At 38.7% G+C, this 141,263-nt stretch overlaps 10 protein-coding genes, 1 long non-coding RNA gene and 1 pseudogene across 19 annotated transcripts in view; all 12 read right to left on the reverse strand.

Moving 5' to 3' along the window:
• Window positions 1-4,758, reverse strand: part of LOC133728990 (probable LRR receptor-like serine/threonine-protein kinase At1g56130) — a 7,716-nt gene extending 2,958 nt beyond the window's left edge. Inside the window, exons 1-15 of one of the 3 annotated variants that reach the window (XM_062156461.1) lie at window positions 4,562-4,758; window positions 3,856-3,925; window positions 3,370-3,453; window positions 3,077-3,260; window positions 2,914-2,985; window positions 2,372-2,443; window positions 2,048-2,119; window positions 1,429-1,500; window positions 1,210-1,281; window positions 1,040-1,111; window positions 862-933; window positions 702-773; window positions 504-575; window positions 347-418; window positions 1-40 (exon numbers count right to left, since the gene is read on the reverse strand). The exon at window positions 1-40 is cut by the window's left edge and continues 26 nt beyond it. In XM_062156461.1, coding sequence (XP_062012445.1) covers window positions 1-40; window positions 347-418; window positions 504-575; window positions 702-773; window positions 862-933; window positions 1,040-1,111; window positions 1,210-1,281; window positions 1,429-1,500; window positions 2,048-2,119; window positions 2,372-2,443; window positions 2,914-2,985; window positions 3,077-3,260; window positions 3,370-3,453; window positions 3,856-3,925; window positions 4,562-4,669 — 1,206 coding nt within the window. In that variant the 5' untranslated portion in view covers window positions 4,670-4,758. Of the gene's footprint in view, window positions 41-346; window positions 419-503; window positions 615-701; window positions 774-861; window positions 934-1,039; window positions 1,112-1,209; window positions 1,282-1,428; window positions 1,501-2,047; window positions 2,120-2,371; window positions 2,444-2,913; window positions 2,986-3,076; window positions 3,261-3,369; window positions 3,454-3,855; window positions 3,926-4,458; window positions 4,531-4,561 lie in introns of those variants that run through there. The other 2 variants (XM_062156460.1, XM_062156462.1) reach the window with 2 other exon arrangements.
• A 1,202-nt stretch (window positions 4,759-5,960) lies between these two features.
• On the reverse strand, window positions 5,961-15,335 carry LOC133728985 (probable LRR receptor-like serine/threonine-protein kinase At1g56130). 2 transcript variants are annotated; one of them, XM_062156452.1, is made up of 24 exons: window positions 15,170-15,335; window positions 14,877-15,060; window positions 14,095-14,166; window positions 13,899-13,970; window positions 13,525-13,596; window positions 12,502-12,573; window positions 12,320-12,391; window positions 12,135-12,206; window positions 11,968-12,039; window positions 11,811-11,882; window positions 11,615-11,686; window positions 11,444-11,515; window positions 11,198-11,263; window positions 10,663-10,725; window positions 10,370-10,417; window positions 10,159-10,217; window positions 9,337-9,722; window positions 9,039-9,234; window positions 8,776-8,940; window positions 8,445-8,563; window positions 7,894-8,104; window positions 7,188-7,416; window positions 6,782-6,932; window positions 5,961-6,697 (listed from the first exon to the last, which is right to left on the reverse strand). In XM_062156452.1, the coding sequence occupies exons 1-24, from the start codon at window positions 15,300-15,302 to the stop codon at window positions 6,296-6,298; spliced, it is 3,132 nt and encodes a 1,043-aa protein (XP_062012436.1). In that variant the 5' UTR covers window positions 15,303-15,335; the 3' UTR covers window positions 5,961-6,295. The 2 variants fall into 2 exon arrangements, with proteins under 2 accessions (XP_062012436.1, XP_062012437.1); XM_062156453.1 differs by lacking the exon at window positions 10,370-10,417.
• Window positions 15,336-52,604: 37,269 nt separating this feature from the next.
• On the reverse strand, window positions 52,605-54,392 carry LOC133731186 (probable LRR receptor-like serine/threonine-protein kinase At1g56130; annotated as a pseudogene).
• A 1,418-nt stretch (window positions 54,393-55,810) lies between these two features.
• Window positions 55,811-63,562, reverse strand: LOC133728991 (probable LRR receptor-like serine/threonine-protein kinase At1g56130). 3 transcript variants are annotated; one of them, XM_062156464.1, is made up of 22 exons: window positions 63,501-63,562; window positions 63,355-63,419; window positions 62,625-62,694; window positions 62,136-62,219; window positions 61,843-62,026; window positions 61,680-61,751; window positions 61,138-61,209; window positions 60,814-60,885; window positions 60,195-60,266; window positions 59,976-60,047; window positions 59,806-59,877; window positions 59,628-59,699; window positions 59,468-59,539; window positions 59,270-59,341; window positions 59,113-59,184; window positions 58,741-58,806; window positions 58,278-58,340; window positions 57,666-57,710; window positions 57,414-57,472; window positions 56,583-56,968; window positions 56,278-56,473; window positions 55,811-56,154 (listed from the first exon to the last, which is right to left on the reverse strand). In XM_062156464.1, the coding sequence occupies exons 3-22, from the start codon at window positions 62,683-62,685 to the stop codon at window positions 56,039-56,041; spliced, it is 1,980 nt and encodes a 659-aa protein (XP_062012448.1). In that variant the 5' UTR covers window positions 62,686-62,694; window positions 63,355-63,419; window positions 63,501-63,562; the 3' UTR covers window positions 55,811-56,038. The 3 variants fall into 3 exon arrangements, with proteins under 3 accessions (XP_062012448.1, XP_062012447.1, XP_062012449.1); XM_062156463.1 differs by having other exon boundaries at window positions 63,355-63,551; XM_062156465.1 differs by lacking the exons at window positions 63,355-63,419; window positions 63,501-63,562 and adding an exon at window positions 63,252-63,322.
• Window positions 63,563-67,684: 4,122 nt separating this feature from the next.
• Window positions 67,685-69,594, reverse strand: LOC133731188 (probable LRR receptor-like serine/threonine-protein kinase At1g56140). The gene is made up of 5 exons (XM_062158621.1): window positions 69,534-69,594; window positions 69,267-69,431; window positions 68,946-69,064; window positions 68,393-68,603; window positions 67,685-67,917 (listed from the first exon to the last, which is right to left on the reverse strand). Exons 1-5 carry the CDS (start codon window positions 69,592-69,594, stop codon window positions 67,685-67,687), a joined length of 789 nt encoding a protein of 262 aa, XP_062014605.1.
• A 33-nt stretch (window positions 69,595-69,627) lies between these two features.
• Window positions 69,628-72,115, reverse strand: LOC133728994 (probable LRR receptor-like serine/threonine-protein kinase At1g56140). Its single transcript, XM_062156468.1, has 10 exons — window positions 71,804-72,115; window positions 71,447-71,518; window positions 70,950-71,021; window positions 70,778-70,849; window positions 70,597-70,668; window positions 70,451-70,522; window positions 70,294-70,365; window positions 70,098-70,169; window positions 69,927-69,998; window positions 69,628-69,750 (listed from the first exon to the last, which is right to left on the reverse strand). The coding sequence occupies exons 1-10, from the start codon at window positions 71,821-71,823 to the stop codon at window positions 69,681-69,683; spliced, it is 666 nt and encodes a 221-aa protein (XP_062012452.1). The 5' UTR covers window positions 71,824-72,115; the 3' UTR covers window positions 69,628-69,680.
• A 1,749-nt stretch (window positions 72,116-73,864) lies between these two features.
• On the reverse strand, window positions 73,865-74,447 carry LOC133731189 (small ribosomal subunit protein uS12y-like). The gene is made up of 2 exons (XM_062158622.1): window positions 74,403-74,447; window positions 73,865-74,265 (listed from the first exon to the last, which is right to left on the reverse strand). The coding sequence occupies exons 1-2, from the start codon at window positions 74,445-74,447 to the stop codon at window positions 73,993-73,995; spliced, it is 318 nt and encodes a 105-aa protein (XP_062014606.1). The 3' UTR covers window positions 73,865-73,992.
• Window positions 74,448-76,476: 2,029 nt separating this feature from the next.
• LOC133728993 (probable LRR receptor-like serine/threonine-protein kinase At1g56130) lies at window positions 76,477-82,962 on the reverse strand. 2 transcript variants are annotated; one of them, XM_062156466.1, is made up of 19 exons: window positions 82,755-82,961; window positions 82,457-82,640; window positions 82,294-82,365; window positions 81,739-81,810; window positions 81,422-81,493; window positions 80,793-80,864; window positions 80,574-80,645; window positions 80,404-80,475; window positions 80,226-80,297; window positions 80,066-80,137; window positions 79,878-79,949; window positions 79,718-79,789; window positions 79,329-79,394; window positions 78,867-78,929; window positions 78,262-78,306; window positions 78,011-78,069; window positions 77,178-77,563; window positions 76,873-77,068; window positions 76,477-76,749 (listed from the first exon to the last, which is right to left on the reverse strand). In XM_062156466.1, exons 1-19 carry the CDS (start codon window positions 82,906-82,908, stop codon window positions 76,634-76,636), a joined length of 1,989 nt encoding a protein of 662 aa, XP_062012450.1. In that variant the 5' UTR covers window positions 82,909-82,961; the 3' UTR covers window positions 76,477-76,633. The 2 variants fall into 2 exon arrangements, with proteins under 2 accessions (XP_062012450.1, XP_062012451.1); XM_062156467.1 differs by lacking the exon at window positions 79,329-79,394 and having other exon boundaries at window positions 82,755-82,962.
• A 1,342-nt stretch (window positions 82,963-84,304) lies between these two features.
• On the reverse strand, window positions 84,305-92,940 carry LOC133728987 (probable LRR receptor-like serine/threonine-protein kinase At1g56130). The gene is made up of 24 exons (XM_062156454.1): window positions 92,727-92,940; window positions 92,432-92,615; window positions 92,255-92,326; window positions 92,059-92,130; window positions 91,702-91,773; window positions 91,200-91,271; window positions 91,018-91,089; window positions 90,837-90,908; window positions 90,691-90,762; window positions 90,534-90,605; window positions 90,338-90,409; window positions 90,167-90,238; window positions 89,921-89,986; window positions 89,383-89,445; window positions 89,090-89,137; window positions 88,879-88,937; window positions 87,671-88,056; window positions 87,373-87,568; window positions 87,110-87,274; window positions 86,779-86,897; window positions 86,228-86,438; window positions 85,523-85,751; window positions 85,117-85,267; window positions 84,305-85,036 (listed from the first exon to the last, which is right to left on the reverse strand). The coding sequence occupies exons 1-24, from the start codon at window positions 92,857-92,859 to the stop codon at window positions 84,635-84,637; spliced, it is 3,132 nt and encodes a 1,043-aa protein (XP_062012438.1). The 5' UTR covers window positions 92,860-92,940; the 3' UTR covers window positions 84,305-84,634.
• A 6,805-nt stretch (window positions 92,941-99,745) lies between these two features.
• LOC133731190 (uncharacterized) lies at window positions 99,746-100,691 on the reverse strand. The gene is made up of 2 exons (XM_062158623.1): window positions 100,344-100,691; window positions 99,746-100,252 (listed from the first exon to the last, which is right to left on the reverse strand). Exons 1-2 carry the CDS (start codon window positions 100,689-100,691, stop codon window positions 99,746-99,748), a joined length of 855 nt encoding a protein of 284 aa, XP_062014607.1.
• Window positions 100,692-107,738: 7,047 nt separating this feature from the next.
• LOC133728996 (uncharacterized) lies at window positions 107,739-115,134 on the reverse strand. 2 transcript variants are annotated; one of them, XR_009856176.1, is made up of 4 exons: window positions 114,674-115,134; window positions 114,496-114,595; window positions 108,521-108,592; window positions 107,739-107,981 (listed from the first exon to the last, which is right to left on the reverse strand). It is a non-coding gene; the product is annotated as an uncharacterized LOC133728996 (long non-coding RNA). The 2 variants fall into 2 exon arrangements; XR_009856175.1 differs by having other exon boundaries at window positions 107,739-108,592.
• A 4,357-nt stretch (window positions 115,135-119,491) lies between these two features.
• LOC133728989 (probable LRR receptor-like serine/threonine-protein kinase At1g56130) lies at window positions 119,492-129,896 on the reverse strand. 2 transcript variants are annotated; one of them, XM_062156458.1, is made up of 24 exons: window positions 129,706-129,896; window positions 129,434-129,617; window positions 129,243-129,314; window positions 128,192-128,263; window positions 127,858-127,929; window positions 127,544-127,615; window positions 127,378-127,449; window positions 127,211-127,282; window positions 127,047-127,118; window positions 126,885-126,956; window positions 126,698-126,769; window positions 126,542-126,613; window positions 126,292-126,357; window positions 126,142-126,204; window positions 123,349-123,393; window positions 123,128-123,186; window positions 122,309-122,694; window positions 122,005-122,200; window positions 121,740-121,904; window positions 121,363-121,481; window positions 121,030-121,240; window positions 120,597-120,828; window positions 120,128-120,278; window positions 119,492-120,047 (listed from the first exon to the last, which is right to left on the reverse strand). In XM_062156458.1, exons 1-24 carry the CDS (start codon window positions 129,818-129,820, stop codon window positions 119,643-119,645), a joined length of 3,117 nt encoding a protein of 1,038 aa, XP_062012442.1. In that variant the 5' UTR covers window positions 129,821-129,896; the 3' UTR covers window positions 119,492-119,642. The 2 variants fall into 2 exon arrangements, with proteins under 2 accessions (XP_062012442.1, XP_062012443.1); XM_062156459.1 differs by lacking the exon at window positions 127,047-127,118.
• Window positions 129,897-141,263: the final 11,367 nt, after the last annotated feature.

Below are 141,263 nucleotides of genomic sequence, written 5' to 3' on the forward strand. Positions count from 1 at the left end.
GCTAGGAAGAGCTCCCTGCAAGCTATTGTTTCCAAGAAATCTTCCCATTTCATTGAGTGGAAAGCACCCCCCAAAAAAAGAGAGAGAGACAGAGAAAAAGGTCAGATGAATATGACTAATCTCCTGAGCCAGAAATAAATGGCATTAGTCCATATATTCAATCAGACTGGGTAATACACCCATACAGCTTGGGCTAGTGGTAAGTTCCGTTTGAATTGGGGAAGTTTTGAGTCTAAACTTTTTTCTTGCTCTGATATAGATTTAGTTATGCTAACATCAAATAATAATAAGAACAGTAATCATTATATCAACAAAAAAAAAATGAAATGAAAGAATGGCTTATTACAAGTATGTTAGAGAACTCATGTTGAACAAGCCACCTGGAAGTTGACCTGTTAAATTGTTGAAACTCAAATCCCTGAAACATGAATAATAAGTTGTGGAATAGTTAGAAAAAGAATATTCATATTCATGGAATTGAAACTTATATGTTTTCCACATACAGTATCTGTAAACTTTGGTATTCTCCAATATCAGAAGGGATGCTACCAGTAATTAATGCATTTCGTAGAGCTCTGTTAGACCACAAGATATAGAAAACAAAACAAAAAGTGCTGAAGTAAATGAGTTAGATATGAAATTTGAAAAGGAAAAAAAAAGGTTGATAGCAATTATATGAATGGATGAGCATGCTCACTTACAAATCAGTTAAGTTCTTCAAATTCTTTATGAAATCAAGAGAGGAGCTTACATTGTAGATATCACTGATTCGCCTACATCATTATGTACAAACATAAATGAAACTAGTCTTGAGAAAGAATAAGAGAGAGAATCTACATTGAGTTAAGAATTTGTACTCACAGAGAATTCAAGGCAGTTAGTTGAGAAAAACTGGCCGGTATTGGACCTCTAAAAGAGTTCCCTTGAAATCGCCTACAAAAACATTTAAGAGAACTGTGAGCAAGAATCTCAGCCAAGGTGATCTGCCTTCAAAAATTTCAGGGAAGAAAAAAAGAATAAGAGAGCTTTTCTTGCTTACAGAGAGTTTATCTTTGTCCAATTCCCAATGAAATCAGGTATCCTTCCTGAAAAGGGACTGTCTGATGCCCATCTTAAATTAAACACATTGACCCTTGTGAGTTCAGCCCAATATAGGAATCTAAAAGTACTGAAGGAAACAGAAATTAAAACACAATCGAGCCTTCTTACAGGACTTGCATATTGCGGAGGTTAGCAAATGTTGAAGGAATTTCACCACCGAGTCCGCAGCTGTTTATGTAACTGTGATGATCAAAAACTGATTATCATCAATTTCTTGTTATAAACACATTCCTTAAGAATCAAAAATAAATTATGAAACAAAGATCCTTAAGAAAAACCACACTTTTATGCAGAATTAAGCTTCAATGTACTAAACAAAGAACTTACAGTTGTTGAAGCTTGACCAAATTACCAAGTTCAGGAGGGAGTGTTCCGGAGAAGTTATTTATTCCAAAGGACCTGCAAGCCATGATGAATAGCCATAGAATTACTTTAAACTTTAAAGCAATTATGTGAAACATTAGTACATGTGTGTGCAGATACAGGCACTAAATCACAATTGAGAAATGAATACTTTGGGTTTGCAGCCCATGTGCATTTGGGAATGTAATAGTAGATGTGAAAAGAAATCAGTTAACTAACTAATCCATCTTATAACAACCTTGTAAGAATGACATGTTTCAAGAAGGCTCATAAGACAACCCAGTAACGTAGACCAATGGTTTTGATTGTGTTTCACGATTTTCCAATGGATATAAAGTTGTTTATCATGTTTCAGCTCCTAGGATCATGCATTAGTCACCACTTGGGCAGTTTGGCAATGAGTAGATATCTATTTCACAACTGCAAAAACAATTGTACTAAGTTTCTATAGATTCTAATGCATATCCATTGTTATCAGTTTTCTCATTTTCCCACAATATGTAACTTGATTAATCAATATTGATGCTTTCAAACAAGATAGACTAAATAGTTTATGGTAGTTGGACTATAGTTTATGTCTTACAGCATATTTAAGTCCTTGAGGTTTCCAAGCTCCTTGGGGATGGGCCCAGAGAATGCATTGTGAGCAATTGACCTGAAAGGAAACATTATCAATTGAAGATATAATTGATTTTAAAATACCGGGCTGGGATGGTCTTGAATCAACAGATTGCTAAAGTAAGAGTATGCCTCTCTTATTAGAATGAGACCAGTATAAGAAAGCAAGGAGCACAAGCTGACAGAGAAATTGAATAATACTATGAACCAAGGAAACTAGGAAAGTAGCGAAGTATTAGACACTTCAAACATTATACTAAAGTTTAACAGATGTTGTCTCATTACTTACAATAATGTCAATGCAGTCATATTGCCGATCCATGCTGGTAGAGGACCTGTGAAATAATTCTGATCGATTTTCCTAAAAAAATTGAAACAAATAGTGTAATAATCAACTCTTAACCTCTCAGTATGTCATGAATACTTGCGACAATTTTCAATAGAAATTCTGCTTTAGGAATTAAACAGCCTAACTCTCTAGGAGGCTAGAGAAAAGCATAACAAATCAATTGCAAATTGAAATTGGTAGCCAAAACAACATCCACGACAAATGGTATTTTTCTAAAACTCTTTGCAAACTGAAACCAGGCTGTAAAGGAGGATCACAAGAGTCAATAGGATTGAGGAAAAACTTGACAGAGTCTATATTAATTTCAAGCAACCTGAACCCATAATGAGGCCAATAAAGAGGCCCCAATCACTGGCTATCCAGAACCCAAGTATGCAGTAATATTATTTCAACTGAAGTTAAAAAGTTCACATCTTTATATGCAATATCAAAACTTGATAAAAGAAACAGCAGAGTAGGAAAAACAAAATAGAAAAGCATACAAGAAGGTCAGGTATCTCAAAGCCAAAAGTTCCTTTGCAAACACTCCTCGTTTGTTTAGAGCATAGACTCTCCTGAAATACAAAAAAGATGGGAACACTTAAGAGTGCTTTCAGTAAAGGTTATGTTAATAAATTCAGTATTAGCAGCAAGTGAAGAACATACAGTTGGGTAATATGGCAGGTGGTGCCACTGTCATAAGTACAGTCGCAAATGATGGCTGGGTTATTAGGAGGGCTCTCAAATTCAGTTCCATTGATGGCTGATCCACTGCATGGCTCCCCACTGATATTCCACAGCGCCACCGCTTGAGTATCCCATTGTGAGAATATTGAGTTCAACGCTCGAACTTGGAAAACAATAACAAGAACAAATTCATGTACAGATACAGAGACAGTTCAAGAGTCCCAAGCTCAATACTTTATGGGCTAAAAGAGTTGAAATTCATGTGTGATTACCTTCAGATGGGTCAGTAGTAGCATTTTTAGCCGTGGAAACTTTAAACCAAGAGTAACCCAGGTAGCAGAGGCCGAACAAGAAGACTGAAATTACCTTCAGATGGGTCAGTAGCAGAGCCGGCCCTGGGATTTCGGGGGCTCTAGGCGAAAAAAAAAAAAAAAAATTGGGGCTCCCTAGTCCCTACCTTCAAATATATTTATAAAAAAAAATTGTGTAATTTTAAACAACATAAAATTAGAAAGTAATATAACAATATAGCGATCTCAATATCATTTGAAAAAATACTATATTAGTTCAAATAAAAGTATTGAAATTACAATAATCAGTAGTCTTATTACTCAAAAATTACCCTTCTTGCATTCTTGGCCGCAAGAGTTTCAATTAAGCTTGAATAGTCAAGCTTTTCACATTCTCAGTCTCATTCTCATTGACATTCTCAGTTTCATTCTCATGTACTTGTTCACTATGTGCATTAAAGTACTTACGTAGAGACCCAGCTCGAAGCTGGACTAATGCCCCAGAAGGATACTTCCTAATTGGAGCCATGATAACAACCTGCACATAGAATTTTTGATTGAAACATATTGCCATATAATACAATTACCAATGTATTAAACCGACAAAACCATTTTCAATTCAAACTTACTGCCATACAAATGATATCCTAATATCAAACCCAAAATGATCGATAGTCAACAAAGTAGAACAATTTTCAATTGATACAACTATACAAGACCATTATCCTAATAAATATTAAACCCACTTTCAATTGATAGTCAGCAAAGCAAAGCAAAACAATTTTCAATTGATAGTGAACTAGTAGTCAAGTTGATTGTTGATTAGTTCATTGTTTTGTAGTTTCAGTAGCACGGGGTAGCACAAACAATCAATTTGAGATTAAAAAAGAATAAAGGAGAACCAGAGACTTGTGTTCTTCCTCTCCTATAGACTATAGTCCTACCCAAACACAAATTAAAGAACTGAAGAACAAGATTAAGTCTTAACATAAAATTATCATCACCCAGAATCCCAGATACAGAAGATAAAATAAGACTGCAATAATGGATGAAGAACAACAGGCCTTCGACCTTTTGTTTCTACCCAATTGAAGAAGAACTCGTTTCCTTCTTCCTCCTCGACAAGAGGAAGAGTCGAAGAAGCATGAAATTTGAGCAAGAGAGAATTAAATACCTGGACAAGTTTCTTTCGTCTGAAAAGTGACAAGGAGATGGCGTCGTTGTTAAGGTAGTAGCCAACTGGGAAAACGTATAGCCATTTAAGCAAGAATCTAGTGTGCATGAGTGCGATGGACTAAAGAAAAGAAAAGTCGTTTGAACCTGCAAGTGGAAAGAAAAGTTTGATGGTGGTTCTTTTCCTTCTTTCTTTTTCTTTTTTTATCAAAAGGGTGTCTATCCATTACAACAAATAAGAGAGAGAGAGGTATACAAACTCACTCATATTACGTCCGTCAAAATTAAGCTACTGCTTAAAAGATGTAGAAAGTCTAGAACCCTAAGTAAGGACGCCTTAGACATCAATGTAAACCAAGTAACTTTGACTCACTTCCTGATAGTATCAGACCAGGCCAAGTTCAAATCCCAATTTATTCATATATAAAGCTTATAAGACTTCCTTAAATCAAGCTACTGCCTAAAGATGTAGAAAGTCTAGAACTCTAACAAGAGCAACTCCAACAGCTTCCCTATATAGGGAAGCAAAAATCAAAGCTTTAGTCTCTTTTTCTTCTCCAACTTCAACAGATTCTCTATTTTACAACAATCTCTAAAATCTCCATATTCTTCCTTAAAACTTTAGAGTTTGCTGTAAATATAGGGAATTTGGTTTTCTCTTTCCTCACTTTCTCTAAAATAGGGATAGTTATAGGGAATCTGTTGGAGTTGCTCTAAGTAAGGACGCCTTAGACATCGATGTGAACCAAGTAACTTTGACACTACGAAGTGAATCAAACCAGGCCAAGTTCAGATCTCAATTTATTCATATATAAAGCTTCTAAGACTTCCCTATGTTGAGGTTTGTTGGGTGACTTGTGTCCAAGAGGTCATGGGTTCGAGTAATGGTTGGATCATTTGTTAGACAATTTTTATTAAGCTTATAAGACTTCCCTATGCTGAGTAGCCACGAGGCCATCCACTAGTCCGTTGCCTCCATGCTTGACGGCTCCAAAGGAAGATGGCGCTATCAGGGTTTCGAGAGGGAAACCGAGAGAGAGAGAGAGAGAGAGATTCTCAATCCTTCCGGATTTGAATTTCATTCTATGTTTGTGGTCAGTTAAGTTGTCTGTCAAATTTTGTTACTTTCTTTACATTTCTAGCCTTTATTTAGGATTTAGCAAACCATGTAATATCAATGTCCATCTCTCGAAAAACAGAGCATTTGACAGATAATACTGAACCTTGTGAAGTCAGTCCAAGTGGTGAATAAAAGCAGAAAAATCGTAGGATATAGTACGAGTTTGAATCTCAATGTAAACATAAATAGGAGGGAATGCTGCATCATAGAAGAAAAGTTTTCATGGACAAAATCTTGCACAAAATGACACAAAAGTTGCCCTGTGAATTATCAAAGTCACTAAATGAACTTTAGCATATGTATGATAAAATAATTAATAATCTGAGTACAAACCCATAAGCAAGGTCCTCATTTTCTCATGTGGGATTCATATTATCAACAGTGTAAGTGCACTATAAACAGATGTATAGTACGTACTTATCATTATTTGCCCGGTGAAAACAACCGGATCCTCTCTATAATTGTTTCTTATTTTACTTAAACAGCATCATTACTAGACAGAAAGATACAAAGAGTAATACATGGCTTAGGATGGATGGTGTGACCTGAGCCAAAGAAGATCAAACCAGCACGGGTACAATATTACCAGCCGCCAGAAGAAGAAATATACTTGGATCACCTTCCTTCTCCTATAATCCCAGTGAGCAATGAATGATTAAGATTCATAGGAGACTGCATCAGGTCAATTCCGGTGTTAGCACCGGTTGTGATGCCAGTAGATTGATTGTTGGGGTGAGTCATCCCAGTTGAGGGGGTATCACCATCAATCAAGAAGCTACCTGTTACATCTTTGAAATCCCAGTCTGTCAAATAACTTGGCTTTGCCATAACATTACCTACTTCAATATCTCCAGCAAGCATGGCCACCACACGAGACATAGATGGCCGCATCAATGGGGATGTCTGAGTACACAGGAAAGCTGCTCTTATCAATCTATTTGCTTCTTCTTCATCAAAGTCAGTCAGTCTCGGATCCACAAGCCCCAAACGCTCATTTTTTTCATGTAGAGTCCATGCCTAAAAAATGTTATGACAAGGTTAAAAGGGAGAGAAGAAGGACTTTCACAATAAAGAAATAACAAAATAGAATAAAAATCCAACCCAATCAAGGAGATAAATCTCTCCGGCATCCAAGTCATTGTCAGTGTTCGGTCTCCCACTAAGAGTTTCCAAAATGACAACTCCAAAACCGAATACATCAGCCTTTTCAGTCAGATGTCCCCGCATTGCATACTCCGGTGCCAAATAGCCTCTACATGATTATCAAGTTGGTTACTGAAAATGTAGTTTCGGTTTAGCCATTATTTACATTATAACATGCCATATACTATATGTGCATCGAAAATTCATCGGCTAGTATGAATATGAACTCAATTCCATCATTAACAACGTGGAAGAATATATTGGTATTTGTAAATAGTCTTCCAACAGAGCAAGATATTAACAACATGGTACATATATAGAACAGAAGTACAAGGACGGATCTATAAAAGTAACAGTGGCTTACATTGTCCCTGCAACTCGGGTGCTGATGTGGGTTTTCTCATCATCATAAAGCTTTGCCAGTCCAAAATCTGATATTTTTGGGGAGAGTTCTGCATCAAGCAAAATATTACTGGCTTTGACATCTCTATGTACTATCCTTGGCCTCGACTCCTCATGAAGATAGGCAAGTCCTCTTGCTGTTCCCAACAAGATATTGAATCTGGTATGCCAGTCAAGATGCAAGTTGTTTCCTGACGTCATCCATTATTCCAGTAATAAACTTTTATTATGTGACAAATACAAGAACCTCAAATTAAGTCTGGGAAATGCAATGCATGTTAAGATTTAATAAGAAAACCAGAGAGAAAGAAAAAGAAAATGAGACTTGGACTAGTTCAAAATTGCTTTCGATTTTGAAAATCCAAATTGGACTCTTATATTAATTGTTCTACAAATAATTGATTTACACACAACACATGTAAACTTTAACTAGCAGTAATTTTCTTTTTTGTTTGAAAAACCTCCGAGCAGGTTTGTAATTTCTTAATGTTCACATAATTGCCTTTTGTTTTCTTTAGTCTTCACTCTTCTGCAAAGAGAGAAAGGACTGCATAAAAAATGTAGGATGTAGAATGTGGAGTAGTCGCAGCTGCAGAGTATTTTTTGTATGCAATATAAAAGTAAAATGCAGAGAGTGTACGATTGGTAGAAGATAGGATTATATGTACCAAAAAGTGCCTGATCAAGGCTCTTGTTTTCAAGATATTCATAAACCAAAATTCGCTGGTTTCCTTCAACACAGCATCCAAACAGTTTCACTAGATTGCGATGTTGCACTGCAGATATGGCAGCAATTTCTGCTGCAAATTGACTCTTCCCTTGGTGAGATGCTACAGAAAGTTGCTTCACAGCCACTAACCTCGCTTCAGAAAGTATGCCCTATACAGTATACCATATAATGACATGAACAGAGCGAAAATAGAAGCAATATTTGCTCACTTTTTTTTCTGTAGATGTGACTTTGACTTATTTCAATAGAACATGATAATGGAATAAGTCTAAAGTACATTAACGAATCAGTGCATCAAATGTAGAATAACTCCTTACAACAGTAGACCAGCTCACTACAGTTGGATACTAGCACGTGATCATGCTGAGTTAACTTACCAATGAATGGACCCAATCTACCTCTTTATCAAACTGGTCTACTTGATGTGTCAAAAAATTCATGTATTATAGACGCACCCCATCACAATGATGTAAAACTATATAAATTTACCTTGTAAACGGCGCCATATCCTCCCTCCCCTAGTTTATTTGAAAGATTAAAATCCCCTGTTGCAGCTTTTAACTCACTATAACTGAACGTATTTGGTCGCGGGTCTAATCCTTGAAGTTCTTCATATGCAACAAGGGAGAATCCAAATTCAGAAACCATAGATACATGCTATTGCGAAACTAATGTTAACGTCAAAATATGTAAGTACTTTCTCAGAAAGGGTCATCTGCACTTGTTGCACATCATATCAACTATCAAGGTTCCTTGCATGATTCTCAAATATCAGAAGAACCTTGAACCGCATGCAACTATACTTATATTGTGCTCTTACCTTCATCGTCATCCTTGTCTGGTATTTTTCTCCTCAAATATAAAACTGCAAATATTAATAGCAAGCTCACAACTCCGACAGAGACTGCAACGCCAACAATCACCCCTGTCATGCTCTTCTTTCCTCGAGTAGTTGGTGGAATCCCAGAAACAGTTGGTTTAAAATCTGATAAAGAAAACAGAATTTCAGTGCCTTCACAAGTACATTTACACCACACCAGGCATGCATATGAAATATTTGTAACTTAACATCAAATACTATACCTGGAACAGCATTGACCGTTGATATTAGTGGACCGTAATCACCTTGATTAGGTATGCAGCAGGTCCCCTTACCAGCCCAGAACAAATGAATTTCAACATAATTGTCCGACACGTTTACATTGAAGTTTCTCGTTGCTACTCTTAAAACACCACCTGCCTCCTTGGATATGTCAAAGTCCTTCACTTCTAGATGCCCCTAGGATGAAAATGAAGAGATGTAAAATACTTTGGGTCTTACGAAATAATGTATAGTACATAGTACATAGCAGCCTAAAGTTTTCTTCTCCACTAATCTTACCTGAATGTAGATATCAAATACTCGCCTTCCTAAACTTTTCCAAGTTTGTGATGCACGATCATCAAAAACCATTTCTGCAAATTGTAATTTTACAGTATAAGGTCCATTCTGGAGACCCAAGCCATAGTATCTCAGTGATCCTGGAGATAATCTTGAAGTCTGGAAAAGCTCTGGGGTCACATCCGACCCAGCAACCTGTGCCAGGGAATTAAACCAATAGCTTGGATTCTTCCTGTCAGCAAACAAGCCCACATTGCTAACAGCCCATTTCTCTGTACTGGTTACATTATATGTTGCTGGGCCAAGAGTTGAGTTTTCTGCCTCATATAATATGCCATCACTTCCTCTCATGTCTGGTCCTCCACAGTTGATTGAGAAGTTTGCATCTGTAAAGTTTGGTATATATAATAGCACAAGTCACAAGAATAACACAAACTAAACGGAGAAGACTCATATTAATGTTTTTTTTTATAACCAGGTTTGTTTACTCATTTTTTCCTATAAATGCTGAAGTTCAAGCCAGCTGATATCAGAAATGAAAATGGTTCAGAACTCGCAAAGAACCCTCTAATCTCAAAAAGTTTCATTTTAAGTACTATATCTCCAGTAGTATTAAGCAGGCCTTGCTTTGCTCACTTATTAGTTTTAAGTTTTTATCGAGGCATATATAGCTTCCTAATCAAGCCGGGGTAAGGTTATCATTACTTTTAAGAATGCTCTCTCTTAAAATGCATTGCTTGCTCATATACTTAGGCAAGCAATCCATTTCTATCGCGTGATAAAATGAAATACTAAAGTATGAGTCAAATAAAAGCATATTACAGCGTGGGGCATTTCTATTGCAAGGAAAATTTCTTTGAAGGCAATTCAATCCAGGAAGCCTGCAAACACAGAGAACTTTTGTCACTTATGTATCCACTGAACTGCAGAATTGTGACATCAATCAATTGCTTATCATATATCCTAGAAGTGATGTGTTTGACATGTGATGGTATTATTGCTCTAACAGTGGGTAAGAGGAACCTCAACTCACATTATTTCTGAACTTTCGTTAAAAGTGAAGTTGTTGACCACCAAGTTCCTGCATTGAGTTTATTAACTAATCACATAAAAAATTTGATGGTACTTACCAGGATGCTAGAATGAGCGACATTTAAAAAAAGGACTGTGAGGGAATGGGTGGTTTAGGGGTCATTATTCACTTACTGTTTCCTCAAATTCATTCATGTGTCTTACACACACAATAATACAAGGCAAGACACTTTGTGGAAGTACAATCTGGTGATTTTATACTGTAAAATGGAGATGAAGATAAAAGAGACATACAGTTGCGATATTGTGGTTACCCATGGGGGAAGACTTCCTGATAAATAGTTATAAGATAAATCTCTGCACATAAGAGCAAGAATGAGGAGTTGCAAAATGTATGGAAGTAGAGTTTGAATAAGAAAAAGGAATGTATTGCTTTCATCAGTCAATTGGAAATTAAAGGTCCTGACTCAGATTTTATTGCATCTCATTAATATGGCTATGATTGGGTCAAGTGCTGAATATATATACACTAGTTATCTTTGCCTTTAGTTCTAGTAAAAATCTTCAAGATTTGGAAAAAAAAAATTGCCATCCCAATGATCAGAAGAAACCATACTTCTAAGAATAGAATGTGCTTTAAAGAGACATTTGAAAGAAGTTTCTATGTAAGCTCAAAAATGCTATTGTAAAGAAATATAAAAAAAAAATCTTCAGGTAATAGAAACTCTTCAATCTTCATGCATTACTTCACAAGCAGATGCACACACTGACACAAGCTTAAATTTCTGATGGATTCAATAGAACATGCTTTTATGACATCATGACTTACATGGTTTGAAGACGATCACTCTTTTGGCTAGGCAGAACTCCAGACAAACTATTATTTCCAAGAAATCTGGCAATTTCAATAATAGTTGAAAGCATCCCAGAAAGAAAAAGGTCAGATGTTAAATATCACCAAGTATGTGGGCAGAAATCTTATGGCTTTAGTTAAGATCTCAATCAAACTTGAAAATACATATAGATCTACAAAATAAAGAAAAAGAATAGTGATAATGAAGGTAGGGCTTCTTACAAGGATGTGAGAGAACTCATGTTGAACAAGTCACTTGGGAGTTGACCTGTTATATTGTTGAAACCCAAATCCCTGAAACATGAATTTTGGAGACCAAGAGGAACAGTTAGAATGAAAGAAACTAATTCATATACATACCTGAAATCAAAAATTCTCTCTTTTGGAACATACAGTATATTTAAATTTTGATATTCTCTAATATCAGAAGGGATGCGGCCAGTGACTAATGCATTTCGGAGAGCTCTGTCAGGCCACAAAATAAAATAGTAAATAAAAAAGTGGACAAGCATGTGGAGTTAGATAACAGATTTGAAAACGAAATGAACTGTTTGCAATATATGAGAGGATAAGTATGTCCACCACTTACAAATCAGTCAAGTTCTTCAAATTCCTTATGAAGTCAAGAGAGGAGCTCACATTATAGATATCACTGATTCGTCTGCATCATTAATTATGTGAACACATAACTGAAGTTAAGTCTTGAGAAACAGAATGAAAGAATTATAGTAAGCATTTGTACTTACAGAGAATTCATTGAGGTCAACTGAGAAAAACTGCTTGGTATTGGGCCTTCAAAAGAATTCCCTTGAAATCTCCTAAAAAACATTTAAGAGGCTTGTGGCTTGTGAGCAAAATACTAATCTCAGCCAGACTGGTCTGCCTTCACAAAGAAGAAGGTTTTCACACTTACAAGGTGTTTAGCTTTGTCCAATTCCCTATGAAATCCGGTATCTTTCCTGAGAAAGGACTGTCTGATGCCCATCTAAAATTCCACCCATCGACTATGGTAAGATCAGGTCATAATAGATATATACGTACATATGTATATAAAAGTTCTGGAGGAACAATTTACCAATAAAAACACAATATTCTTACAGGATTTGCATTTTGTTAAGTTTAGCAAATGTTTTAGGAATTTCACCACCAAGTCCACAGCTGTTTATGTAACTGTGACAATCAAAATCTAATTACCACCATTTCATGAGAACACATTGCTCATCAAAAGTACGTATTAGAAACACATAAATGTACTATGATTAACTAAGCAAAGAACTTACAGCGCTTCGAGATTGACTAAATTACCAAGTTCGGGAGGCAGTGTTCCAGAGAAATTATTTATTCCAAAGGACCTTCAAAGTCATGATAAAAAGGCATAAAATTACTTGAAATCAATCAGAGATGATATGGGGGAGATCATATATAGTATGCTCACATATACTCTCCTAACGAATTGTGAGTGTGGCACTAGGTACTGTGTTAATCATTTAGTTTTCACAGATGGTCGTCCCTCCCACCATAAACTTTCAATCTGTAATTCTTCTTAATAATTAGGATTAATTTCAGTTTACCCCCCTGAGGTTTGGGGGTGTCATCATTTCACTCCCAGTACTTTCAATTTTGAATTTTTACCCCCTAAACTTTCCAATTTCAATCAGCCGTGTTCAATTTCTACTATTCCGTCCAAATTGGACGTTAAGTTTGACTTTTGAGGGCTAAAATGGTCATTTCAACATAAAAAAAAATTCTGTTTTTTAGTTTTTTTTTTTTTTTTTTTTCTGTTTCTTTTTTTTTTTTTACTTTTTTTTTTTATTATTTTGTCTTCAACCTATACACCACAAATTATAATAGGTTTATAAAAAAAAAAAAATACTCTAGGTGGTTAAAAGCCGCTCGCTGGTCTACGATATTTGTGATATATCTCTGATAAAGTAAAGAATTTTAAGATATATCCCCAATAAAGTGAAGAAATATTTGTAAAAAATAATTTTACACTTTATCTGTAAATAAATATCTGTAAAAAATGATTTTACACAAATATTTATTCACTTTATTGGGGATATACAGATATTTACAGATAAAGTGTAAAATCATTTTTTACAGATATTTCTTCACTTTATTGGGGATATATCATAAAATTCTTCAATTTATTGGAGATATATCACAAATATCATAGACCAAAAATGATTTTACAGGGGGTGAAAACAGAATAGCCAAAATTGTATCTATTCAATGCTATGCTATCCCACAATTAAGCGACATAGTTGATGCTCAATTACAGAGTGGTTTTGATCAGGTCTTACAGCAGATTTAGGTTCTTAAGGTTTCCAAGCTCCTTGGGGATGGGTCCATAGAAGTCATTGTGGGCCATCGACCTGTAAGAAATAATATCAATTTAAGCTATTGCCATATTGGCATCATTGTTCTGTAAAAATAGTACAGACAAACACACGTGGATTCTGGTGACAGATAATTTTTGCTCTTTGGATTGAAGACGAACAGAATATATTGGTCTATAATTGGGTCAAAAATGAACAAATTAAGCTGCTGAAGTAGGAATATGGCCGTCTTTTTATTAGACAGCTGACTGCCAGCAAAGTCCAACACTGACAGAGGAACCGAAAATTTGAAAAATCAAAGGGAACTAGGGAAGTAACAAAGGTTCTACTAAACTTACAACTGCGTCAACTCGGACATATTGCCAATCCATGCTGGTAGGGGACCGGTGAAATAGTTCTGATCGATTTTGCTACAAAAAATTGAATTTGTCGACAACAATTTTAATTTGAAACTGAAATGCAGCCATCATTATATATGATCGTCAATTTCAAATCTTCAATACACCAGACAACAAAGAAGCGAGTAATTCATACAAAAAAGTAAGATATTTCAAAGCCACAAGTTCTTCAGGTAACACTCCTGTTTTGTCCAAAGCATAAACTCTCCTGCAAAGACACAAGAAACAGATCGAAACTGCATTAAGTAAAGAGTATTTGTTCACCAGCCATTAGAATCAAGTTACAACAACTGAGTTAGACCTGTAAATGGACCGGATTTTTATCCGAACTCGCTCCAGATCCGTGTCTATTGGACGGGTTTGGATCGAAAATTTTAATCCGTTGATCCGTTAATGATCCGAATCCGTTAACCCGTTTATTTAACGGATCAAATACGGATTTAGGTCGATCCAATCCATTAATGATCCGGCCCGTTTTTGTAATAATAAAATATTATTTTTTATTAATATATTATTATTTTAAATATATATATAAAATATAAAATATGAAGAATTTTTAATACAAATTTTTTGCAGAAATCTAAGGGACAGATTCCAAGAAGCATTAAGAATTTTGATAACGTAATTCTACTTGTTGTTTTAATATTTTATTAATATCTTATGAGATATAATCATATAAATTTAATATTACTATTTAAAATTTTAAAATATTTGAAATTATAAACGGGTCAGATTAGCGGATCAAGTATCCGTTAATCCGGCGGATACGGATTTGAATCGAGCTATCAGTGATCTACCGGGTTAACGGAGCGGGTTTGAATCGAATTTTTTTTTTAAGTAAACGGATTTGGATTTATGTCGATCCGATTCAAATCCGATCTATTTACAGGTCTAACACAGTTTGAGAGAGTAACATACAATTGAGTGATATGGCAGGTGGTGCTACTGTCAAAACTACAGTCGCAAGTGATGGCTGGGTTATTATCTGGGTCCTCGAAGTTGGTGCCATCGATGGCCGATCCACTGCATGGCTCTCCACTGATGTTCCACAGGGGCACCGCTGGCGCGTCCCATCGTAATAATATAGAGTTCAACGCCTCCACTGAACACCACCAAGTAATACATACATATCATATATATAAGCCGTATACACAAATTATTCCCTAAAATTTATTCCGTTAAATATGGACTAAATTTAGTAGAGGGAGTACCTTCGGTTGGGTCCGTAGTAGCATTTTGGGCAGTGGAAGCATGGAACCAGAAGCAACCCAGGAAGAAGATAAGACAGAAGAAGAAGTAGTCATCACATATTCTACCGAAAGAGAAGGTAGCTACTTGCTTCATCCTCAAATTCGTAGGCAGTGGCCTTTCGCGCGAACGTATTCTAAATATACAAGCTCCTAGACTCATGGCACTGTTCATCAGTGTTGAAGTGACGGTTTTACCCCTGAATTTTCACTCAAATTACAATTCTGCCATAACCAGTTTTTTTTTTTTTTTTTAAATACAATTCTGCTATATTTTTTTTTCTGAAATAATATATATATATATATATATATTAAGGGAGAACAATTCTATTTTGTATTTGTAAATTTCTACAAATCATGGAAAAAAATTATTTGTTGTTGTATCCCATTTGTTGCTAACCTATTATTAACAACAAAACAAATCATATTCTATGTAGTTCTTATATTTATTAGATTATGAGTATTTATCTATTACATATGAAACTTAGAAAAAAAAAACAACAAACCTGTTGCATCCCGCGAGTCAATTTGCTAGTATAAACGAAGAATGATGATAAACATAGAGAACTGGGAGGCAGTTAATATAAAAGATGCTGTTTGCTATGTATATAATTGCATCAATGCATGCCTATCAATCATGTCATGGTCACTAAACTAATATAAAAATGATATTAGAATCTTTGTAAATCTATTTTTTATTTTTATTTTTTAGATCACCTTTACTTTACACCAGTCAACTTGTTCTTTATATTAATTGTATACGCTGTACTATCAATTTTCAAGACATAGAAAGTATTGCCAGTAGCCCAAATAATTTTTTAGGCATCAAGCAGGATATAAAATTCAATCTTTAAGCAGATTATGACTCTTAAATCTTAATTAACATCACCACGCCTTCGCAAAGGAAAAGAGCCTCCCTCAACACAATCGTATGGCCCAAGATAAGTCTGGTAACTTTAGTTGGTGATTAGAGAAAAAAGATAAACAAGACAATTAATTAAGATAACATATCAATAATTTTGCATTAGCTTCAGTCAGTCAAGACCCATCAAACGCATAGCATGATCGGTTGAAGAAGACCTTTCAACACCCCCATTGATGTCTCCAAATTCCAAAATGCCGTTGGCAAGACGGCAATATACGTTGCTCCAAAAGGCTTGCCACTTTGACAGCTGGTAATCTGAGGCCGTACAAATAATTACAACCCGCCAAAAACTTCGACAAAATTATGCACAATTAGAGAAGCTCGACAGGGCCTACACCGTACTTATTTTTGTTTTGATCAACCTCTGACTCGAGAGTAATGCTAGATGAATAGTCTTTTTGGGTATTATTACCTGCATTCCACCGACACCTGATGTGGCAGAAAATTTAATTTATCACAGTATTTCATGAGAAATTTTTAGGTATGGCAGACATGTCACGTAGCTGATACGCCCAGCAAAACATATTTATCTGTTTTTTAATTGTATTCCAAAACTACCCATATTTAATTAAAATGAAATATTCAAAATCCTCCATGCATAAGCACTAATTGGCTGGCAGACCGTCACGTGGCACGCTTGCCCTACTTAAGAATCTCTCGTATTTCATTAAAAAAGACGTGGTTGTACCACATCAACTGTCATATAATGTGAGATGCATGTGGTACTTAAAAAAATGGTTAACCTAATATTATTCCCGAGTCAATGTTCAGAAGGAAGAGAAAATCTAAATTTTTTTTTTTTTTTTTTTAGAAGAAAACATATTCTTGTAATTTTCTAACAATAATATTCTTGCTTGAGTACATATGACATTAAATTAGAAGGAGGGCAAATGCCCAGCGCCTTGCATTTGCATCGCAATCAAACTATCAGTTTCTTACACTAGGTAGACCTCAATTTTGTGGAAAGTAATGGTGGTATCTTCCGAATGTTGTTGGAACTAGGAATTTTCAAGAATTGAACTGTCAATTAATCCACATAACAACAAATTAAATGTCTGAGACTTTTCAAGTATTGGACATTTTCAAATGGACAAAAAAATTTCAATACCCACTACCCTACTTTGTCCTTGACTCCTTGCAATGGCTTAACTTTTAAGCGAGATATGATTAATTGCGCATTGAGCTCTCGTTTAATTTGCATATCCGAGAGTCAGGGAAAGGAAATGAAATGTTGAGATGGTCGGATACAAATGAGGGATATCATGAGAAGAAAAGAAACTCCACCATCATGCAACCACTCTAGCACAACACCCTATCCATCTAAAGTCCTCTTCCATATTATACATATATCTATTTTAAATATAACACCGTTTTGAGTGCAAGGGTGATTAAGGTTCAATGAGGCTTCTTAGCTGCACGACGGAGCTCGAAAAGTTGTTGTATCTTGAGGGAAGTTCGTCATTCAACCCTGTGCAGTAGGGGACGAATCTTCTCTTAGGACAGTGCGCTTGCACGCCTCGACTCAATAAGTTTTCTTATATAAAAATCTATATATTATATTATTTTCTTACTTTATTTCATTTTCTCTTCTATATCATTATTCTTATTTCCCTAGATATTATCATATTATTTTGTGTTTTTATTTTACAGGAATTCCGTCCCATATTTTTTACAACAATCTAAGAGAAGATTCAAACAGAATCTCTGTTAACTTGTTAATCAAATTTTTCTATATTATTAGTCCCCTATTCTTCGCTATTTGTTTATACTAATTGTCATTTCTATTTTGCAAGTTTTGTTCCGAAGCCGCAGTTAAAAGAAAAGTAATACAAGCATTATTGTCTTGTGCAACTATGGCAAACCGCAACATGTAATCAGGTGTCCTATCATTTAACATCAAGGTTATAATTAGGGAGTATGAAATGGTTTGTCATTAATTCTATTCTACTGTCTCTTGTTTATTCTACCATCGGGTATCTAATGTCTATCGTATGAAGCTATCATTCCCTTCGTATCTTAATGACAATTTTTGGGTTGTTGAATACCTTCATATGTGGATATATGTATATAGACAACTAACCAATTACAATTATTTTTTATTGTTAATTGCCGGTTTGTGATTGATGACCATGTGGAAGCCTTGCTTAACTTGTTATATTTCCCAAGTATAATACATATTTGTCTGTATTCTATCAAGATCTTTCGTGCCCACCAAAACTGCTACTATGGTACTAGTTGAGTAGCAGATATCTTTATCTCTGTCCTTGTTACTAAATTTTCATGCATAATATTCATTAGCCACCTGGAAAATTCCTTGTCAGTTGCATGATAATAATAATTGATTTCATTGTAAATTATATTTTGCATAATAGTTTGTAGGCCGTAGGCATATGTTTCTTGCATGCCAGCATAATTTGTGTTTAATGGCAACCAATTCTGTCAGAATATCAGTTTAGCTATTTCTTGTTTTTAATTTGTTTTGGCAATCAACAAATACTACCTTGAGATACGGTAAAGAAACGTTTTTATATTGAGGTATGTACATCTTAAATATGAGATACTGTTTGAATTATACGAGTTGTTATTTCATTGCACTTATGTACATGGTAGTAATTCTTTTGTATACTATTAAATAAGTTAGCAAATTAAATTTGAATGTGATTGACCTAAAGTGTGATGCCCCGGAAATTCGTATTTATTTTCTGAGGATTTTCTGGAATTTAAATTGTGGTTATTGGACGGTTTCGTGGCTCGTGGATGGAGCGGAAGTGTTTCGGACGAATTTTTATTTGGAAAATATGACTTTAGGAGTGGCGCAAAGGTTGACTTTTGATACGTTGAGATTCTCCAAAAACTTCCTTCACAAAAGTTGTAGAGCGCGTCGATACAAGTTCGTGGACATGTGGAATGAGGAAATTGGAGTTCGTATGAAGAAGTTATGGCTATTGGAAGAAGTTTCCATTTTGGTATAAATAAGGAATTTCCGAAAATAATTTCAAAAATCCCATTTGCCATTTTCGGAAACCTTTTCTCTCCGTTATCTCTCCTCCGCGCAACCCAGACCCGACAGAAACTTGCCGACCCGACCCGGACCCATCGCCGTTTTCCGGCAACGCACGACAGCGGACCCGGCCCAGATCGATTCGCCCAGCCCTTCTCCGTCGACCCTTGGTGTCAGTTTCACCGATGGAGCAACCCGGAAGGAGATCAAAGACGTGAATAGTGACGACGGACTGACCCGACCGGAAATCCACTTTTCCGGCAACGTCTCGGCCGATCCTTCGTGGTTTCAGAATCTCCTCCTCCTTCTAATCATCCTCATACCCGCCTTGAAGGACGATTTTGTGTGTGGAGTGGAAGATCAAGGGTTGAAGATCAGTGGTGCACAGTGAATCTGAAGCTTGATCAGACGGCAGCGATTGATCGATCTTGTGAGCTTGATCTAGGACGATCTAGACCTATCTAGGCTTAGCTCTAGGTATGAAAGTTGCTCTACTCTTCACGATGATCATGTTTCTTGGCCTTGATTTTCCAGTGGTCGAGTTTGACCCGGCGGCGGCACCACCGCCTGTGGCGGTGCCTGAGGCGGCGTTCCGGCAATGTAAGGGATATTTTCTGGTATTATATATCTTCTACTTGTCGATACGAGCGTTTTGATATATAATATGCAATTTTTGGAGATCGCATGATTAAGTTGTGATTTTTACGGTTTCGAACCGTTTGATGATTCGATCCGTGAGGATTTGAGCGACCGATCGACTTGTGATTTTGACATATCGATTGTAGAAGTATTCCGGAGACATTGGGTGGTTTCGGATGTGGTTTCGCCTCGATTGGCGTCACTTTGGGGATTTTAGTTCAAAACAGGGGTTTCAGACTTAAATCGGTTGTGAATTGTTACTAAGTGGAAACCGATTGTGATTAGGTACTTGATGAAGTATTCTTGGACGGTTGTTTTGTGGGTTGGCTGCTTTGTTCTGTATTGAAGACGCAGCGGGAGTTTCAAGGTGAGTAATCTCACTACGTTCATTTACGAATGGAGTTACCATTATTGTTTTGAGAGTTATTTAGTTAACTGCAAACTACAGTTGGTATTAGTGGCATTCCTGAGCGAATGACCACGTATATATATTTATGTGGAATATGTATATTCTTGTGGGTTGATGAGTGAATTGAAGCAATAGGGATTGATGGGTTTCATTCTATTGTTTTGAGGCTTGACTTTTCGGAAACATAGTTTTAGGAATTAGAAATTTCTATTGTTTGAAAAGTGTCAAGATTTGGTGTGAGTTGCTTTGATGTGATTTGAATGTTTTGATCTAACGACCGGGGGTCGGAAGATCTGAGAGTCACAAGTGGTGATTTCTCCTTTTGATTTGATTTAATGTTTTGATTTGACGACCGGGGAGGTCTGATGATCGGAGGTCACGGGGTGACATCTCCTTTTGAGAGTTGAGTAACTTTTGGTCCTGAGTAACCGTTTTGAAATGTGTTGATCTGATGACCAGGGAGGTCTGAGGATTCGGGGTTGCTGGAAGTGACCTCAAGCAAATATATCGGGACTTCACGCCTTTGGCCGGGTTAGTGGATACGATCAGTTAGAGCTCTAGTATGTTGCCATGGTACATCATGAGGGGTAGCGGGGAGCTATCTGATGCTCATGAGTATGTGTTTTGTGTTTTTAAAAGGGAGTTTCGGGGATTCTTTCTTTTAAATGTCCTGGGAGGACTTGTGTATCATATTTAATTGTCAGAGTTTCAATTATTATGATTTTGTCACGGGGTGATTTGTGTTGATTTGAGATTGTGTTTTTAAAAGGGAGTTTCGAGGATTCTTTCTTTTAAATGTCCTGGGAGGACTTGTGTATCATATTTAATTGTCAGATCGTTTCAATTATTATGATTTTGTCACGGGGTGACTTGTGTTGATTTGAGAATGTTTTTAAAAGGGAGTTTCGGGGATTCTTTTTTTTAAATGTCCGGGGAGGACTTGTGTATCATATTTAATTGTCAGAGTTTCAATTATTATGATTTTGTCACGGGGTGACTTGTATTTGTTTCTTTTGGGAAAAGAATGTACTGTTTTGGGAAAACATGGTGTGTGTCCCTTTTTACGAGTTGATGGGTTTCCTCGTTGGGCGAGTTGTGCATGTGTGGTTTTGAGTTACTCATACGGGCTTGCAAAAGCTTACCGGGTTTGTTGTGTGGCAACCCAGTACACTATTCAAACGGTGTAGGGGTTAATCCTGCAGGTCAGGGTAATTGTGGCTGAACCTGAGGTGGCGTGCTGCTAGCATTACGGTAGGAAGTCAATTTTGTGACTTTACAGTTAAAAGACTTCTGTTGTAGTAAGCTCTGAGGAGCATTTACGTTTTATTTTGTTGTTGACAATTTAATTCGTAAGCTTATGTAATATATAACTCTGTGGAGTGAGTGTATATTAACTTTGAGGGTTTCAGGGCATCAGTATGTACTTGGTTTAAAAGGGAAAAAGTTTTCAGGTATTTGTATTGATGGCTGATCGTTCACGCATGTATAATTATGGGATTATATATCGATTTTTATTTATGTTAAAAATCAGGGGCGTGACATAAAGTCTATTACAACTCTTTATATGTTGCCAAGTCAGTTACAAATGACCTTTGCCTTTTGTTTCGAGAAATGTATGTTTCGTTCGAGTTGCATATCATAATTAATGGTTATTTCTCTTTTCTTTCATAACTAAAATGATGATGCACTAGTGATAAATATTAATTTTGTCTCATTATTAAAATTTAATTGAGTTATCAGTTATAATATTTATTGAGTTCCTGAGTTATTGCAGAGAAAGAAAATAGTGATGGTACGTTTCTTTTTACTCTCAAAATTTAATTTTATATATACATTATGAGATATACATATGCTACCATATGTTAGCTTGTGTATCAACAAGTGCAACAGGTCACATACGAGAATGCTCAGAATACTTGTAAGTTCAATCTGTGAGAAGTTTAATTTTCATTTTGCTTGAATGAGTCAATGAGAAGTTATTTTTGATTTCAATAGTGGGGATTACTATTTGAAATTTCAACTATTTCATTAGTATTCTTTAATGTTTATTATTACGGGTTTTACATAACTAATTTTATTATGAATTATGAGTATATTTAACATTTACCATTATCTCATGAAGAGCATCTATCGTGGTGATGTGGGGGTAAGCTCTAGCTATATATAACTCATGTAAGTATTTAAGAACATTTAATATCAGGTAATGTGGGTGTTATGATCTATATTTCTATCACCATTTACTATTACTTCAATGATATTTTCAAATGCCCTATGGTAATGTGGGGGTAACACTCGTAGCGATTTATCTTACATGTTCATTAAATAATTAGTGCAGAGTTATAAATTTTCTTGTTCTCATGCGGAGGAAAAAAACTCCTATGAGAATTGTGACTGATAGTTTATTTGAGACTTGCAGACAAATTAAGATACAGGTTTTTGCGAGCTAAAGGGACAAGCAAGATATAACCAACAGAAAAATAAAAAAAATAGAATATGACATAAGTCATATATATGCCTCGCGGATGAGGCTCTTATAGTCTCGAGGAGGAGACTATATATATATATATAATTGCTGAGGGGGATGTGCTTAAACCCATAAGGGAGTCACCTAAGGAGGTAACCCAACTTTTGTGATTGGAGATCCCATGAAGGAAGTTCGATGTGGTAGAAACAATCCATACTGCGTGACTCAAATATAGCACACATAAATTTTAAGGATATATCCAAAAGAGATATTATCCTGCATCCCTAAGGCATTAAGTGCTATATTAAATGTGACGTTAGGAAGGGAAAACAATGATACCCTGAATGAGTTTCGAGGTGTGCAAACTCCCGCAGGGTTGGGCACACATACCCTTAGAGAACTCACCTAAGTGAGAGTTGTTCGTGAGGCCGCGACAATGAGAATTGGGCTGTTCTCTAATACTCTCATGAGAATCAAGATAAGCGCACCGCCATAAATGCGCCAACACGCGAACCTATCTAATTACCCGTACTATGTGTGTGATATGTTGAAGTTTGGTCAAAGGTGCCGAGTTCAATACTTTGTACACTCAGGTTCCTCAAATGGAGACTGTCACACTAAGCTAGGTTCAAACCCGAAAGGTACCTATGCCGATTGCACAGTAAAAACACTCACTTATTTTGTTTTAAATGATTTTATTTTAATTTTAAATCAGTGGGGGATTGTTGGAAATTTTATGATTTAAAATTAAAATATATTTTATTTATTTCTTTATTTATTTTGGGGTTATTTTCATTTTGTGTTTATTACTCTATTTATGGTTTAACGGTTTTATGTTTTAAATATATGATTATTATCTGACCGTTTTATGGTTTATGAGGCTAATTATGGTCATGGTAAGTGTGACCTATATAAGGGTACATGGCTAGAGTTGGAAGGCATATGGTTGGAATGGTTATGGTTGGAAGGCATGTGTGGTTGGACATATTGTCAGATATGAAATATCGAGATGGTCGGATACATATGAGGGATATCATGAGAAGAAAAGACACTCCACCATCATGCAACCACTCTAGCACAACACCCTATTCACCTAAAGTCCTCTTCCATATTATACAAATATCTATTTTAAATATACACTGTTTTGAGTGCACGGATGATTAAGGTTCAATGGGGCTTCTTAGCTGCACGACGGAGCTCGAAGAGTTGTTGTATCTTGAGGGAAGTTCGTCATTCAACCCTGTGCAGTAGGGGACGAATCTTCTCTTAGGACAGTGCGCTTGCACACCTCGACTCGATTAGTTTTCCTATATAAAAATCTATATATTATATTATTTTCTTACTTTATTTTATTTTTTCATCTATATCATTATTCTTATTTCCCAAGATATTATCATATTATTTTGTGTTTTTATTTTACAGGAATTCCAAGTAGACCTCAATTTTGGGGAAGGTAATGGTGGTATCTTCCGAATGTTGTTGGAACCAGGAATTTTCAAGAATTGAACCGTCAATTAATCCAGATAACAACGAATTAAATGTCTGAGACTTTTCGAGTATTGGACATTTTCAAATGGACAAAAAAATTTCAATACCCACTGCCCTACTTTGTCCTTGACTCCTTGCAATGGCTTAATTTTTAAGCGAGACATGATTAATTGCGCATTCATGAGCTCTCGTTTAATTCCAACAATCCCCCACTGATTTTATTTTAATTTTAAATCAGTGGGGGATTGTTGGAGATTTTATGATTTAAAATTAAAATATACTTTATTTATTTTGGGGTTATTTTCATTTTGTGTTTATTACTCTATTTATGGTTTAACGGTTTTATGTTTTAAATATATAATTATTATTTGAACGTTTTATGGTTTATGAGGCTAATTATGGTCATGGTAAGTGTGACCTATATAAGGGTACATAGCTAGAGTTGGAAGGCATATGGTTGGAATGGTTATGGTTGGAAGGCATGTGTGGTTGGACATATTGTCAGATATGAAATGTTGAGATGGTCGGATACATATGAGGGATATCATGAGAAGAAAAGACACTCCACAATCATGCAACCACTCTAGCACAACACCATATCCACCTAAAGTCCTCTTCCATATTATACAAATATCTATTTTAAATATACACTGTTTTGAGTGCACGGATGATTAAGGTTCAATGGGGCTTCTTAGCTGCATGACGGAGCTCGAAGAGTTGTTGTATCTTGAGGGAAGTTCGTCATTCAACCCTGTGCAGTAGGGGACGAATCTTCTCTTAGGACAGTGCGCTTGCACGCCTCGACTCGATAAGTTTTCCTATATAAAAATCTATATATTATATTATTTTCTTACTTTATTTTATTTTTTCATCTATAACATTATTCTTATTTCCCAAGATATTATCATATTATTTTGTGTTTTTATTTTACAGGAATTCCGCCCCATATTTTTTTACAACAAAGTAGACCTCAATTTTGGGGAAGGTAATGGTGGTATCTTCCGAATGTTGTTGGAATCTGGAATTTTCAAGAATTGAACCGTCAATTAATCCAGATAACAACGAATTAAATGTCTGAGACTTTTCAAGTATTGGACATTTTCAAATGGACAAAAAAATTTCAATACCCACTGCCCTACTTTGTCCTTGACTCCTTGCAATGGCTTAATTTTTAAGCGAGACATGATTAATTGCGCATTCATGAGCTCTCGTTTAATTCCAACAATCCCCCACTGATTTTATTTTAATTTTAAATCAGTGGGGGATTGTTGGAAATTTTATGATTTAAAATTAAAATATATTTTATTTATTTCTTTATTTATTTTGGGGTTATTTTCATTTTGTGTTTATTACTCTATTTATGGTTTAACGGTTTTATGTTTTAAATATATAATTATTATTTGAACGTTTTATGGTTTATGAGGCTAATTATGGTCATGGTAAGTGTGACCTATATAAGGGTACATGGCTAGAGTTGCAAGGCATTTGGTTGGAATGGTTATGGTTGGAAGGCATGTGTGGTTGGACATATTGTCAGATATGAAATGTCGAGATGGTCGGATACATATGAGGGATATCATGAGAAGAAAAGACACTCCACCATCATGCAACCACTCTAGCACAACACCATATCCACCTAAAGTCCTCTTCCATATTATACAAATATCTATTTTAAATATACACTGTTTTGAGTGCACGGATGATTAAGGTTCAATGGGGCTTCTTAGCTGCACGACGGAGCTCAAAGAGTTGTTGTATCTTGGGGGAAATTCGTCATTCAACCCTGTGCAGTAGGGGACAAATATTCTCTTAGGACAGTGCGCTTGCACGCCTCAACTCGATAAGTTTTCCTATATAAAAATCTATATATTATATTATTTTCTTACTTTATTTTATTTTTTCATCTATATCATTATTCTTATTTCCCAAGATATTATCATATTATTTTGTGTTTTTATTTTACAGGAATTCCGCCCCATATTTTTTTACAACAAAGTAGACCTCAATTTTGGGGAAGGTAATGGTGGTGACAGGACCCGCCCCCGGATTTCACCCTGGAATCCGAAGTGGCCCTGCGGGGTCCACCTTAGAAGAAATTCTTTCAAAAATTTGGCAGAACTTCCCCTAAAATGGACTACCCAAAACCTGTAGGAAGGAAATTTACACTTCTAAATCACTCATCCTTATTCTCCTGGAGCCACCCTGCTCCCCAAATCACAACATCGTCCAATTCACATAACACCAAAACACAACTTGAATAACATTAATCCCGCAGGTAATCAGAGCAATTCTAATAGAAAGGTAAACAAGGAAAACCTAATTCAAATGCAAACGCGGAAGCCATGCTGTTGACTATGCCTCAATTCCATGTACGCCCGACCTCAACTAATTTCGCCTGCAAACTGGGCATTTGAAACCGAAGGGCCCAGGGGAAAGTATTGAAAAAAAACACGTTAGTGTGAGTGGACAAAAATAAATAATTAAGATGATTTAAATGAAGCAAACTTGAATACTCTCCCACTTATTTAAATTTATAAAACCTCGATGCATGCAACGTTTATAAAACATATTTCTTTAAACTCAAAATCTCGTGAAAACATACCAGCCCCGCTGGTTAAGAGATATCGGACTAGGCCCCGCTAGTCAAGTAATAATAGGATATGGGGAAGAGATATCACCATACGGGTAAAGGAGCCCCTTAGGCTCTACCTACCCTCGACTGTCACCCACACATAGATTGTGTGAGGAGGAGAACTAATAACCTCGACTACCACTCACGTGAGGAGGAGAATAAACTACCTCAACTGCCACTCACAAACACAAAGTAAGTGAGGAGGAGACCTAGTATTGGACCCCGGTATGGTAAGGAAAACAATCGAAAACCAGTAAATCCATAAATCCATAAAGCTTCCCCAATATCTCACGAGAAAAGATATCTTCCAATGACGTGGCCCCGCACGCCAAAATAGTCTCGAAGTCATAAACAAATGGGCAAGAAATAATAAATAATTATAATTTCCTTAGGAAATCCCATTTCCGATAATATTCCAGAAAATCTCAAAATCATCATTAAGGCATTCCCAATGCCAAAACCGAAAGTCGATAAATAAATAAGAAATATAACTCCAACGAAATTCCATTTTGAAAATATTTTAGAAATCTCAAATCGACGAATAGAAATATATTTAATTCCGAAAACCACCTCAGAAATAATTCGTCAAATATCCATATCAATCATAAATTCAAATCCGAGCATAGAAACTCACGTTTGAAAATCATGATGCAAAATCCAATCAAAATTCCAATAAATTTTCAAAACCAAATAATATCCGAAACTAAATAATATGCTCAAAGAATAATATGATAATTAAATAAAGCATTAATTTAAGAAACAACGCATGCATCAATTCTTAAAAACAAAAGTCCACTCACAGTACTATTCCGACGATCACGTAAACGAGTTTCTTCGTCGAGCAGTAGCTCGATACATCGCCCTGTACAATATTATAATTCGTGAATAACGATTCGGCAATTAAATACGATTCTAATATCTTGTCCTCCTAAATCAAACTTCCAATTTCTTTTCCAATTTAACCAAAACTTCATCATTAACACCAATTCTTTAATTCAAAGTTTCTAGGGCAAAGTGGAGAGAAATCAACGGTGGAATTCTCGAAAATCAATAACCAAACTATTGAACTTTGGAAAAATTCCGATCAATATCCAAACCTCCTCCAATTTCCACCAAACTTCACATACAAGCTCCACAACATTTATAGGATTTAACCAGCAGAAAAAATTGAAATTAAAAAGCTGCCCTACGCGCCGCCGCCGGCGACCACAGTGGCCACCAAAAATTGACAGTAGCTGCAAAACAACAAACCCAACAAATTTCTCAACTGCAACAAGTTCCAATTTTACTTTTTAAGAGCTCGGATTAAGTCGATGAAGAAAAACCCAGAAATCAAGCTTCGGACCCTAGGATGTTCTTCGTCGATTCGACCTTCACGATGCAAATCGGAGCAAGAGGCCTTAGGGGAAACGTTTGCCGGCTCGAGGCGCTCCCTTCGATCCAAGTTTGGTGGCCGGAAATGGCTGAATCGCCGGAAAAGCTCAAACTGCCCCCGTGAAGTTCTTTGCTTCGATTCGAGGTTTTCCGGTCAAATTGACGAAATCCAAGGGCACTAGCGTCAAGAGGAGGAAGAGGCGATCACGTGGTGGCCGGTTGCCCGCCGGTTAATGGCCGGACGACGGTGAATCGAAGGGGATAAGGAATCACCCGAAGAGGAAAGGGGAGAGATCGGGGGAGAGGAGAGAGAAAGGTGGGTTTCCGGATTTGGAAACCTACCACAGTAAATTTTTATTACAGTAACTTTCTTAATTCACTCATAACTTTCGCATAGGAACTCCGATTTTTACGAACCACATATGCACACGCTCGGTTTAACGTCCTCTACAACTTCCATAAAGAACATTTTCTCAAATTTTGACCCGAACAAAAAGTCAACTTTTAGGGCCACTAAAAGTATCGAAACAAAGTAAAAAGTGAAAGTAGTAGTCGTTTACAGTCCAAATGACTAGTAAACGGGTAAATTGAGATACGGGACGTAACAGGTGGTATCTTCCGAATGTTGTTGGAACCAGGAATTTTCAAGAATTGAACTGTCAATTAATCCAGATAACAACGAATTAAATGTCTAAGACTTTTCAAGTATTGGACATTTTCAAATGGACAAAAAAATTTCAATACCCACTGCCATACTTTGTCCTTGACTCCTTGCAATGGCTTAATTTTTAAGCGAGATATGATTAATTGCTCATTCATGAGCTCTCGTTTAATTCTCATATCCGAGAGTCAGGAAAAGGAAATATTTATTTTTTTTTTTTCAATATTTGGTAAGCACGAGGTTAGAAACAAGGTGCACATGATCAACCATACAATGCTTAGCTAAAAGTGTTTTTTTAATTGGGCATTTCATACCTCCACATTAATGTTGGAGAGGAAAGATCATTAAAAAAGTGACAAAAAAAAAATTTATAAGTAAGTGACTTACACCCAATTGAATCGATGCATTTTGTGTTAAAACCTAGCACTTAATGGGTTAAATTAGTACAATATCAGTATAATTGTGGGTCACATGTCATGCTTGTTGCTACTTAACAATTAACTACATATATATATATATATATATATATATATATATATATATATATATATATATATATATATATATATATATATACACAGTCCGTCTCAGGTGCGGACGTCCGTACCGAGCGGACGGTACGGATTTCCTGTTTTCGACCACTTTCCGGCCACATTTTTACATCTTAACCGTTCAGTTTTTAGGTCCTAGTGTATAGATCACCTCTGCAAAATTTCAGCCAATTTGGTGATCGTTAAGGCATCCACAACTGCAATTTACCATTATAAATACGAACGGTTCCGGTTCGACAGATTCGGTCCGTTCGTGTAAAATGCAGTTTTGGATGCCTTAACGATCACCAAATCGGCTGAAATTTTGTAAAGGTGATCTATACATTAGGACCTAAAAACTGAACGGTTAAGATGTAAAAATGTGGCCGAAAAGTGGTCGAAAACAGGAAATCCGTATAGAATTTTCGGTACGGACGTCCGCACCTGAGAAAATTCCTATATATATATATATATATACACACACACACACACACACACAGTCATTCTTTGGTGCGGACGTCCGTACCTAAGCAAAAGGTACGGATTTCTATTTTTCCCCCCTTTTCGATCACACATTTAGATCTTAACCATTCAGTTTTTAGGTCCTAATGTATAGATCATCTCTGCAAAATTTCAACCAAATTGGTGATCGTTAAGGCATTCAAAACTGCAATTTACAACAATCAATACGAACGGTTCTGAATTTGTTGAACCGGAACCGTTCGTATTGATTGTTGTAAATTGCAGTTTTGAATGCCTTAACGACCACCAATTTGGCTGAAATTTTGCAGAGATGATCTATACATTAGGATCTAAAAACTGAACGGTTAAGATCTAAATGTGTGATCGGAAAGGGGGAAAAAAATGGAAATCCGTACCTTTTGCTTAGGTACGGACGCCCGCACCCAAGAAGCCCTGTATATATATATATATCCAGAGTAAGGCCTCACTCTGAAACTTGGAGTTTAGGGTTACTTTTCGGTATCATATTCACATCTCAACCGTTCAGTTTTTATGAACTAATGTATAGAACTATAGATCATCTTTGCAAAGTTTCAATCAAATTAATGATCTTTAAAGTATCTAACTCACTTAAACCAATGGACGAACTGAATATGTCTACCATGAACCGTACTAGCTTTAATGTAGTTATCAATACCTTAACGGCCATCAATTTGGCTGAAATTTTACAGAGATGATCTATACATTAGTATCTAAAAACTGAACGGTGAAGATGTGGATATGAGACCAAAAAGTGACCCTAAACTCCAACCTCACATGTTAATTTCAGAGTGAGGCCTCACTCTGGACAGGATATGTATATATATATATATAGTCTTTCTATGCTAAGGACCTCCTTAGATTTTAAAATCTAAGGATTTCCTTGAATAAGCTCACTTTTTTCGATTCCATATCTATATCTTAACCGTTCAGCTTTTAGATATATATGAGTAGATCATCTCTCTAAATTTTCAGCCAAATTGATAATCATTAAGGCATTCAAAATTGCAATTTACAATTATGAACACGAACGGTTCAGGTTGGACAAATTTGGTTCGTTCATTGATTTAATCTAGTTCGATACCTTAACGATGATCAATTTGGCTGAAAATTTGCAGAAGTTATACATTTGGACCTAAAAACTGAACGGTCGAGATGTGTATATGCGATCGAAAAATGAGTCTATTCAAGGAAATCCAAGGTCCTTAGCATATATATATATAGACCTTCCACTAAGGTTTCCCTTTTTTTTGTCTTTTCTAGGGATAGGGCATTAGACCAGCGTTTCGATCACATTTCGGCATCTCAACTGTTCAGTTTTTAGGTCCTAATGTGTAGATCATTTATGCAAATTTTCAGCCAAATCGGTGATCGTTAAGGCATTAAAAACGACAATTTAAGATTATAAGTATGAACAATTCAAGTTTGACAGATTTGGTTCTTTCATTCTATTTGGCTCCAATTTTGTTGCAGCTGGTCAACAGTCTCTTTTCTGCGCGGGCGTGCCAGCACCGTTCGGGTGCGGTCGTCGGGGGTCTCCCTTGACGTGACTTCTTTCAAGCAATTGTAGACAAGGAGAGCACCAACCTCGTCGTGGGATTCTTTATGCCTCGTGGTGAGGACTTTTGCTAATCTTCTTGAAAATCACAATCGATACTCGATGTTGTAGATCGAGCAGAGCGAGAACCACTGGGAAGTAGAGAGAACTTGCTAAAGCGTGACTTTAGCTTGGCTGGTTTGAGAGGGCGTTACCCTTTCTTGGCTGGTTCCGTAACCGTTGTGGTCGCGGTACTATAGTCGGCTCCCAAGGAGACTAGGACCGAAGTACGTTGACAGAGGGTATGGTGGCACTGAAAGTCGGCTTCTGAGAAGACTAGGACTAGGAGTGTGATCACCGGTAAGAGAAAGAGAAGGAGAGGAGTTGCTCTTAGAGAGGTTTGCTCTAGAGAGACTTAGATCATCTTAGAGATGTATTGATGAGTGAATTGTATGTTTAAGTGTTTCATTGTAACCTCTATTTATAGGCTACCATGCCAAGGTGTTTAGCATTAAACAAATGATAGTGGAGCATTAATTGAAGATAAGAAATGATGAATTTTGGAGATAAGGATTCATAATTGGAGATAAAGCATGATGAATTTCGGAGATAAGGAGGCATAATTGGAGATAAGGAATGATGAATTTTGGAGATAAGGAAGCACTTTCTGCTCCTTTATTCCTTCAATTTTATCTCCATCAACCACTCAGATTTTGACCATGACTTCTTCATAAGAAATGTTCCACTATGAGTGTAGATCACCCTGGTAAAATTTCAGAGCTTTTGATATAGTGGTTGGGCCGAAAACGCTGCTGGACCTCTTACAGGTCCAGTTTTCCAAGCCTCTCTAGACAAGGAAATTGGACTGATTGTTTGAAGGCCTTCCAGTCAAAACTAGGTCCGGCACTCTTCATAAGAAATGATCCTTGGGCTTTCTAGATTTAATCTGGAAAGTTTCAGCTCATTTGAATTTCGTTTGGTTAGTCTGCCGCCCCTCCTTCCTTGTTTAGCTCGGTTTCTCCTAGCCGAAGTAGGAAAATATGCTAAAATTGACTTTTCATGCTTTCATGCTTCCATGCTTCCATAGTAGGCTTTATTTAGCCTCTAAATATATATTTCGAACTTGTCGACAATATATAGCTTGAGCCACTGACATTGGCTCAATTTCTCCAAGACGTGCCTTGTCAGGCCAAAATGCTCATTTTGGGTCCAAACATTGCCCCCCAGACCTCGAAGTCAAAGGTCTTCGTCTTGACTGAAGAGGTCTTGAATCAGCACTACTCTTATAATGTTGTCGCTCCAAAACCACTTGTATTGGCTTGACTGTTTCCATATAGGCCTCTAAATAGGCCATAAAGCTTGAATGCCGTAATCTGAAATACCTTTGTCATGAACTGACGCTTCCTTTGCCAAATTTATTGCCCCCATGGATCTAGCGAAACTTGGGCAGGTTGTAGGCAATCAAAACTTTAGCGTGCCCCCCATGCGAAGGAGACTGATTTTGATCGCGAATGAGGATCCTTCTCTTCCTTGGTGGTAGCTTCGCCATGTGTATAGCAACAAGTATCTGCCTTGTTTGCTGGCTCTCTGTTGATTTTCTCAAATGTAGGTGTTGGAGCCGCTTTCCTGGCTAGATCAAGGCCTATAGTACTTGGCGAAATAAGATGCAAAATAGCAAACTGTTTGCTTTCATTTAATCCTTCGCGAGTCTTATGCCAAAGAGGATGATTGGATCATGGCTATCGTCATCATGACGTGTGACCAAGTGAAAACACCATATTTTGCTGCAACTTTAGCATCTAAAACCGCATCGGTTTTAATCATGTTTTATTTAAAAAACATCAGGCCACTATGCTGGCCCTGCGGTGGTAGGAAAAGGTGGAATATCTTCACTGTCGCCTTAGATGCGATTCTCAAGATGGAATAATGACTCATTAATTATCAACTAGGGCCACTCACTGGCCTAGCTAATAAATTAATCTCCAAACATATTTGAGCTATAAATCAAGGTGTATTGGAGAAGTATCTTCACTGTCGCCTTAGATGCGATTCTCAAGATGGAATAATGACTCATTAATTATCGACTAGGGCCACTCACTGGCCCAGCTAATAAATTAATCTCCAAACATATTTGAGCTATAAATCAAGGTGTATTGGAGAAGTATCTTCACTGTCGCCTTAGATGCGATTCTCAAGATGGAATAATGACTCATTAATTATCAACTAGGGCCACTTACTGGCCCAACTAATAAATTAATCTCCAAACATATTTGAGCTATAAATCAAGGTGTAATGGAGAAGTATTCCTTGCGACCTAGAAATGACATCTAAGAAACCATTCGTTATCGATCAGGCAGATGAAATCACTGAGAAAGCCGCATTCGCCTGGCGGACTAACATGAGTATTCGATGTAGAAGTCAGACCAGAGAGGAGAGAAGTCGACTGATGGGCTTTGGTGGCGGTGATAGTCAAGCGAGTCTGGGTCCCACACCTCGCGATTGTTTGCCAGATGATGTTATGTCCTATTATGGGTTTCCCATCCGTCGTCCCATAGCGGCTCTTCGGCAGGTGCCTGGTGATTTTAGCAGTTGGGGACCAAGGAGGAAAGTGGGCTACTGGCCTACTGTCGCTCCCGAGGAAAATGTTTGGTATCAGGAGGTCCGAGCGAGAGATTTGGCCCGATGGGATGCGGTGGGTATCACCCAAACCATCGATCTATGCTTCTGTCTTCCCAATAATACTAGCCCTGCACAGCTAGCCTCCGCTCTTTGCTTCTGGAACACCTCCAGCAATACATTCAATTTCCGGTTTGGGCAGATGAGCATAACTCTGCTGGATGTTCTTACCATCACGGGGTTGCCCATTGACTTTGACCCCTATGTGCATAGTCAGTTTGATGGCATTCAATTTTCTTTGAATATGGCTAGTCGAGGGCATCATAGAAGATCCTACCCATCCTGGCGCGACTATTACTGCACCCGGCGTGACCATACCGGAGGTATCGCATTCCTGGAATTCTGGCTTTGCAAATTTATCTTTTGCACTTCTTCCAACAAACCTACTGGGCCTTGGAATTCTCTCGCCACTGCTCTCTACAATGGTATTTGTGTTGGCCTTGGGCAACCTGTATTGGGTGCGTTATATCGCTCCCTTTATAGAGCCGTAATGCGCCCATTTGATACCGACATTAGTGGTCCATTCTGGATCCTTGCCTTTTGGCTGCAGATTTATTTCCCTCTCTTCCGTCGCGGTGATATTCCAAAGGAACCTCCAGTTGATTCCCTTTTGGGGAACTGGCTTTGCCGCAACGTAAGGTATCGAGCTCCACCCTACTCCGAGTGTTTTATTTTCTTGTACTTGCTGGGAGAGATGCCAGACCCAAAAATAGTCCTTTCTAGGCGATTCCCTCCTCCCCTTGATGATGGCTTTCTGCCCAGTGGACGGGATCATAGCGAAAGAGCCCTCCTGGCCTTTCGTCGCGCCATCTCCTGCTTGGATATTTGTCTTGCCACTGACCGCGTAAGTTATGAGCTCTATGCCCCTAACCACTTTGCTCGCCAATTTGGGTTGGCCCAGTTGGTACCCTGGCCTCTGGTTGATTCTGCCAATTACTACACCTCTTGGCGGAGATTAGCCCTACCTGGGTCTGCCTCCTTTCAAAGTCGGTTTACTTTGATAGTGATTCCCCCTTGTGTCAGAGCGCTGTACCCCCTCAACGATGTAGACGATGATTATTCTGATTGGTGGAAAGAAGTGTCCGTGAACTGTTGGGACCCGCCACATGACGAACTCTTCGTCCTGATCTTTCGTGGCATGAGTAGTCCTGGTCCGGAGGACCGCAAGATTCTTGAGCACTTCTCCATCCCTGCAGCACAACCCCCGCGACCTATTCTACCTTCTCGATCATCGCGTCCAGGGATACAAATCCACGAGCCTAGGGCAACAGTAAGTTTTTGTCTTTCTTCACCATTCCTTTTCCTTGGCTTGAGTATCAATCCTTATTGCTAAGTGCATTTGTTTTATTTTTAGCATACCACCTGGAGCAGGGCAGCCTCTACTCAGGCCGGGAAACAGAAGGCAGTAGCCGAGGAGCCTCCTGAGGGGGAGTCCTCTGATGATGACGATGTGAGCCTTGCTGAGGTAAACTGCCCCAGACTAATTCTGACTTTGCACATTTGGCTTTCCAGACCCCTTCTATTTTCTGAGTTATGATTCCTCTTCTGTGCAGGTAATTGCTGCTTATACTTGCAAACGCGGTCGCGCCCAAATCGCTGAAGAGGACTTTGAGGATGACGAGCCTCTGTCAATGCGGCTGGTAAGCTCTGGCCCTGTTTTATTTTATTTAAATTTTAGAATCTGGGCAGGATCTTCATTATGTATCGTTTGACAGGTCCGTCAGAGGACCACTGATCCTTCTCGACTGAGCAAGGCTGGATCCTCAGCCGCTGTAGAAGAGTCAACTCTCTTGCTAGTTCAAGCATCAACTAACCCCGTGGCGCCTCTTCCGTCTCCCACATCTACAGAGCATCTGCAAGGTCCTACCATTCTAATAACGATCTCTGATGACGACTCCTCGGAGGATGAAAGCGTGGAAAGCCAGTCTGAGACTTCTGCCGTTTATGAGGAACTGATGACGACAGAGATTCTCGCGGCACTAGAGGTCCAAGAGGTGAATGAGGCGGGGCCTCTTCCTCTTGGTGACCACGTACCAGATATTGACCTGACAGCTCGAGAGGTAAGCCACTGTTGGCCAATGCTTTCCATTTCCCTTTAGATCCAAACCCCGTTCTCTGACATTTCTGAACCTGACTAGGATTCTGTTTGGACCGAGGAGGTGGCTGCAAACGCTGAGGGTCCTATCGGCAAGACTGTCGCCCCAGAGATGGAAAATGATACTGACGGTGGTGGTGCCCCCCAAGTCTCGCGAATAAATGAGACAACTGTCGAAGCCGAGGGCTCTGTGCTTGAATCTGCTCCACTTGCCCATGGTGAGCCACGAGTTGAGTTTCCAGATTCTCCTGCAGCTGAAGGGACATACCAACCTGTTGAAGATGAAGAAACTGAGGAAGCTGTCCACCCTTTTGCATTGGTGGTTTGTGATCCTGTGGCGCTTCCGCCGCCTCCTCCTCCTACCAGATTCGAGAGAGTGATGAGGGTGTTAGAGGTAACTCCTCCTTCTGCTGTGGATGAGGCTAAGATGGTGCTTCACGAACATCTGGGTCCTCGGGTATTGGAGACTGACATCCTCCTGCGAGTCTTGGAAGCTCTAAGGTATCTTCGCCAGGAGAAGGCATTGACCCTGCAGCAATTTAGTGCCATTGACGATCTGCTGAATGAACTTGGTGAGGCCCGCCAACGTCAACCGGCTGCGAACGCCCAGGCTCACGACACTCGAGAGGCTTTGAATAGCCTCTCTCGAGAAATGGACATCTCTCGCGGTATTTTAAATGAGCGAACCAACCGCCTGCGGGAACTACAAATCCAAAGGTCCGACTTCAAACTTCGGATCGAGGACCTCCATACCGGTTTAGCCTTTGTTGAAAACGCGATTGCTACAGAAGAAGCCCAACTCGATGAACCTCTAGCTGCTTCTGAAGAAATGGGCCGCAACCTGGCCTATCTCAGAGAACGGGCCACTCAGGCCGAAGCTAGTGCTATTGCGATGAACCTCCGCGTGGAGGAACTTTGCTTGAAATTGAGCTTTGCGGGCCAATCTCTGTAGGCCCCCTCGAAAACCGTTCGGTTTCCCCACATGCTATTAATCCTTTCTTTTCCGAGATTTAATGCATTAATCACTCGTTGAAAAACAACGGTTGTGAAAAAATAATCTCGTGAATAGAACAGTTACCTCCTCGAAAACCGTTCGGTCTCCTCACATGCTATTAGTCCCTTTTTTCCCGAGATTTGGAATCACTAATCTCGATTTACTGACATCGGTTTTGAAATTGAGCTTCATTCAAGGGTGGGGATTTGCCTGAAGTCCCTATAAATAGTTGTATTTCGGGAAGGGAATACTCACAACAATTTTTCTGAAATATTCAAGAAATGGCCTTTCAGTCCTTGCCTCTTTTTCTCTTTCTTCACAAATCTTCCCCTCATGAAATGACCTTTAGCCTCTAAATTTTAGGCTTTGTGGCGTAATCTTAAGCCTGGGTTAGGCCTCATGGCGTAATCTTAGGCAACCCCTTGTTTCTCCTTCTTGAATTCTGTAACAACAATGCCAGGCTTCAGATTGGTTTAGAAACGCGAGGGGGCTCCGAGTGTGGGATCTACGATCATGCGAGATCATCTTTGTCATAATCCTACACGCGGAGCGAAACAGAGAAAGGGAGGACGGCCACTCTGAGGTTTGTCTTTCCTCCTCTGTTTCCTTCCTTTTGGACCCGGCCCGTGTTGTGCCCTCCAGATGGAAGAGGCTTTGGTTCTCACCTCCTTCTCCCCCTTTCTCTTCTCGATAGAATCTTGGAGGGATGAGAAGGGATGGACTCTTTGAAGGAATGGGTTCAAGCTACAGAATGGCTGTTCCTGTACTTCACGTCCAGCTAATGGTGGTTACCAAGGCTAGAGGGGGTGCAGAGACTCAAGCTGATATTTGGTTCCTTCACTCTCTGCCCCTCCAGGACATAATGCCGCGGCTCAACCCGGCGTTGGATTCCATAGTTGCTTCCAATTGAGGGGGCTCGGGGGCTCCATTTTCTTTCACTGGAGTCTCCCCTTCTCATGGATAATGGTGTTGGCCACGCCTATATTGGATTCCTCTGCCGCTTCCATGTAAAGGGGGCACGGGGGCTCCGTTACTCCTCTTTTTCCTACCCTGAAGTCTGCCCCTCCTTGGGATAATGGTGCGGCTCAACCCGACGTTGGATTCCATAGCTGCTTCCACTTGGGAAAAGATTCAGAAGATATCCGAAGATTCCTGTTTTGTATTGTAGCCACTTTTGGCTTTGTAATGAATGTATTGCTTTTGGCCGCAAAGCCACTTTATGAATACAATAATATTTTCTTATCCTGATATCCAAATATCCGTGAGAAGTCAATAATTGTGTCTCGCAAAGCCCCAAATATAGGCCCCTATAGTTGTATATTGAAAATAATATGAACTTTTAAAATATGCTCCGCGTCAAAAAGAGCCTCGCGGCGAGGGTTTTGAGAAAATATGTATCTTTTGGATCCACTTGCTGGCTCCCAACTCAAAACTCTTAGCGTCAATAACTCATTCTTTTCCGAGATTTAAGGCACTAATCACTCGTTGAAAAACAACAGTCGTGAAAAATAATCTCGTGAAAAGAACAGTTACCTCCTCGAAAACCGTTCGGTTTCCCCACATGCTATTAATCCTATAATAATAGCTAACTCCTCAAAAACCGCTCCTCACATGCTGCTAGTCCCTTTTTTCCCGAGATTTGGAATCACTAATCTCGATTTACTGACATCGATTTGACTCCTCTTTGACCGTCCATCCAAGGGTGGATATTTGCATGCCTATATCTTCCTCCACATTATAAACCCAAATTTCCAATCCCAAAATCATTTCATCCAATTCGAATATTTCTAACAGCAATCTTTCTTAATTACTCATCATCATCACTCTTCAATTCTCGCATTCTCTCAATCCATCACCAATGGAACCACAAACCCAGCAACCAACCGAGGATGGAGGAAGCAATAAAGCAGCCAGGAGTAGTGCTAACATGCTTTGTAAGAGGAGCAGGTGGACTCTCACTACAGATCAGATAAGAATCCTCAAGGAGCTTTTCTACAATAAGGGAGTTAGATCCCCAACTATAGAGCAGGTTGAGAGGATCTATCTCCAGCTGAAATGGTACGGCAAGATCGAGTTCAAGAACGTCTATTTTTGGTTCGTGAACCAAAGGGCTCGGGAGAAGCAGAAGAAGAAGTCCACTTCGGATGTTCATGTGCCCATGCAAAGATCAGGGCTTGTTGGTGATGACAATGTTACCAATTGGAAACATGAGGATCAATATATTAACTTTGGATCTTCTGCACCTGCTTCTGCTTCATCCGCTGGTGTGATGATTGCTGTTAACGGGCAGATGGGGAACTATGGTGGTTATGGATCTATGAACATGGAGAAGAGTGCTAGGGATTGTTCAATCTCAGCTGGAGGGGGAACTAGTTCTACTTTCTTTGACATGAATGTAGAACAAACTTTCATGGAACAAAGAGGAGAAGATCACCAGGAGATTGAAACCCTTTCACTGTTTCCCGTGCATGGTGAGGACATCTTTGACAACATGAAGACTACTTCCGATGGAGGTGGCGGTCACGGTGGTGGCTCTCACATTTCCCTTGAGCTCAGCCTTTCCTGCGAGGGCAAAGCTGGAAAAAGTTTCCGGAGCCGCTGACTCGGCTTAGTAGCTTTGCGAGTGTAGGAACACTTACAATTGCCCCTTAAGAGTTGTATTTATGACTTTTAATTATATATGTATGTGTGTGTGTGTGTGTATATATATATATATATTTTATATTATTATTAAGTCATGATTTTAGAGATATAAACTCAACATAGACAGTTGAAAAGGCATCCTAAGACTCAAAACAAAACAAGAACAAGAACAACACATAAAGTGACGCATCATACAAGAAAAACATTTTGGACTTAGGGATATTTTTCTTCTCCTTTCGGTAACTCCTTTGGAACATGACCAGGTGAAGAGAGGAACGATTTTGGCGGAACTCAGCTCACTTGATTCACAGGGGACAAGACCCTTTGTCAGCACTTCTCGTATCCAAACTAGACCTTAGACATCACATCCCATTGGATGCGCCTACGATGAAGAAGATATTTTCCCAAAATTCATTTTGACTCTAATAATAAACAAACAACCAACGAAAATATTTACCCCAAAATGGGCTTAGTATTTTTAGTGTTGCCCCCCTAGTGTTGCTAGGCATAGCGAAGAAATGATTATGGGCCTCAAAAACAAGCCTTCATAAATGGGCTTTGCGAGTGTAGGAACACTAGAATTGTCCCCCATGTCTTATGCGAATAAACTGTCTACTAAATTAATCCCTTAGTGTTTTGACTCCGCAGTAATTTTTGGATCGTACTAATTTTTTATTATTATTATTATTATTATTTTATATATATATATATATATATATATATATATATATATATATATATATATATATATAAGTAGCTGAATTCAATAAAACAATGTGAATCAAGGTTTAGACATGCGGCCCAAGTATAGTCGTCTAGACACAAATTTTCTTTCAAATCCTTTGGGCAACCTTACTGAAATGGCCAGGTGGGGGAGGGCGAACAAGAGAGGCAGAATCCATTTTGGCATGAGCTACTCCCACATAGTGGTTTAGGCCCATTTGCACGCACTTTTGGATTCAAGAACCTGTCATGAACGTTGTCCCCTTTCTAGACACCATTTCACATAGGCTATACTTACTAAGATGAGAATGGTCATATGTGTGAAGACAGTTCAACAAGTGTTAATAAAAGCCGCACTTAACCTTAAGGGACCTGAACTAGACACCAATAAGGAGTTTAGGCCAATATTAACAAAAGAGACTTCACCTATTCCGTTATGATTCACAACCGCTTACCAAATTCAACTTTTTTTTTTTACTATAAAGGTAAAAAACTGAAAATTGACAGGAAATTAACAATAAAGCAAGGAGCTAGCAGCGACACGTTTGGCTAACCTCTAGAAGACCACGGGGGAGGCCATCTATGCTTCATTCCAAGCTCCGATGTATCAAAATTTGTAGGGTAAAAATCCCTCCTGTGAGAGCTTGTAGGAAAAGAACAAAGATACTTCTCGTTGAAGAATTTGGAAGAATTTGGCTCGTGAGAGGGGTAATCTTGCCCCCCAAGTATCTTTGTTGGTTGATGAGGCATGATCTTCATTTGCAATTCGGGAGATGACGGTGTCCCAAGATCGGCTTTGTCGCCAACTGTCGCCATCTTCTCTTGATCAAAGGGATGATCATGGGTCATATCTTGCCCCCCATGCATCTGATCAGTAGCCACGTATTTAGCTTGATCAGTGGAGAAATCAGATATTTGTTCAGAGACAATTGTATTGTCAGAAGAACAATCTTGTTGATGACCTTTTCCATGCACAGCCTCTGTGTAAGGTTGTGACTCACCAGTGAGACCCTTAGGTTGATTGCCACCTATAGGCAAGTTAGTCTCAGAAACGACCTCTTCGCGAGCAGGTTCTTGACGTTCCAATTCACCTTGTATTTGCTGTGCCCCCAACTCGAGCCTCTTAACCGAAATCGTGAACTCATCGAGCCGTCGACGGTCCTCCGCGAGGGGTTTTCTCAGATTCTCATGGTATGCGGTAGAATTCTTTTGAAGGATATCAAGCCGCTCTTCTATGCTTGCATTCTCTGGAATGGGAATGGGCACATAGCCTTCTATCGTCGCCTCGTCATCTGTAGCAGCGGCGTCACCATCAGTTTTATGCGGCTTGTAACTGGAGGCTTTGCGCTTTGAGAAGTTTAGGAATTTGCACTTCTTCTTTTTAAGAAAAACAGGCATGACTTCAAGAATTTCTTTTGGTAAAGATTTTCCTCTGGCATCCCAATGATGGTGAACACAAAAAGACTCTGCTGTAGTTTAGACGTGCGGCCCAAGTATAGTCGCCTAGACACAAACTTTCTTTCAAATCCTTTGGGCAACCTTACTGAAATGGCCAGGTGGGGGAGGGCGAACAAAAGAGGCAGAATCTATTTTGGCATGAACTACTCCCACATAGTGGTTTAGGCCCATTTGTACGCACTTCTGGATTCAATAACCTGTTATGAACGTTGTCCCCTTTCTAGACACCATTTCACATAGGCTATACTTACTAAGATGAGAAAGGTCATAAGTGTGAAGACAGTTCAACAAGTGTTATGATTCACAACCCCTTACTAACCTCAACTTCTTAATAGTGGTGTGATTTACAGCTCAAAGGAAGTCCCACTGGGCGTGCCAAAATGTTTGGCTCCAATTTTGTTGCAGCTGGTCAACAGTCTCTTTTCTGCGCGGGCGTGCCAGCACCGTTCGGTTGCGGTCGTCGGGGGTGTCCCTTGACCTGACTTCTTTCAAGCAATTGTAGACGAGGAGAGCACCAACCTCGTCGTGGGATTCTTTATGCCTCGTGGTGAGGACTTTTGCTAATCTTCTTGAAAATCACAATCGATACTCGATGTTGTAGATCGAGCAGAGCGAGAACCACTGGGAAGTAGAGAGAACTTGCTAAAGCGTGACTTTAGCTTGGCTGGTTTGCGAGGGCGTTACCCTTTCTTGGCTGGTTCCGTAACCGTTGTGGTCGCGGTACTATAGTCGGCTCCCAAGGAGACTAGGACCGAAGTACGTTGACAGAGGGTTTGGTGGCACTGAAAGTCGGCTTCTGAGAAGACTAGGACTAGGAGTGTGATCACCGGTAAGAGAAAGAGAAGGAAAGGAGTTGCTCTTATAGAGGTTTGCTCTAGAGAGACTTAGATCATCTTAGAGATGTATTGATGAGTGAATTGTCTGTTTAAGTGTTTCATTGTAACCTCTATTTATAGGCTACCATGCCAAGGTGTTTAGCATTAAACAAATGATAGTGGAGCATTAATTGGAGATAAGACATGATGAATTTTGGAGATAAGGAAGCATAATTAAAGATAAAGCATGATGAATTTCGGAGATAAGGAGGCATAATTGGAGATAAGGAATGATTAATTTTGGAGATAAGGAAGCACTTTCTGCTCCTTTATTCCTTCAATTTTATCTCCATCAAGCACTCAGATTTTGACCATGACTTCTTCATAAGAAATGTTCCACTATGAGTGTAGATCACCCTGGTAAAATTTCAGAGCTTTTGATATAGTGGTTGGGCCGAAAACGCTGCTGGACCTCTTACAGGTCCAGTTTTCCAAGCCTCTCTAGACAAGGAAATTGGACTGATTGTTTGAAGGTCTTCCAGTCAAAACTAGCTCTGGCACTCTTCATAAGAAATGATCCTTGGGCTTTCTAGATTTAATCTGGAAAGTTTCAGCTCATTTGAATTTCGTTTGGTTAGTCTGCCGCCCCTCCTTCCTTGTTTAGCTCGGTTTCTCCTAGCCGAAGTAGGAAAATGTGCTAAAGTTGACTTTTCATGCTTCCATGCTTCCATAGTAGGCTTTATTTAGCCTCTAAATATATATTTCGAACTTGTTGACAATATATAGCTTGAGCCACTGACATTGACTCAATTTCTCCAAGACGTGCATTGTCAGGCCAAAATGCTCATTTTGGGTCCAAACACATTCCTTAGTAGAAGGGTCCTGTGGCCCTGTGTGTGTGTGTGTGTCAGATCTGAAATTAACGTGTGAGGTTGGAGTTTATGGTCACTTTTCGATCTCATATCCACATCTCGACCGTTCAGTTTTTAGGCGCTAATGTATAGATCATCTCTGCAAAATTTCAGCCAAATTGATTGCCGTTAAGACATTGATAACTGCCTTAAAGCTAGTACGGTTCAGGGTGGACAGATTCAGTTCGTCCATTGGTTTAAGTGAATTACATACCTTAAAGATCATCAATTTGGCTGAAACTTTGCAGAGATGATCTATACATTAGCACCTAAAAACTGAACGGTTGAGATGTGGATTTGAGACCGAAAAGTGACCCAAAACTCCAACCTCACACGTTCATTTTAGAGTGAGGCCTCTCTCTGGATAGGATCTGATATATATATAGGCCCGTTTTGAGGCGGACATCCGTACTACCGCAGAAGTGCAAATGTCCATGCTTCTGCAGCGATCAGGAGCCGCCGTTGGCGCGACTCTTGTTAGACGGAGGTCAGGGGCATTCCGGACGGCTTCACCATGAAGATGAAGGTCAAGGAGATCGAGGTCGAAGGTTCTGGGCAGCGACCTCACTTGAAACTTCAAGCACGATCAAGGTCGACTGCAAACTGGTAGCCGGCGAGTCCACCGGCAAGAAGATGCTCAAAATCGACATCTGGTCTCCATCATGCAAGAGCGGCGCCTAATTACGACAGAAGCATGGACGTCCGCTTCTGATCCTATATATATATATATATATATATATGTTTGTGTGGATGTTCAATTTTTGTAAAATTTTATTGCCATTTTACCTTTGAAAATAAAAGAAAATTTTTAAATCTTACCTTTATAAAATGAGATAGACAAAATGAAAAGTAAAGAAATCATATGTAACAAATGAGTTATTGGGCTGCAATTAACAAAAAAAAAAAAAAAATTGTTTGAATTGCATCCAATATATGGCATAATTTTTAAGTCAAAAAATTTCACCATCATTATTAAACCAAATTAATGGCCACTAGCCTTCCCTCAGCGGCAACCCTGGTTTATGGCCGCCACCTCCTCCTTGGCCAGCTGACCCTTGTTTTCAATCAAATTTCTTCTTCATATATCTTCATCTTGGTGAACTTGCTATAAATAGTTTCATTATGGTTATCTCTCCATTTTAGGAATCCCCATAAATCCTGTACGTAAACGCTTTTTATAATTGGCATTTTCAAATTCAACAATCCTTTGAGTTGTTTTGAGCTTGTGTACGTTTATAGGGTGATTAGCTTGGATCTTCAGTTGAATTGAGCCTTGCCTGCTTTCCATGCACGTACAAGTCTCCTCATTGAGATATGAAATTCATTCATGTAAGCTCTTACAGATATTACCAGCCATAACTCCCAAAAATCCTAACCGAGATCAATCAAAAGTTCAAACCTAGCTTCACAATGAGAAGTATTCCCCAGCAAGCAGGTTTCCAAAAACGAGCAAAAGACAACATAGAATCGAATAACAGAAGCACTCATTCTATGATAGAAGGTGACAAATGCACAACTTTCAATCAGTCGATCGATCATACGTGCTATTCGTATTTCTCTAGCAGTCTAGCTAGCGCTCTCTCCTACCATAAGCCATGCCAATGTCACCACGACCATCTATACACTATTCCGACTACCACCACCACCACCAACACCACTACCTTTACCACCACCACCATCTATATTCATTGGGAAAAACGCTTATAGGTATTGGACTACTCGTCGCTGTTGTTCTCATAATGGTGCTATGTGGTTGTGCATGTAACGCTTACGAACGATGTTTGAACAACTCTCAAACAAGAGCAGTTGATCTCGAAGCACAGACAACGCAGGAGGCCAGATGAAGCTAGCCGGCATCTTCAATATTTCAACCTTGCATTGGTGATATACAATCTTGACCAGATTTTCTTATTAGTTTTATGTAACAGTCATATAGCCTTTTGACAAAGCAGTTGTTTATGGAGATCATTGAATGAATTGTCAGATTTTTCCCCATACCTGTCAAATTTGTATTCTCTTGATATGTATGTTTTCCGGTGAAAGTACCCTTCGTGATTTGGTGTTTATATATTATTAGCACTATTCTAGTTTTTAATCAGAAGAACATTAATGGCATTGTAACAGTATGTAGGCCAACAATAATCAGAAAAACAAATATAGGATCATATATATAAGTTCATGAGTCCTCTATTACACATGAGTTCAGTCCTAATCGGAGTATCAATTCTACAGATGATTTTGATTTAAATAATTTGTCAAACCATCGAAGATCTGTATCGATCACATAAGCCAAGACTTGTTGATACAGTATAACCATCCAAGATTGTTAATTATAGTTATATATGTGAAGTTGTTTCTCTTATAGATTTACTTAATTATCGAAAAGTAAACACAAATGAACTATATATTATATCTCATATACTTGTTTATATTTACATCTCCATTGGTCCAGTGCTAAGAAACTAGAGACAGAAAGGCACACTACAGTAGGAAGAGTGACAATATTACAACAAGAACAAGACAAGCAGGTACTTCTTAGTTCTTACCTTCCTTCTCTTATAATGTCAGTGACCATTGACCGATTAACCTCCACAGGAGATGGCGCAAGATCAATATCGGTGCTAGCACCAGTTGTGCTGCCGGGATGAAGGTTGAGCTTACTCTTACTATCAGTTGATGGTGTATCGCGATCAATCAAAAAGCTACTTGTTACATCTTTATAGTCCCAATCCGTCAAATAACTTGGCTTTGACATGACAGTGCTGCCTACTTCAATATCTCCAGAAAGCATGCCAACCACGCGTGACATAGATGGCCGCGTCATTGGCGGTCCCTGTGTGCATTGGAAAGCTACTTTTATGAACCTAATGGCTTCTTGATCATCAAAATCTGTCAATCTGGGATCCACCAACTCCAAAGTCTTGTTATTTTCATGTAGAGTCCAAGCCTGAAGACATTATGGCACAGTTAAAGTAAAAGTAGTTTAGTTTTCACAACAATGCTGAAGCAAGAGTGGTTAGATTGGGAGATAAGTCTTTCCAGCATCCAAATCACTGTCAGCATTTGGTCTTCCACTGAGAATCTCCAAAACAACAACCCCAAAACTGAAAACATCAGCCTTTTCAGTCAGATGTCCACGCATTGCATACTCTGGTGCCAAATAGCCTCTACAAGATAATCAAGTTGGGTTACTGAATGTTGATTGGGTCATATATATCCAAGCCCTGATCTACCTATCAATATATGCCATGAATCTGAAATTCATTAACAATATAACTCGGTGTGAATGGTAAACGTATCGATAATGGGAATAACATATGCTGTAACGACATGAATTCAGTAACATTATAAAGACTGCATAGTAGATTTCACAAAAACAGTCTTCCAAGTGATCAGCAAGCTATCAACTACATATAAAGCATAAAAAAGTTCCGAGTACATTATATATGCAATGATGCCAGTAAGTGACTAGAAAAATAATAGAGTGCTCACATTGTCCCTGCAACTCGGGTACTGATATGGGTTTTGTCATCGTCATATAGCTTTGCTAATCCAAAATCTGATATTTTTGGGCAGAGTTCTGATGTAAATGAAAACACAAACACAGCAACTAAGTGTGGAAGTGAACACTTAGAGCTAGGTGAGATTACTCCAAACACCGTTGGAGCCTAGATTTCTAAGGGAAATCTGGGAAAAGCCTTGAAATATTTCAATATGGGAATACTTTGAATAATACTTCAGAACTGCCTTTTTTACAGGCCTGGGCTAAACCCCTATTTAAAATACTACCAGACATTCCCTAGACCTTTCTAGACATTCCATGCACCTGTCTAGAGCCCACAAACAACATTAAAGACTCCTAATTCCCAGATTACATTAAATGCTAAGACTGCTATCAGATAACTACCCCTTAGACTCCCCAAACAACATTTAATAAAGACATTAAAGCAAACAGACAACTACCAAGAACTACACATAAAATTACTTGCATCATTCTCCCCTTCCTAAAAAAAACTCGTCCTCGAGTTTACGGCTGGTCAAAGCTTCCTTAACATCCCCGCTGTTGAGTGGATATAGATCCGAAACATTGAATGTAGAGTGGATACCCAAGTGCTTCGGTAAATCAACCTCATAAGCATTGTCTCCAATCTTCTTGATAATCTTGTAAGGCCCAATCTTTCGTTTACTTAGCTTAGAGTAGGAACCAGCTGGGTGTCTTTCTCTACGCAGATGAACCATGACCATATCTCCTTCTTGGAAACTGTAGGGATGTCGTTTCCTATCTGCATACTCCTTATACTTAGCATTTGACTCTTCAATTCTCAGCCTTATCTCCTCATGCAGCTCTTGCATTTTTGCAGCCACTGTTTCCCCCTTTATGCTCCCCTTTCCAACTTCTGGTATAGGGATTAAGTCATGAAAATGCATTGGCTGTTTCCCGTACACTATTTCAAAAGGGCTTCTACCTGTAGTGCGATTTCTTGAATAGTTGTAAGCAAATTCTGCTTGTGCAATAACTGCCTCCCATTGCTTCGGGTTTTCTCCAACTAAACTTCGCAGCAAACTACCCAAACTTCTATTAATAACTTCTGTTTGCCCATCAGTTTGAGGATGGTAGGCGCTGCTGTATTGTAACTTTGTGCCAAGTCTTTTCCATAAAGCTCTCCAGAAATGAGACAAAAACTTGGAATCTCGGTCAGAAGTGATTGATTTAGGCACTCCATGTAGACGGATGATTTCTCGGAAGTATATATTAGCAATATTTGAGGCATCCATCGTCTTTTTACAGCTGATAAAATGCGCCATTTTTGAGAACCGATCAACCACCACAAAGATTGAATCCATCCCTCTTTGACTCCTAGGCAGCCCCACCACGAAGTCCATGCTTACATCCTCCCAAGGTGCTGATGGAACAGGTAATGGTGTATAAAGACCAGTGTTCTGCACGCCTCCTTTGGATTCCTGACAGATTTGGTATCTGTCAACAAATCTATAAACATCACGCCGCATTTTGGGCCAAAAGTACTTTTGCTCAATCATAGCGTATGTTTTGTCTCTTCCAAAATGACCACCCAAACCGCCACCATGCATATCTCCAATGATCAATTCCCGCAAGGAACAATCTGGAATACAAAGTTGATTACCCTTGAAGAGAAATCCGCTGTGCATCACAAATGCCCCTTGTTGGCCATCATTGCACTTGCTCCAAATCGACCCAAAGTATGGGTCAGCCGGGTACAATTCTTGGAAAGACTCGAACCCTTCAATAGTGGCTGACATGGTGTTCAATAGTAAGGTTTTCCTGCTAAGAGCATCAGCTACTTTGTTGCTTACTCCAGATTTGTGCTTTAATACAAAACTGAACTGCTGGAGGAAAGAGACCCACTTAGCATGTCTCTTGTTTAACTTTTTCTTGCTATTGATGTGCTTCAAGGCCTCATGATCTGTGAATAAGACAAATTCACGCTGAATCAAGTAGTGCTACCAATAGCGTAGAGCTTGAACGATGGCGTAGAATTCTTGATCATAAGTGCTGTAACGCCGTCTTGTTTCGTTCAGTTTCTCACTATAGAATGCTATTGGCCTTCCCTCTTGACTTAGCACAGCACCAATTCCAATTCCAGAGGCATCGCACTCTACTTCAAAAACCTTCTCAAAGTCTGGCAATGCAAGGACAGGAGCTGAGCATAGCTTGTCTTTAATTTCTCGGAAGCTCTTTTCAGCCCTTTCTGACCACTCAAATCTGCCTTTCTTCATACAATCTGTCACTGGAGCGATGATACTACTGAAATTGTTGATGAAGCGCCTATAAAATGTAGCTAGGCCATGGAAACTTCGTACTTCAGCAATTGTTGTGGGTGTTGGCCAGCTCTTGATCACGTTCACTTTACTTTCATCCACCTTTATGCCTGCTGAACTGATTACATACCCCAAGAACAGTAGGGAGTCCGTGATGAAGTGGCACTTCTTCATGTTAACATACAACTTCTCCCGCCGTAGAACATTAAACACTTCCTTTAGGTGCTGCAAGTGGTAATCCTTGGATGCACTGTATATCAGTATATCGTCAAAATATACTACAACAAACTTACCAATAAATGGTTTCAACACCTGATTCATCAAATGCATAAAGGTGCTTGGTGCGTTTGATAAGCCAAAAGGCATTACCATCCATTCATAAAGCCCTTCCTTTGTCTTAAATGCCGTCTTCCATTCGTCCCCATCATGAATTCTGATCTGGTGATAACCACTCTTCAGGTCAATTTTGCTGAACACCTTGGCACCATGTAACATGTCCAGCATGTCATCCAATCTTGGGATCGGAAAACGATACTTGATTGTGATCTTGTTGATGGCTCTACTATCAACGCACATTCTCCACGTTCCATCTTTCTTCGGAGTCAAAAGTGCAGGAACAGCACATGGGCTCATGGATTCTCGAATAAACCCTTTCTGCAATAACTCTTCCACTTGCCTTTGAAGCTCTTCATGTTCTTTTGGACTCATCCGGTGGTGAGGCAAGTTTGGAAGGCTGGCTCCAAGTACAAGGTCAATATGATGCTGAATATCCCTTTGTGGTGGCAATCCTGCAGGCATATCACTCCGGAAAATGTCTTCAAATTCATTCAGCAAATCATTCATTTCCACAGGTACAGCTTGCAGCTCTTCTTTTCTTTCATTAATCAATAGCGCGTAGGCAACACCATTCTCTTCAAATTCATTGATAAACTGCCGAGTTGTCAAGCAAGCATTTGTCTCCTTTTCGGTGGACTCGGGAAAGTGCTCATCTCTCTTTGGAGCTAGGATTACCTTGATTCCATTTTTATAAAAGGCATAAACATTCTTTTCACCATGGTGGACAGTTTTGTTATCAAACTGCCACGGCCTTCCCAACAATATATGACACGCTTCCATATCCACCACATCACATAAAACATTATCGGAATAACTTTTTCCAATAGAAAAAGGAACAAGACATTGTTCTGTTACCTTCACTTCTCCTCCTTTCTTGAACCAAGCTATACTGTATGGTCTTGGATGAGGCTGGATGTCGAGCTTCAATTTCGCCACCATTTCCTTGGAAACTAGATTCTCGCTGCTGCCCCCATCAATAATGACATTGTAAAGCCTACCATGAGAAGAACACCTTGTCTTAAAGATGTTGTTACGCCGCCAATCACCTTCAGGAACCTTTGGGGTTAACATGGTACGACGTATCACCAGATTGGGAAGATCTTGATCTTCATATGTGACTTCGTCTTCTGTAAATTCCAGAAGGCTTTCATGGAATTGTCCATCTTCATTGTTGACCTCTCCGTCTTCACTAACAAGTAGGTTGCTGGATGTCTTCCTACACTCGGAAGATTTGTGCCCCTTTTGTCCACGCTTGTAACAGATCACCTTCCCTCCTACGAATTGAGAGGTTATGTTGCTGCTTCCAGCTGCATCACTTCCCATTCCACGTCCACGAACTTGCCCCCCTTGAGAATTCGATGCTGCCTTATTGTTCTGGAGATTGTTGGAGGCAGCTCCAAGTTTCAGCTTTGCATTTCCTTGGACTAGTTCAGCTTCTAACTGCGTTTGTCTCTTCCCAAACTGACTTGACCGATGGTTAGCTGACTTTTGCTGGGCTTCCACCTTCATGGGGAGTTGAACAACCGTTGCTAATGACCAGCAAGGTTGTAGCTCGACCATATTTCTAATACTCGACCTTAGACCCATCAGATAGCGGTGAGTGACTTGAATCTCTGTCTCTGGCAGCTGAACTCGAGTTCTCATTTTGTAGAACTCATTTGTATACTCTCGAACAGAGCGATTATCTTGCTGGATCGATTGATATTGTTGGAACAAGACACCTTCATAGTTCAAGGGAAGGAACTGACCACGAATTAGCTTCTGCATCTTCATCCAATTCTGGATTTTCTCTTTTCCAGATTGAATCCGTGACATCTGGACCTGTTCCCACCAAGAAGAAGCATAACCCTTCAATTTGACAGCTACAGCCTTGACCTTCTTGTGCTCCGGCATCTCTAGGTACTCAAAGACCCTTTCCACTTCATTCAACCAGTCCAAGACTTCCTCTGGTTGTTCCTCACCAGAAAAATGAGAAATTTCCACCTTCAACCTCGGATCTTGATCAACCTGCCTGTTGAATACCGGTGGACGTCCCATTCGGAAATTACCAGCTTCTTCTTCATCTGAAGAATCACTCTCTAAAGGTTGCTGTTGGTACCTTTCAAATGCTGGTCGATTCCTCATGTTCCTCCTTTGGTATACATTCATTTGGGGACCTCTTTGCCTCTCCGGATTCTGGTCTTGAGGAGTCAGAACACCTGACTGCTCTAGCCTCGTACACAGCTGAGTAATTTGATCTTGCAGTTGCCTTTGTTGTTGTTGCAAGTTTTCCAGATCCTCCCTTGTTACCACATTACCAGCAGCTACTTGATTGGTCTCCAAGGCGTTGTTGCCTCCTTGAGCAGCACCTCCTCGCCCAACAGCCATAGATCCGCAATAATCACAGATCTAGAGCAGCTCTGATACCACTTGATGTAAATGAAAACACAAACACAGCAACTAAGTGTGGAAGTGAACACTTAGAGCTAGGTGAGATTACTCCAAACACCGTTGGAGCCTAGATTTCTAAGAGAAATTTGGGAAAAGCCTTGAAATATTTCAATATGGGAATACTTTGAATAATACTTCAGAACTGCCTTTTTTACAGGCCTGGGCTAAACCCCTATTTAAAATACTACCAGACATTCCCTAGACCTTTCTAGACATTCCATGCACCTGTCTAGAGCCCACAAACAACATTAAAGACTCCTAATTCCCAGATTACATTAAATGCTAAGACTGCTATCAGATAACTACCCCTTAGACTCCCCAAACAACATTTAATAAAGACATTAAAGCAAACAGACAACTACCAAGAACTACACATAAAATTACTTGCATCAAGTTCTGCGTCGAGCAAAATATTACTGGCTTTGACATCTCTATGCACAATCCTTGGGCTTGACTCCTCATGAAGATAAGCAAGTCCTCTTGCTGTTCCCAACATTATATTGAAGCGGGTAAGCCAGTCAAGGTGCAGGTCATTTGTTCCTGAAACATTACTACATTAATGACTACATATCCAATGAAAAGCTGTTATACGTGGAATAGCACTCGGATACTGTCACAAAGAACACACAGTTTAGATTGAACAAAAATGTTGGATAAAATTTTTGAGTACTTGCAACTGTGGAGTATTAAGTGTTGATGTAGATGGTATGGTACGTAGAAAATAGATTCATTACTTCATACCAAAAAGTGCTTGATCAAGGCTCTTGTTTTCAAGATATTCATAAACCAAAATTCGCTGGCTTCCTTCGATACAGCATCCATACAATTTCACTAGATTGTGATGTTGCACTGCAGATATAGTAGCAATTTCTGCACCAAATTGACTCTTCCCTTGGTGAGATGCCACTGAAAGTTGCTTCACAGCCACTACCCTCCCATCGGAAAGTGTACCCTATACAACAATACACCTTAATGACATCAGAGGGCTTCTCTCTTTTCTTTCGCTGTAAAAACTGAAAATCACTAGTTCAAAACTTCAAATATATGATAACGATCGATTCAAATAGGTTTTACATTGTAAACAGGGCCATATCCACCCTCTCCTAGCTTATTTGAAGGATTAAAATCTGCTGTTTCTTCTTTCAACTCGGAATAACTGAAAGTATTTGGTCTGTTCTCTAGTGCTAGAAGGTCTGCATATTCAAACAAGAGAGAACAATAATTTAGAAACCATATATAGATGCTATTGCAAATCACTGCTAGTCTCACAATGCATAAGACGTATTTTCTCTGCACTACATATCGAGGTCCCATGTTTCTCAAACATCAGAAACGACCTAGAAGGCCAGAACCACATGCAAAAGTGATTGAATGATACAAAAGACCTTAAGTGGTAGAACAACCAGGAGCAATTTAGTTACGATACCACATAAATATCTTATTACCTTCATCGTCATATTTTCTGCTTTTTTCCTCCTCAAATATAGAACTGAAAATATTAACAGCAAGCCCACAACTCCAAGAGGAACTGCAATACCAACTATTAGTCCTGTCTTTCTCTTCTTTCCTGGAGTAGTTGGTGGAATCCCAGAAACAGTTGGAGTAAATTCTGACCAATAAAATATAATTTTTGATCAGTGTCAATTAGCAGCTGATACTAACTCTAAAACATTCATATCAAATATTTGTAACAAGACATAATAGTGTACCTGGAACAACTTTAACTGCTGATATTAGAGGGCCATAATCACCTTGTTCGGGTATGCAGCAGGTCCCCTTACCAGCCCAGAACAGATGAATGTCAAGATAATTTTCTGACACATTAACATTGAAGTTTCTAGCAACAGCTCTGAAAACTCCACCCGCCTCCTTCGAGATGTCAAAGTCCTTCCATTTTAGATCCCCCTAGAAAGAAAATGAGGAGCTAGTTAATACTCTAGTCTATTGAGAATCATTGCTGAGGTTGTCTTCAATTCAAATATCTTAAAACATTTTTCTTTCCTAGTAATGTTACCTGAATATAGATATCAAATAGGCGCCGACCAAGACTTTTCCATGTTTGTAAGGCACGATCTAAAAAAACCGTTTCTGCAAATTGCAATGTTACAGTATAAGGCCCATTCTCCAGACCCAGGCCAATTGCAAATTGCAAATTGCAATGTTACAGTATAAGTATTGGAAATAGTGACAGTATGGGGTTGAGTATGGTTGCATGACAGTATGGAAGCAGCATGACTAGCACAACTTGATTACTGTTTTGTACTTATCTAGCATGGTTCACTGATTTGTACATTACCTTCTACTGTTCATATCTTACCTTAGTTGTTAATCTTAGTTGAGGTTTAGGTGATAGACTTAGTCAGAGACTGAGTCAATGCCCCATGCCTGCCCCACAGTTTTGACTTTTGACAGTATATACCTCGACGCCTTGTTGATCAGCTTCTTCGCTTCCATTCTATCTGGCGGAGTTAGCTAGAATCTCATCCATCCAAGAAGGTCCCAGCTGTCAACTGATAGTCGATAGAGGATGCTCTGTTGGCCAGTGCATCATCATGCGTATTCTCAGCTCTAAGGGAGTTGCTATATACTAAACTCGTAGAATTCCTCGGTCATGGATTGTGCTTGGACTAAGTATGCTGCCATGACCGGGTGGTGTGCAGCATACTCTCCCACTAACTGGTTGGCGATCGATGAGCAATGAGTCACAGTATAAACTCAGCTTTCGAACCCTCAATTCTGCTGCAAGTCTTAATCTTGCAATTAGTGCCTCGTACTCAGCTTCGTTGTTGCTTGCCTTGAACCCTAATGTTCGCTAAGGCTTGCTCCATTATGGTTCCATCTGGGGTGATCAGCACGAGTCCTGCTCCAACGCCATTTTTCTTAGAATTGAAGATCCATCAACGTACAAGGTCCACTGCTAAGGATCCTGGGATGCCACCTTTTCCGTTCGACTTTTCCACCCCTTCTTCAGGCGTGGTGAACTCTGCTACAAAATCAGCTAGGACCTGGCCCTTGATTGTGGTTTTTGGCTTGAATGTGATGTTATGTTGGCACCTGGTTCCCTGAAGAGGTTCCCAGGAAATGCCTGCAGTTAATGTATTAATTTTCAATCCTCCCTCTCCTAGCTTTTATTTGAAGCATTACAGATTCCTGTTGCAGTTGTCAACTCAGCAGAGCTAAGTACATGGTCCATAGATGCTTGCTAATATCGCAACACAAACGAGTAATTTCTTTTTAGTTCTACCCTAAGTATCTTGGGACAGAGTACTACAGAAAATCTTGAAGGAATTAGAATATCTGACTCAAAACCAATTAGTTATAGATTGGGGGCCTGAGACCTTATGAACTCTTAAGAAAGGCTTCATTTTTCAATGTAACGATCCAGACTCACATACCCACATGTACAAGTCGGAGCGACATGTAACATGTTGGGTAACACCCCACACTGCTACACACTCTCACAGACCCAATTCCATCTTACCTTCCGTCATCTTTTTCCCAATTTTTCCCCACATATAAAACTGCATTGAGAAACTGTGACAGAGAGAATTACGTAGAGAGGGATCAGGGCAAAACTAGAACTGATCAGTACGTAGACTTATTTTAGGAATTAAACTTTAGGTTCATCCCCTTAATCTAAATGTAACCAATATCTTAAACGATTAATACACTTTCTTCATCAAAAATGAAGTAATGCATAATGAATCTTCATTATACAATGATGATGGATCATTTCTGAATCGAATTCTGGCGGTTCCATTAACCATAAACAATCCAGCCACATGTTCTACATCAAATTATAACTAGCAACACCAAAACTCCAAAAGGAACCAGAATACCCATCAGCCCTGTCCTGCTCTTCATTCCTAGAGTAGTTGGTGGAGAACCAGAAACAGTTGGTGTAAAATCTGAGAAAGAAAACGGAATGTGTTAGGGTAATGTAAACCAGAATAATTGTTCAGTGCCGATTAGCAGCAGCAAGTACGTTAAGACCATTAATATGAAATCTATATAAGTTAACTAATACGCACCTGAAGCAGCATGCACAGCAGCTATTAGTGGGCCGTAATGACCTTGATCAGGTGTGCAGCAGGTCCCCTTACCAGCCCAGAATAAATGAATTTCAAGATAATTCTCTGAAACATTAACACTGAAGGTTTTCACAACAGCTCTTAAAACCCCTCCTGCCTCCTTTGATATGTCAAAATCCTTCAATACAAGGTTCCCCTAGGAACAAAATGAAGAGATAGTTAGCAGTTGTAGTCAGCTGAAATTGGTTGAAAACTAGCTGTTGAAAACCTGTCTAATGAGGTTCTTTCTTTGTTAGTATTCTTACCTGAATATAGATATCAAACATACGCCGTCCTAGACTTTGCCAAGTTTGCAAGGCACGATCATCGAAAACTGTTTCTGCAAATTGCAATTTTACAGTATAAGGCCCATTCTCAAGACCCAGGCCATAGTATCTCAGTGATCCTGGAGACAACCTTGAGGTCTGGAAAAGCTCTGGGGTCACATCTGTCCCATTGACTTGTGCCAGGGTATTTACCACAAAGCTCGGATTCTTTCTGTCAGCAAACAAACCCACATTGCTAACAGCCCATTTCTCTGAACCTCTTACATTAAACGTTGCTGGGCCAAGAGCTGAGTCTTCAGTCTCATACAATATGTCATCACTCCCTCTCAGTTCTAGTCCACCACAGTTGATTGAGAATTTTGCATCTGTGGAATTTGATATAATAACACAAAGTTATGATCAATTATAAAAACATAAACCAAAGACAGACTCAAACTAATGTATTTGCTTCAAGCCTTGCTTACTCAATGTTTCCTAATTATATTTCAAAAATAGTTTACTAGGCCGGTAGGATACTATTGGGATGAGTCCGAGTCAGCTAAAATAAGAATGAAAGGAAATGAAAATCACTCAGACCTTCCCCAGAGCACATATAATTTCTGTTTAAGTTCTGTTATAATTGTAACTCTTAATGTTATATAAAGTGTCCCCTGCTTCTTTTACTTGTTTAAGTTTCTTATCGAACACGCACACACATAGATGCATATGCATGTATCTCTGTATATATTTTATCAAGTAGAGAAGCAATGCCTTTTCTGTAGCATGATGGCATTAAACTAATAAGCTATTAGTCAAACAAAAGCACATTACATTTTGGGGTATTTCTATTGCATGGAAAATTTCTTTGAAGGCAATTTAATCCAGGAAGACTGCAAGAACAATGAACCATTGTTACTTATCCACAGAAACATATAATGACAGAATCCATCAAACTACAGAAGTGGAATATGAATCACTTTGTTTCACATGCATATTAGGACTACATATAGTATTGTTTCTTTCATCTTTTGCCAATGAAAATATAATTGTAAGAAAAAGTTGTAACAGAAACCTCAAACTCACTTTATGTTTGAACTGTCGAATGTGAAGTTGTTTACCACTAAGTTCCTGCATAAGTCATTAACCGATCACGTATGAAAATCATTGACAGTATTAGTATCTACCAAAGATGCAAGAATAATTGACTGGAAAGGGAATACATTTAGGCATCTTGACATAATGACATCAACAAGATTGATCACAAAGAAGTTTTACATCACAGAATTTTTGCATAGGGAAACGCACCTTAGATTTTCATGCATGTATTTATATACCATCAGAATGGAAATTTATGAGTGCTAGCCTCATGGATATGAATTTGAGCAATGATTCTTACGAAAATTTAGTGTTCATCGTGTGGTGCATTTTATATTTCTTTCATCTGAGGCCAAGATATATAGCCTCACCAGGAAAAGAAATGGGAAATCGATGTTCAAGTTCTAGACACGGTTTCAAACTCTGGAACTCTGATTGTTCATTAGCTAGTTAAACACAGATTTCTTATTACTTATTCCTTGATGTTCATTCATGCATGTATTATTAATTATACACAATAAACAATGCAAGAAGCTCTGTCAAATCAAATGCAGGTGATCTAAATTGTAAAAAGCTGAAAGATGAAAAAACCACACATACAGCTGTGACATTGAGGTTACCCATGGGGGAAGACTTCCTGATAAATAGTTGTAAGACAAATCTCTGCACATAAAAGTCCAGAGTGAGGAGGGGAAAGCACATGAATATTTAACAATTTCTTCTCGAAGATGCACATACACATGGAAAAGGTACATATTTGTTTCATCAATCTGAAATGGAAAAGATCCTGACTGAACCTAGTATGTCTAAGCTTAACTGATCAAAATACTAGTACGGATTGGCTTCATATTGGACCTAGAATGTTTACAATAGTCATGATTCGCAGTTGTGGACCAGCAGTGTACTGTGAAAAATTTCTCGATTAGGATTCAGAACAAGTTTCTGTCATCCCTTAAATAGCACAGTAATCTTTAGAAACACTGTCACTGCCATATCCCAAGGACACAGAGAGAGAGAGAGAGAGAGCATTTAATGAAATAAACCTTTATAAAGTAAAACTTACATAGTGTGAAGAATATCACTCTTTTGGCTAGGAAGAGCTCCCTGCAAGCTATTGTTTCCAAGAAATCTTCCCATTTCATTGAGTGGAAAGCACCCCCCAAAAAAAGAGAGAGAGACAGAGAAAAAGGTCAGATGAATATGACTAATCTCCTGAGCCAGAAATAAATGGCATTAGTCCATATATTCAATCAGACTGGGTAATACACCCATACAGCTTGGGCTAGTGGTAAGTTCCGTTTGAATTGGGGAAGTTTTGAGTCTAAACTTTTTTCTTGCTCTGATATAGATTTAGTTATGCTAACATCAAATAATAATAAGAACAGTAATCATTATATCAACAAAAAAAAAATGAAATGAAAGAATGGCTTATTACAAGTATGTTAGAGAACTCATGTTGAACAAGCCACCTGGAAGTTGACCTGTTAAATTGTTGAAACTCAAATCCCTGAAACATGAATAATAAGTTGTGGAATAGTTAGAAAAAGAATATTCATATTCATGGAATTGAAACTTATATGTTTTCCACATACAGTATCTGTAAACTTTGGTATTCTCCAATATCAGAAGGGATGCTACCAGTAATTAATGCATTTCGTAGAGCTCTGTTAGACCACAAGATTTAGAAAACAAAACAAAAAGTGCTGAAGTAAATGAGTTAGATATGAAATTTGAAAAGGAAAAAAAAAGGTTGATAGCAATTATATGAATGGATGAGCATGCTCACTTACAAATCAGTTAAGTTCTTCAAATTCTTTATGAAATCAAGAGAGGAGCTTACATTGTAGATATCACTGATTCGCCTACATCATTATGTACAAACATAAATGAAACTAGTCTTGAGAAAGAATAAGAGAGAGAATCTACATTGAGTTAAGAATTTGTACTCACAGAGAATTCAAGGCAGTTAGTTGAGAAAAACTGGCCGGTATTGGACCTCTAAAAGAGTTCCCTTGAAATCGCCTACAAAAACATTTAAGAGAACTGTGAGCAAGAATCTCAGCCAAGGTGATCTGCCTTCAAAAATTTCAGGGAAGAAAAAAAGAATAAGAGAGCTTTTCTTGCTTACAGAGAGTTTATCTTTGTCCAATTCCCAATGAAATCAGGTATCCTTCCTGAAAAGGGACTGTCTGATGCCCATCTTAAATTAAACACATTGACCCTTGTGAGTTCAGCCCAATATAGGAATCTAAAAGTACTGAAGGAAACAGAAATTAAAACACAATCGAGCCTTCTTACAGGACTTGCATATTGCGGAGGTTAGCAAATGTTGAAGGAATTTCACCACCGAGTCCGCAGCTGTTTATGTAACTGTGATGATCAAAAACTGATTATCATCAATTTCTTGTTATAAACACATTCCTTAAGAATCAAAAATAAATTATGAAACAAAGATCCTTAAGAAAAACCACACTTTTATGCAGAATTAAGCTTCAATGTACTAAACAAAGAACTTACAGTTGTTGAAGCTTGACCAAATTACCAAGTTCAGGAGGGAGTGTTCCGGAGAAGTTATTTATTCCAAAGGACCTGCAAGCCATGATGAATAGCCATAGAATTACTTTAAACTTTAAAGCAATTATGTGAAACATTAGTACATGTGTGTGCAGATACAGGCACTAAATCACAATTGAGAAATGAATACTTTGGGTTTGCAGCCCATGTGCATTTGGGAATGTAATAGTAGATGTGAAAAGAAATCAGTTAACTAACTAATCCATCTTATAACAACCTTGTAAGAATGACATGTTTCAAGAAGGCTCATAAGACAACCCAGTAACGTAGACCAATGGTTTTGATTGTGTTTCACGATTTTCCAATGGATATAAAGTTGTTTATCATGTTTCAGCTCCTAGGATCATGCATTAGTCACCACTTGGGCAGTTTGGCAATGAGTAGATATCTATTTCACAACTGCAAAAACAATTGTACTAAGTTTCTATAGATTCTAATGCATATCCATTGTTATCAGTTTTCTCATTTTCCCACAATATGTAACTTGATTAATCAATATTGATGCTTTCAAACAAGATAGACTAAATAGTTTATGGTAGTTGGACTATAGTTTATGTCTTACAGCATATTTAAGTCCTTGAGGTTTCCAAGCTCCTTGGGGATGGGCCCAGAGAATGCATTGTGAGCAATTGACCTGAAAGGAAACATTATCAAGTGAAGATATAATTGATTTTAAAATACCGGGCTGGGATGGTCTTGAATCAACAGATTGCTAAAGTAAGAGTATGCCTCTCTTATTAGAATGAGACCAGTATAAGAAAGCAAGGAGCACAAGCTGACAGAGAAATTGAATAATACTATGAACCAAGGAAACTAGGAAAGTAGCGAAGTATTAGACACTTCAAACATTATACTAAAGTTTAACAGATGTTGTCTCATTACTTACAATAATGTCAATGCAGTCATATTGCCGATCCATGCTGGTAGAGGACCTGTGAAATAATTCTGATCGATTTTCCTAAAAAAATTGAAACAAATAGTGTAATAATCAACTCTTAACCTCTCAGTATGTCATGAATACTTGCGACAATTTTCAATAGAAATTCTGCTTTAGGAATTAAACAGCCTAACTCTCTAGGAGGCTAGAGAAAAGCATAACAAATCAATTGCAAATTGAAATTGGTAGCCAAAACAACATCCACGACAAATGGTATTTTTCTAAAACTCTTTGCAAACTGAAACCAGGCTGTAAAGGAGGATCACAAGAGTCAATAGGATTGAGGAAAAACTTGACAGAGTCTATATTAATTTCAAGCAACCTGAACCCATAATGAGGCCAATAAAGAGGCCCCAATCACTGGCTATCCAGAACCCAAGTATGCAGTAATATTATTTCAACTGAAGTTAAAAAGTTCACATCTTTATATGCAATATCAAAACTTGATAAAAGAAACAGCAGAGTAGGAAAAACAAAATAGAAAAGCATACAAGAAGGTCAGGTATCTCAAAGCCAAAAGTTCCTTTGCAAACACTCCTCGTTTGTTTAGAGCATAGACTCTCCTGAAATACAAAAAAGATGGGAACACTTAAGAGTGCTTTCAGTAAAGGTTATGTTAATAAATTCAGTATTAGCAGCAAGTGAAGAACATACAGTTGGGTAATATGGCAGGTGGTGCCACTGTCATAAGTACAGTCGCAAATGATGGCTGGGTTATTAGGAGGGCTCTCAAATTCAGTTCCATTGATGGCTGATCCACTGCATGGCTCCCCACTGATATTCCACAGCGCCACCGCTTGAGTATCCCATTGTGAGAATATTGAGTTCAACGCTCGAACTTGGAAAACAATAACAAGAACAAATTCATGTACAGATACAGAGACAGTTCAAGAGTCCCAAGCTCAATACTTTATGGGCTAAAAGAGTTGAAATTCATGTGTGATTACCTTCAGATGGGTCAGTAGTAGCATTTTTAGCCGTGGAAACTTTAAACCAAGAGTAACCCAGGTAGCAGAGGCCGAACAAGAAGACTGAAATTACCTTCAGATGGGTCAGTAGCAGAGCCGGCCCTGGGATTTCGGGGGCTCTAGGCGAAAAAAAAAAAAAAAAAATTGGGGCTCCCTAGTCCCTACCTTCAAATATATTTATAAAAAAAAATTGTGTAATTTTAAACAACATAAAAAATTAGAAAGTAATATAACAATATAGCGATCTCAATATCATTTGAAGAAATACTATATTAGTTCAAATAAAAGTATTGAAATTACAATAATCAGTAGTCTTATTACTCAAAAATTACCCTTCTTGCATTCTTGGCCGCAAGAGTTTCAATTAAGCTTGAATAGTCAAGCTTTTCACATTCTCAGTCTCATTCTCATTGACATTCTCAGTTTCATTCTCATGTACTTGTTCACTATGTGCATTAAAGTACTTACGTAGAGACCCAGCTCGAAGCTGGACTAATGCCCCAGAAGGATACTTCCTAATTGGAGCCATGATAACAACCTGCACATAGAATTTTTGATTGAAACATATTGCCATATAATACAATTACCAATGTATTAAACCGACAAAACCATTTTCAATTCAAACTTACTGCCATACAAATGATATCCTAATATCAAACCCAAAATGATCGATAGTCAACAAAGTAGAACAATTTTCAATTGATACAACTATACAAGACCATTATCCTAATAAATATTAAACCCACTTTCAATTGATAGTCAGCAAAGCAAAGCAAAACAATTTTCAATTGATAGTGAACTAGTAGTCAAGTTGATTGTTGATTAGTTCATTGTTTTGTAGTTTCAGTAGCACGGGGTAGCACAAACAATCAATTTGAGATTAAAAAAGAATAAAGGAGAACCAGAGACTTGTGTTCTTCCTCTCCTATAGTCCTACCGAGTAGTCGAGTACCGACCTACCGTCCTACCCAAACACAAAGTAAAGAACTGAAGAACAAGATTAAGTCTTAACATAAAATTATCATCACCCAGAATCCCAGATACAGAAGATAAAATAAGACTGCAATAATGGATGAAGAACAACAGGCCTTCGACCTTTTGTTTCTACCCAATTGAAGAAGAACTCGTTTCCTTCTTCCTCCTCGACAAGAGGAAGAGTCGAAGAAGCATGAAATTTGAGCAAGAGAGAATTAAATACCTGGACAAGTTTCTTTCGTCTGAAAAGTGACAAGGAGATGGCGTCGTTGTTAAGGTAGTAGCCAACTGGGAAAACGTATAGCCATTTAAGCAAGAATCTAGTGTGCATGAGTGCGATGGACTAAAGAAAAGAAAAGTCGTTTGAACCTGCAAGTGGAAAGAAAAGTTTGATGGTGGTTCTTTTCCTTCTTTCTTTTTCTTTTTTTATCAAAAGGGTGTCTATCCATTACAACAAATAAGAGAGAGAGGAATACAAACTCACTCATATTATGGGCGAGTTTGGTCCTGAGGTGATTAATTTAAAATCGACTTTAGCTGTGCTGTGAGAATAATCAGCTGTGAAATTAAGTAGCGGAGTGTTTGGTAAACTGTGTTTTTAAAAGTGCTGTGAGTACAAAAACAGCGTTTAAGTGTTTGGTAAACTTTAGTATAAAAGTGCTGTGAGTTTAGAAAATGACCAAAAATGACATGATGTTAAAATGATGTTACTTATATATATTTTTAGAAATAATAACATTTATTATCTTTATAAGTTATACTCTACTCATTCATTTATCGTGACTTTCTGAAGTTTTGGGAAATTTTCGGATACTCGGAACATTTATCGTGACTTTCCGATGTTCTGGGGTTTTGAAAATTTATTTAAGGAAATAGAAATCAAGTGGCGCGATCTGAGCAGTCAACTTCCTCCACCATCCAATTTGGTCCGTTGATTTGGCTTTAAAAGGAAAGGAAACAGACCAGATTGGCCTAGAAGCTCGAGAGAGGGAGCTTGGAGTCAGAAGGCCACCAACCCGGAAGAGAAGCTTGACCGAAACTTTCACCTCCGGCCACACCACAACGGCGCACGGGCACCATCCTCTTCGTCTCCTCGTACCCGTCACGCTTGTGGCCTTTGATCGTCCATGCACCGGACGACGAAGAAGAATCGACGGTGAGAAGTTCCGACTGCTCCGGCGAGTTTCAGGGAATTCCGGCGACTTCGGCCACCAATTGGCTTGCATGTGGTATGAAATCTCATCTTCTCGTCATGGTCTACATGCCTGTGTGATTAGTTTCTGAATTCGATTGGTTCTGATGATTTTCGTTTTTGGGAATTCTCGGCTCCGTCGCGGTTCCTCGACGCCGGCGACTTTTCCGGCTCTTCTCGACTTAGTCCTCGCTTCGTTGCATCTGTAGAAGAAAGCTGACCACGATTGGAGTTGGAAGTCACGAACTTGCTGGGTTGTAGGCATCGAAATCCTCAGTCCATCTTCAAACCAGTTTCGGCAGTGTTGGGAAACTAAGTTCGGAGCTGGAATATAGATGAGGGCAATATAGGTAAATGATCTCAACTTCTAAAATCTGTTAATCAGAAGCATCACTTTTGCAACTTGTGGATTATAACATTGGGAAGTGGGAGATTGAATTATAATCCATAATCTCTTGTTTTACCAAACACCTCATCCAGCTTAAATTATTGAATAAGCAGCTTAGAGTACCTCGGGGCCAAACTGGGCCTATGTCCGTCAAAATTAAGCTACTGCTTAAAAGATGTAGAAAGTCTAGAACCCTAAGTAAGGACGCCTTAGACATCTGTTTGGCTCCAATTTTGCTGCAGCTGGTCAACAGTCTCTTTTCTGCGCGGGCGTGCCAGCACCGTTCGGGTGCGGTCGTCGGGGGTGTCCCTTGACCTGACTTCTTTCGAGCGATTGTAGACGAGGAGAGCACCAACCTCGTCGTGGGATTCTTTCTGCCTCGTGGTGAGGACTTTGCTGAAGTTTCTTCTTGTTAACACAATCGATACTCAATTTTGTAGATCGAGCAGAGCGACATCACCGGGAAATGTTGAGATCTTGCTAAAGCGTGACTTTAGCTTGGCTGGGTTGCTAGGGCGTTACCCTTGCTTGGCTGGTTCTGTAACCGTTGTGGTCGCGGCACTACCGTCGGCTCTCGAGGAGACTAGGACCGAAGCACGTTGACAGAGGGTTTGGTGGCACTGAAAGTCGGCTTTTGAGAAGACTAGGACTAGGAGTGAGATCACCGCTAAGAGAAAGAGAAGGAGAGGAGTTGCTCTTAGAGAGGTTTGCTCTAGAGAGAACTTAGATCATCTTAGAGATGTTTTGATGTTGTGTTGTGAATGTGTGATTTAGAATGAGAAGAGAAGGTGTTTATATAGGGAAGAAAAAGAAGAGTGAAATGATGAGTGGAAGAAAAATAATGAAAGTGGAATATGAAAGTGATTTGTAAAATATGGAAAAGATAGAGAAATGATGAAATGAAAGCAAGGCATGAAGGTGCAACAACATGGAAGTGATGATGATCTATTAAAGAGATTGTCTTGAAAAATATATCCAAGGAAAAGAAGAAAAGCATCTAGCTTTCTTCATGTGGGTAGGAAACATGAACATGTGAATATTGAGCTGGTTTTAGGTCAGTTTCTGCTCCTTTATTCCTTCAATTATTTCTCCAACAAGACTTCAGAATGAGCTTTCGACTTCTTCATAAAAAATGTTCCACTATGAGTGTAGATCACCCTGGTAAAATTTCAGATTTTTATTCCATGTGGTTGGGCCGAAAATGCTGCTGGACCTCTTACAGGTCCAGTTTTCCAGTTTTGCTTCTGTAGAAAATTGGGCTGATTGTTTGAAGGCTTTCCACTCAAAAAAAACTCTTGCACTCTTCATAAGAAATGATCATTGGGATGTCTAGAATGGATCTGGAAAGTTTCAGCACATTTCGATTTCATTTGGTAAGTCTGCCACCCCTCCTTCCTTGTCTAGCTCGGTTTTTTCTAGCCGAAGTAGGAAAATATGCTAAAGTTGACTTGTCATACTTCCATAGTAGGCTTTATTTAGCCTCTAAATATATATTTCGAGCTTGTCGACAATATATAGCTTGAGCCACTGACATTGGCTCAATCTCTCCAAGACACGCCTTGTCAGGCCAAAATGTTCATTTTGGGTCCAAACAACATCAATGTAAACCGAGTAACTTTGACTCACTTCCCGGTAGTATCAGACCAGGCCAAGTTCAAATCCCAATTTATTCATATATAAAGCTTATAAGACTTCCTTAAATCAAGCTACTGCCTAAAGATGTAGAAAGTCTAGAACTCTAAGAGCAACTCCAACAGCTTCTCTATATAGGGAAGCAAAAATCAAAGCTTTAGTCTCTTTTTCTTCTCCAACTTCAACAGATTCCCTATTTTACAACAATCTCTAAAATCTCCATATTCTTCCTTAAAATTTTAGAGTTTGCTGTAAATATAGGGAATTTGGTTTTCTCTTTCCTCACTTTCTCTAAAATAGGGATAGTTATAGGGAATCTGTTGGAGCAAAAGAGGCTTATTTTTCCCTAAAGTAGAGAAAAATCAAAATATAGGGAATTGGTTGGAGTTGCTCTAAATAAGGACCCTTAGACATCGATGTAAACCAAGTAACTTTGACACTACCAGGAAGTGAATCAAACTAGGCCAAGTTCAAATCTCAATTTATTCATATATAAAGCTTCTAAGACTTCCCTACGTTGAGGTTTGTTGTGTGACTTGTGTCCAAGAGGTCATGGGTTCAAGTAATGGTTGGATCATTTGTTAGACAATTTTATTAAGCTTCTAAGACTTCCCTACGCTGAGGTAGCCACGAGGCCATCCACTAGTCCATTGCCTCCATGCTTGACGGCTCCAAAGGAAGACGGCGCTATTAGGGTTTCGAGAGGGAAACCGAGAGAGAGAGAGAGAGAGAGAGAGAGAGAGAGAGAGAGAGAGAGAGAGAGAGAGAGAGAGAGAGAGAGAGAGAGAGAGAGAGAGAGAGATTCTCAATCCTTTCGGATTTGAATTTCATTCTATGTTTGTGGTCAGTTAAGTTGTCTCTCAAATTTTGTTACTTTCTTTACATTTCTAGCCTTTATTTAGGATTTAGCAAACCATGTAATATCAATGTCCATCTCTCGAAAAACAGAACATTTGATCATGACAGATAATACTGAACCTTGTGAAGTCAGTCCAAGTGGTGAATGAAAGTAGAAAAATCGTAGGATATAGTACGAGTTTGAATCTCAATGTAAACATAAATAGAAGGGAATGCTGCATCATAGAAGAAAAGTTTTCATGGACAAAATCTTGCACAAAATGACACAAAAGTTGCCCTGTGAATCATCAGTCACTAAATGAACTTTAGCATATGTATGATAAAATAATTAATAATCTGAGTACAAACCCATAAGCAAGGTTCTCATTTTCTCATGTGGGATTCATATTATCAACAGTGTAAGTGCACTATAGACAGATGTATAGAACTTATCATTATGCGCGGTGAAAACAACCGGATCCTCTCTATAAAAGTAACAGTGGCTTACATTGTCCCTGCAACTCGGGTGCTGATGTGGGTTTTCTCATCATCATAAAGCTTTGCCAGTCCAAAATCTGATATTTTTGGGGAGAGGTCTGCATCAAGCAAAATATTACTGGCTTTGACATCTCTATGTACTATCCTTGGCCTCGACTCCTCATGAAGATAGGCAAGTCCTCTTGCTGTTCCCAACAAGATATTGAATCTGGTATGCCAGTCAAGATGCAAGCTGTTTCCTGAAGTACATCCATTATTCCAGTAACAAACTTTTATTATGTGACAAATACAAGAACCTCAAATTAAGTCTGGGAAATGCAATGCATGTTAAGATTTAATAAGAAAACCAGAGAGAAAGAAAAAGAAAATGAGACTTGGACTAGTTCAAAATTGCTTTCGATGTTGAAAATCCAAATTGGACTCTTATATTAGTTGTTCTACAAATAATTGATTTACACACAGCACATATAAACTTTAATTAGCAGTAATTTTCTTTTTTGTTTGAAAAACCTCCGAGCAGGTTTGTAATTTCTTAATGTTCACATAATTGCCTTTTGTTTTCTTTAGTCTTCACTCTTCTGCAAAGAGAGAAAGGACTGCATAAAAAATGTAGGATGTAGAATGTGGAGTAGTTGCAGCTGCAGAGTATTTTTTGTATGCAATATAAAAGTAAAAGGCACAGAGTGTACGATTGGTAGAAGATAGGATATGTACCAAAAAGTGCCTGATCAAGGCTCTTGTTTTCAAGATATTCATAAACCAAAATTCGCTGGTTTCCTTCAACACAGCATCCAAACAGTTTCACTAGATTGCGATGTTGCACTGCAGATATGGCAGCAATTTCTGCTGCAAATTGACTCTTCCCTTGGTGAGATGCTACTGAAAGTTGCTTCACAGCCACTAACCTCGCTTCAGAAAGTATGCCCTATACAGTATACCATATAATGACATGAACAGAGCGAAAATAGAAGCAATATTTGCTCACTTTTTTTTTTCTGTAGATGTGACTTTGACTTATTTCAATAGAACATGATAATGGAATAAGTCTAAAGTACATTAACGAATCAGTGCATCAAATGTAGAATAACTCCTTACAACAGTAGACCAGCTCACTACAGTTGGATACTAGCACGTGATCATGCTGAGTTAACTTACCAATGAATGGACCCAATCTACTTCTTTATCAAACTGGTATACATGATGTGTCGAAAAATTCATGTATTATAGACGCACCCCATCATAATGATGTAAAACTATATAGATTTACCTTGTAAACGGCGCCATATCCTCCCTCCCCTAGTTTATTTGAAAGATTAAAATCTCCTGTTGCAGCTTTTAACTCACTATAACTGAATGTATTTGGTCGTGGGTCTAATCCTTGAAGTTCTACATATGCAACAAGGGAGAATCCAAATTCAGAAACCATAGATACATGCTATTGCGAAACTACAAAATATGTAAGTACTTTCTCAGAAAGGGTCATCTGCACTTGTTGCACATCATATCAACTATCAAGGTTCCATGCATGATTCTCAAATATCAGAAGAACCTTGAACCGCATGCAACTATACTTATATTGTGCTCTTACCTTCATCGTCATCCTTGTCTGGTATTTTTCTCGTCAAATATAAAACTGCAAATATTAATAGCAAGCTCACAACTCCGACAGAGACTGCAACGCCAACAATCACCCCTGTCATGCTCTTCTTTCCTGGAGTAGTTGGTAGAATCTCAGAAACAGTTGGTTTAAAATCTGAGAAAGAAAACAGAATTTCAGTGCCTTCACAAGTACATTTACACCACACCAGGCATACATATGAAATACTATACGTTGATATTAGTGGACCGTAATCACCTTGATTAGGTATGCAGCAGGTCCCCTTACCAGCCCAGAACAAATGAATTTCAATCTTCATGCATTACTTCACAAGCAGATGCACCCACTGACACAAGTTTAAATTTCTGATGGATTCAATAGAACATGCTTTTATGACATCATGACTTACATGGTTTGAAGACGATCACTCTTTTGGCTAGGCAGAACTCCAGACAAACTATTATTTCCAAGAAATCTGGCAATTTCAATAATAGTTGAAAGCATCCCAGAAAGAAAAAGGTCAGATGTTAAATATCACCACGTATGTGGGCAGACATCTTATGGCTTTAGTTAAGATCTCAATCAAACCGGAAAATATAGATCTACAAAATAAAGAAAAAGAACAGTGATAATGAAGGTAGGGCTTCTTACAAGGATGTGAGAGAACTCATGTTGAACAAGTCACTTGGGAGTTGACCTGTTATATTGTTGAAACTCAAATCCCTGAAACATGAATTTTGGAGACCAAGCAGAACAGTTAGAAAGAAAGAAACTAATTCATATACATACTTGAGACCGAAAATTCTGTCTTTTGGAACATACAGTATATTTAAACTTTGATATTCTCTAATATCAGAGGGGATGCGGCCAGTGACTAATGCATTTCGGAGAGCTCTGTCAGGCCACAAAATAAAATAGTAAATAAAAAAGTGGACGAGCATATGGAGTTAGATAACAGGTTTGAAAACGAAAAGAACTGTTTGCAATATATGAGGGGATAAGTATGTGCACCACTTACAAATCAGTCAATTTCTTCAAATTCCTTATGAAGTCAAGAGAGGAGCTCACATTATAGATATCACTGATTTGTCTGCGTCATTAATTATGTGAACACATAACTGAAGTTAAGTCTTGATAAAGAGAATGAAAGAATTATAGTAAGCATTTGTACTTACAGAGAATTCATTGAGGTCAACTGAGAAAAACTGCTTGGTATTGGGCCTTCAAAAGAATTCCCTTCAAATCTCCTAAAAAACATTTAAGAGGCTTGTGAGCAAAATACTAATTCTGCCTTCACAAAGAAAAAGGTTTTCACACTTACAAGGAGGTTAGCTTTGTCCAACTCCCTATGAAATCCGGTATCTTTCCTGAGAAAGGACTGTCTGATGCCCCTCTAAAATTCCACCCGTTGAATATGGTAAGATCAGTTCATAATAGATATATACATATGTATATAAAATTTCTGGAGGAACAATTTACCCATAAAAACACAATATTCTTACAGGATTCGCATTTTTTGAAGTTTCGCAAATGTTGTAGGAATTTCACCACCAAGTCCACAGCTGTTTATGTAACTGTGACAATCAAAATTCAATTCATGTGAACACATTGCTCATCAAAAGTATGTATTAGAAACACATAAATGAACTATGATTAACTAAGCAAAGAACTTACAGCTCTTCAAGATTGACTAAATTACCAAGTTCTGGAGGCAGTGTTCCAGAGAAATTATTTATTCCAAAGGACCTTCAAAGTCATGATAAAAAGGCATAAAATTACTTGAAAGCAATCAGAGATGATACGGGGGAGATCCATATATAGTATGCTCTCCTGTATTCTCCTAACGAATTGTGAGTGTGTCACTAGGTGTTGTGTTAATCATGTAGTTTTCACAGACAGTCGTCCCTCCCAACATAAACTTTCAATCTGTAATTCTTCTTAATAATTATTTCCCCAACTGATCAGTTCTTGAATACAGAATAGCCAAAATTGTTACACATAGAAGGATATATATTAATTAGCTAGTCTCTATGTTACATTCTAATGCATGTTTCTACATCATAAGGTTTCCTCAGTTGTCTACGTCACAGTATCTATTCATTGCTATGCTATCCCACAATTAAGAGACATAGTTGATGCTCAAATACACAGTGGTTTCGATCAGGTCTTACAGCAGATTTAGTTTCTTAAGGTTTCCAAGCTCCTTGGGGATGGGTCCATAGAAGTCATTGTGGGCAATCGACCTGTAAGAAATAATATCAATTTAAGCTGTTGCCATATTGGCATTATTGTTCTGTAAAAATAGTACACACAAACGCAATAGATTCTGGTGACAGATAATTTTTGCTATTTGGATTGAAGACGGACAGAATATATTGGTCTGTAATTGGGTGTAAAATCAACAAAGCTCAAGTGGGAAAATGGCCGTCTTTTTATTAGACGGCTGACTGCCCTTATATGAAAGCAAAGTCCAACACACTGACAGAGGAACTGAAAATTTGAAAAAACAAAGGTTCTATTGAACTTACAACGTAGTCAACTCAGACATATTGCCAATCCATGCTGGTAGGGGACCGGTGAAAAAGTTCTGATCGATTTTGCTACAAAAAATTGAATTTGTCGACAACAATTTTAATTCGAAACTGAAATGCAGCCATCATTATATATGATCGTCAATTTCAAATCTTCAATACACCAGACAACAAAGAAGCGAGTAATTCATACAAAAAAGTAAGATATTTCAAAGCCACAAGTTCTTCAGGTAGCACTCCTGTTTTGTCCAGAGCATAGACTCTCCTGCAAAGACACAAGAAACAGATCGAAACTGCATTAAGTAAAGACTACTTGTTCACCAGTCATTAGAATCAAGTTACAACAACACAGTTAGAGAGAGTAACATACAATTGAGTGATATGGCAGGTGGTGCTACTGTCAAAACTGCAGTCATTAATTTTTGCTATATTGTATTTTAGTTTATTTCATAGATACCACAACAAGCTGGTTTGCTCAAGCCTGAAACGACAAAGGCTTGCTTGAGTACAACCCTCATGTGAGGCCTATCAAAGTCTAACATTTTATAAATGCATGTTTCAAAAATAACAAAATAAAAATTTGATTGAATTTAAAATTAGATCTAAATCACATCGATGTTCCATTTCTATTATAAAATTGATTTTGTTAAACTACTAAAGATTATTTATTTATCACCGAAAGGTTGTTATGTTGTCAGTCACAATCTTGTTCTTTTAGCGTGCAATGAAAAGTTGTATTACCTTCTATTCATTTGTTTTTTGTAAGTCGGCTTGTATTCTTTTAACTTTGATAATTTATAGTCATTGATTGATGGTCAAATTTTTTTGAATCATATATAGAAGTGAGATATTTTGTAATGAGATTTGGAATTTTTTTTCCTTCATTTTTTTAGATATATATTATCTCTAACAAGGTCTACAACTTACATAAAACTTTTCGTCACTCTTTGTCCAATACCATTTGGTCTAATGACATAAGAATCTCCTTGTAAGTGGGAGGTCGTGTGTTCGGTCCATAATAAACTAGTTGTTGTACATGAGTTGTTTATTATATTTGATATAAAAAAAATATAAATAAATAAATAAATAACTCTTTGATCAAATTTGTTTACATAAAACTCTAAAGTAAACTATACGCTTAAATAAAAATTATTGTGGTGGTTATCAGGTCCCATAAACCCATCAATGTCAATGCCTGCAAAACATTTTGAGGTGGAACTCAGTGTCTACTATATATCTATAGGTTGTTTAAGGATATATATTATGCTACACGGACAATGTCCTTTTACCTTCACTAGCTTATATGCAATCGCTACATTCCTCTTATGGTTTCGAAGATGATGTGGACTGACGTTGACTTGGCATTACTACTTGTAGAGGGATCACCTCGAAATTTTGAGGCTGTAGAACCACAGGGACCCAATTGCCTGTGGCAAACAAAGGGTTCTTAGGTAATATTGCAGCCCCTGAAGCACTCGATCTTCAAACACGAGGAGGAGGAGAAGCACCGCTGATGAATACATGCTTGTGCTACCTCGCCATTTGCACAAATTATTAAACCTTCACTTTCCTTGAAGAAGGTGGATCAATACTGCATATTTTACTTATTTATAGTTGAAAGTAGAGTGTTCAACAAGGTGCAGAACCTCTAACCAGTGATCTATAACAAAGCAAACTCGCTTCTTTCTTTCTGTTTAGTCTCTTAGAGCAAGTTCACCCGTTGGGTCAACAGGTCACCCACTATTCACTGCTTTTTAGTGTTAATTTCACCCTCTGGGTCACGAGCACAATGTATTTCGTGCCCTAGGTCGCCCTGTACAGTGTTCTGGGTCACCATGGTGACCTGCACAGTGTATTTCGTGACCCAGAGAATGAAAATATACACTAAAAAGCAGTGAATAGTAGGTGACCCAACGGGTGAACTTGCTCTTAGGAGGAGTGAGACATTGACTATGCCTCTTAGTGCATTCCATTTTTCAATATCGCTCTGTTTTATGCAGCTTAATGCTTCCCATCTTTTTTTTTTTTTTTTTTTTTTTTTTTTTTAGCCACATAAACTTCCATCAATAAAACATAAGAATCTGATCAGGTAAAAGGGCAAACAAAATGACCATCGAATGCTGACAAAATTGTCTCTAAATCATAATGTTTTAGCAGCACAACAGATAACAATTCTAATAGAAAATTTATGATCTTGGCTTTTCCTTCTTCTCCTTGAAGAGAGCCAGAAGTGACACGCCTGAAACCTTCACAACCTTGAACCTAACTCCAGGAATATCACCGACAGCATGACCTTTCCGACCGAATCCAGCAATAAGCACCTCGTCATTCTCTTCAATGTAGTTCAGGCAACCATCATTTGGCACAAAAGCAGCAATCTTCTTTCCATTCTTAATAAGCTGAACTCGAGCACATTTCCTAATGGCAGAGTTAGGCTGCTTAGCTTCAATACCAATTTCCTAATGGCAGAGTTAGGCTGCTTAGCTTCCCATCTGTACGTCAAGAAATTTCTGTTTACTTTCTGAGGAGGGAGTGAAACCGAACCTTTTCTTTAACATTTTGTTTCAGTCTTCAGTTGTTATTAGCTCAGACACACCTCGACTAGTCCGGTTGAGAGCCTAAAAAAGTCACAAGGCCCCATAACATTTTCACATCAAATTCAGAGCATCAAGTCCAATAACTAATCCAACAAATTGAGTATTATCTTATGTATTATCAGCATATCCAATTATATTTTTTTAGGTACCAAACCGGCTGAATTTAGGCTAATTCGATGTGTAATGATTCATTTCTAAATGCTGTAATTTTCGTCGTATATGCATAATTAGGTCTACTACAACTGCACAAAGTATAAACCAGTAGTGTACAATAGGGAATTGCAACTTTTAAATTCTGAACACATGGGTTCATTGCCAAAAAGTTTTTAGAGTGAGAGCATATGACGATCTTTTCATCTTTTCTTTGCACTATTTTTTTTACTCGTTTATATATATTGCTTAATGACGTTTTAATCTTTTCTCTAGATTTATAAACCCAGACAAATGTTAAGCACCAATGAAGTCCTAGCAATAGTATGGTCAGACTATGGTGCATATATATTTTAGGGTTCTGAACTTTTTTTAACCAGACAAAATGGTACCCAAATTATAAGAGCATTAATCAAATAGGTACCTAGACCCTTAAACACGAATCATTGAGGTACATCTATTTGTATTTCGTCATATCTCTGTTAACTCTAAGGGTATATCAGACATTTCAACTACCTTTTATCCTGAAATGACTTATTTGCCCTTCAGAGATCTTATTTTTTCCTCAATTTTCTCCTTCTCTGCGTGACCTCGATCACCCTAATCAGGAAGTATCTCTCAGTTTCTTAATCCTCATCCCAGCTTCGTCAAAGATAAGCTGCCCTTCTTCATTCTTGTTCCAAAGCAATGATCCAAAAATTATTTTTATTGTTCGGCATAATTAATTGGGCATGAATTTTCTTAAGAAAATTTGAGGTCAAGAATTTTTTTTTAAAGAGTTGTTAATTTCCAGGAGGTCATATCAATTTGTAATTATCATGTGCGAAGGCTCAAGATGGAGTCAAAGAGTTGTTTAGAGTGGATTGAATTAGAATTATGGAGAACTTCATTCATCTTTGTTTCTCAACATATGAGACAAGGTTGAATCACAACCACGACCTTGAGTTGGGAAAGAGCGAGATCTACAATTGTTCCAAGCGCTCCGACAAGAATCTTGTGAGGCCAAGAAGCAGTTGGGTGCTTCATTTATAATCACAAAATATGAATCCACAATCATTCGAAAAAATAGTGCAAGAAGTTTTTTACAGCCAAAATCTCTTGAAAACTCAACCGTCATTGCAAAAGAACGCCACAAATTATTGTGTTTGATGGAATTCCAATAGAAGTAGAAGGAATATGAGCTTCGTTAGATCCTCTAATACAAAAAGTGATTGTGTTATGAGATCTTCAAGTCATGTCAAGGAAACACACTGAGCTGCCGTGATATATCTTGGTCTGCAGTTAAATTAACCCCACCTCGATCCTATTGGAGAAGAAGGGCATGTGTGTGAGTGTGCTTAAGGTGACTTCACCGAAGTCAACAAATCAAGACTCACCACAACTCCCTTGACTAAATTTCACTCAATTAACCAATCACTTTAATGCTCTGCTTAGTGATAAGCCCACGCTACTAGGCTCAGCAATAACAAAGATACTGTAAGTGCTTAAAGAGAACAAACTCAACCATTCTTTTTCGATGTGGGATTATAGCGAAAAATTTAAAACATATATAGAGGAGACTTTGTTCGAACAGATTCTCAGGTAGCCAGCCAGCCAGCTCTCAACTGCATGTAGACATAGTCAGAGACTGAGTCAATGCCCCATGCCCGCCCCACAGTTTTGACAGTATACCTCGACAAGTCGGAGCGACATGTAACATGTTGGGAAACACCCCACACTGCTACACACTCTCACAGACCCAATTCCATCTAACCTTCCGTCATCTTTTTCCCAATTTTTCCCCACATATAAAACTGCATTGAGAAACTGTGACAGAGAGAATTACGTAGAGAGGGATCAGGGCAAAACTAGAACTGATCAGTACGTAGACTTATTTTAGGAATTAAACTTTAGGTTCATCCCCTTAATCTAAAATTCTAAATGACTAAATGTAACTAATATCTTAAACGATTAATACACTTTCTTCATCAAAAATGAAGTAATGCATAATGAATCTTCATTATACAATCAACCATCATCATTTCTGATTCGAATTCTGGCGGTTCCATTGACCATAAACAATCCAGCCACATGTTCTACATCAAATTATAACTAGCAACACCAAAACTCCAACAGGAACCAGAATACCCATCAGCCCTGTCCTGCTCTTCATTCCTAGAGTAGTTGGTGGAACACCAGAAACAGTAGGTGTAAAATCTGAGAAAGAAAACGGAATGTGTTAGGGTAATGTAAACCAGAATAATTATTCAGTGCCGATTAGCAGCAGCAAGTATGTTTAGACCATTAATATGAAATCTATAGAAGTTAACTAATACGCACCTGAAGCAGCATGCACAGCAGCTATTAGTGGGCCGTAATGACCTTGATCAGGTGTGCAGCAGGTCCCCTTACCAGCCCAGAATAAATGAATTTCAAGATAATTCTCTGAAACATTAACACTGAAGGTTTTCACAACAGCTCTTAAAACCCCTCCTGCCTCCTTAGATATGTCAAAGTCCTTCAATGCAAGGTTCCCCTAGGATCAACATGAAGAGATAGTTAGCAGTTGTAGTCAGCTGAAATTGGTTGAAAACTAGCCGTTGAAAACCTGTCTAATGAGGTTCTTTCTTTGTTAGTATTCTGACCTGAATATAGATATCAAACATACGCCGTCCTAGACTTTGCCAAGTTTGCAAGGCAAGATCATCGTAAACTGTTTCTGCAAATTGCAATTTTACAGTATAAGGCCCATTCTCGAGACCCAGGCCATAGTATCTCAGTGATCCTGGAGACAACCTTGAGGTCTGGAAAAGCTCTGGGGTCACATCTGTCCCAGTGACTTGTGCCGGGGTATTTACAACAAAGCTCGGATTCTTTCTGTCAGCAAACAAACCCACATTGCTAACAGCCCATTTCTCTGAACTTGTTACATTAAACGTTGCTGGGCCAATAGCTGAGTCTTCAGTCTCATACAATATGTCATCACTCCCTCTCAGTTCTAGTCCACCACAGTTGATTGAGAATTTTGCATCTGTGGAATTTGATATAATAGCACAAAGTTATGATCAATTATAAAAACATAAACCAAAGACAGACTCAAACTAATGTATTTGCTTCAAGCTTTGCTTACTCAATGTTTCCTAATTATATTTCAAAAATAGTTTACTAGGCCGGTAGGATACTATTGGGATGAGTCCAAGTCAGCTAAAATAAGAATGAAAGGAAATGAAAATCACTCAGACCTTCCCCAGAGCACATATAATTTCTGTTTAAGTTCTGTTATAACAGTAACTCTTAATGTTATATAAAGTGTCCCCTGCTTCTTTTACTTAAGTTTAAGTTTCTTATCAAACACGCACAAACATAGATGCATATGCATGTATCTCTGTATATATTTTATCAAGTAGAGAAGCAATGCCTTTTCTGTAGCATGATGGCATTAAACTAATAAGCTATTAGTCAAACAAAAGCACATTACATTTTGGGGTATTTCTATTGCATGGAAAATTTCTTTGAAGGCAATTTAATCCAGGAAGACTGCAAGAACAATGAACCATTGTTACTTATCCACAGAAACATATAATGACAGAATCCATCAAACTACAGAAGTGGAATATGAATCACTTTGTTTCACATGCATATTAGGACTACAGATAGTATTGTTTCTTTCATCTTTTGCCAATGAAAATATAATTTCAGAAAAAGTTGTAACAGAAACCTCACACTCACTTTATGTTTGAACTGTCGAATGTGAAGTTGTTCACCACTAAGTTCCTGCATAAGTCATTAACCGATCACGTATGAAAATCATTGACAGTATTAGTATCTACCAAAGATGCAAGAATAATTGACTGGAAAGGGAATACATTTAGGGATCTTGACATACTGACATCAAGAAGATTGATCACAAAGAAGTTTTACATCACAGAATTTTTGCATAGGGAAACGAACCTTAGATTTTCATGCATGTATTTATATACCATCAGAATGGAAATTTATGAGTGCTAGCTTCATGGATATGAATTTGAGCAATGATTCTTACGAAAATTTAGTGTTCATAGTGTGGTGCATTTTATATTTCTTTCATCTGAGGCCAAGATATATAGCCTCATCAGGAAAAGAAATCTATGTTCAAGTTCTAGACACGGTTTCAAACTCTGGAACTCTGATTGTTCATTAGCTAGTGAAACACAGATTTCTTGTTACTTATTCCTTGATGATCATTCATGCATGTATTATTAGATATACACAATAAAAAATGCAAGAAGCTCTGTCAAATCAAATGCAGGTGATCTAAATTGTAAAAAGCTGAAAGATGAAAAAACCACACATACAGCTGTGATATTGAGGTTACCCATGGGGGAAGACTTCCTGATAAATAGTTGTAAGACAAATCTCTGCACATAAAAGTCCAGAGTGAGGAGGGGAAAGCACATGAATATTTAACAATTTTCTTCTCGAAGATGCACAAATACACATGGAACAGGTACACATTTGTTTCATCAATCTGAAATGGAAAAGATCCTGACTGAACCTAGTATGTCTAAGCTTAACTGATCAAAATACTAGTACGGATTGGCTTCATATTGGACCGAGAATGTTTACAATAGTCATGATTCGCAGTTGTGGACCAGCAGTGTACTGTGAAAAATTTCTCGATTAGGATTCAGAACAAGTTTCTGTCATCCCTTAAATAGCACAGTAATCTTTAGAAACACTGTCACTGCCATATCCCAAGGAGAGAGAGAGAGAGAGAGAGCATTTAATAAAATAAACCTTTATAAAATAAGACTTACATAGTGTGAAGAATATCACTCTTTTGGCTAGGAAGAGCTCCCTGCAAGCTATTGTTTCCAAGAAATCTTCCCATTTCATTGAGTGGAAAGCACCCCCCAAAAAAAGAGAGACAGACAGAGAAAAAGGTCAGATAAATATGACTAATCTCCTGAGCCAGAAATCTATGGCATTAGTCCATATATTCAATCAGACTGGGTAATACACCCATACAGATTGGGCTAGTGGTAAGTTCCGGTTGAATTGGGGAAGTTTTGAGGTTTTTAAACTTTTTTCTTGGTCTGATATAGATTTAGTTATGCTAACAGCAAATAATAATAAGAACAGTGATCATAATAATAATAATCATTTTATCAACAAAAAAAAATGAAATGAAAGAATGGCTTATTACAAGTATGTTAGAGAACTCATGTTGAACAAGCCACCTGGAAGTTGACCTGTTAAATTGTTGAAACTCAAATCCCTGAAACATGAATGATAAGTTGTGGAATAGTTAGAAAAAGAATATTCATATTCATGGAATTGAAGCTTATATGTTTTCCAGAACATACAGTATCTGTAAATTTTGGTATTCTCCAATATCAGAAGGGATGCTACCAGTAATTAATGCATTTCGTAGTGCTCTGTTAGACCACAAGATTTAGAAAACAAAACAAAAGGTGCCCAAGTAAATGAGTTAGATATGAAATTTGAAAAGGAAAAAAAAAAAGTATATGAATGGATGAGCATGCCCACTTACAAATCAGTCAAGTTCTTCAAATTCTTTATGAAATCAAGAGAGGAGCTTACATTGTAGATATCACTGATTCGCCTACATCATTATGTACAAACATAAATGAAACTAGTCTTGAGAAAGAACGAGAGAGAGAATCTGCATTGTGTTAAGAATTTGTACTCACAGAGAATTCAAGGCAGTTAGTTGAGAAAAACTGGTCGGTATTGGACCTCTAAAAGAGTTCCCTTGAAATCGCCTACAAAAACATTTAAGAGAACTGTGAGCAAGGACCTCAGCCATGCTGGTCTGCCGTCAAAAATTTCAGGGAAGAAAAAAAGAATAAGAGAGCTTTTCTTGCTTACAGAGAGTTTATCTTTGTCCAATTCCCAATGAAATCAGGTATCCTTCCTGAGAAGGGACTGTCTGATGCCCATCTTAAATTTAACACATTGACCCTTGTGAGTTCAACCCAATATAGGAATCTAAAGGTACTGAAGGAAACAGAAATTAAAACACAATCGAGCCTTCTTACAGGACTTGCATATTGCGGAGGTTAGCAAATGTTGAAGGAATTTCACCACCGAGTCCGCAGCTGTTTATGTAACTGTGATGATCAAAAACTAATTATCATCTATTTCTTGTTATAAACATATTCCTTAAGAATCAAAAATAAATTATGAAACAAAGATCCTTAAGGAAAACCACACTTTTATGCAGAATTAAGCTTCAATGTACTAAACAAAGAACTTACAGTTGTTGAAGCTTGACCAAATTACCAAGTTCGGGAGGGAGTGTTCCAGAGAAGTTATTTATTCCAAAGGACCTGCAAGCCATGATGAATAGCCATAGAATTACTTTAAAGCAATTATGTGAAACATTCAGGGCAATATAGATAGAGTACATGTGTATGCAGATACAGGCACTAAATCACAATTGAGAAATGAATACTTTGGGTTTGCAGCCCATGTGCATTTGGGAATGTAATAGTAGATTTGAAAAGAAATCAGTTAACTAACTAATCCATCTTATAACAACCTTGTAAGAATGACATGTTTCAAGAAGGCTCATAAGACAACCCAGTAACCTATACCAATGGTTTTGATTGTGTTTCACGATTTTCCAATGGATATAAAGTTGTTTATCATGTTTCAGCTCCTAGGATCATGCATTAGTCACCACTTGGGCAGTTTGGCAATGAGTAGATATCTATTTCACAACTGCAAAAACAATTGTACTAAGTTTCTATAGATTCTAATGCATATCCATTGTTATCAGTTTTCTCATTTTCCCACAATATGTAACTTGATTAATCAATATTGATGCTTTCAAACAAGATAGACTAAATAGTTGATGGTAGTTGGACTATAGTTTATGTCTTACAGCATATTTAAGTCCTTGAGGTTTCCAAGCTCCTTGGGGATGGGCCCAGAGAATGCATTGTGAGCAATTGACCTGAAAGGAAACATCATCAATTGAAGATATAATTGATTTTAAAATACCGGGCTGGGATGGTCTTGAATCAACAGATTGCTAAAGTAAGAGTATGCCTCTCTTATTAGAATGAGACCAGTATAAGAAAGCAAGGAGCACAAGCTGACAGAGAAATTTGAATAATACCATGAACCAAGGAAAGTAGCGAAGTATTAGACACTTCAAACGTTATACTAAAGTTTAACAGATGTTGTCTCATTACTTACAATAATGTCAATGCAGTCATATTGCCGATCCATGCTGGTAGAGGACCTGTGAAATAATTCTGATCGATTTTCCTAAAAAAATTGAAACAAATAGTGTAATAATCAACTCTTAACGTCTCAGTATGTCATGAATACTTGCGACAATTTTCAATAGAAATTCTGCTTTAGGAATTAAACAGCCTAACTGTCTATGAGGCTAGAGAAAAGCATAACAAATCAATTGCAAATTGAAATTGGTAGCCAAAACAACATCCACGACAAACGGTCTTTTTCTAAAACTCTTTGCAAACTGAAACCAGGCTGCAAAGGAGGACCACAAGAGTCAATAGGATTGAGGAAAAACTTGACAGAGTCTATATTAATTTCAAGCAACCTGAACCCATAATTCCAAGCCATAATGAGGCCAATAAAGAGGCCCCAATCACTGGCTATCCAGAACCCAAGTATGCAGTAAGATTATTTCAGCTGAAATTAAAAAGTTCACATCTTTATATGCAATATCAAAACTTGATAAAAGAAACAGCAGAGTAGAAAAAACAAAATAGAAAAGCATACAAGAAGGTCAGGTATCTCAAAGCCAAAAGTTCCTTTGCAAACACTCCTCGTTTGTTTAGAGCATAGACTCTCCTGAAATACAAAAAAGATGGGAACACTTAAGAGTGCTTTCAGTAAAGGTTATGTTAATAAATTCAGTATTAGCAGCAAGTGAAGAACATACAGTTGGGTAATATGGCAGGTGGTGCCACTGTCATAAGTACAGTCGCAAATGATGGCTGGGTTATTAGGAGGGCTCTCAAATTCAGTTCCATTGATGGCTGATCCACTGCATGGCTCCCCACTGATATTCCACAGCGCCACCGCTTGAGTATCCCATTGTGAGAATATTGAGTTCAACGCTCGAACTGAGAACACATTAACAAGAACAAAACATGCACAGATACAGATACCGAGACAGTTCAAGAGTCCAGGACTCGAAACTTTATGGGCTAAAAGAGTTGAAATTCATGTGTGAGTACCTTCAGATGGGTCAGTGGTGGCATTTTCAGCCGTGGAAACTTGAAACCAAGAGGAACCCAGGAAGCAGAGGCAGAACAAGAAGACTGAAAGAGATGGTTGCTGCTTCATTCTCAAAATCCTAGGTAGTAGCCAACTGGGAAAACGTATAGCCATTTAAGCAAGAATCTAGTGTGCAAGAGTGCGATGGACCACTAAAGCACCATAGAGAAAAATTGTGAATGAATTGGGATATAATATATCAACTTGGATGGTTAATTTTCAGTGGTAAATAAAGTTTTTTTTTTTCCGTACGTCCTACATCGTGCATTAGAAGTCGCGAGACATTTTATTAGACGGTCAGACAAATCTAATGATTCAGTTGCCTTACTAAAGACTATCTTGATATCGAGTCAAGAAAAAAAATCTAACAAGAAAATGCGACAGCGATGGGATAGCAAAGTCGGATGTATTTTCAGTCAAATGTGGCGGGTCTGAGACCAACATGAAAGTCGCCCTTAAAAACGAGACAGAACCATAAACTGCATCACTATGCGAAGACTCAAAGTGAGTTTTCAAAAGTTGGATTTTTTATATGACAATAACTGATGAAATGTCAATGCACGCCCAAATTACTACCCACATTGTGTCGTTGCAATTGGCTGACTTAATCTAATCAAGCCGCTTGAACCTGCAAGTGGAAAGAAAAGTTTGATGGTGGTTCTTTTCCTTCTTTCTTTATTATTATTTTTCTTTTTCTATCAAAAGGGTGTTTATCCATTAAAATAAATAAGAGAGAGAAGGGTATACCGTATACAATACACAGTAACTCACTCATATTATGCCGGTCAGAATCAAGCTACTGCCTAAAGATGTAGAAAGTCTAGAACCCTAAATAAGGACGCCTTAGACATCGATGTAAACCAAGTAACTTTGACACTACCAGGAAGTGAATCGGACCAGGCCAAGTTCAAATCCCAATTTATTCATATATAAAGCTTCTAAGACTTCCCTAAGCTGAGGTTTGTTGTGTGACTTGTGTCCGAGAGGTCATGGGTTCAAGTAATGGTTGGATCATTTGTTAGACAATTTTATTAAGCTTCTAAGACTTCCCTACGCTGAGGTAGCCACAAGGCCATCCACTAGTCCGTTGCCTCCATGCTTGATGGCTCCAAAGGAAGACGGCTCTATTAGGGTTTCGAGAGGGAAACGGGGAGAGAGAGAGAGAGATTCTCAATCCTTCCGGATTTGAATTTCATTCTATGTTTGTGGTCAGTTAAGTTGTCTGTCAAATTTTGTTACTTTCTTTACATTTCTAGCCTTTATTTAGGATTTAGCAAACCATGTAATATCAATGTCCATCTCTCGAAAAACAGAGCATTTGACAGATAATACTGAACCTTGTGAAGTCAGTCCAAGTGGTGAATGAAAGTAGAAAAATCGTAGGATATAGTACGAGTTTGAATCTCAATGTAAACATAAATAGAAGGGAATGCTGCATCATAGAAGAAAAGTTTTCATGGACAAAATCTTGCACAAAATGACACAAAAGTTGCCTTGTGAATCATCAAAGTCACTAAATGAACTTTAGCATATGTATGATAAAATAATTAATAATCTAAGTACAAACCCATAAGCAAGGTCCTCATTTTCTCATGTGGGATTCATATTATCAACAGTGTAAGTGCACTATAAACAGATGTATAGTACTTATCATTATGCGCGGTGAAAACAACCGGATCCTCTCTATAATTGTTTCTCATTTTACTTAAACAGCATCATTACTAGACAGAAAGATACAAAGAGTAATACATGGCTTAGGATGGATGGTGTGACCTGAGCCAAAGAAGATCAAACCAGCACGGGTACAATATTACCAGCCAGAAGAAGAAATATACTTGGATCACCTTCCTTCTCCTATAATCCCAGTGAGCAATGAATGATTAGGATTCACAGGAGACTGCATCAGGTCAATTCCGGTGTTAGCACCGGTTGTGATGCCAGTAGACTGATTGTTGGGGTGAGTCATCCCAGTTGAGGGGGTATCACCATCAATCAAGAAGCTACCTGTTACATCTTTGAAATCCCAGTCTGTCAAATAACTTGGCTTTGCCATAACATTACCTACTTCAATATCTCCAGCAAGCATGGCCACCACACGAGACATAGATGGCCGCATCAATGGGGATGCCTGAGTACACAGGAAAGCTGCTCTTATCAATCTATTTGCTTCTTCTTCATCAAAGTCGGTCAGTCTCGGATCCACAAGCCCCAAACGCTCATTTTTTTCATGTAGAGTCCATGCCTAAAAATGTTATGACAAGGTTAAAAGGGAGAGAAGGACTTTCGCAATAAAGAAATAACAAAATAGAATAAAAATCCAACCCAATCAAGGAGATAAATCTCTCCGGCATCCAAGTCATTGTCAGTGTTCGGTCTCCCACTAAGAGTTTCCAAAATGACAACTCCAAAACCGAATACATCAGCCTTTTCAGTCAGATGTCCCCGCATTGCATACTCCGGTGCCAAATAGCCTCTACATGATTATCAAGTTGGTTACTGAAAATGTAGTTTCGGTTTAGCCATTATTTACATTATAACATGCCATATACTATATGTGCATCGAAAATTCATCAGCTAGTATGAATATGAACTCAATTCCATCATTAACAACGCGGAAGAATATTTTGGTATATGTAAATAGTCTTCCAACAGAACAAGATATTAACAACATGGTACATATATAGAACAGAAGTACAAGGACGGATCTATAAAAGTAACAGTGGCTTACATTGTCCCTGCAACTCGGGTGCTGATGTGGGTTTTCTCATCATCATAAAGCTTTGCCAGTCCAAAATCTGATATTTTTGGGGAGAGGTCTGCATCAAGCAAAATATTACTGGCTTTGACATCTCTATGTACTATCCTTGGCCTCGACTCCTCATGAAGATAGGCAAGTCCTCTTGCTGTTCCCAACAAGATATTGAATCTGGTATGCCAGTCAAGATGCAAGTTGTTTCCTGACGTCATCCATTATTCCAGTAACAAACTTTTATTATGTGACAAATACAAGAACCTCAAATTAAGTCTGGGAAATGCAATGCATGTTAAGATTTAATAAGAAAACCAGAGAGAAAGAAAAAGAAAATGAGACTTGGACTAGTTCAAAATTGCTTTCGATGTTGAAAATCCAAATCGGACTCTTATATTAATTGTTCTACAAATAATTGATTTACACACAACACATGTAAACTTTAACTAGCAATAATTTTCTTTTTTGTTTGAAAAACCTCCGAGCAGGTTTGTATTTCTTAATGTTCACATAATTGCCTTTTGTTTTCTTTAGTCTTCACTCTTCTACAAAGAGAGAAAGGACTGCATAAAAAATGTAGGATGTAGAATGTGGAGTAGTTGCAGCTGCAGAGTATTTTTTGTATGCAATATAAAAGTAAAATGCACAGAGTGTACGATTGGTAGAAGATAGGATTATATGTACCAAAAAGTGCCTGATCAAGGCTCTTGTTTTCAAGATATTCATAAACCAAAATTCGCTGGTTTCCTTCGACACAGCATCCAAACAGTTTCACTAGATTGCGATGTTGCACTGCAGATATGGCAGCAATTTCTGCTGCAAATTGACTCTTCCCTTGGTGAGATGCTACTGAAAGTTGCTTCACAGCCACTAACCTCGCTTCAGAAAGTATGCCCTATACAGTATACCATATAATGACATGAACAGAGCGAAAATAGAAGCAATATTTGCTCACTTTTTTTTCTGTAGATGTGACTTTGACTTATTTCAATAGAACATGATAATGGAATAAGTCTAAAGTACACTAACGAATCAGTGCATCAAATGTAGAATAACTCCTTACAACAGTAGACCAGCTCACTACAGTTGGATACTAGCACGTGATCATGCTGAGTTAACTTACCAATGAATGGACCCAATCTACCTCTTTATCAAACTGGTCTACTTGATGTGTCGAAAAATTCATGTATTATAGACGCACCCCATCACATTGATGTAAAACTATATAGATTTACCTTGTAAACGGCGCCATATCCTCCCTCCCCTAGTTTATTTGAAAGATTAAAATCCCCTGTTGCAGCTTTTAACTCACTATAATTGAATGTATTTGGTCGCGGGTCTAATCCTTGAAGTTCTACATATGCAACAAGGGAGAATCCAAATTCAGAAACCATAGATACATGCTATTGCAAAACTAATGTTAACGTCAAAATATGTAAGTACTTTCTCAGAAAGGGTCATCTGCACTTGTTGCACATCATATCAACTATCAAGGTTCCTTGCATGATTCTCAAATATCAGAAGAACCTTGAACCGCATGCAACTATACTTATATTGTGCTCTTACCTTCATCGTCATCCTTGTCTGGTATTTTTCTCCTCAAATATAAAACTGCAAATATTAATAGCAAGCTCACAACTCCGACAGAGACTGCAACGCCAACAATCACCCCTGTCATGCTCTTCTTTCCTGGAGTAGTTGGTGGAATCCCAGAAACAGTTGGTTTAAAATCTGATAAAGAAAACAGAATTTCAGTGCCTTCACAAGTACATTTACACCACACCAGGCATGCATATGAAATATTTGTAACTTAACATCAAATACTATACCTGGAACAGCATTGACCGTTGATATTAGTGGACCGTAATCACCTTGATTAGGTATGCAGCAGGTCCCCTTACCAGCCCAGAACAAATGAATTTCAACATAATTGTCCGACACGTTTACATTGAAGTTTCTCGTTGCTACTCTTAAAACACCACCTGCCTCCTTGGATATGTCAAAGTCCTTCACTTCTAGATGCCCCTAGGATGAAAATGAAGAGATGTAAAATACTTTGGGTCTTACGAAATAATGTATAGTACATAGTACATAGCAGCCTAAAGTTTTCTTCTCCACTAATCTTACCTGAATATAGATATCAAATACTCGCCTTCCTAAACTTTTCCAAGTTTGTGATGCACGATCATCAAAAACCATTTCTGCAAATTGTAATTTTACAGTATAAGGTCCATTCTGGAGACCCAAGCCATAGTATCTCAGTGATCCTGGAGATAATCTTGAAGTCTGGAAAAGCTCTGGGGTCACATCCGACCCAGTAACCTGTGCCAGGGAGGGTAGCAAATAGCTTGGATTCTTCCTCTCAGCAAACAAACCCACATTGCTAACAGCCCATTTCTCTGTACTGGTTACATTATATGTTGCTGGGCCAAGAGTTGAGTTTTCTGCCTCATATAATATGCCATCACTTCCTCTCATGTCTGGTCCTCCACAGTTGATTGAGAAGTTTGCATCTGTAAAGTTTGGTATATATAATAGCACAAGTCACAAGAATAACACAAACTAAACGGAGAAGACTCATATTATTGTTTTTTTTTAGGATTAAATTCAGTTTATCCCCTGAACTTTGGGCCTAAAATCAGACTGGTCCTTAAACTTTTTTTTTAATCAGACTGGTCCTTGTACTCTCAAACAACATCACCCGAGTCCAAATTCTCCAAATGTGACGTCATAGGCTGAGTTGGACCCGACAAGGGGGCCCACACTTCAGCTTTTTAATCCCTAAAAGAGGGCATAAAAAGCTGAAGTGTGGGCCCCCTTGTCGGGTCCAACTCAGCCTATGACGTCACATTTGGAGAATTTGGACTCGGGTGATGTTGTTTGAGAGTACAAGGACCAGTCTGATTAAAAAAAAAAGTTTAAGGACCAGTTTGATTTTAGGCCCAAAGTACAGGGGGGTAAACTGAATTTAATTCTTTTTTTTATAACCAGGTTTGTTTACTCATTTTTTCCTATAAATGCTGAAGTTCAAGCGAGCTGATATCAGAAATGAAAATGGTTCAGAACTCGCAAAGAACCCTCTAATCTCAAAAAGTTTCATTTTAAGTACTATATCTCCAGAAGTATTAAGCAGGCCTTGCTTTGCTCACTTATTAGTTTTAAGTTTTTATCGAGGCATATATAGCTTCCTAATCAAGCCGGGGTAAGGTTATCATTACTTTTAAGTATGCTCTCTCTTAAAATGCATTGCTTGCCCATATACTTAGGCAAGCAATCCATTTCTATCGCGTGATAAAATGAAATACTAAAGTATGAGTCAAATAAAAGCATATTACAGCGTGGGGGATTTCTATTGCAAGGAAAATTTCTTTGAAGGCAATTCAATCCAGGAAGCCTGCAAACACAGAGAACTATTGTCACTTATGTATCTACTGAACTGCAGAATTGTGACATCAATCAATTGCTTATCATATATCCTAGAAGTGATGTGTTTGACATGTGATGGTATTATTGCTCTAACAGTGGGTAAGAGGAACCTCAACTCACGTTATTTCTGAACTTTCGTTAAAAGTGAAGTTGTTGACCACCAAGTTCCTGCATTGAGTTTATTAACCAATCACATAAAAAATTTGATGGTACTTACCAGGATGCTAGAATGAGCGACATTTAAAAAAAGGACCGGGAGGGAATGGGTGGTTTAGGGGTCATTATTCACTTACTGTTTCCTCAGATTCATTCATGTGTCTTACACACACAATAATACAAGGCAAGACACTTTGTGGAAGTACAATCTGGTGATTTTATACTGTAAAATGGAGATGAAGATAAAAGAGACATACAGTTGCGATATTGTGGTTACCCATGGGGGAAGACTTCCTGATAAATAGTTATAAGATAAATCTCTGCACATAAGAGCAAGAATGAGGAGTTGCAAAATGTATGGAAGTAGAGTTTGAATAAGAAAAAGGAATGTATTGCTTTCATCAGTCAATTGGAAATTGAAGGTCCTGACTCAGATTTTATTGCATCTCATTAATATGGCTATGATTGGGTCAAGTGCTGAATATATATATACACTAGTTATCTTTGCCTTTAGTTCTAGTAAAAATCTTCAAATTTGGAAAAAAAAAAAATTGCCATCCCAATGATCAGAAGAAACCATACTTCTAAGAATAGAATGTGCTTTAAAGAGACATTTGAAAAGAAGTTTCTATGTAAGCTCAAATATGCTATTGTAAAGAAATATAAAAAAAAATCTTCAGGTAATAGAAACTCTTCAATCTTCATGCATTACTTCACAAGCAGATGCACACACTGACACAAGTTTAAATTTCTGATGGATTCAATAGAACATGCTTTTATGACATCATGACTTACATGGTTTGAAGAAGATCACTCTTTTGGCTAGGCAGAACTCCAGACAAACTATTATTTCCAAGAAATCTGGCAATTTCAATAATAGTTGAAAGCATCCCAGAAAGAAAAAGGTCAGATGTTAAATATCACCACGTACGTATGTGGGCAGAAATCTTATGGCTTTAGTTAAGATCTCAATCAAACCGGAAAATATAGATCTACAAAATAAAGAAAAAGGATAGTGATAATGAGGGTAGGGCTTCTTACAAGGATGTGAGAGAACTCATGTTGAACAAGTCACTTGGGAGTTGACCTGTTATATTGTTGAAACTCAAATCCCTGAAACATGAATTTTGGAGACCAAGCGGAGCAGTTAGAAAGAAAGAAACTAATTCATATACATACTTGAGACCGAAAATTCTGTCTTTTGGAACATACAGTATATTTAAACTTTGATATTCTCTAATATCAGAAGGGATGCGGCCAGTGACTAATGCATTTCGGAGAGCTCTGTCAGGCCACAAAATAAAATAGTAAATAAAAAAGTGGACGAGCATATGGAGTTAGATAACAGGTTTGAAAACGAAAAGAACTGTTTGCAATATATGAGGGGATAAGTATGTGCACCACTTACAAATCAGTCAATTTCTTCAAATTCCTTATGAAGTCAAGAGAGGAGCTCACATTATAGATATCACTGATTCGTCTGCGTCATTAATTATGTGAACACATAACTGAAATTAAGTCTTGATAAAGAGAATGAAAGAATTATAGTAAGCATTTGTACTTACAGAGAATTCATTGAGGTCAACTGAGAAAAACTGCTTGGTATTGGGCCTTCAAAAGAATTCCCTTCAAATCTCCTAAAAAACATTTAAGAGGCTTGTGAGCAAAATACTAATTCTGCCTTCACAAAGAAAAAGGTTTTCACACTTACAAGGAGGTTAGCTTTGTCCAATTCCCTATGAAATCCGGTATCTTTCCTGAGAAAGGACTGTCTGATGCCCCTCTAAAATTCCACCCGTTGAATATGGTAAGATCAGTTCATAATAGATATATACATATGTATATAAAAGTTCTGAAGGAACAATTTACCCATAAAAACACAATATTCTTACAGGATTCGCATTTTTTGAAGTTTCGCAAATGTTGTAGGAATTTCACCACCAAGTCCACAGCTGTTTATGTAACTGTGACAATCAAAATTGAATTACCACCATTTCATGTGAACACATTGCTCATCAAAAGTACGTATTAGAAACACATAAATGAACTATGATTAACTAAGCAAAGAACTTACAGCTCTTCGAGATTGACTAAATTACCAAGTTCTGGAGGCAGTGTTCCAGAGAAATTATTTATTCCAAAGGACCTTCAAAGTCATGATAAAAAGGCATAAAATTACTTGAAAGCAATCAGAGATGATATGGGGGAGATCCATATATAGTATGCTCCGATCTCCTGTATTCTCCTAACGAATTGTGAGTGTGTCACTAGGTGTTGTGTTAATCATGTAGTTTTCACAGACAATCGTCCCTCCCAACATAAACTTTCAATCTGTAATTCTTCTTAATAATTATTTCCCCAACAGAACAGTTCTTGAAAACAGAACAGCCAAAATTGTTACACATACAAGGATATATATTAATTAGCTAATCTCTATGTTACATTCTAATGCATGTTTCTATATCATAAGGTTTCCTCAGTTGTCTACATCACAGTATCTATTCATTGCTATGCTATCCCACAATTAAGAGACATAGTTGATGCTCAAATACACAGTCGTTTTGATCAGGTCTTACAGCAGATTTAGTTTCTTAAGGTTTCCAAGCTCCTTGGGGATGGGTCCATAGAAGTCATTGTGGGCAATCGACCTGTAAGAAATAATATCAATTTAAGCTGTTGCCATATTGGCATTATTGTTCTGTAAAAATAGTACACACAAACGCAATAGATTCTGGTGACAGATAATTTTTGCTATTTGGATTGAAGACGGACAGAATATATTGGTCTGTAATTGGGTGTAAAATCAACAAAGCTCAAGTGGGAAAATGGCCGTCTTTTTATTAGACGGCTGACTGCCCTTATATGAAAGCAAAGTCCAACACACTGACAGAGGAACTGAAAATTTGAAAAAACAAAGGTTCTATTGAACTTACAACGTAGTCAACTCAGACATATTGCCAATCCATGCTGGTAGGGGACCGGTGAAAAAGTTCTGATCGATTTTGCTACAAAAAATTGAATTTGTCGACAACAATTTTAATTCGAAACTGAAATGCAGCCATCATTATATATGATCGTCAATTTCAAATCTTCAATACACCAGACAACAAAGAAGCGAGTAATTCATACAAAAAAGTAAGATATTTCAAAGCCACAAGTTCTTCAGGTAACACTCCTGTTTTGTCCAAAGCATAAACTCTCCTGCAAAGACACAAGAAACAGATCGAAACTGCATGAAGTAAAGACTACTTGTTCGCCAGCCATTAGAATCAAGTTGCAACAACACAGTTAGAGAGAGTAACATACAATTGAGTGATATGGCAGGTGGTGTTACTTTCAAAACTACAGTCGCAAGTGATGGCTGGGTTATTGAGGCCGTCCTCGAAGTCGGTGCCATTGATGGCCGATCCACTGCATGGCTCTCCACTGATGTTCCACAGAGGCACCGCTGGCGCGTCCCATTGTAGTAATATAGAGTTCAACGCCGCCACTGAACACCACCAAGTAATACATACATATCATATATATATAAGCCGTATACACAAATTATTCCCCAAAATTTATGCCGTTAAATATGGACTAAATTTAGTAGAGGGAGTACCTTCGGTTGGGTCCGTAGTAGCATTTTGGGCAGTGGAAGCATGGAACCAGAAGCAACCCAGGAAGAAGATAAGACAGAAGAAGAAGTAGTCATCACATATTCTACCGAAAGAGAAGGTAGCCACTTGCTTCATCCTCAAATTCGTGGGCAGTGGCCTTTCGCGCGAACGTATATAAAAGAACTATAGAAAACTGGGAGGCAGTTAATAAAAAAGAAGCCGTTTGCAATGTATATAAATAACTATATATGCATCAATGCGTATATATGTTCATTCCAATTCTCAAAAAAAAATATGCATCAATGCATGCATATCAATCATGTCATGGTCACTAAACTGATATAAAAATGATAATAAAATCTTTGTAAATCTATTTTGTGTTTTTATTTTTGGGGTCACCTTTACACCAATCAACTTGTTCTTTATATTAATCGTCTACGTTGTACCATCAATTTTCAAGATATAGAAAGTCATGCCAGTAGCCCAAATAATCCTCAGGCATCAAGCAGGATATAAAATTCAATCTTTAAGTAGATTATGACATAAATCTTAATTAACCTCATCACGCATTCTCAAAGAAAAAGAGCCTCCCTTAATACAATTGAACGGTCGAAAACAAATCTGATAACTTTAGTTGATAATTACAGAAAAAAAGATAAATTAAGACAATTAATTAAGATAACATATCAATAATTTTGCATTAGCTTCTGTTAGTCAAGACCCATCAAACGCATTGCATGATCGGTTGAAGAAGGCATCACGCCATTGATCTCTCCAAATTCCAAAATGCCGTCGGAAGTATATGTTGCTAGTCCAAAAGGCTTTGCCATTTTGACTGGAAATCTGAGGCCGTACAAATCGTTGCAACCCGCCTAAAACTTTGACAAATATAACCAAAACCAATGACCATTGTGCACGATTACAGTTTACAGAAGCTCGACAGGGGGCCTACACCGTACTTATCTCTATTAGCAAAATAAAGCCGACTCAAAAATACTGTTCATATTTGGTCAAATTTTTGAACCTCTGATTTTGGCTCTAGCCAATTTGAATAATAATACCCAACAAACTATCTAGTCTCTTTTTTTTTTTTATGAATTTTTTTTAAGCCATTGGGCTCTCTTTGTTGTATTATTTTTGGTGTCTTTTTTAAAATTCTCAAATTGCTCATGACCAATTTTCTTGCCCAACAAACCATCACACCCCAAAAAAAAAAAAAAAAAAAAAAAAAAAAAAATTGTTGCTAGGGCCATTATTTTATTAATTTTGAACAAATTTCAATGAAAAGACCACTGAAAGAAATTGAGACGACACAAAAATAAATACAGTTATTTTGTTTATACATTTTTATTTCACCATGAGAAAAAAAATTGCAAGTAGTAGAATTATAACAAGCAAAGTTTTTTATTAAAATTAACTAAATGAAGTGTAAGTGTATAAATAGTAATAAAATTATATCAAAAACATGTAAACAATAAAAAGAATTACAACGCACGTGCAAGAAAGCTAATATACTATATAGCATTGATGCTTTTACCATGCCACTTGCAAAGACATTTGGATCACTGAACACCAGATTAGATTATCATCATCTAATCCATATAATATACAAACACTACCATAGGGCTCATGGGTCCTAATTATTCCCAATTCTTCTTTCAATAATAATAACGCCCCACCACATGCAGAAAGCAAAACAAAAACAAACCAACTAAAAGGGAGTCCAAATGCTTGGACAAGAATGTGCTACATCCGCATCTTCATTCTTCCCCTCTGGTACGATATATCTCTGGTGTATTGCAGACTTAAACCATATTTCTAATCGTAAACTTTAGCTAGTGACATTAAATTAGAAGGAGGGCAAATGCCCACTGCATTGCATTTTCATCGCAATCAAATTATCAGTTTCTGACAGTAATTAGACTTCAATTTTGTGGAAAGTAATGGTGGTATATTCCAAATGTTGTTGGAAATCAGAAATTTTCAAGAGTTGAACTGTCAATTAATCCAGATAACAACGAATTAAATGTCTGAGACTTTTCGACTAGGAGCTAGTATTGGACATTTTCAAATTTCTGGAACAAAAAAATTTCAATACCCACTGCTGTACTTTGTCTTTGCAATGCCTTCAATTTTAAGCGAGATATGATTAATTGTGCATTAATTGAGCTCTTGTTTGATTCGCAGATTTGAGAGTCAGGAAAAGATTTTTTTTTTTTTTTTTGGTGTCTGGTAAGCACAAAGATAGGAACAAGGTGCACATGACATGATCAACTGTGCTATACGCCTATCTAAAAGTGTTTTTCAAATTGGAAATTTCATACCTCCATATTAATGTTGGAGAGGAAATATCCAATATTAAAAAAGTAACAAAGAAAATATGACTAATAAGTAGATAGCTTATACTCAAACGATTTATTGTGTTAAAACTCAACACTCAATATGTGGTTAAGTTGAAACAATATGAGTACAATGATGGATCACATGTCATGCTTATTGCTGCTTAACAATTAACCATGTTCTCTAACTTTTGTAAAAATTTTATTTGCCATTTTACCTTTGAAAATAAATGAAAATTTTGAAATCTTACCTTTATTAATCATGGATTGGTTATTAATATAATCAACCCTAAAAAGGGAAAATGATCATTTACCCAATTTCAGCTTAAGAATTGCTCACTTGCTCCACCAACTGTTTTTAAACCCCATTTACCCAAAACACTCTAAAGGATTATTTCCCTAATACCCAATTAATTCTTTTTTCATTCTTTTTATTTATTTTTGAGACTTTTTTGCCCTCTCCTTCTTTCTCACTTAGAGGGAGAAGTCATCCTCCACCTTGCCGGACTCCGGTGACCAGTGGCCGGCAGCCGACTCCGGTGACCGAAATCCGGCAACCGATGACCGAAATCTGGCGACCAGTCACCAGAATCCGGAATCCGGCTATTATTGCCCCCTAGTAATCATATTATTGCCCCCCAATAAACATATTATTGCCCCCCAATAACAAGTTTATTAGGGATCAATAATTAGTGAAAAATGAAGATGTTTTTAATTTTGAAAGTTTTAGTAGGTTTATCCAAATAAATAATCTTATTATTGCCCAATAAATATTTTATTGCCCCTCAATAATCTTTTTACTGCCTCCCAATAATCTCATTATACTTCTTTACATGAAAACATGTCATTGTTCAGCATGAAGTAGCACATGAAGGTGAGACTGGCAAAGTGTCAAGAGCAAATTTTCATGATCGACTTGGGAGGACTGTACTTATAATGAGGCCCAATCACCAAAAGAATTTGGTACATTGGTAGTAAGGCTGTAGTAAACATATTTAATTGTTGTTGTTCACTTTTTCAGAACACAAATTCACCGGAAGGCAATGTTCGCCATTTAGTCTATCTTATAGAAAATGGTATCCTCAACCTTCGTAAAGGTCAAGAACAGATGTCATGGTTGATTGACTTCACTGGCTTCTCACTGAACACCAATGTTTCCGTCAAGACAGCTCGTGAATGTATCAACATTCTACAGAACCATTACCCCGAGAGGCTTGCAGTTGCATTTTGTTGGAGAGGAAAGATCCCACATTGGAAAAGTGACAAATAAAATATAACTTATAAGTGGGTGGATCTCACCCAATTGTACCGAGGCCTTTTGTGATTAAAACCCAACACCTATTGGGTGGTTAAGTTGGGACAGTATCGGTACAATGGTGGGCCACGGGCCACGCTTGTCGCTGTTTAACATGGTATCAAAGCGGGTCCTTCTCCAATTGCGTCTCCACGTAGGCACGTATCATGAACCCAAATTGGGGTTCCCTGTATTGCCATCGAAATTACCAAGTGTCCAATGTGGGCCTTGGATTGTATCGACCAAGTCTCCGATATGAGACTTGTGTCCCAATTTCCAATGTGGAAATTGGATTAATTAATTTCACGTGCAGACCTAGAATTAGGTTGCACGTGAGGGGGCGTGTTGGAGAGGAAAGATCTCACATTGGAAAAGTGACAAATAAAATATAACTTATAAGTGGGTGGATCTCACCCAATTGTACCGAGGCCTTTTGTGATTAAAACCCAACACCTATTGGGTGGTTAAGTTGGGACAGTATCGGTACAATGGTGGGCCACGGGCCACGCTTGTCGCTGTTTAACACATTTCTTTACAACCCACCTAGGATTTTTCAGGCATTCTGGAAGGTTTGAACTACTCACACGTACTGATCTGTTGGCAATTTTTTAATCTGTTATTAGAAAGACATGCAGGCCAATACAGACGCACGTATGCCACACTCGTCGTCGTCGTTTCATCCAACACCTCTCCTGCACAATCCCAACTCATCCGATCGGCCAAGACCCAGAAGCTCTACGACATAGTTGAGCTCCCAGCACCCTCCGGCCACGACTCCAACGCCGCCGGTTCAGTGTTCACGCACCTCTCGGCCATCATGTTCGATGCCTGATCATCTCTCCGGTCTGCAATCTCGGCCATGGAGCTCAAACCCACCGCCATGATCGTCGATTCTAGATAAACAGATAGATGGAGAGTATTTGGATCGCAAAGAGCTGCTGGAGATCGAGTTGGGGGAGGGGGAGAGCGAGAGAGATCCCGGTGAGAGAGAGAGTCTGAGAGAGAGAGATAAATTTAATTTATTAATTAAAATGAGGGTAATATTGTCAATGGATGTTAGATTGGGTAAATGGGGTTAAAAAACTCTTAGTGGAGTAAGTGGGCAATTTTTAGCATAAAATCGGGTAAGTGGTCACGGCCCCTAAAAAAAAAGAGAGAAAAGATAGACAAAATGATATATGTAACAAATGAGTTGCCAAGCTGCAATTAACAAAAAAAAAAAAATCGTTTGAATTGGATCCAATATATGGCATAATTTTTGGACTTAAAATGAATTTTGTCTAAAAATTTCACTGACAATTCTTAGGTTCACCCCTTATGTGAATGAGCATATTCACCCTTTCTTGGGATTAAGGCATAATAGCTTTATAATTTTCTAATCCGACCATTAATGTTGTATAATGTAATACAAAGATTAGCTTTGTAAAAAATCAATTAAATTGAAGACATTTTAGTTATTCATTTTTATGAAATACATGGACGGTTCATCATAATAGTAGTAAGTGTTATTAGAACCATCCATTTGTTTGATTCAATCAGATAATTAAACGATTTCTGATTCAATTGATTTTTTACAGAGAGAATCTTTAAAGGCTCATTTAAGATATGGACCGTTGGATTATAAATTTATTAAGTAAAAGTATGTTAATCGACAATGAGGGTGAATATGCTCGTTCACCCTAGAGGTGAACTTAAGAATTGTTCAAATTTCACTATCATCATTGAACCAAATGGCCACTAGCCTTCCCTCATCAGCGGCAACCCTTGTTTATGGCTGCCACCCCCTCCTTGGCCAGCCGACCCTTGTTTTTGATCAAACTTCTTCTTCTTCTTTATCTTCATCTTGGTGAACTTGCTATAAATAGTTACATTATGGTTACCTCTCCATTTTAGGAATCCCCATAAATCCTGAACCGTAAACGCTTCATGTAATGGCATTTTCAAATTCAACAATCCTTTGAGTTGTTTTGAGCTTCTGTTTATAGGGTGATTAGCTTGGATCTTCAGTTGAATTGAACCTTGCCTGCTTTTCATGCACGTACATGTCTCCTCGTTGAGATATGAAATTCATTCATGTGCATGCATCTAGAGTTTTTCAGTTTGCCTATAAGTTCATATAGATATTAATTACCAGCCGAACTCCCAAGAATCCTAACCGAGATCAATCAAAAGTTCAAACCTAACTTCACAAGGAGAAGAATTCCCCAGCAAGCAGGTTTCCAAAAACGAGCAAAAGATAACATAGAATAACGGAAGCACTCATTCTATAATAGAAGGTGACAATTGCACAACTTTCAATCAATCGATCGATCATACGTGCTATTCGTATTTCTCTAGCTAGCGCTCTCTCCTACCATAAGCAATGCCAATGTCACCTCCACCATCTATGTACCACTACCACCACCACAACTACCTTTACCACCACCAACATCTATATTCATTGGCAAAAACGGTTATAGGTATAAGGTATTGGAATACTCGTCACAGTACGTTGTTCTGATAATGGTGCTATGTGGTTGTGCATGTAACGCTTACGAACAATGTTTGAACAACTCTCAAACAGAACAGTTGATCTCGAAGCACAGACAACGCAGGAGGCCAGATGAAGCTAGCCCGCATCTTCAATATTTCAACCTTGCATCGGTGATATACTATCTTGACCAGATGACAGAAATTTATTTTCTTATTAGTTTTATCTAACAGATCATATAGCCTTTTGAGAAAGCAATTGTTTATGGAGATCACTGAATGAATTGTCAGATTTTTTCCCATACCTGTCAAATTTGTACTCTCTTGATATGTATGTTTAGCACTAATGAGAATTCTAGTTTTTAATCAGAAAAAGTTGAACCCGGCTAACATAACCCCTCTAATCCCATAGCACACAAGGTTCTGAAATACACGGTTTTATGCATCAAAAACACTAAGGTTGTGTTTGTTACGTGGGACTATTATCCCCCACCTTATTTCCTATAATAGTCTAGGACTCTTCTAGCCTGGGATATGTTATGTTAATACCTGACCCATGTTTGGTACTGCTTAGGACTAAAGTGCAGAATAGTCAAAATAGTCCTATCCCATGTTTGTTTGTGCATTGGACTAAAAGTTGGTAATTTGTAGAAACATTCACAAGTCCACCTATTAATATAACACATTCACAAGTCCACCTATTAATACAACACATGCTAATAAAGTTCCATGCTTGTAGTTAATTTTTACACATTCACAAGTCCCTAATACACAGATTTAACATTCACAAGTTCCATCTATCAATTACAAAAATGAATGTTAATCTAGCAAAAGAAGGAGCTTGTCCAACATAAGCTACTGCAACAACTCTTGCAGTTTTCCAAACAAAAAAAAAAAAGAACATATCCTCATGCAGCAGTTAGGTAGATCCTCTAGCAGTGCCCCCAAGCAAGTTATCCACATACACTTTTCTCACTTCATCATCTAAGGACATGAACACAGAGATATTTTGGGGCTTATCCAAAATGATTTTCAATGCCTCAATTTGGTCTATAACAGAAAGTCCCATTTTCTTAAGTTCCTTGGCAATATCAGATCGATCTTCATTACCTTTCACTATAGCATCAGTCACTGCTTGCATTCTTTTTCCAGATTCTTCAAACAATTTATCCAATGCAATCATAATTTTATCTTCATCATTTCTTTTCCTCTTTTTCTGACTAACCTGAGATTGTCCTGTGCTCATTGACATGGGGCTTGTGTCATTCTCAACTTCAATGCCATCTTCATTGTTGCTCTGCTCCTCCATCATATCAGCAGGGACCTCAGCTCCAATTCCAGTCGCACGGTCACTCCCAAAGATGGTAGCTAGTCTATCAAATAATGGATACTTCTTGTTTCTCCATCCCTTTGCCTTTTTGTTATGCTATGACAGAAAATGCATAGGAATCACCATCACAGTGCAGCAATGAAACCAGTTAGATTAAAAATGAAACTTAATGAAACTTCCTCATTACCTGCAAATATGTATCCCATACTTCATTACTATCAACTTCAATGCACTTTTTGATATCATTCCATGCAAATCCACTCTTGTTCATCATGTCATAGATTATGCTATAATCTTTCTTCAGTTTCTTCAACTTTGACTCAATATGTGGACTTGCCTTCAGATTGGAATTGGGACATAAAAGATTTAAAGCATTCTCGATTTTCAGTAAAGTACCAGATTTGAAACTTCCAGTGTCGCAGCGTTGTCCTCCAGCAATGATTCCGTCAAGAACATTCAACAAAGATTCTTCTTCAAAGTTGGTCCATACACGCCTTGACTTCCCTTGCTCTGTATTTTCATCACCACTTTCCATTTTCTGCAAAAAAAATCAACATCTCATGGTTAAAGAAGCATAAATATGATCAAACTGCAACAATTTTCTAGTTCCAGTTTAGTTTCCACTCACTATCAACTTTTCTGCTTTCCAAAACTAATCCTAATCTCTTCAGAGTATTTTACTAATTTTCTTTGGCAAACTGCACATTTTCTCGGCCAATCTGCAATGTTCCCAGTTTAACAAACTGCTGCCAATACTTGATCAATTTTAAATATGTGCTATGTGACTATGTCCATGTTCAGTGTGAGCTTTCAACTGCAACAATAATTTGCAATGCAATGCCAAAGCAAACAGGAGAAACAATGCAAATAAACTAAGCTAACTACCCACAAAAGAGAAAACTCGTAAACTAATGCAACCAAAACTGTAATGCAACCAAAATTCAAGACTGTAATGCAACAAAAACTGTAATGCAACAAAAATGCAACCAAAACTGTAATGCAACCAAAATCCAAGAGAAAACTCGTAAACTAATCATCCAATGCAAGAAAACAAAACTGAAAAACCCACACTTTCTCACCCTCCAACTTGATTCTCATAACAAAAGAACACAAATTCACAAATCATGAAACCATAAAATCAAAAGGCCAAATATATCCTAAAACCATAAGAAGGTACTGATAAGTCTGGAAGTCCTTCATAGTTAGTTTTATAGATTGTCACTCAAGCAAAGCACCACGGTCAGTAGACTTTCCAACCGGGGTTGAAGCTGCAAGGAAATTCACATTGAATCAGAAAGGCAAAAACATATCACTTTAATATAAGGGCAACCACAGCTCCAAACAATAATGAAAAATAAAGCTCGAGAACTTTTTCATGGCAATCAACTTCGTTTCTAAGCTCACTTCATCCAGTCAACCTCGCACCATTTCCTTCTCATTCAATCATGCTTATAATTTTTTTGTTTTAAGGATTCCTAAATATTTTTTGTCTACTCTAGAGTTCAATGACAGTACTGTAAGTCCCATCCAGTGAAGGGATCTCAGCGTCATAGACAATAAAAAAGGGTCAAGACGACATTTTAAGAGCCTCAGCAGGTAATGTCATGATAGTCACATTATATAATAAAGGTTGATAAACAATAATAAGGTTTCAATAAGTCTGGAAGTCTAGACTGCTAGTTGCCAACTGGGTTCATGCTGCAAGGAAATTCACAGAAAATCTAAAAGAATGGCAAAAACAAATTACTAGATTTTAAGGGAAACATATATACGCACATACACAGTCCCTACCTCATTGAATCCAACATCAAAAGGGGGAAAAAGAAGGCATTTTAATCTAATCTCATTAAAATGCATTCTCAACTTCTTTTAAAATACAATACAAGACCATTCTCAAATCGTATACAGTTTCTTTCAGCTAGTATTTCAGAGCAGAGCACCAACGAAAAAGAAATTTAAAAAGAAACTACCATACATGAAAAATCTTAAATCAGTTCAATTCCCAAATGATCAAGGGAACCCATGGTTTGAACATATTAAATGGCTGAAACCAAAGGAACAGAACACAAGAACCAAAAAAAAAAAAGACGAATGACTCTTCTAAAGTTAAAATGCATTCCCATTGTCATCCAAGCCAGCCAAGATGTCAGAGCAATATATCAATAAACACTCTAGAATCAATTCATAATGATCAAGTGTGAAACATAATCGAGTCGTTTCTACACAAATTAAGACTAGGTCTTTACACTCATAAGCATTAAAATGCATTAATGTATTCATACAACAAATCAAAAGCTACATAAATAATGATCCTTAGTACTAAAAGGCTTATAAAGCAGAAACTGCATCATTTATTCTCTTGAAGCTGGAGCAGCCCTTGCAGCTCTTGCATTCCTTGCAGCTCTTGCAGCCCTTGCAGCAGCACCTGAAACCCCTGTATCTCCGGTAGCCCTTACATCCCTTCTTCCCGTCCATTCATTATGCATTTGTAAAGCTAATTCATTCCTCCAAGTAGTCCATTGATTAGATGCTTCAACCGTGCCAACTACATCAGCTTCTTCCCCATTTTGTGCATCTCACATACTGCATACTCCATCGGATCAATGGACATCTCTCTCCTAATAAAATTATGCAAAAGACAACAAACCGTAATTATGCGGCATTGTGTCTTTATTGGATAAAATGATGGACTCCTTAGTATTCGCCACCTTCCCTAGCATTCCAAAACACCGTTCTATCACATTTCTTGCCTTGGAATGCTTCATGTTAAAATATTCCACATGATCAGTAGGCATATTTCTTTCATCCCATTCAGACAAATGATACCTTGTTCCTCTATATGGTGCAAGAAATCCCTCACCATTTGTGTAACCACCATCTACAAGGTAATAATAACCTAATAACCAAAATATAAATTCCTATTAGTGTGTGAAATGAACCAAAACTGCAGTAATTGAATGTGCAATGTTTATCCAATAGCCTCACCAGTGGGAACTCTTAACCCATTCGGCCTAGTCACTGCATCGTGAAGAACTCTAGAGTCCGATGCAGATCCCTCCCAACCCGATAAGACAAATATGAACTGCATATCACGAGAACAAGCAGCTAACACATTTGTAGCGACTTCACCCTTTCTTGTGCGGTATCTTGGCTTGTCAATTGCAGGTACACGCACTCTAATGTAAGTTCCATCTAGTGCCCCCAAGCAATTTTATTAAAAAAATATGTATATTCATGAAGTTTATAAACTGCACATATAGATGAACATGCTAACAATCTGAAACAATGCAAATAAACTGCAGTCTCTACAAAAAACTAACCTTAAAGCACTTCCATCTACGATCTGTGCAGTCAGCAAGTACCGGATCAGGTACCCTCAACAAACTACCTTGCAATCGTAAAACACCTTGTAGTATAGAATGGAAATACCTACTAATAGTCTCTCCGGATCGAAAAAATCTACCTCTAATAGTACGATTCTTCACATGATGTGAAAGTATATGTAAAAACATACATACTTGCTCTTCCACAGACACCAAACCATCACTCTTTATATTTCCATCTGAGCGAAGCAGTTCACACAAAAGGCCAAAAGTCCTTCTATCCATTCTTAATTCGTGTACGCATTCGGTGTCACTATTGCCTATAATACTATCTAGATAACTCAAACGAGTCTCACGTCTAACGAATGAACGATTATTTAGAGCATGTCTTTCAGCACGTCTTCGTCTCAAATTAAACATCAGTAGCACAAGCATAGTACAAGCACACATTGTCTCTAGGTGCCACAACTCCACCAATAAGAGCAACATAATTTGCCTTCGATCCATATCTAAGATTTCACAGTAACATCCAAAATCAATGAAAACGACCAACCAAAGAAGAAGATAAAAACACAGATGTTGTTCAAAGAAAAAAAAATCCAGAATTGATCAACTTCCAAAATCAAAGAACACAACCAACCAAAGAAGAAGATAAAAACACAGACATTGTTCAAAGAAAAAAAAAACCTAGAATTGATGAACATCCAAAATCAATGAAAACAACCAACCAAAGAAGAAGAAAGCAAACACAGACGTTGTTAAACGAAAAAAAGAAAAAACCCAGTCTTGAAATTTATCAATTCTTAGCAAATCCAAGCTACCCAGACACCAATTGTTACAACCTGTTAATGCTCAAAGTCTGGCGGTAGCCAAACCTCCGTTTAACGCGGGTCCGGTGGGCGGACCGCTACTCTGTATACTTGATGATCCTTGCTGGCTGCCAAATGAAAACAGGGCGTCAGAGGGAGACCGCGCTGGGCGGTCTTCACTTCTCCGATGCCTAAGTCAGTTGATACATATAGGCAGCACAATAATAAATGAGTAGTTAATGCGTAATAATGAAGAGAGAAGAGAGGACCTTTTATAGGTGAGGAGAGGTCCGATCTTCTCCTTGTTTTCGATGTGGGACTGAAGTGCTTCAGTTCCCAGTTTCAGTAGCTTCTGATGCCGTCTTGGCATAGCGCGTGGCGGCGCGTCAGCGGTGATCCCGGGGTATTCTTGTGCTCAGGCCGTAGCCCGCCTGGCTGCCTATCCGTGGGTCACTCCTTTGACGGTAGTTGGTACCTCTGGCGGTACGATGAGCGTGGCTGATTATAGCTAATTATGCTTTGCAAACGTACATGTAGGTACACAACCCATAAAAAATTGTTAATAGAAAATCAATCCATAGTCTTTAATTTAACAAATCACATTAGATACAGGAGAAGAAGAAGCTAGACGGGGTCGAAGGGAAGAGGGAATCAAAATCAAAGCAAAAGGAGCATGAGAAAGAAACGAAATTGAACCTGGAAGTTGAAGGAGGATGAAGCGCGATCGATAGTGGAGACACGAGGTTGAAGCGCGAACAAGAGGGAGAGACGAGGCTGAAGCGTGCGAAATAGATCGAGAGACCCACGAGCGTTGTTGAAGCCCTTGCTTCCACAGTCCGATGAGTTTTGGGGGGTTTATGTAAGAAGGTCGGGAGCCTGACGCGGGGACTCTCTTATCTCATTTAATTGAGTCCTCGTGTGTGCCAAACGTGGGATACAACTAATTTTCTTATATAAGCTACTCCAAGCCAGTCCAGTCCCATGAAACAAACACGGCCTACAGGGATTGTGACAGTACGTGGGCCAACAATTAATAATCAGGAAAACAAGTATAAGATCATATTATAGGATCATATTATTCATGTATATATATATATATATATATATATATACACACACACACACACACACACACACTAAAGCTGAATCCACTGTTTTACTGTTCTCCAGGAACCGAAATGGAGTGACGGTTTTGCCCTTCCATTTTCTTTTAATTACAGGCTGTCATCCTTCTATAATCTTCTATACGTTTCTTCTATGATCCTCAATTACAGGCTGCCGTTGTTGTTCATGAGAAGTTCGATTGCTGGTACCTCCGTCTTAACGCAGCAGAAGACACCGCAGTCTGAGACCTCGATGATCGATTGGACCGGTTTCAAGTATCGTTCGAAAGAAAGCCTTCTTTACTATTCATTTTGGGAAACTTTCAAACTTTCAATTATGTGAAATTGAGCTCATTTGATCAAATCAGAGGATCCGATTGAGCAATCAGAGATATATGAGAGATCAAGCTCCAGGTAAGCTTCTTGTTTGGGTGCGATTGTTTGGGTTTTCAATTTCGGTGCATGCAACTTTGGGTGGTAGAAAATTAAAATGGAGAGGAAATAGCTTTGGTTGGATAGATAGTTTGAGAATTAGGTGAGAGTTTGAGAGAGATTGAGATTGATTGGGTTAGGGATAGGGTCTGGATTCGAATTCTATAATTGGATTCAATCTCTAAGAGCTTTTGCTAGACTTGCACAGAGTGAGAGATGCCAATCAGAAGAAGAAGAAGAAGATTGCTGAGGGAAAGTCTAGAGAGGAGGAAGGGATGTCTTGGTCGATTTCAGTCTGTTCCCAATTTGGGAATTTTCGTTTCACATTCAAAGTTTCAATCTTTAAAGGTATCAGCTAACTTATAAATTTTTCGGTCAATTTTGCTGGAGAATTTTTATATACACATCCCTATTTATTAGATACACACCCCTAATTTTTTTTTTTTCCATATTCTTCTTTAAACTTCCTCTTCTACCTTTTTTTAATTAGGAAAAATTTATTTACACATATCTAATTACTTGATACTGAAAACCTAATACTATTATGTCTCCCCCCCCCCCCCCCCCCCCCGTTGCAAAGTACTAATATTAATATAATAAATGGAACCGGGCGTGGGGCTGAGCCTCCCAGCTAGGCTGGGTTCCAAACCCCTTTCAAAAAAAAAAAAAAAAAAAGAAGGTGAGAACACAAAGGTTCTGGAGTGAGGCTAAAGGAGCAAATATACAATTGACTTTCACAACTATAATCAAATTATCATACAAACACAATTAATAGAGTGAGGAATTGAGGAGGTACTTGTTGTTATCAGCATTTGTTTAATAATCTATCAAACATATTAATCCAATTGTTGTATTATTCTATGTTTATACGTGGTTTCAAAATCAATCCAGAGATGTATATATGAAGACTGAAACCTAAAGATGGACTCTATTCCATTCAATTTCATTCAACAATGTGAACAACTGGCAGCATCAAAGGTGGGTGGTATGGTAGAGGTGATGCGAGGACGAGGTGGACGGTGGTCGATTTAATGAATTGATGTGGTGCTTTTAATTGTTTTAAAAGATGAAGTTTAAAAGAAAAATTGGATAAAAACATAAGTAAATAGATATGTGTAAATAAAAGTTTCCTAATAAGAAAGAAGGGCAGAAGAGGAAGTTTAAGGAATATGCATGATGAGAAAAAAAATTATGGGTGTGTATCTAGTAAATAGGGATGTGTAAATAAAACTTCTCATTTTGTTGGGTTCGGCTTTTTGAGATTATTCGTTTAAGGGTTTTACATAAAATTTCATCATCCTAAGTTTGGCTTTGATAGTTTCTTCTAATCGATTGCCATTTAAAGTGGTATGTGCTTTGGGTTCATCTGTTTCTTTTGCTTTGCCTCATTTATTTTAGATTTTATGTTCATATAGTATACATCGAACAGAACCTGCATCATAAGATAGATTTTGTGGCTATTTTTTTTTTTTGAGGTTCTTCTAATCGTTTATAAGCTCAAATGGTTGTTTTATGTGGTTTTTTTGGTTAATTGGTAATTTCTTTATTCAGGGCACGATCTGCTGCATGAATGGATTTTCTTCTCTGAATTTCTTGACTGCCAATTCTAATCCCCTTAACAGAGGTGAACCCTTAAACCTTTTTTTCCTTTTGGGAATTTGATTAAAGTTTATTCCTTTTATTTGTTTGATTGACATGAAATTCTTCTCTTTAGGTAGTTGCTAATTTTTTGTGCATTATATAGTTGATACTTATTGTAACGCCCCAAACTGCACCTCACCAGCTTGAGACCCCGAAACATAAACCGAATGTCCGATTTACATTCCAGAAACCCGCAAGGCATTTTATTAAATAATTTTTCGTAAACCGCACAGCGGAAACGTTTAAAATAATATTGAGGTGAAAACTTTAAAACTTTTATTTCAAATATTTGTTCGTCTAAAGCTTGAGTCTACAAGGAGTCAAGAAATAATCGACATATCCGAGTATCGAATTTAGAATAAATGAGCAATCAACTACTTCTGAGATAACACTAAACATCCAAGAAATGGAATTAAACTTCGGAACCTGTTCCCATTACAACCATTTACCGAAGTTGACTCCACACACCCGCTCCGTCCGTCAATCCCGTCACCAGTACACAATACCTGCATCCACACTGTTGTAGGGGTAAGCTTTCGTCCTCGCTGCTCAACAGGGGCTTCACCCTGGCTAGATTTGAAAACCTTTAAATAAACTTTTGTGGCGCCAGTATAAAAACAAATGTAAATGCATTTTCTTTAAGAACGACAACTTAAATGATTTTCCGATATAAAATCCGATGCATGAACTTCAAGTAAATACGGGCCCAAAACAATACCTGATGGCCGGTCCCATAGACCAACTACACGACCTTACCTCAATTCAATTCATAACCAGGTAAGCGTAGCGAGAGCGTCCGCTACCTAGCTACACACACGGAATCGGGTCGTCATTATGATCGCGCACCGTCCGACCGGTGTAGCTAACCCTCCGGAAGTTTAGGGAATCGAACCCAAGGAAGTCAGTGCCCCTTTCGCTCTCAAGCCATCAACGATATCTCTCATGGAATGGTTAGTATGCATTGCATTTAAACATAACCATACCATAACATGCATCATGCATTACTTTATATAAAATAAGAAAGCGACTAACCGGGAAAGGCCCCGAATCCCCTACCTGGATTCCGAAGTCGTTTAACTCACGTTGTCCGTGATTCACGTACCTTCCTTTCCTCGGGTAACTGGAGTCCTAGATTCCGACATAATGATAGTTAATAACTCGTTGAACAAATAGTTTCGACGATTAAAGAATCGTCCGACCAATATTTCCTGGTTTGACCAGGATTGACCAAGCTTTGACCAATCACCACAAATTCGATAATTATCTCAATTATCGAAAATTTTACCATTTATCGTTCTTAGACTTTTTACCAATCATAACCATATCAAGAAGTTTCTCAAATCAACACAATTTCCTTTTAAATTAGGTGCACCCCGAAAATTACTAAGGGCACCCAACATTAAACATAAACCATGACTAGCTTTCTATTTAAATACCAAGGTTTCATGGCGTAGCATTCAGCATCCAGATACCATGATAAACAAAACCATGATTATGCCATATTGATTTAGTCTCTATCCAAAATATCATAGCATGCATGCCCCGGTTAATTTTCCATGACCAATAGTCAAACAAAAGGAAACCACCACGTACAATTCAACCTCACATGTCCAATTAACAATCAAGATTGACCACCTTTAATTCCAATCAGAAAGCAACAACCCAATCTAAACACACATGTGGGGGTGGTCAATAAATTTGACCCTGCAATCAAGGCAATTAAAGAGAAGTAATGACAACAGTAAATGCAACGGTTAATGTAGCTGTAAATGCGACGATAAATGCGACATTCAGTATGACAATCATGGCCGCCAATAAGTGACGGTTATTGCAGGAGTAAATACGGCTTTAATGGTGGCGTGCCGCTCAAGTCACTACGGCTTGCTGTGCAAGTTTACTTGCAGCCCACGCCGAGGTACACTTATAAATAGGCTGCTCGACGTCAAGGTAATGCATCGAATTCTAATTCTCTCTACTCCACTACTAAGAAATATACTGACTTAGGCATCGGAGAGTTTTCTGCAGGTACCCCCCCTCCTCGAGCCAACAGTCAAACTTCGAGTCAACGCTCGAGGGAAGCTTCTCGATTGTTCCCGGTCAGCTCCCGCGCCAGTCCGCATTCATTGGTGAGTCAAACTCCTCTACGGAATTTTTCTACACCAACAAGTGGCGCCGTCTGTGGAAAACACTTTTCCCTAAAAAGTGATGGCGGGAGCTGCCCCCGACGGGATTCCATTTCTATCACTGAGGACTGGTAGTGATGAAATTCCTCCCCACCAGCCGCCGAATGAGTCCATCCCGAGCCCCATTGGCGACCTGAACTTGCCTCCAACTAACGAGACGCAGAGGCTGAGGCAGGAACTCGAGCAATTTCGGAAGGAAAAGCGAGACCGTGAGGCCCGTCGTCGACGAAAATTTGAAAGGTTCCTACAACTTGACAGTGATTCATCAGACGACGACGCCATCAGTGATCTCCACCAAACCAACAACGTAGCAGTGAACGCAGGCGCCAGCGGCGTTATCGGGGGAATCTCTGGTGGACCCCTCGTCGAGGGGGTGGGGGGCACGTCTAATGGGGGGCAAAATGGCGGAGCCGGATTAGGACAATCCAAAAGGGCGCGCAACGAATCGTGGCGTGAGAAGATGGAAAAAATGATTGATGCATGCAAGCGTGCCGGCCCACGAGAGCTAGCGGCGGAAATCGCAAGGGATGTCGGTAAGTCTCCGTTTACCGACGACATTCTGAATGCGGCAAAACCCCGCCGGTATTCCACAAATACGACGGAACGACCGACCCGGTGGACCATATCAAGGGGTACAAACAACAGATGTCCATCGAGACAACCGACGAGAAATTAATGTGCAAGATTTTCCCTTCCAGTCTCACGGGGCCGACGTCGACATGGTTTCAGGATCTCAAGCCGCATTCCATACCGGATTTCGACTCATTGAGCCGCGCTTTCATTTCACAATACTTCTGCAATCGCAAGCAAAAGAAGGATATGGCGACTCTGTTCAGTACCAAGCAGAAGCCGGGAGAAAAGGTAGGGAAATTTTTTGAAAGGTTTACAGCTGAAATGCGCCATGTTAATTGTGATCCCCAATTCGCCGCGATCGCCTTCCGAGAAGGATTGCTTTTGGGGACGCCATTATGTGAAAGTTTGCTGCGTGATCCGCCAAGGGACATGGACGACATCATTACAAGGGTTCAGGGGGAGATCAGAATTGAAAAAGCCAAAGAAGCACGCGAAGCCCAACTCACTGCCGTTGTCACCTCGAGAGAAGTTGAATGGAATAACACAAAGAATGACATTCAGAGTGATAAAGGAGGGAAGCCTCAAGATTATCCCCTTGAAGAATGGTTTACGATTCACCCCGTGACCATATACAAAAGACACGGTCATGAAGGAATATTTGAAAAGCCGCCCCCCAACCGGAGGCTAATGACGAGGTTGAAAGAAGTCGATATTGCCCGCTCCACGAGACAAGGGGGCACGGAATATATAAGTGTCAGGGAGTGCGACCAGCAATCGTTACAGCAATGAAGGCTGGTAAACTCCTTCAGTATAAAATAAATTAAGGCAATCACAGGGTTCATGGAAAAGTCCACGCGCCGAAATTCATCTCAAGTAATGGAGAAGGTACGATAATATGGTGACTTCGTTTTGATCTAAAGATGGCACAACTCGTAAAACTCAGGTAAGAAAAATAAAAGAGTTTAAGTGATTTTTGCGCGTGTTGATATCTCATTCGAGAGACTATTGAAATTATGTATTTTGTATTTCTTACGTGAATAATATCACTGGGACTGGTTCCTCGAGTAGGACAGTCCTATTAATATGTATGATTGGTTCCTCGAGTAGGACAGCTGCATTCAATTTGTAGAAATTGGTTCCTCGAGTAGGACAGTTGATTTAATTCGTAGGAGCTGGTTCCTCGAGCAGGACAGTTGCCTAAATGGTTCGGAACTGGTTCCTCGAGTAGGACAGTTGATTTGATTCGCAGGAGCTGGTTCCTCGAGCAGGACAGTTGCCTTAATGGTTTGAAACTGGTTCCTCGAGTAGGACAGTTACGTTTGATTCATAGGAGCTGGTTCCTCGAGTAGGACAGTTGCCTTAATGGTTCGACACTGGTTCCTCGAGTAGGACAGTAACAATTGATTGATAGGAGCTGGTTCCTTGAGTAGGACAGTTACCTTAATGCTTCGGGTAGGATGACGCGCCTCACCCTCGCTGCAGGCGGGGGTGGGATGAAGGACCACACCCTCGCTGCAGGCGGGGGTGGGATGGCGTGCCTCGCCCCTCGCCGAGGGCGGGGGTGGGATGGCGTGCCTCGCCCCTCGCCGAGGGCGGGGGTGGGATGATGGACCACACCCTCGCTGCAGGCGGGGGTGGGATGGTGTGCCTCGCCCCTCGCTAGGGCGGGGATGGGATGATGGACCACACCCTCGCTGCAGGCGGGGGTGGGATGGCGTGCCTCGCCCCTCGCCGAGGGCGGGGGTGGGATGATGGACCACACCCTCGCTACAGGCGAGGGTGGGATGGCGTGCCTCGCCCCTCGCCGAGGGCGGGGGTGGGATGATGGACCACACCCTCGCTGCAGGCGGGGGTGGGATGGCGTGACGAATTTTAATCATGCAGGATATAAGCGTCTGCGAGCACAGACAAGAAAAACAAGGGGGCAACTAAGGGAATGGAATACAAGGGGGCACATAGGAGAGCCGACGACGTGGCACCCTCGTCGAGGCACCCTTGTCGAAATGGATGCCTACTCCGACGACGTGGCACCCTCGTCGAGGCACCCTCGTCGAAATCCGATTGCCGATGACGTGGCACCTTTGTCAAAATGGATGCCTACGCCGACGACGTGGCACCCTCGTCGAAATCCTATTGCCGACGACATGGCACCCTCGTCAAGGCACCCTTGTCGAAATGGATGCCTACACCGACGACGTGGCACCCTCGTCGAAATGGACGCTGACGTCGTGGCACCCTCGTCGAAATAGACGCCGATGTCGAAATGGACGTCGACGTCGAGGCGCCCTTGTAGAGAGGGACGCCGATGCCGACGACGAAACGCCGACATCGAGGCGCCCTCGTCGAAATGGACGACGACGTCGAGGCACCCTTGTCGAAGCCGACGTCGAGGCGCCCTCGTCGAAATAGAACGCCGACGTCGAGGCACCCTTGTCGAAGTTGACGTCGAGGCCCCCTCGTCGAAATGGACGCCGACGTCGAGGCACCCTCGTCGAAATGGACACCGATGTCGAGGCACCCTTGTCGAAGTGGACACCTACGCCGACGTCGAGACGCCCTTGCCTTCATTAAAATAGACACCTACGCCGATGTCAAGGTTGACGCCAAGGGTCGACGACGAGACGCCAACATCGAGGTCGACACTAAGGTTATTGCGAAACACGTCGCCGACGTCGAGGTTAGTGCCGACGTCGAGGTCGACGCCAAGGATATTGAAAAAGACGTCACCGACGTCGAGGTTGACACCGACGTCGAGGTTAGCACCGAGGTTATTGCGAAAGAAGTCATCGACATCGAGGTTGGCGCCGACGTTGAGGTTGATACCGAGGCCAAGGTTAGCACCGAGGTTATTGCAAAAGAAGTCATCGACGTCGAGGTTGGCGCCGACGTCGAGGTTGACACTGAGATTATTGAGAAAAACGTCACCGACGTTGAGGTTGGCGCCGACGTCAAGGTTGATACCGACGTGGAGGTTAGCGCCGAGGTTATTGAGAGCGACATCATCGACGTCAAGGCTGGCATAGTAGTTATTGAGAAGGATGTCACTGACGTCGAGGTTGGTGTCGAGATTATTGAGGAAAAATCATCACCGTCGAGGTTGACGCCGCAAACATTAAAGAAGATGTCATCGACGCCTACGCCGATGTCGACGTCATGGTCATTGTGAAGGAGACGTCATGACGTCGAGGCCGACGTCGCAGAATATTAGGTGACTAAGAAAGGAAAAGAGGAAGAGTTTCGCAGTAGGGTACCTCAGGCTCGGAGTCTAGTTTGAGCTGCGCTGGGGGCACGGCTTAGGAACAAGGTAGCTCAGCGGGGGCACCGAGTGCAGGTGAGACTAGAAACTAGGCTTCGGCGTTGTGGGCGAGGCACCGTAGACACCACAAGCAGACGAGTCCGCGACGCGAAGACCCGATACTAGAATGGCTGCAAGACAAAGGCAGATTTGAGTCCTGATTTGGGCACGTCGGCATCGGCGTCGTCGACGAGATGAGATGCCGACTCTAAACAAGGAACGAGGATCTTCTTATACAGGCATCTACATTTTCAACACGAGGAAGGCCTAGATGAAATTCAAAGAGGGGTGCCCAAAGAGAAGTATAAAGATGTGGAGCCCATAGAGAAATTTGAGCTTTGGAAATTTTCTCTTGGGATGAATTCCCAAGGAGAAAATTTGGGGGCATTGTGGGGGTGGTCAATAAATTTGACCCTGCAATCAAGGCAATTAAAGAGAAGTAATGACAACAGTAAATGCAACGGTTAATGTAGCTGTAAATGCGACGATAAATGCGACATTCAGTATGACAATCATGGCAGCCAATAAGTGACGGTTATTGCAGGAGTAAATACGGCCTTAATGGTGGCGTGCCGCTCAAGTCACTACGGCTTGCTGTGCAAGTTTACTTGCAGCCCACGCCGAGGTACACCTATAAATAGGCTGCTCGACGTCAAGGTAATGCATCGAATTCTAATTCTCTCTACTCCACTACTAAGAAACATACTGACTTAGGCATCGGAGAGTTTTCTGCAGGTACCCCCCCTCCTCGAGCCAACAGTCAAACTTCGAGTCAACGCTCGAGGGAAGCTTCTCGATTGTTCCCGGTCAGCTCCCGCGCCAGTCCGCATTCATTGGTGAGTCAAACTCCTCTACGGAATTTTTCTACACCAACAACACACTAAGTAACGCAGGATTCCACGTACACTACTCGTGTGCTCCCAACAAATCAACCCCAACACAATTGATTCCAAAGGTTACGTGAATGACATGCAGCTCACCTCTCCAACCAAGTAGAAGGCAGATTATTCATTCAATCAAACCATGTCTTGCAGCGAAAAGTACAGCAGAGATGAAAACTACCACGACGAGATTCTTCTTCTGCGTTAACATATAAGGTGATTAATCAATCATGAATCCGACTTCCAAAATGAACCCCAACAATCGACAATTTCTTACCTTCGTTCCAATTAGATACAACTTCTGCTTTTCAACAAGATCAAGCCTCACTCTAAGTTCTGGACCAGGAACAATATCAACGTCAGCCCAAGAGGCCAAGAAGCACTGGAAAAGCCGTCGTGCACTCAGTTTCCGACAAAACCCGTAGACACCCAAAACATCAATCATTAAAACTTGATGGAAACCAAAAACCAATCATAGCACGATGTAGAGAACGACGAGAGGGTTATGTTTCATACCACATGCAGACAAATCGGTGACCGGAGTCGTCGGAAATAGCCACGAAATCACCGGAGCAGTCTGGTTTCTCGATGTCGATTCGATCTCCACAGTCGACGAACGATCAAGATAGGGACAGCACCGTGACGGAGACAGCGAGACGAAAAGAACGGTGCCGGTTCGCCGTCGTGGGGTGACCGGACGCCGGAGTTGTGGCCGGGTCACGTGATCGGGTCGCCAGGCGGGTAGAGAGCTCAGAAGCTTTGGGTTGATCAAGTATGTTTGATCTGATCCCACCCTTATATAATTGAAAGCAATGGCTGTGATGAAGCGGTGGAGATTTTAGACGGCTAGGATCACACCACCCAATTTCTTTTTCCCCATTTAATATTTTTCACAATCCCAAAACTTCCAAAATTCATAACAATTAGCTCGGGTATCTGAAAAATTCTCCGAAAACTCCCACGAACTCGTTGTGTTGTGTCCTTTATTATCAAACCCTTAAATCAAGAATTTCTCCTTGTGAAAAATTCTTAAGAATATTCCCGAGTATTTAAATAACCATCGAGGTCGAAAATTTAACCCCTCAAACGATCTCACTAATACCTTTAAGTTTTTCCGGGGCTCACACTTATGCAGTATTTTTAATGTCCTGTGTATTGAATAAGTCGCATACTTTTTGTTAGGTCATTTGTGATTTTAATTAGAAGTTGGAGTGTTATCATCTCCTATAAAAGTTTGCAGGTAAACCTCCACACAATTTTTCTTCATTCAGCTTCATATTACAAAGTCACAGTTCAAGTGTGTGAAAAAAAAAAAAAAACAGTAACTGTGTTTTCTTTTTTCACAATGATAGGGAAGCTAACATTGAACCAGCAATGTCATCAACGGACACTGCACAACCCAGCGAGTAGGAAACTGACTGAAGCAGCATTTCAATGCAACTCTTGCACCACTTTTTGTATATAGAGCTGGAGCAAGCAATTTTTTTCGACAGACTCCATGACCAACTTTTGATAGGCTAACATCTTTTGTGTGTATACACCTGCAACTAGAACAACCATCTTTTGGAAAATGTTCCAGCAGCAACTATAACTAAGTAAACCTTAAATTTAGATAGCCTATATTTTGAACACCCTACTATAATAAGATCATCTTTTGTTTTAAATGATCGGCAGTATTAAAATTGAAAACAGTTCTATCGTTTGTATTGTCTCCTTTTAATTTTAGGAGTAGGAAAATACATTATGGTTACGATTCACATCCCGCAGCAAAGCGCGGGCACCATTGGTAGTGTGTCTATATATATATATATATATATATATATAAGTTCATGAGTCCTCTATTACTTGAGTTCAGTCCTAATCGGAGTATCAATTCTACAGACGATTGTGATTTAAATAATTGGGAAAATTTTAAGAACAGTACATGAACTTAAGGCCACTGAGAATTAAGGTGGCCAACGTTTGTGAAACCCAACTTCAGTACATGGACTTTGAAACCTGACACGCTTTAAGGAAGCGTATAATTTAACCCTGCATGTAGTTGTTAGTATAGAATAAGTAGGGATCGTTCTAGCCGGGGATTGAGGGTATACCTGTAATTGCAAAAATAAATTAATAAAAGTAAAAAGTATTATATTTACAAAAATAAAACAAAGAATAAAAATATATACAAGTAAACACAAGTAGGGGGTTTATGAATATAAAATTGAAAATTAAAATAAATAAAATAAAGAAAATGTAAAAACATATATACAAGGGTGGAACGCAAGGAACAAAGATCAAAACCACAATCATATGAATGAAATCCAATTACAATTCCTATAGTTGATTTTCTATGTCATGAGAAAGAAGTTGACCATGTGAAACGTTAGAAAGCAAACGATTTCCCATATTTTACTTTCCTTCAATAATTAATCTAAGTGAAAGCACCTAAATTAATCCTATTGAACATGCAATCATAGTCTAGAAAGCTAGCTACTCAAGAACACATTCAATGCATGAAGAACAAAGAAAGGATGTCAACCAAAGTGCACAACCTAGTATGAAAAAGTTCATCTATTTGCAATCCTCCTTAATTGATTTCGACTTTTGTCCAAAGCCTTCACTACTTAAATCTAGCTCCAATTACATGCATATATCCTAAGTTGGCCACCAAAGAACATAAACATGCAAAAGTTTTCTATAATCCAAAATCAATCAAGCAATCTCACATAAGCAACATATAAATCAACATAAAGAAATCACAAATTTATTTCAAAACATATAAATGGGCTTTAAACTTTGCCCTTAACGTCATGTTAACTAGAATTCATAACTCTACGAATCAAACAAAAGAAAGTATGAAATACACCGTGAAAAATGGATGACAAGCCTTGAGACGAAGAACTCGAAGATCCTTGAAAGCAAGCAATCTTCTAGGAACGACCAAGGGTGGATGGTGGCTAGAATCTTGATGTATTGCATGACTTCTTCTCCTCCTTGCTTGAACGCAGAGCTTCTGAAGACTAGAGAATGGAGAGAATTTTTCTGATGTTTATTTTCTGAGGGAGAGAGGTGTGTTGTGGTTTGGTTGTGTTGTGGTGTGTTGAATTGTGTAGAGAATGCTCCTATTTATAGGAGGATGGCAACTTAGTCTCCAAGTCTTCAAGATTGATCCACACAGCATTAACCAATCAGATAATGCCACGTCAGCTCTGCTATGTCATCCAACCAATCAAAAAGCTCCAAAATCAATCCCTAATATATTGTTGCTGATTTTCCCAAGATTTAATCTGATTTTATTCACAATTTTCGGCCAAATTGCTCTTGACTGAAATTAGGAATGAATCTGAACTTGTTTTGGACCTTATCTTGTTGCACAATCCCTTGAAACTCTCCCTTGATTTTCTCAACGTAATCTCCTTGATTTCCCATGCAAAAATCAGATTTAATCTCCCATAATATCTTCAAGTCATGTGGTCTCCTAATGCCTTCAGGTTTCCTAGCCTCATCAGGATTCGTGCGTTGACTGGGATTCCTAGTTGGACCTGGAATACTCCATTTCTTCATTTCAGCTCATTTCTGCATCCCTTCTGCCTTTAAGCTCATTTCTTCTCCATTTATTCGATGTACCTAGAAAATAGAAATTAAATTAAAAATGATTAAGTAAATGAAATAACTAAGCAAAATATGGGGAAATAACTATTAAAACATCGCATTAAAATGCTCCTATCAAAACCTAACCCACCTTCCATACATGCCATTATCTCCTCCGTTACGGAGGATGCTACGTGTCATATTTACAAGGACAATTCGGTCTCTTCAAGTTTGATTGAAAAGAGAAAAAAACTGGAACACTAGCAATTGCTATGGACACCCAAGACTTCTCTCTACACCCAGTTCTCTCTCTCTCCTCACCATCTTCCTTCAGTAATCCCAGCTGGAAATCAACAATTGCTATGGTTTTTCCATGGTGATGTCAAATTCGCCGGAGGCGTCGCCGTCGAGAGTGCGAGGGCCTAGTCGGATCTCTGGCTGAGGCCGATCGTGAGAGGTGACGCGGATTCGGATTCTAAGGACGGTAATTTGGTCGCTGAGGAGACCTCCAGTGAGGACTCGGTGTTGGGGAAGATCATCGGGGATGATAATAAGGCTAAGAAAAGGATGAAGCTTCTGTGGAATCGGTTCATGGTGGTGGGGAGGAGAAGAAGTAGCGCGGTGAGGATCGAGGTGGTTCTGGTGCGAAATTTGCTCATTGGCCTTCGGAAATTCCGGTAATGGGTATACTGGGTTTCTTTAGAGAGCAAAGATTGAGAGAGAAGAAATGGGTTCTTTAGAGTATACTCAAAACCCAGTAATGGGTTTTTCTGGGTTTCTTTAGAGAGCAAAGATTGAGAGAGTAATGGATTCTTTAAAGGATTGGGGGGGAGGGGGAAAGAGAGATAGAGAGAGAGAGAGTCTTCATCATCTTCAATATTCTTCATCTTGTTGTTGTTGGAATTTCCATCAGTGGCCTTAGTCATGATAGTAATGTGGTTTTTTACCATGCTTTTGCAGAAGTCAGTGTTCCTCTCCATTATCTGTGCTTGGATTCAGCTACTGAACAACAACAAAATGACAGAAATGAAGAAAAAATCATATCAAAGTTAATAAGTTGCTACATGAAATGAATAAGAGAGAGAAGAAATAAAATCAATTAAAGGCAGTGAGTAACCTGATGAGAGAAATGGTGATGATGAAGTTTGGGCTTTGAGTTTGAAAGAGAGAGAGAGAGAGAGAGAGAGAGAGAGAGAGAGCAAAAATACTAAAATACCCTTTAAAAAATGAACAAAAATATAGAGTTAACAGAATTAGTGACAACATGTATGAAAAGTGGGTCGAGTTTCATAGTCCATGTACTGAAGTTGGGTTTCACAAATGTTGGCCACCTTAATTCGGAGTGGCCTTAAATTCATATACTGTTCTTAAAATTTTCCCTAATTAATTTGTCAAACCATCAAAGATCCGTGTCACTCAAGCCAAGACTTGTTGATACAGTATAACCATCCAAGATCTGTAATATTGTTAATTCATAGTTATATATGAAGTTGTTATAAATTTACTTATTTATCAAAAATTAAGCAAACACAAATGAACTATATATTATATCTCATGTACTTGTTTATATTTACATCTCCATTGGTCCAGTGCTAAGAAACTAGAGACAGAAGGGCACACTACAGTAGGAAGAGTGACAATATTACAACAAGAACAAGAGAAGGTACTTCTTACCTTCCTTCTCTTATAATGTCAGTGACCATTGATCGATTAGCCTCCACAGGAGATGGCGCAAGGTCAATATCGGTGCTAGCACGAGTTGTGCTGCCAGGCTGAAGGTTGATCTCACTCTTACTATCAGTTGATGGTGTATCGCGATCAATCAAAAAGCTACTTGTTACATCTTTATAGTCCCAATCTGTCAAATAACTTGGCTTTGACATGACAGTGCTGCCTACTTCAATATCTCCAGAAAGCATGCCAACCACGCGTGACATAGATGGCCGCGTCATTGGCGGTCCCTGTGTGCATTGGAAAGCTACTTTTATGAACCTAATGGCTTCTTGATCATCAAAATCTGTCAATCTGGGATCCACCAACTCCAAAGTCTTGTTATTTTCATGTAGAGTCCAAGCCTGAAAACATTGTGGCACGGTTAAAGTAATGTAGTTTTCACAATAATGCCGAAGCAAGAAAGGTTAGATTGGTTTCTCACCCATTCAAGGAGATAAGTCTTTCCAGCATCCAAATCACTGTCAGCATTTGGTCTTCCACTGAGAATCTCCAAAACAACAACCCCAAAACTGAAAACATCAGCCTTCTCAGTCAGATGTCCACGCATTGCATACTCTGGTGCCAAATAGCCTCTACAAGATAATCAAGTTGGGTTACTGAATGTTGATTGGGTCATATCCAAGCCCTGATCTACTTATCAATATATGCCATGAATCTGAAATTCATTAACAATATAACTCGGTGTGAATGGTAAACGTATCAATAATGGGAATAACATATGCTGTAACGACATGAATTCAGTAACATTCTAAAGACTGCATTGTAGATTTCACAAAAACAGTCTTCCAAGTGATCAGCAAGCTGTCAACTACATACAAAGCATAAAAAAGTTTCGAGTACATTATATATGCAATGCCAGTAAGTGACTAGAAAAATAATAGAGTGCTCACATTGTCCCTGCAACTCGGGTACTGATATGGGTTTTGTCATCATCATATAGCTTTGCTAATCCAAAATCTGATATTTTTGGGCAGAGTTCTGCGTCGAGCAAAATATTACTGGCTTTGACATCTCTATGCACAATCCTTGGGCTTGACTCCTCATGAAGATAAGCAAGTCCTCTTGCTGTTCCCAACATTATATTGAAGCGGGTAAGCCAGTCAAGGTGCAGGTCATTTGTTCCTGAAACATTACTACATTAGTGACTACATATCCAATGAAAAGCTGTTATATGTGGAATAGCACTCAGATACTGTCACAAAGAACACACAGTTTAGATTGAACAAAAATGTTGGATAAAATTTTTGAGTACTTGCAACTGTGGAGTATTAAGTGTTGATGTAGATGGTATGGTACGTAGAAAATAGATTCATTACTTCATACCAAAAAGTGCTTGATCAAGGCTCTTGTTTTCAAGATATTCATAAACCAAAATTCGCTGGCTTCCTTCGATACAGCATCCATACAATTTCACTAGATTGCGATGTTGCACTGCAGATATAGTAGCAATTTCTGCACCAAATTGACTCTTCCCTTGGTGAGATGCCACTGAAAGTTGCTTCACAGCCACTACCCTCCCATCGGAAAGTGTACCCTATACAACAATACACCTTAATGACATCAGAGGGCTTCTCTCTTTTCTTTTGCTGTAAAAACTGAAAATCACTAGTTCAAAACTTCAAATATATGATAACGATCGATTCAAATAGGTTTTACCTTGTAAACAGGGCCATATCCTCCCTCTCCTAGCTTATTTGAAGGATTAAAATCTGCTGTTGCTTCTTTCAACTCAGAATAACTGAAAGTATTTGGTCTGTTCTCTAGTGCTAGAAGGTCTGCATATTCAAAGTTTCAAACAAGAGAGAACAATAATTTAGAAACCATATATAGATGCTATTGCAAATCACTGCTAGTCTCACAATGCATAAGAAGTATTTTCTCTGCACTACATATCAAGGTCCCATGTTTCTCAAACATCAGAAACGACCTAGAAGACCTTCCACATGCAAAACTGATTGAATGATACAAAAGACCTTAAGTGGTAGAACAACCAGGAGCAAGTTAGTTACGATACCACATAAATATCTTATTACCTTCATCGTCATATTTTTCTGCTTTTTTCCTCCTCAAATATAGAACTGAAAATACTAACAGCAAGCCCACAACTCCAAGAGGAACTGCAATACCAACTATTAGTCCTGTCTTGCTCTTCTTTCCTGGAGTAGTTGGTGGAATCCCAGAAACAGTTGGAGTAAATTCTGACCAATAAAATATAATTTTTGATCAGTGTCAATTAGCAGCTGATACTAACTCTAAAACATTCATATCAAATATTTGTAACTAGACATAACAGTGTACCTGGAACAACTTTAACTGCTGATATTAGAGGGCCGTAATCACCTTGTTCGGGTATGCAGCAGGTCCCCTTACCAGCCCAGAACAGATGAATGTCAAGATAATTTTCTGACACATTAACATTGAAGTTTCTAGCAACAGCTCTGAAAACTCCACCTGCCTCCTTCGAGATGTCAAAGTCCTTCCATTTTAGATCCCCCTAAAAAGAAAATGAGGAGGTCGTTAATATTCTAGTCTATTGACAATCATTGCTGAGGTTGTCTTCAGTTCAAATATCTTAAACATTTTTCTTTCCTAGTAATGTTACCTGAATATAGATATCAAATAGGCGCCGACCAAGACTCTTCCATGTTTGTAAGGCACGATCTAAAAAAACTGTTTCTGCAAATTGCAATGTTACAGTATAAGGCCCATTCTCCAGACCCAAGCCGAAGTACCTCAACGATCCAGGAGACAATCTTGAGGTCTGGAAAAGCTCTGGGGTCACATCTGTTCCAGTGACTTGTGCCAGGGTATTCACCACATAGTCTGGATTCTTTCTGTCAGCAAACATACCCACATTGCTTACCGCAAATTTCTCTGTACTGGTTACACTAAATGTTGCTGGGCCAAGAGTTGAGTTTTCTGCTTCATACAATATACCATCACTTCCTCTAAGTTCTGGTCCACCACACTTGATTGAAAAGTTTGCATCTGTAAAATTTAATGAAATAGCAGACGTCATGACCAAGGATAACTAACTTCAACTCGAAAACGCACATTAATGTTTTTGAATCACATTTTGCTAACTTTTTTTTTTTACTTAATATTTCCCTATTAAAGTTGATACAATTTGTTGCAATATAGGTTTAGCAGACTCATGCTGGTAGAACACTTGATGACATATATCTAACTTGAGTCGGCTTTTATCAGAATAAAAGACCTGTCCTGCTTCTTTTTCATAGCTTCAAGTTTCCTATCAAGACATTCCTTCGCACCCACACTGAAGCGCGCGCGCCCACACAAACACACATATACATGTATATTAATATATTCACACATACTTTCTTATCAGGGGCTATGCATTTTTCTGTAGCATTCAATAGCATCAAGTTATAATCATTAGTTGAATATAATAGCAGATTACATCGTGGGGCATTTCTATTGCATGGAAAATTTCTCTGAAGGCAATTCAACCCAGGAAGACTGCAAACACAGAAACATTGTTATATACTTGCAAATCCAGGATAGAAACATGTAATGAAAGAATTTATTAAAATACAGAAGTGTGATATCAATTTTTTTACTTCTCATTGACACTAGTAGTAGTTGTCAATAGATCGAAGAGTAAGAGAAACCTCAACTTACGTTGTGTTTGAACTGTCAAAGGTGAAGTTGTTCACCACTAAGTTCCTGCATAAGTTGATTAACCAGTCACATATTAGTCTTTGATAGTGCCTATCAGAATGCAAGAATAAGAGAAAGATAACAATATGAGCGGCAGGGGAATAAGTTTAGGAACCAAAGAATCAACCATACAGAAGTTCATTGCCCAGAATATTTCCATCGGCAGCCAACCTTAGATTTTTCATGCCTGTATAAATTTAGTTTTTAAAGGGAGACTTTCAGGGTGCTACCCTATGGATATGATACTTCTACTTGGTTAACTATAGTGTGTTCTGCCCATGCACTTGCACCGCCATGTGTTCGTTGTATGGTTAGATTTAATAATCTTTTCATCTGAAGTAGGTTGGTAACCAGTATGTCAAGGCAAAGACTCAGGCCTAGTTTCCCTTCCAATGTTTGGGAATATCAGGAAAGTAATCTGAAAATGTATTTTATTTTCCTTTCTAATGTTTGGTTTGTGCATGAATAGGAAAGTAAGCAACATCAAATTTCCAATAGTATTCTTACACTTCAAGATTCAAAATTTTCTTGGATAATAATCTTTAAAATAGTAATTAATTTGCAATTAATGAAGGGAAAGTGAATCCCATGTGGTGAGGGAGGATCCACTTTCCCCCCTATTTTTCCTTTATGCAAGAAAGTTGTTCATTTCCTTGGACGTGCCAAACACAAAAAATGATCAAGTTTCCATTCCCAAGCTTTCCATTCCGCGAACTAAACGAAGCCTCAGAGAAAATGAAAGTTTCATGTTCAACTCTATAATTCAATCCCTTCTGATTATTAATCAACTTTCATACACATTATTACTATTTCTCAAGAATAATTCGTGTGTTATTATGATACAAGGCAAGAAGCTCTGAAACAGAAATTTAGGAACTTATATAGGTTGAGAGAGAGAGAGAGAGAGAGAGAGAGAGATATATATATATATATATATATATATATATGTACTCTAAAAAGATGAGAGTCGAGAGCGAGAGCGTGCCCTCTCAAAACTCTAGCGCCGCCTCCTTTAGGCTGCTTCCAGGGAGGTCTTCCACACCTCCAGTTTCAGGTTCCTCTCAACGATTATGCCTTGCGGCGGATCGGCTCCATTCTCGGTGCAAGGAATGGTGGGTTGCGGTTTGTGTAGTAGCGATCCTCTTCATTCTCCGGCCGAGACGTAAACGACTTCGTGATCATAGTCCGAGGAGGAGATCTGGGATCTGGTATGGATCGGGGCATCATTCCTTTAGGGTTTGGCAGGTCTTTGATGGTGGGACAAGGTTGTTGGTGGCGGTGATGCCGAGCAGTGGCAGAGTCCTACTTCGGTGGATAGCTTTGCGGTGTTTGATGCCGAAGCTGCTGGTGTGGTCAACGATGATGGTTTGGATGCATGTGGCGCCGGAGTTGCTTGCATTCTGGATTGATTTGCTGGTCGCGCTGGCTTGGCTATTCGGAGTCGCTCTTTTGGCTGCTCGGATTCGCTGGTTTGGCTGTTTGGAGGTCGTTGGTATGGTGGTTGTACTATGTACGGATGACGACTGCATTCGACGACGGTCGACGGTTGCAACGGGATCCTGGGCTGCTGGACCCAACTCAGCCCATATGTTGGGTTTAACTTCTCCTATGGGTTGGATTTGGGATCCAGGAGACATTGTGGTTGAATTTATGCTCAATTTTCAAGAGGCTTGCCCTAAAGAAAAGGGCAAAAGGAAACTCTAGTTTCCTGCTTTTGTGACTAGCATTTGAGGTAGAGTCTGGTGCTATGTAGGTTGGCTTATCTAGTCGTACACCAATTGAGGTATCTAGGCGACTAGGGTTGCTATGGCAAGAACTTAGATAGTTTTGGAGTTTTGTTTCATTTGGCTAGGCACTATAATAATTGTGCATATTTTGTTTACAATGAGGGTCACTTGTCATATGTTTGGCGGCTTGTGCCATTCTAAATCTCTTGGTATGAGATAACTTATGATGTACGTGCCTTCTGGTCATGGATAAGTAATAAAGTTATCTATTTCTCAAAAAAAAAAAAAATATATATATATATATATACACACACACACACATATCCTATCCAGAGTGAGGCCTCATTCTGAAATTAACGTGTGAGGTTGGAGTTTAGGGTCACTTTTCAGTCTCATATCCACATCTCGACCGTTCAGTTTTTAGGTACTAATGTATAGATCATATCTGCAAAGTTTCAGCCAAATTGATGATCTTTAAGGAATCTAACTCACTTAAACCAATGGACGAACTGAATCTGTCCATCCTGAACCGTACTAACTTTAAGGCCGTTATCAATGCCTTAACGACCATCAATTTGGCTGAAAAGTGACAGAAATATATATATATATATATATACAGGCCAGTTCCAAAGAGGACGTCCGCACTTTCGCTAAAGTGCGGACGACGCTGCTGCAGCAGCTTTCAGGCGGTGCCGGGGCGGCGAGGCTTGCCGGACGGAGGCCGGAGGCATCCCAGACAGCTTCTGGGCAGCGATCGAGGTCGGAGGAGGTCGAGGTTGCAGTTTCTGGGCAACGACCTCACCTGCAACTGCAGGTTCCTGGGCAGCGCTGCAACCACGTCGCCGGCGACTCCACCAACTGCAGACCGGTCCGTCCGACCCCTGGCCTCCGTCCGGCAAGCGCCGCCGCTCCGTCGCACCCCGAGCCGAGCTGCAGTAGTGCCGTCCGCACTTTAACGAAAGTGCGGACGTCCTCTTTGGAACGCCTCCGTATATATATATATATGAAATATTTAAAAGATACATACAGTTGCGCTGTTGAGGTTACCCATGGAGGAAGACTCCCTGACAAATAGTTGTAAGACAAGTCTCTGCAGATAAAACCAGAGAGTGAGAAATTGAGTTTCCAGTGAATATCAACATAGCTTACTGTTATACAATAGGAGTTTAGGACTTACACGTTCTGAAGTATACTGGTCTTTTGGTTAGGAAGTGATCCGGACAGACTATTGTTCCCAAGAAATCTGGTCATTCAAGTGATAGTGCAAGGAACCCCAAAAAGGAACAAGAAAAAGGTCAGCTGAATGACTGCCCATACACCTTGGATTTAGGTTGTAAAGGACAGCTTGGATTGGAGAAGGTTATAAATTTAACAACTTAAATCATGCTATGCAAGAAAATTTTAATAATGAAGGCAGGTGTTATTACAAGTATGTAAGAGAACTCATGTTGAACAAGCCATTTGGGAGTTGGCCTGTCAAATTGTTGAAACTCAAATCCCTGAAACATGAATGATGAGTTCAGAGGAAAAACTAAAATGAAAGAAAAGTAATTCATATTCTTTTCTATGTCGTAAGAACGTACAGTATCTGTAAACTTGGATATTCTGCAATATCAGAAGGTAGGCTACCAGTAATCAATGCATTTCGTAGAACTCTGCACCACAAAATTAGAACAAATACAAAAAACGCACCAGTAAATGGACTTAGATTTCAATTAGAAAAGGAAGAAGTTAGATTTCAATGTTAAATGGACGAGCAAGTCAACTTACAAATCAGTCAAGTTCTTCAAATTTTTTATGAAACCAAGAGAGGAGCTCCCATTGTATATATCACTGATTCGCCTACATCATTAAAATACATACATAACTGGAGCTAGTCCAGAAAGAGAGAGCGAGAGAGAGAGAGAGAATGTATTAAGCATTTCTACTTACAGGGAATTCAATGAGGTCAACTGAGAAAAATTGGTTGGTATTGGGCCTTTGAAAGAGTTTCCTTGAAGTCTCCTAAAATAACATTTAAAGGGCTTGATAATCTCAGCCATGCTGGTCTGGTCTGTTTACCTAAACTTCACAAAATCAAAGTTTTATATACTTACAGTGAGTTTAGCTTCGTCCAATTCCCAATGAAATCAGGTATCTTTCCAGAGAAAGGAGTGCCTGATGCCCAACTAAAATCACAAATTATAACTATGGTGAGCTCATAATCTTAAAGTACTGGCAAAATATAACTTTTAGAACACAATAATATTAGAGACATCCTTACAGGACTTGCATGTTACGAAGGTTAGCAAATGTTGAAGGAATTTCACCAGTAAGTCCACAGCTGTTTATGTAACTGAAAAAATCACGTAGATGGTACACCTTTCTTAGTCATCCAAATAATTGTTCTCCCCACGTTATAAACTTCAATTAAGTAAACAAAAACTTACAGTTGCTGGAGCTTGATTAGATTACCAAGTTCTGGAGGGAGTGTTCCAGAGAAATTATTTGACCCAAAGGACCTGTAACTCATGATACATAGGTACGTATCAAATTACTTGAAAGTGATTATTATCAGAAGCAATCTCGGTAAAACTAATGTGTTGGCATGTGTCTGCACAAACACAGGCATGTATTTTATGCGTGAAAAGAGGAGTAAGTCTGTTTACTAACTAGTGAGAGAGAGTTTATTTGCCCTTGAGATCTAATGCATACTTTTATCAGAGTTTCTCATTTTTCTACAATACTGTTATTAATGTCTTACAGCATATATAGGTCCTTCAGATTTCCAAGCTCCTTGGGGATCGGCCCAGAGAATGCATTGTGGGCAATTGACCTGAAACAAATTATCAAAGTAAAGACTGTAGCATATTCTTTATAATCCAGGAAATACTGGGATGGTCTTAAATCAGCAAAATTGGTGAAGCAGGAGAATCGCTGTGCCATGACTAGAAGGCTACCTAGCTTATCTAAAAGGAAGCAGCAGAAGTCACTGAGGAATTATGAGAAAATGAACTAGGGTGGAAGAAAAAAGCAGCAGTGCTAGACAGTTAACAAGGATGTACTGAACTTCAAACAGATGGCTTTTGACAACTTACAACAACGTCAATGCAGACATATTGCCAATCCATGCGGGTAAGGGACCTGTGAAAAAGTTCTGATCTATTTTCCTACAAAAAAAAATAAATAAAAAAATAAAACAAAGATGTAATTACCAACTCTTAAACTCTCTGTATCATGAACACATGTGACAATTCACACATGTAAGTAAAATGCCACATATATATATATATATATATATATATATATATATATATATATATAGAGCGGAGCTCCGCTTTGAAATTAGAGTGCGGATTTAGAGTTTAGGGTCACTTTTCGGTCGCATATCCACATCTCGACCATTCAGTTTTGAGGTACTAATGTATAGATCATCTCTGCAAATTTTCAGCCAAATTGATGATCGTTAAGGTATCTAACCCGCTTAAATCAATGGACGAACTGAATCTGTCCAACCTGAACCGTACTAGCTTTAAGGCAGTTATCAATGCCTTACCGATCATCAATTTGGCTGAAAATTTGTAGAGATGATCTATACATTAGTACCTAAAAATTGAACGGTCGAGATGTGGATATGCTACCGAAAAGTGACCCTAAACTCTAAATGCGCAATTTAATTTCAAAGCGAACCTTCGCTCTGGATAGGATCTGTGTGTGTGTGTACAGGCCCGTTCTAGAGCAGAAGTCTGCACTGCCCCAAAAGTGCAGACGTCGATGCTTCTACAGCAATCAGGCACCGACGGCGGCGCGAATCTTGCCGGACGGAGGCCAGAGGCATCCCAGACCGCTTCTGGGCAGCGATCGAGGTCGAAGGAGATCGTGGTCGAAGGTTCTGGGCAGCGACCTCACTTGAAACTTCAAGGTTCTGGGCAACAACTGCAAACTGGTAGCCAGCGACTCCATCAGTAAGAAGAAAGTCAAGATCGACCCCTGGCCTCCGTTTGGCAAGCCCCGCCGCTTCGTCGCCGCCTGAACGGAGCAGAAGCATCTGCGTCCGCACTTTGGGGCAGTGTGGACATCCGCCCTCTCTCTCTCTCTCTCTCTCTCTCTCCAAAAACCAAAGAAGGAAATGAAAATTAGAACTCATACAAAAAGTTCAGATATTTCAAAGCCAGAAGCTCTTCTGGAAACCCTCCTGTTTTGTCTAGAGCAAAAACTCTCCTGCAAAGAAAGAAAAGATAGAAGATTTCAGGTGCATCAAGCTAAGGGTATAGTATATACTTCGCTAGCTCAATCAACAGAGTTAGAGAGTGATTTGGCATAGTACGTAGGTAACATACAGTTGGGTTATATGGCAGGTGGTACCATTGTCAAAGGTACAATCACATATAATGGCAGGGTTATTAGGAGGGCTCTCAAATTCAGTTCCATTGATGGCTGATCCACTGCATGGCTCTCCACTGATATTCCACAGTGCCACTGACTGTGCTCCCCACTGTTGGAAGATCGAGTTCAAAGCCGACACTGAAAAATAACACATATTAAGGCTCGAAGTTCATCACTTTTATTGACTAAACCCGAAGCGCAAAGAGGATATATAGTTATATACTACCTTCAGATGGGTCCGTAGTCGCATTAGTTGCATTTTGAGCCATGGAAACGTGAAACCAGAAACAACCCAGATAGCCTAGGCAGAAGCATAGTAATGAAAGAGAAGATTGCTTCATCCTCAAGCTTAATGTTGATGATGATAGGAACCAAGTACATGCTCTTGAAGAGGAGATGACATTTAAACCAGGACCGGGGGGGGGGGGTGGTGGCTGTGTTGGGTGTTTTCAGCATCTAAATTCAAAGATTGCAAACTTGCAATACAACGACCGGTGTGGGCGTGTCGCTGCCAATTTCGAAATTTCAATGTTCACATGATGACTTGGAATTTAGATTAAGCATGAAGTGGATCTGCCACTAGGCGAATGGCAGAGCAACAATTGGACGTCATATTCAGAGAAAGGTACAGTACATTTGGAAAAGAATAGTGCTGGATTTACAAGATGACTTGGAATTTAGTTTAGATTAAGCATGAAGTGGACCTGCCACTAGGCGAATGGCAAAGCAATTGGACGTCATATTCAGAGAAAGGTACAGTGAATGTGGAAAAGACATAGTGCTGGATTTTGCTTTCACTGTCAATTCCTGATTCGAACAGGAATCTGCAAGTTGAAGGCATTAATTGTCAATGCCATAATTCCAATACCACTCACCTGCTTTGCCCGACGCCTGCACTTCTAGTAAGCTGTGACGTGATAATGGGATACACAAATTTATTTATTTATCTTTTCGGCTACCTGGAGACCCAGTGGGCTTAGTTCAAAAGAAACTGGTGCCCAGGATCCGAGCTCTATCAATACCGGCATCGTCCTCTAACAATAATATTCACATGATCGGTAATTAAATAAAGAAATTATGCTCAACGCCATCTATCAGTGGGTGTAAATCTAATGGTGAAAAAATATATTTTGAAATTGATTTATTTTTATTTTCCACCCTCGAATGTAAATTCAAGGATAATTAAACATAATTTTCTTTGTGAGTTATTGACCAGCTGAACATACCACTAGTCATCTAAAAGTGCTTGAACAATATGAGTAGTAGGTTGGCTCAAATATCACGTTCCCTCTCGACTTAAATGAACTTGGATGTCTGACTCAAATATTTTCTTTTTAAATATAAAGAATTTTATTCATACAATTGTTGGGATTACTTGTAGAGTATTATTGCATACAATAATGTTCACCTGGTCAATAACTAACCAAGAAAATTATGTTCAATCTTTGGATGTAAATCTAACGATGGAAAACAAAACAACTCGACTTAAAATAATTATTTCCACTTACGTTGGATTTACATCCAAGAGTGATTGAGCATAATTTTCTTGTTTAGTTACTAACCAGGTCAACACCACTGGTATCACATATTTATTCATGTTAAAGTGAAAAGTTGTAGAAGATGGTGCAAAGTCTGATGACTTTCAGCTATATGTTGAATGAGTGATATAAACCAAATGGTTTTTTACTTCAACAGTGTCTGAACTCTTCGAGGACTTTTGAAATGATACCTGAACTTTCAAAGTTATCAATGTGATACCTGGACTCATTTTTTCGTATCAACGTCGTACCTGCGGTCGATTTCCATCACAGAACCGTTAACTATGACCACGTGGCCAGTACATGAGACACTTAATGAGGTTAAAAGACTAATTTACCCTCAAAAGTATTGTTTTTTTTTTTTTGTTTTTTGCTTTCTTTCTTTCTTTTTTTCTTTCTTGTTTTTCTTTTTCGACGTCTTCTTCCCTCTGATTTGTCCCCTCCGATTGGAAGCCATGGCCACAAATCAGATCTCACCTTCTCTCTTAACCACCCAACCCTTTCCAAGCACTACCTGACTACAACCACATTGAACTCAGCTAGATCGATATGGCTACCTTGCAAAAATTCAAGCTCCTCGCCACTCAATGCCCCGTCGTCGCTTGAAGCCCCACGCGCAGCCCATCCGCCAGCCCCGTCATCCACCTCCGCCGCCGTAAAACCCTCAGATTGTTCCTCACCCGCCCCGACCGCCGCCGATTGCCTCGTCTGAGTACCTCATCCGATGCTCCCACTAAGTACTGATATTACAGCCGCAAATAACCAAAGGCCGGTTCTTTTTTGGACAAATTGATTAGAAGCTGGAATAAGTGAAATGATCATTGCCCTATTGTTCGATAAATCATATACAGATAGATATAGTTATACACAGACACGCAGTCGCGGAAAAATCAGTTTTGGGTTTTCTCCCATCATCACCATCCTTCTCCTTTTCGCCACTGTTGAGAGAGAGAAAGAGAGAGACTCTCAGTCTCCTTCACTTTTGCAGATTTTGATTCAATTACAAAGACACGGACTATTTTTGAAATTCATGAACTTATGCTGTGATGTTAGCTGCGGTGAGGAAGCCGAGTGCCACGACGGCGTGGCCCGCCTCCGTCATATCTCCGGCAAGCTGCACAAGAAGGTCTGGATTGCCACCGGCCATATTCTCTCTCTCTCTCTCTGATCCCTCTGTTTGAAATCTCAGGTAAATTCCAAGTCTCAGATCTGGAGGCCAAGAGTCGTGAAACCGTCTACACCGCTCAGGCCTGCAATAAATTCAGAGAAGCAAAGCCGTCAAGCAAGTTGTGCTTGGAGAACTCCGACGAGATGGAGTCCCCAGCGGTGTCCGTCCATCAGAGAATTGGATTCAAGTTTTGCTTTGGGTTTTGCATTTTTCTAGGAAATGTCATCATCCCATCTGATTGCATTTCGCAGATGAAAAAGGAAATATAAATGGAGAAGAAGAACTGAAGGTACGACAGGACACGTGAAGAACTAAAGGAAGTGGGAAAGGTCATTTTTACCCTTATTTTGCGCCTCACGTGCTGGGCACGTGGTCATAGTTAACGGTTCTGTGACGGAAATTGACCGCAGGTACGACGTTGATACGAAAAAATGAGTTCCGGTATCACATTGATAACTTTGAAAGTTCAGGTATCATTTCAAAAGTCCTCGAAGAGTTCAGACATTGTTGAAGTATATACTTTTGAGGGTAAATTAGTCTTTTAACCTCATTAAGTGCCTCACGTGCTGGGCACGTAGTCATAGTTAACGGTTCTGTGACGGAAATCGATCGCAGGTACGACGTTGATACGAAAAAATGAGTCCAGGTATCATATTGATAACTTTGAAAGTTCAGGTATCATTTTCAAAAGTCCTCGAAGAGTTCAAACACTGTTGAAGTAAAAAACCCTAAACCAAAATATTGCTTGATTTTCACTGGAATCCAGCCGAATTTTTCACATTTATCGGTTTTTGTATGTCTACTTTTTCTTTATTTCTTTTCTCTGGCTCTCTTTCATATTTCAATCATCTAGTAATGATGATCATCAATAATTCAATATCCCAAGTAACCACTTGGGGTGTGTAACACACTGATATCGAATGGTGATGTGAGGCTAGTCTTATAAGAGCAAGTCCACCACCAAAGGAATTGCCATGGCTCCAACAATGAATTGCCTCAGAAAGGAAACAAATTTGACCTACAACCTTCCATCTGTTCAAGTAAATCCAGAATATGTGTGTGTCTGGCCCAAACTCTAGGTTACTTGACCTAGTTGTAATAGGGTTTAGAATTAGAGATATTCTCGGAGATATTCATAGATATCCGATTAATTGTACGATTATCTTTCCTTGTACAACTCTGATTTTATGTCTTGTAATCCTCTATATAAAGAGGCCCCTATTATCAATGAAAGCATGACTCAATTCTCTCCCAATTTCTGTTTTCCTTAAACACCATTCATATTTTTCATCTCAGGCTATTAGTGACTTGGGTCGGGCGCAAGGGCAAAAAATTGCCTCAAAAGGTGACACAAAGAGCCCAGGGCTTCAACGTGGCAGAAGACAAATTCATAGTGACGTTTGCAAGACAGGGAGGCCGTGTGCACCCAAAACACCAAATCTTCAATACTTAACCAAAATTGAAAACTAAGTATAGCACGACAAGTTGATCGTTTTTCATACCTCATGCACCATCGATTTGGTCGAAGTCGCCAGAAATTTGCAAAAAAACAGCCAGAAAAGCAAGAGTTTTTAGGCTTCGTATCGTCGCGTCCCGTTGTCGAATGAATAAACCAAGTTCATGGTCCATCCCACACCATCGAGACGGTCCAAACACCACCGGTCCATCGACCTCAGGTGGCTGGAATCGAAAGCACGGATCTGGTCGATCAGCTCGCGGTGTCTCTGTTGCTAGGAACCCAGTCATACAGTCTAGATCGACCATCTGATGTAACTCCGGGTATTTATACCCTAAAGTTTTGATTTAAATTGACGACTCAAATCAAGCGGTGATGAAATGAAAATTCAAGATTGCATTGCATAAAACCTTTTTTTTTTTTTTGAATAATTTTCTCTAATCTTGAAACTTCCAAAAATCATAATAAACAGCTCAGATGTCTAAAATATTTTTTTTGAAATTTCTCACAGATTCATCATGTCGCGTACTTTATTATCGAGTCCAAAATCTAACTGAGGATGTGTGCATCCAAAACACCAATTTCATGTAATTTTAAATTACCTAAAATTAGGGGTAATTTTAGAATAGTACTTTATTGCTTACAGTTGTTTTGAGCTTGTGTTTATACGGTGATTAACTTGGATCTTCAGTTGAATTGAACCTTGCCTGCTTTTCATGCACGTATAAGTCTCCTCATTTGTAGGTACAAGTTTTGACGAACTTGGTGTATTGGCATTCCCATACAAAATGTTGAAGTATTTTACAGGCTGATCTAAGAGAATCTCAGGTAAATGCATCCATGCATAAATGGTCAGTCCCGTGTGTTAATTAGTGGTTGGTCTAGGAAAGTATCTTTGGGATTTAATATTTTTTATTTAAAGATATTTTTCTGTTTGCCAAATTGTGTTATTGATTTCCTAAATATTTTAGGATTTGGTGTCTTTAATTGATTATCTTTAACACAAAAGATTGTTTCCTTGTAGAAGTTGAATTAGGGTAGAATTCTGTTTGATTGAGTATTGCACGGCCCCTTCATATATATTGAGAGAAAAGACGATCAAAGGGGTAGAGACGCAAGAATTAGTTTGGTAGTCTTGCTTGCTTAATATCGGTTTTGTCATAAGAGTTAAAGACACTTGTTCCATGCTTAAGTGTTCTTGGTCGTGTTTCTCATATGCATAGATTCTCTTGAGATCACTAGAGAGGCTGTGAAGAAAGAAGACCGATATTTGGTGATCGTTCAAGTGAAGAAGGAGTTCAAGACTGAAGACAAACTTCGTATTAGTTTTTGTCTAATCATTGTAGCCGAGCTAGTGCTATTCGAGTTTGTAAAGAACATATCCTTCATCATAAGTTAATTCTTATTTTAAGTTCTCAAGAGTAAGAGCACTGCAGTGTTTTTAATCTCATATTTGAGGTTTTCACTGCGTAACCAAAAATCTGGTGTTCTGTTTGATATTTTTTGGTTTCTGCCCAGTAAGGATTGAAACATGCCTATCAATCCTCGTTTTCCAGAAAACACATTCTGTCCTTGTATTTTCATCATTGAGATATGAAATTCATTCATGTGCATGCATCTAGGGTTTTTCAGTTTGCCTATAAGTTCATATAGTTATTACCAGCCGAACTCCCAAGAATCCTAACCAAGATCAATCAAAAGTTCAAACCTAACTTCACAAGGAGAAGAATTCCCCAGCAAGCAGGTTTCCAAAAACGAGCAAAAGATAACAAAGAATAACGGAAGCACACATTCTATAATAGAAGGTGACAATTGCACAACTTTCAATCAATCGATCGATCATACGTGCTATTCGTATTTCTCTAGCTAGCGCTCTCTCCTACCATAAGCAATGCCAATGTCACCTCCACCATCTATGTACCACTACCACCACCACTACCTTTACCACCACCACCTTTACCACCACCACCATCTATATTCATTGGGAAAAATGCTTATAGGTATTGGAAAACGGCGACGAGTAGTTCTGATAATGGTGCTATGTGGTTGTGCATGTAACACTTACGAACAATGTTTGAACAACTCTCAAACAAGAACAGTTTATCTTGAAGCACAGACAACGCAGGAGGCCAGATGAAGCTAGCCCGCATCTTCAATTTCAACCTTGCATTGATGATATACTATCTTGACCAGGGGGAAGTCTAAGGTGTGTTGAGTTGGGCTTTGAGTTTTTGGCTAGGGCTTTGGCCCTAGTCCATTAATTATGTATTAGCTTAGTCTTTTACAATAAAGTTCCTTTTAGGAAGCTAATGCACCTTATGTGCACTCTATGTATCTCTAGCGCCTCTGGAGTAGTACCAAATGAGGATCTCCGCTATGTCTACGTTCATGACATGTCTAATGAGTGAGTCTATTTCTATGTATCACTGTGGGTACTACCACTATCTTATTGTCTGTCTGTACATGACAGCGGAAGGATATGTAACGGCCTATTCTGGCTTTAGATGAATATATCTATCAGCACCTGGATTTGGGTTTGGTTCAAAAAAGGTGTGTTGATGTTTGTCATACATCAACTTTTTAATAAATATATATTAAATTAAATTAGTTGGTGAAACCTGTTGTACAGGTCAACAGGTTATCCACTTATAATTTGACATGTGTACTTAAAAAAAAATTACCATACTAAGTACTCATTTATTGTTTTATACGTAAATCGTTCAAAAATGATTAATTTCAGTTTACCCCCCTGAAGTTTGGGGGTGTCATCATTTCACCCCCCCCCCCCCCCGACTCTCAATTTCACTTTTTTACCCCTAAGCTTTCCAATTTTTGTCTTCCGTGCCCAATCTCTGATGCTCCGTCTAAATTGGATATTAAATCCGACCATTGAGGGCTAAAATGGTCATTTCAAGCTGGTATTTCGGCTCGGCTACTGTACACACTTCTGCATATCACCGAAATATACATATACCAACTGATATACGTATATATCCCACTAAACCATTATGCAAAATGATTTAAATTGTGCAAGAGGCGAGACTCGAAGCTCTCACCTCTAGGTGGAGAGTCAGACCTCAAACCACTAGGCCACAAGCTCTCCTTGTTATACTATATACAAAAGTTAAATTTATTGTCTTCTATACAATACAAGTCAAAAAGAAGTCAATGACTTTCTCCATCAGTAATGTTAACCGAAGGAACTACTTCTACTGTTTTCCCATCTTCTTCGTTTCTCTCTCACTTCTTCTTCGTATTTCCTTCAATCATTCTCCTCCTAATCATTTTGCATGACTCATCTTCTTCATTTTTTTCATACATATGAGGCTTATAAAGCTCACGATCTATAGATCGAAGGCTTAACCCTCTATATATCCAGATCTGCAATTTAAACTTCGCCGGATCTTTGTGCTCCACTTCCGTTCAGAAACTTCGCCGTCCCGTCGTCCCCGACGTCCCTATGGTACGGGTTTGGCAAATTATTGATCGTGGAAAAAAAAATCGAAGCCCGAAAGCTTCGAATTTTCAAGCGAAGCTTCTGCAGTTTCCGGTGATCGTCGGGGTTGTATGAGGTACCGAATTTGATCCTCTCGTCGTGCTCTACTTTCCTGTGTAATTAGTTTTTGGAATTGATCGATTTTTGTTGATTTTCGTTTCTGGGTTATTCTGGCCATTTTGGAATTCTCCCCGAGTTCAGATCGATTTTGATTCCACCTTCCAGAGTTCCAGGCTCCAGCCACCGAGCCACCTTGCTCCTTGAACTCTTAAAGGCTTCAAATCTTCAATCCCTGAATCTCATATTCTTAGGTAAACACCGTCTACCCAATACCCATGCTGAATTGATGTCTTGCTGATGATGTTTGAATCGTGATTTCATGATGTTTGGTGTTTAGGGTGAGGTCGTAATTGGGAATTGGGAATGGCCGAATGGGTTGATGAATGATGACTTGATGTTGATAATTGGGAATGGGTAATGGGTTGATGTCGATAATTGGGAATGGGTTGATGTTGAATACTTGAATTGTTGATAATTGGGAATGGGTTGAATCGGTTGATGAATGGTGTTTGATGTTTGGTATCCAGATTCCCACATAATTGGGATTTAGTTAGAAGAATAATTTGACATAGATAACCACGATTTATGATTTTGCAGATCAAGGACAAGCTGGCGGAGTTGGGCGAGGAGGTATGTAGAACAGTAGAAGAGAAGAGAGGGAGTTGCAGAAGAGAAGAGAGAGAGGGAGTTTTTTTCTTTTCTTTTTTTTGGTTTTTTTTTTTGTCTTGAAATGACCATTTTAGCCCTCAATGGTCGGATTTAACGTCCAATTTGGACGGAGCATTAGAGATTGGGCACGGAAGACAAAAATTGGAAAGCTTAGGGGGGTAAAAAAGTGAAATTGAGAGTCGGGGGGTGAAATGATGACACCCCCAAACCTCAGGAGGGGTAAACTGAAATTAATCCGTTCAAAAACTTGTAATGAAGATCGTAAATATAGTAATTACTTTGATTACAACTATAATTATCACTAAATACATCCAATGTGGTCGTTTGTTGTAAAATGTCTCATCGATGATATAATTTACAAAAGAAAGGACTCTAGTTACAAAAAGAACAACTAGATTACAAGAATAAGGACTTGAAAAGTTTTAGGTCTAATATGATTATTTACCATATAAACAAAACATTTGTTGTAGCATTGGTAAAGTGATCATTTTTTTTTTGTAAATGAAATCATATTTGAAGTAATTATCATAAAAACAACGATAATTACCACTTTATACCTCAATTGTTGTAATTTATAGTAAAATGCATTATCAAACGAGTAATTATCTCATGGATGATGAGATTTACACAAGAACAGTAATAGTTACAAAATAGAGAACTTTAATACACAATTAAGGACTCGCGCCTCATTTACAATATATGCATAAAGTTTTACCACTCTGATAGCAATTCGTTGTCACATTAGTAAAATGGTTCTCAGACTTGTAATATAAAAAAATGACCACAAATAAGAGCTTGATTACTACTTCTCAATGTTCTAAAAATCGGCCTAGGCGCTAGGCGTGGAGGTGCCGTTCGGATTTTTCCCTAATCGTTTGCCTTAGGCGTCGGGCTGCTAGGCGTCCACCTAGGCGGGCTGGGCGCTAGGATCTGAACTATATTCAACCTCGCATCTTTCTTCCACCGCCGCTTTTCCTCTCTTCGAAGGCTATACGGCCGCACATAAGTCCATCCCTCTCCTCGATTTCTCTGGGATTTGAGACCGGATTGGGTTGGGAGGTGGCAATCGTGGTGATGGATGGTTGGTGGTCACGGGGAGTGAGGAGTCTTCGACTATAACATCTGGGTCTTTGAGATCAGAGTGGGCGAGAATGGGAGAGAAGAAAAGAAAGAGAGTAAGGTGATGCGGGATATGAGTGCCATGATTGTGATGATGATGATGATACGACGCTGCTGCTGCTGCAATAAATGACTTCGAATTTGAAAGTCTCTTCTTCTCTCCTGTACAACTAACAGATGAGATAAGATAGAGCGTTTTTTGTTTTTTTGGTCAAAGAGATAAGATAGAGCTTAATCTTTGGGCTTTATGAATATTGGGTCCGGGAATTAATATTGGGTCTGGGAGGTGGTTGACTAATAGATTGTTAGATTCATACCTACCCGATTTATTTTTAATTAATAAGTATGATTGTTTCTTTTGGCTAATGAGTATGATTGCTAAATTTTAAAACATTTTTTCTCTATTTATTCTCAATTAATTGTGAACTTTAAATATTTTTATTTATATAATTATGTCATAAAAATAATATTAAAATTAAAAATTAAAAACCGCCTAGGCCCCTAGGCGCTAGTCCCCGGATCACCGCCCGACTAGCGCCTAGCGTTTTTTAGAACCTTGCTACTTCTACAATAATTCGTTGTCTCATCGGTCAAATGGTTCTCAAACTTGTAATATTGAAGAATCAAATACAGCATGGTTGAAGAGAGAGAGAGATTTGGGTTCAGGAAAGAGGTGAAGACATGGTGGGTGTAGCGAGGGGAAGAGGGGAGAGAGAGAGGCGTAGAGAGAGATGACAATGGAGGCTAAGGAGGCGTTGTGGTGGAGATTGGACCGGAGAATGTGGTCGTAGAATTATAATTAACTAATCATGCTGCAGGAAGTAAAAACAAATATGGTACCAGAAAACTTACGAGTATTGGGAGACCGATCCTTCTTCAACGCACTTCTTCATTCCTCTAGTCTTCTCCTTTTCAACTTAGGGTTTTATCAGAGCAAAAGGAAAATTTGTACCAGAAGAAATTGAACGACTTCTTACCTGCCCTTTCAATTTAGGGTTTTCTGAGAAAGTTTCAAATTTTATGGTTGATGTGTAATTTAGAATTTTGCATAAAAAAAAAAATGTTTATACAGGCTAACGGGTAAGCAGGTTACCATTATTGAATTTTCTGAACCGTTAGATATATTCTCAGTTTAATTATATCCGACGGTCTAAAATATTCAAAAAAGTTAATGTATCGCATACATTAACATACACTAGAATTTTCCCTTGACCAGATAGCAGAATTTTATTTTCTTATTAGTTTTGGGTAAAGCTATGGTATGTTAACATTTCTCATACATCAACTATTTTTACCACTTTAGGGACTCATGTTACCACTTTGAGGACTAATATTACTATTTTGAGGACTCATATGGTAAACTAAGAAAATTTACCACTTTAAGGACTATGTTACCACTTTGAGGACTAATATTACTATTTTGAGGACTCATGTGGTAAGTAAGAAAATTTACCACTTTAAGGACTCATGTTACCACTTTAAGGACTAATATTACAATTTTGATGACTCATTTTACCACTTTTAAGGCAATTGTATGCATGTCATACGTTAACACATTGTAGAATTTTCCCCATTAGTTTTATCTAACAGGTCATATAGCCTTTTGAGAAAGCAATTGTTTATGGAGATCATTGAATGAATTGTCAGATTTTTTCCCATACCTGTCAAATTTGTATTCTCTTGATATGTATGTTTCCTGGTGAAAGTACCCTTCGTGATTTGGTGTTCATATATTATTAGCACTAAATCAGAAAAAGTTGAACCCGGCTAAGATAGCCCCTCTAATCCCATAGTACATCATAAGGTTCTGAAAGACACGGTTTTATGCATCAAAAACATTAATGGGATTGTGAAAGTACCTAGGCCATAATTAATAATCAGGAAATCCTATATAGGATCATACAGATTTGCACATATTCATATATATATATATGGGGTCCGGTTCCTGAGACACTTTATTTTACACATATTTATACACTTCTTTTTAGCCATTAGATTTAAATACTTTCAATGATCTTGATTAATTTCATGTATGATGTGGCAAATGACGTGGAAACAATATATATTTCTAAAAGAAAATAAAATAAAAACTTAAATTAAAATAACTTTATAAAGAAAAGCAAATCAAAATTAGAAGATGAATGTCATCTTCTTCTTCTCCCCGCAAAAAGAAAAAAGAGGCATAGCCTCACTCTTCCTCCAACTGTATATTCTCCATGTTGATTGCAATTACAATAATTATTGTATTTGTTAAACATATTTCGATCGCAGAATCCAG

The sequence above is a fragment of the Rosa rugosa genome, chromosome 2, assembly GCF_958449725.1.
Source record: "Rosa rugosa chromosome 2, drRosRugo1.1, whole genome shotgun sequence".
Lineage (NCBI taxonomy): Eukaryota > Viridiplantae > Streptophyta > Magnoliopsida > Rosales > Rosaceae > Rosa > Rosa rugosa.

Bases quoted from the DNA above. Each gene is read 5' to 3' on its own strand.
- LOC133731190 (XM_062158623.1), bottom strand. From the start codon at position 100,691: ATGGAAAGTGGTGATGAAAATACAGAGCAAGGGAAGTCAAGGCGTGTA. The intron at 100,253-100,343 runs GTAATGAGGAAG...TTTCTGTCATAG, and splicing joins TATGGGATACATATTTGCAG to CATAACAAAAAGGCAAAGGG.
- LOC133728991 (XM_062156463.1), bottom strand. From the start codon at position 63,462: ATGCACACTAGATTCTTGCTTAAATGGCTATACGTTTTCCCAGTTGGC. The intron at 62,220-62,624 runs GTAAGTACTTTA...AGGTAATTTCAG, and splicing joins GCTTCGAGCTGGGTCTCTAC to TCTTCTTGTTCGGCCTCTGC. The intron at 59,540-59,627 runs GTGAGTACAAAT...ATAATGATGTAG, and splicing joins CTAACTGCCTTGAATTCTCT to GCGAATCAGTGATATCTACA.
- LOC133728993 (XM_062156466.1), bottom strand. From the start codon at position 82,908: ATGGCTATACGTTTTCCCAGTTGGCTACTACCTAGGATTTTGAGAATG. The intron at 79,790-79,877 runs GTATGTTCTGGA...TTCATGTTTCAG, and splicing joins TACCAAAATTTACAGATACT to GGATTTGAGTTTCAACAATT. The intron at 76,750-76,872 runs GTGCGTATTAGT...TTTCTTTCTCAG, and splicing joins TGCTGTGCATGCTGCTTCAG to ATTTTACACCTACTGTTTCT.
- LOC133728985 (XM_062156452.1), bottom strand. From the start codon at position 15,302: ATGAAGCAAGTAGCTACCTTCTCTTTCGGTAGAATATGTGATGACTAC. The intron at 8,941-9,038 runs GTATAGTATTTG...TTTCTTTATCAG, and splicing joins AACGGTCAATGCTGTTCCAG to ATTTTAAACCAACTGTTTCT. The intron at 6,698-6,781 runs GTTGGATTTTTA...AACATTTTTTAG, and splicing joins AGATTTATCTCCTTGATTGG to GCATGGACTCTACATGAAAA.
- LOC133728994 (XM_062156468.1), bottom strand. From the start codon at position 71,823: ATGTCTGAGTTGACTACGTT. The intron at 70,850-70,949 runs GTAAGTTCTTTG...TGATTGTCACAG, and splicing joins TTAGTCAATCTTGAAGAGCT to TTACATAAACAGCTGTGGAC. The intron at 70,170-70,293 runs GTAAGTGGTGCA...GTGGCCTGACAG, and splicing joins TTGAAGAAATTGACTGATTT to AGCTCTCCGAAATGCATTAG.
- LOC133728987 (XM_062156454.1), bottom strand. From the start codon at position 92,859: ATGAAGCAAGTGGCTACCTTCTCTTTCGGTAGAATATGTGATGACTAC. The intron at 91,774-92,058 runs GTAAGTTCAATA...TATTTCTTACAG, and splicing joins ATGTCTGAGTTGACTACGTT to GTCGATTGCCCACAATGACT. The intron at 85,268-85,522 runs GTAAGCCACTGT...ATAATCATGTAG, and splicing joins ACCCGAGTTGCAGGGACAAT to AGGCTATTTGGCACCGGAGT.
- LOC133731189 (XM_062158622.1), bottom strand. From the start codon at position 74,447: ATGGGGCCTTGTGACTTTTTTAGGCTCTCAACCGGACTAGTCGAG. The intron at 74,266-74,402 runs GTGTGTCTGAGC...CTCTGCCATTAG, and splicing joins TCTCAACCGGACTAGTCGAG to GAAATTGGTATTGAAGCTAA.
- LOC133731188 (XM_062158621.1), bottom strand. From the start codon at position 69,594: ATGAAGATTGAAATTCATTTGTTCTGGGCTGGTAAGGGGACCTGCTGC. The intron at 69,065-69,266 runs GTAAGAGCACAA...TTGCATATGTAG, and splicing joins AGACAAGGATGACGATGAAG to AACTTCAAGGATTAGACCCA. The intron at 68,604-68,945 runs GTAAATCTATAT...TATACTGTATAG, and splicing joins GATATGGCGCCGTTTACAAG to GGCATACTTTCTGAAGCGAG.
- LOC133728989 (XM_062156458.1), bottom strand. From the start codon at position 129,820: ATGAAGCAATCTTCTCTTTCATTACTATGCTTCTGCCTAGGCTATCTG. The intron at 127,119-127,210 runs GTAAGTATATAA...ATGTTATTTTAG, and splicing joins TGGACGAAGCTAAACTCACT to GAGACTTCAAGGAAACTCTT. The intron at 123,187-123,348 runs GTAAGTTGAGGT...CTGTGTTTGCAG, and splicing joins TTTGACAGTTCAAACACAAC to TCTTCCTGGGTTGAATTGCC.